Source organism: Dasypus novemcinctus, chromosome 14 (assembly GCF_030445035.2).
Source record: "Dasypus novemcinctus isolate mDasNov1 chromosome 14, mDasNov1.1.hap2, whole genome shotgun sequence".
Taxonomy (NCBI): Eukaryota; Metazoa; Chordata; class Mammalia; order Cingulata; family Dasypodidae; genus Dasypus; species Dasypus novemcinctus.
Genome location: NC_080686.1, coordinates 57,535,279 through 57,679,457, shown reverse-complemented (window position 1 = coordinate 57,679,457; position 144,179 = coordinate 57,535,279). Strand labels below are relative to the sequence as shown.

Genomic DNA, 144,179 nt, shown 5'->3' with positions numbered 1-144,179 from the left:
TCCTCACTTAGGATCACCTGGAAAACTCCTCCAATTCAGTAGAATGAACACACACCAGCAGATCCTTTCATCTTGAAATTTACATGCAAGGGTAACATATAGTAATTGATGTCTTATGCTGAAACAAATGCCATACAATGCGTTGGCTTAAGTAACAGGCATTTATTGTCTAATGGTTTTGAGGCCACGAAAAGTCCAAAACCAAGGTGTCAGCAAGGGGATGCTTTCTCCCCAAAGACTATGGTATTTGGAGACTGACTGCCAGAGACTCTTGGTCCTTGGCTTTCCTATCACGTGGCAATGCACATGGCAATGTCTTCTCCTTTGTCTTCCAGGTTCCATTGACTTCTGGCTGCTCCCCATGGCTTTTCTTTCTGTGTCCAATTTCCTTTCCTAGAAGGGCTTCAGCTGTCTTGGATCAAGGCCCACCCTCATTCAGTTGGGCACAGCTTAGCCAATAACAACTTCAGAGGTCCTCTTTCCAGATGGGTTCACACCCACAGGACCAGGGGCTGGGACCTGAACATGCCTTTTGAGAGGCATGATTTCATCCCCAACAGATGTGAATTATAGCAGTGAGTAGGTACCTTCTGTGCACGGGGAGTACTTTTTCACATAAAGCAAAATCTGGAAGTTATCCTTCCCATCGGAAGGAGCCAGGTCCTGCAACCCCCTCTGTCACTCCAGCACAGCTAGAAATAGGGATCCCAGGATGCTCAGAAAATCTAACAGAATGGCCATACTTTTACCAAAAAGCTGTGAACCATTCCTAGGTTAATATGTGGCTGACAGATAGCAATTTGAAGAATGAGTTGGAGGAAGTTAAATCTCCACGGGAAAAAAAATGCTGCATAAAGAGTGAAGCTACAATGTCTGAACACAGTAATTACAGATCTAGAAACTAAGAATCTTCTGCAATTGCTATTACAGAACTTGAAATTGATCCAAAAGTAGTAAACAAGTCAGATCCACGTCCCTAATCCTGTGGAGTTCATATTTTAGTGAGAAAATAGATAACGAACAGATAAATAAGGAAGCAAGATGATTTCAGATTAACACCATGAAAACAATAAAGCAGGAGTATGAAAAAGAAGGACTGAGGATGGGGAGAGGAGCTTGGATGGTCAAGGAAGCTTCTCTGAGGAAGTGATGCTTGAAGTGAGACTTGAGTATTGTAAATGAGCCAACAGTACATAATCTGGGGACGGAGAATTCCAGGCCTAGGAGGAGCTAGAGCAAAGGCCCTGGGGTGGAGGACAGAGAAAGCCAGAGTGACCAGAGATAAGTGAATTATGCCTAGAGGCAGGCAAGGGCCAGACCACGGAGAACCTTGTAGGCCTTGGTTAGTATATTAGTTTCTTAGTGCTGCTATAACAAATTACCACAGACTTGGTGGCATAAAACAACACAGTACTTATTATCTTACAGTTCTGGAAGTCAGAAGTCTAAGCTGGGTCAGCAGAGCTGTGTTCCCTCTGAAGGCTTTAGGGGGAAATTGGTTTCTCTGCCTTTTCCAGATACTAGAGTCTGTTGGCATTCCTTGGCTCATGGCCCCTCCCTCTGTCTTCAAAGCCAGCAGCATAGCATCTTCAAATTTCTTTCCCTCCCTCCCTGACTCCCACTTTTTCCACCCTCTGCTTCTTTTTGTTTTTTTTTAATTTTAAAAATTTTAATGCAGTTCAAATCAGCAAGTCTGGTTCAAGAGGTAGCGTGTTCCTACAGGATGCCATCACTAAGAATTCTCCTTCCCATCCTCAAAGACAAGGGAAATTTAGGAATTTTAAAAATTTTAATACAGTTCAAATCAGCACGCCTGGTTCATTTCAGCTCCTTCACTGCCATACGAGGGGCAGGGACTGCTTCAGTTTCTCTGCCTTCTCTTTGTCTGTGATGACCAAAGTATAAAGATATCTGCTGCAGTGAACTTTAAACTTCACATTATCCTTATTTTTCTTGATCGTGACAGATTTGGCATCCTTTTGCCCAGCTGTGAGCAGGAAGCCCTTGATTTCCTCAGTTTTGCTAGGCATGGTGACGAGTCGCGCTGGGAGGCGGGCGTGGACCAGCTCAGCCAACAGTGAGAAGCAAGGACAGAAAAGCCACCCTCTGCTTCTTGTCATCACATCTTCTCTGGCTCTGACCCTCCTGCCTCCCTCTTATAAGGACACTGTGATTATGTCAGGCTCCCCCAGATAATCCAGTATATTCTTCCCATCTCAATGCCAAGTCTCTGTTGCCGTGTAAGGTAACACAGTCACAGGTTGCAGGGATTAGGACATGCATATCTTTGGGGGACAATTATTCTGTCTACCACAGTTGGAAACTTGGGTTTCATTCTAAGAACAGTAGGCCCCAGTGGAGGGTTTTAAGCAGGGGAGGCACTGGAACCAACTGTCCCAGGATAGGAGGGAAGAAAGCACAGATTTAGGATGATAAAAGCAGGAGAAGAATCATGCTGGACAGCAGGGGCAAAATCTTCCATGGCTGGAGGGCTTGAAAGTTAAGATAGAAGCGCCCTGTACAGTATTTGTAACTGCAGAATATATGGTCACGTATAGGATAATTGGTAAATAATATACTTTTCTCCTTTCATAGTGTAAATTTGGTCCTGCTCAATCTTTCGAGGGTTTTATGAAGTCCTGAGTTCCAGGATCCCTTCAATTATTGCTAAAGGTGGACAGCTGGGTGAGGTGAGCCCCGGATTACTATTTTGTTCGAGATTCTGGTGTCCATGATGAAAAGGCCAGGGGTGCAAGCATGCCTCATGAATGCTGCTTTAGCAGGCACATATCTGTGGCACCTTCCTAAAGCAGAGCCTGGAAGAGAAAGCTACTGGAACCAACTCAAGAAAAGGAAATGGCTAAACATCAATAGCAATGAAAGCATAAAACTTTTTTTTTAGGGTACCGGAGCCAGGGATTGAACCGTATGTGGGAAGCCAGTGCTCAACCACTGAGCCATTGGCTCCCCCAAAACTATTAAAAATTCAAGAACAGGGACTAGATTGATACCTGGGAATGTTTTAATAATGCTAAATGAAAAAATGCACAGAATTGTTTATACTGATTACACATCCATTTCAAGAATACGTCAATTAACACAGATGTGAACAGACATTTAAGTCTGCCCTAAAGTTTGTGAAGTTTATTTAAATTTATCTGTGCTTCCGGCAACAGCTTCCACCCTCATCTTGCACAGAGTTGCTAGGGGCTACCCGAATGCCCTCCAGCGGCTTCTTGGGCTTGCTTCTTCTTGCTCCTGTCTTCCCTGGTTCTTTAGGAGCCCAGACCTACCTGCTTCAGCTCTCCGTGCCGACTCCAATGATACCTTGGTTGGACGACCTGGTAGAATAAAGCTCCCAAGTTCCCTGGTTCCCAGCCCATCTGGGAGCCTGGGCTCCTCTCCTTTGTAACCCTGGGTAAGAACCCCAGGCTTTCTGCCCAGGCCAGCCGACCAGGCTTCACCTCCATATAGGGGATCAGAGAGATGGAATAATAATTCATTTCCAAAATCACATTGTTGGAAAAAGTTACAAGTTATTTTTCTAATCAGGATAAGAAAAACTGCGTTCAAAGAGAATTTTTCAGTAGCAGCACAAATCTTAGAGCTGACACTGAATTATGATATCCAGAAAGGACATTATCCAATGACATCTTGATAGGGAAAAAATAACAACAAAAACAAGAAGGGCCAAATGTTCCTCAAGAGGCTAGAAATAACACAGTTCTGATGTATTAATAGAATTATCCATTACATCAAACTAAATCGCACCAGGGAGGCATAATAGCATAAAAGATTTTAAAGCACAAACTCTGGACCCAGACTGTCTAGGTTCAAATCCCATCTCTGCCATTTACTGGCAGCTGCATTTGGATAAGTCACTTCCCTGCTCTTTTTTTTTTATGATTTATTTATTTTTATTTATTTCTCCCCTTCCCCCCAGTTGTCTGCTCTCTGTGTCCATTTGCTGTGTGTTCTTCTGTGCTACTTCTATCCTTATCAGTGGCTCCGGGAATCTGTTTCTTTTTGTTGCGTCATCTTGTTGTGTCAGCTCTCCATGTGTGCGGCACCATTCCTGGGCAGGCTGCACTTTCTTTCCCGCTGGGTGGCTCTCCTTAAGGGGTGCACTCCTTGCTCATGGGGCTCCCCTACCCAGGGACACCCCTGTGTGGCAGGGCACTCCTTGTGCGCATCTGCACTGCACATGGGCCAGCTCCACACGGGTCAAGGAGGCCCGGGCTTTGAACCGCGGACCTCCCATGTAGTAGGCAGACGCCACATCCATTGGGCCAAGTCCACTTCCCACTTACCTGCTTTTTATCTTCGTTTCTTCACCTGCCCAGTGCAGATAATAATAGTATTGCCCTTAATAGGTTTTCTGAATGTTAAATTTTTAAATGAGTAAATATATAGAAAGCACTTAGAACAGTGCCTGGGACATGGCACATACTCACCGTGTGTTAGCTACTGTTAATTTTCCTGGAATGTGTCCAACACAGTACATCGCTGATAACTGGAACTGCTCTGATTGCCCGCCGGGCTTCGTAAGGAAGTGGCATCCATGAACCAGACCTCCCAAAGCAATGAGATTGTGTCTGTTCAAACAGAGCTCTGCAAAGAGTCTCTGCGGCTCCTGGGGAGGAGGCTGAAGCATGTGCAGACTGGTGCTCAGTTGTTGGTTAGGTAAAGTGCTCATAAGACAGTAGCTCTAGCATTGAACACATTCATTCTGTTCCACAATCCCAAACTGAAGCTTTGCCTCTCCAGCCATCTCTTGGGCATGTGCCATGTCTATTATTGACTTATTTAACTAAGAACACCATTATTGGAGAAACTGCCACTATATGTGGACAATAAATCATGGCTCATTAGGATCACCTTCCTAAATTAATCAGAATGCATTTTAGCACCATCTTGTGGATTAGATTAAGGTAATTCAAAAAAGAGGAAGAGAAGAATAATCTATAAAGAATCCCCATAGTGACATACAATTTCAAACTGTGTGGGAATGGAGCCAAATATTTCATAAAAAGAGTCAGAGACAGATCCACCTGCATAATCTTGGATAAGTCACTTCCACTTCACAAATCTGGGCTTCAGTTTCCTTAGCAGCAAAGGGGAGGAGGCAGGGGCAGAAGGTGACCTAGATCAGCCTCGTTGGAAGGACCAAATCTTTTCTCACATGGAGCACCCAGAATCTCACATGGCACATTATGAGAAACATTACCCTTTCCTAGAGCATCTAACTGATGAGTCCCTCATTCACTATGCTCCTGGGGGCAGTTCACCTGCCTCCAAGGTTTTCTCCCTGGCCTTCGCATGGTCTCATCCACACTCTCTTCCCTCAGCCTGTTAAGTCTACAAGCCATGCCCCTTTATAACATTCTAATTTACAGACTTAAAATAGGTGTACAGCTATGCACGCTTATGCATAAGCTTGGGGACATAGAGAGGAGAACCCCAAACTCTATGTTGGTCTAGAACTCATCTCAAGCCCCTACTCAATTCTTCAAGGTCCTATATCTTGATACAGCCAGGGAAACAGTCTCTGGTGTCATTTAACGCCATCTGTGGGTTCATCTCGCTGCGTTCCCTCTCAGCCACGCTCCCCTCCCCCCACCAGTTAGGAGTACAGCCTCAGAGTTGCTGGATTTCTTTTATCCCCCACAGCGGTGTTAAGTTCAGACCTGCTTCATGGGGATTTAGCTGTTCATGAGTACAATTTTTTCTGTTTACAATTTTTTGTTCTAAATTTTTAAAAAATCTTTTATTCTGACTCCCACTTTTCTGCTAACAAGCCTTGATGATGAAACAAATGAACAACAACCAAGATCAGCTTTTTTAATGAAACAATTGATTAGGCATATATCAACTGTCGTTTTTTTAGGGACACATGGATTCATGATGGAGATGTATATTGCATATGTAACACCACATTTTCAACAAATCAATCATTTCTACGGCATATCATGGAATTTTAAAGCACTCTCCAAAGAGCACAATGATTTCCAGATGCTCTGCTGATGGATGAACAGCCTACATGAGAATGAATTAGATGAGATAAAAATGAATTTCAAGTAAAATTGTGAAAAGCCTTACATACCATCCAGAGACATCTGGATATTATTCTGTAGGCAAAATGAATCCACTGGTTGTTTTTAAGTGAGCTCATTTGGGTGGGAAGGCTTGCCAACACAGCCTAACAACTTGTGCTGCCCAGAGTGTTTACTACTACGTTCAGGGGGGATCCTGGGGTCCCCTCCCCACTGGCTTTCCTCCATGTACTTCTGGTACAACTCGAACTCCTAAGTCACAAAGCCAAATGACCCCAGGATTTGGGTTATGCCCTTCTCCAGACTCCTCTTGCTCCTGAAAGACAAACTCAATGTGCCCCACACATACATCCTAATAACTTCTCCCAATACCCTTAAAAAACTCAATAATCTGTACTTAATTTTTAAACACACTTTTATAACAGCTTTCTCAAGATACAATCCACATACCATAAAATTCACCCTCTGAAAGTAGCACCCTTTTTTTTAGGAGGTACCGGGGATTGAACCCAGGACCTCGTACATGGGAAGCAGGCGCTCAACCACTACAGCTACACCTGCTCCCCAGTAGCACATATTTTAAAAGACAACTTCTGGCTTCTATAGGTGCTGAGGTGGTTATCCTAAACCCAAGGTCACCTTTTGGAAGAGGGGTATTCTGCAATAAAGGAAGAGTATACCGTCTTTCAGACATCAGTCTACAGCTATCTTGGTCAGGCTCTTTTGGTTGATTGCAACACAGACTCACTCAAGCCCTTAAGTAAAAGGGCTTTCAAAATAAAGATCTTCGTGAACTGAATTTAGAAAAACATTAGGAACCAAAGCAACTTTTTCTCTCTTTTTCTTGAACTAGAGTCTCTTTCTCTGATTTTCATAGCATTGTTACTTCTCTGTGTGTGTCTGATTCACTCAAAATTTGACCTGCTTTTGCACCTCACGACCCCAGTTCTGACCCATGTTCCCTCCTTCGGGCATCCTTTCCTGTCTTGCTTTCATTATTAACAACTTCATTCTCTCAGACAGGAAATCTGATTGGGCGGGCCACTTAGTAAGGGCTGATCCACCAGTGTAATGCTGTCCTAGGACCGGACCCAGCCCGGTCCAATCTGCTTTGCCATGAGGGGGACTAAGGTCACATAGTAAAAGAAACACAAATAAAAGAAAAAGGAGGCGGACTTGGTCCAGTGGTTAGGGCGTCCGTCTACCACATGGGAGGTCCGCCGTTCAAACCCCGGGCCTCCTTGACCCGTGTGGAGCTGGCCCATGCGCAGTGCTGATGCGCGCAAGGAGTGCCCTGCCACGCAGGGGTGTCCCCCGCGTAGGGGAGGCCCACGCGCAAGGAGTGCGCCCCGTAAGGAGAGCTGCCCAGCGCGAAAGAAAGTGCAGCCTGCCCAGGAATGGTGCCGCACAAACGGAGAACTGACACAACAAGATGACACAACAAAAAGAAACACAGATTCCCGTGCCGCTGACAACAACAGAAGCGGACAAAGGTGAACATGCAGCAAGTAAGACACAGAGAACAGACAACTAGGGTCGGGGGCAGGGAGGGGAGAGAAATAAATAAATAAATCTTTAAAAAGAAAAGAAACACAAATGTGGGAGGGATGGGAAGAGGGCCTGATGATACTTGCACACAGCAGGTTGGGTTCCAGGAGAGGAAGCTAAGCTCAGGAAACACAAATCTTTTATAAGAGGCTGTTATGGCCCTGTGCTCTGGAGGGGGACAGTATCTTTATTACAGTGGACTGTAAGCATGACTGCCCTTTGCTCTGGAGGGAAATACTAGCTCTATCTCCCAAAACCTTGCTGTACAATCATCCTTGAAAAGACAATACTGAACAAAAGAGAGTCGGCACTTCTACTTGCAAAGGACATGGAAACATGAAAGATGCAGGGAGAACAGCCTCTCAAAAGCAACTACCAGCAAATCCCCATTCCCCACCTTAGGATCATAGGATTTTATTGTGTATGCTGTGATCTGTTCTTCGTGAATGTGAATATGGACATTCTAGATTCTTTTCTGTGTGTTGATTATAACGGACCGCTGCTACAATGCTTAAATGCAAACCTAAGATGCTTATTGTCATTCTATTCTTTTAAGAATCCTAGAAATAGTCCAGCCTTTGCCTTGGTCCTTCTGGGCTCTGCCTGGTAAGTACTGACCAGCCCCACTTAAAGAGTACAAATGGGTGTCTGCCTGGTTGAAGCAACCCACCCAGAATGGTAGGGAAGATGCCAACAGGGCCTGGCAGGTAGGTACATAAATGGTGTGGCCAGTTGTATCATTGGGAGTGGTGGTGACTGCAGCAAACAGGAGAGACCATGCTCTATCTGAAGTTGGCAGCTACTACTCAGCTCCAACTGATTATTTCCATGTGAAATCAAGCAAGTTGATTGATTTTTTAATTTTTTCCCAAAGTACTAGGAAATGTAGATTTTTATGTGATATCGCCCAATCTTTAAAGGTTGGCAACGAATTCAAATTTAAAACCCAAAGGTTGGAACCTTTGGAGTGCCTCAGGAAAGAGGAAGCTGGCTCTGACAGATGCCTGATCTTCTTCCGCAACCCTGGTTGACCAAGGTCTTAAAGGTTAAACCCTGTTGATTAAAAGAATAAAAAGTTAGGGGGTGTGGTGGGAGCTCCACTGGAATCTCACTGCTGTTCTTGTGCCTCACCCTCACATAATCTCCCCCAGGAGAGGAGGAAGTTCTTATTTCATGGGGAGTTTAGAAAAATAAAATTGAGGATGCTTGGATCCACTCCCCCCTCATCTTCTTTTTGAGATTTACCTACCTACAAAGAACACAGGATATGCTCTACTCTCCTGTACCTATGCCATAAGTTTTACAGAGGCCGATCCACATGGCATGAGGGGCAGGAAGTAGAACAGTGTCCTGTGGGTTGTTCTGCACTGTCAGAGACCATGACCTTGTGCCAGCCCCTGAACGTTATTCAATATCAATTTTTCTTAGGAATAAATCCCCATGATACTAACACTTGAGTCTGTTTCCCAATTGTTCCCAAATTTGGGTAGGAAAAAAGACATGGTATTTATTTATCCTTCAAAGTCCAACAGCGTTATATTTCCATATAATATAACAGAAAACTGAAGTGCAAAACAGGTGTGAAAACCAAGACACAGGTTGATCAAGATCTATCTGGGGGAAGTGGATGTGGCTCAACTGATTGGGCTCCCATCTACCATACGGAGGTCCAGGGTTCACTTCCTGGGGCCTCCTTGTGAAGGCAAGCTGGCCTGCATGGAGAGCTGGCCTACATGGTGTGCTGGCCCACGTGGAGTGCTGACCTGTGCAGGTGCTGGCCCACATGGAGAGTTGGTGCAGCAGGATGACACAACAAAAGGACACACAGAGGAAAGACAATGAGAGACCCAGCAGACCAGGGAGCTGAGGTGGCACAAGAGATTGAGCACCTCTTTCCCACTCTAGAAGGTCCCAGGATCGGTTCCCAGAGCCTCCTAATGAGGATACAAGCAGACACAGAAGAACACACAGCAAATGGACACAGAGAGCAGACAATGGGGAGGGGGGTGTAAAATAAATAAAATAAATCTTAAAAAAAAAAATCTATCTGACCCTACATTCTTTGTAACAGCCAACCACTAGTGCAGTGGCTTTCTGTTACTTTTGCCTGGTCAGCAGCCATTCCTCCTTTCTTTGATATCAACAGCTTGATTTTGCTTGGGATTTTCTCTGCACATTTGATAGGAGTGAGGTTGATCAACTCACACCTCCAGGTGTGGAATATCTCAGGATTGGCCAATCAGAGCAACAATTCCACTTTGCTTCTGTGATTGTTTGGAATGAGCACATGACAAAAGCCTGATAAACCAGAGTCAATTAAACACAATCTAGGGATACCCAATGGAATATTGGGAGAAAGAAGTGTTCTCTTCCCAATGGGGTCACTGAAAAGAAGGGATAAAACCCTGACACTGTGGACTGCCATCTTGCCACCAGAGAGGAAAGTCTGTAGAGCCTATAGAGAGGAAACATTGCAAAGGTGGTGTGCTGGTTATCAATTTATGGCCTCTCATTCTATATTCATCCTTCATTGCCTTATCTGCAAAAATGGAGGTGGGCCCTGTAAATATTGTTCCTCTACTAGGTGGCATGATGTTAAACTATGTCAGCAGAGGGCGTTAGAGAGACATTGCACAAGGGTTTTGCTTTGGGGTTCTGGTGTGTTCTTAAGAGTGGGCTGTTTCTCCAGTGTCCAGCTCTGGCAATACTGGCACCTTCTCCAGCACCAGGCTCCTACAACATGGTGCAGCTTCTCCAGCACTCAGTTCCTTCAGTGCCTGGTGCTCCCAGTGGCCAGCAGCTTCCCCAGCATCTTTCTCAGGCAGTTTTTGTAGCAGAGAGCCTTCAGTGAGACACCTCCGCATGAACAGATTTGCCCAGCATCCTAGAAGACAACTTTCCAGCAAGTTTTGCTGGCATTGCATCACCGCAAAGTCTCTGCCATTCAGTGAGACACAGAAAGGTCTGGATCTCAGCCCCGGGGCTGGGGTTGGTGAGTGGAGGTATGGCGTTGGGTGGGCAGGGGGCAGCTCTTCCTTAGGTGCTCTACCTCAGCCCTAGGGGAAGTACTGATGCTTATTTTTGCTATTTCTGCATTCTTTAGCGTTTTCTTTACTTCTTACTAGTCAATCCTTCTTTTCTCCAGTTGCTTGTTATAGTTAACAATTCTTTAGGCTTTCCCTGTTCAAATTACCATGTGGTTTCTGTCTCCTGATGGAACTCTGAACGACACAGATGATGAGTGAGACCAGGCCTGGTGGCCCCGGCTGAGCCCGGATCTGCCTGGATCCAGTGCACATTTTCCTCTGGACTTTTCAGTTACACCAGCCAATACTTGTTTCTTCTTTATTTGAGTCATTTTGAGTTGGGTTTTCTTCCACTGGCAAATTAAAGAGTCCTGTTTATACAAGCTGCAAAAGGGGAGTGAACAATTTAGGGAAAAAGGACTGTTTATCTAGGAAAAGAGTCATCTTCTTAAGCAGCTCAAAGCTATGCCCATTTTCATCACTTGAAAGATGAATTCAAATTTTATGGTCAATTTGAATTATATGACCGAAATATAATTTGTCATCTGGTGACCAAATTAGGGCCAATGAATGGAAGTAACAGACAGACAAACTCTCAGTTGATCACTACAGCACGGGAAAGAATGGGGAGAACAGTCCTGTCCAGTTGTGAGCTCCCTGTGCCTGTGGGCTTTGGGTATGCTGAGGAAGAGATTGTTGCACTGGGTGAGGATTGCAACTAAATGACCTATAAAGTCCTTCCCAGATGCAAGTTTCCACTATTACAGGCTTGTGGAAATTCCTTAACCCAAATTCTATTACACGTTCCCAGTTAAGAGAAAACCAAACAAGGGCAACATTGTGAATTATGTGAATTACTTGGGAACTCTGGGTACTGCCAGATGTTATCATCAGATGCAAAGAAAATGGACTAGTCACCAGATAAGCCTGTTTAAATAAAACTACTTTGCCTGCTAAGAACACAATGCATTACATGAAAAGCAGGAAAGCAATTACTGTAAATAAAACCTGTTCTGAAAATAAACACATTAAACACTTGGTTTTAATTTGCACAAGCATATTTATCTGACTCAGAATTAGATTGCTTAAATGAGTAGGTAAGAGAAACGTGCTCTGAGACCTGGTGCAACCTGCTGAAACATTAAGCTGGGAGGGGGATAACATTGACCTTTGCAGAGCTGGGATAAAAAAAGAACGGGGTTCTGCTGAGCTTTAGTTTGTCCAACTATGAGGATAAACAAAGCAACAGGCACACCTACATCACAGAGTATGTGAAAGTTAAACAGGAAATGCCTACAAAAATAGAAAACAATGTATTAGTCTATTGACATATAGGTATTTTGAGTCCAAATCTTTTAATGCAAAGGTTTCTAGGTACAAGTGATACCGAAAGTTGCATTGTTTAGTCAACATTTCTCAACACCCCACAACTCACTTAACTTCTAAAGATGTCTGATGCCAAAGGAGCTAGTTCAAGCATCAGGGTCAATTGGGTTAACATAAAGGAAACAGAGAGAGTGAAACTAAAACCTATAGAAAATCAGTAACAGTCTATTTCAAAGGCCTAATACATTGAGGAAGTCAGAAGCAACTTGCATCTGACATTTACACGGAGTAGTACTGAAGCAGACTAGTAAGATAGGGAATTAATAGAGGTATCTGGAACCTGGCAAAGAGTCCACGTGATCATCGGTAACCTACCCCCCCCCAGATGGCTGCTGGAAGATCCCCACCCCCCAAGATTCTGCTACCCAGAACAAAGACTTCTTCCTGGGAGCAAGGAAAAGCCCCGGATGTTCCCTAGGGACTTTATCATTGGGTCCTCACTAAGGGACTGATGGGTGGGGTAATCAATCCAAACAGCGAACACCTGGAACCCCCTCCCCTGCCATTACAAAGGGGTGGAATAATTAACAGTTTAAAAGCAAACCGGGAGGGTTGAGCGCGCTCCCGCCCTGCCCTCCTGCCTCTGGACCTGTTCCTGCCCTCTGCACCGCTGTCGCCATTTTTCCTCTGCCACGTGGCCACGCAAGTAAACCTGGGGATTTATAATCTATAACAGGGAATTGTAGCTTGTAAATCAGCCCTCTTTATCCCTTTTCACCCCCTTCCTCTCTACCTGGGACCCCTGTTCTGTTACTTTCTCCCGTTTCTCTTTTCTCCCTCCCTGAATAAATTGCAGACCTAACTCATCCTGTGTACTCTCAAAATTCATTTCTGCAGCATAGCCAAGAACCTAGATAAAATCCGGTAACAGTACTCTCAACCAAACATTTCAGCAAATCAGATCATTTCTTTTTCACCTTCAATATATTTTTCCTGGAATTTTCCTGGAATTTTCGTGGAAAAAAAATCCAGCCATAGCTCCTTCCAGGTTTTGTAGAGGGGAAACTGCTTTCAAGTTTAATTACTTGCTTTGTCCTTCTATTTACTATTGTTCTATTTATTTTTTGCATGCAGACTGCATCCTGAGAAGGAAACCATTTTAAAATCTAATTCTTACAGTATCCTGATTTCAGGGACATTTTGTGATTGCCTATTTAGTCCCTACACAAAAGAGCTAAGGCAAGAATTGAGTAGAAGGCAAGAAGGGCAGGGAGAGCCCCTGTATTGAGCCAATTTGTTTCCCTAATTGGTTAAAATCAATCTCTAGGTCAGATTGGTCTACCCGTGTTCAACCTACTCCAAAGCCTTGTGCATAATTTAGGGATCGTTGTCTGCAGCCCAGACCAATGCAAAAGAACTTGAACACACTCTTCCTCAGAGGAAAAGGGTTTGGAAAAACACATTTACAGATGTTCTCCTGAGGCCTAGGGTAAGGAAAAGGCACCTGAGAAAGCATTTAGAGACCACACCTCTACTATGGATGATCAACTGTTTATAGGCACTTACTCATGCTCCAGTATAGGAAGTGCTTTAAGACAATAGATGCGGGGTAGTTAGGAATGAGCAGAACTGAACTTCAGGATGTGACACTGGCAACACTGCTTAATGACATGAAGATGTAATATTAATTGGAAGGAGCAGGACACAAAACTCTATATATGGTACAATTTTAATTTTAAATAAAAGTTATATAGTTACATAAAAACCATCAGAAGAAAGTACAACAAAATATCAAGAGCTGTTACTCAAGATGGTGAGATAACAAATAGTTTATTTTCTTTATACCTTTTTGTATTTTCCAAATTTTCTACAATGAACATTTTTAATATAAAAATTATAATTTTAATCACCTCTTAAATTTCAAGTTTTCTTAAATTTGTCAGGTCATCAGGCTACCTTTCAATTTCCTTAAGCTTTCCTAACACAGCCAGTAAGGTTCTCTTCTCCCTGGGATGCAATAGCTGTATTTCTATACCTCAAATTCCAAAATAGTCCAGTTTCACTTTCATATGTGTAAAATCAATATTTAATTCAGAAAATGTGTCACTATTGAGGTAACCTTTGAGGTTTTTCAGCTTCTCCATAGGCCATTGTCCACCAAAGTTTTCTCTGCTTTTTCTCCCATCTCTTCCCTTGATGGTGTAAGAAACTGTGGTAACAGAAAGTCTAAGTGTTTTTCACCTTTCACCATAATTGCAGTCAGTTCATTGTTTCACTGTCTAGTGGTCTATATATTTCTACCCTAATTCTGAACACTGAAGATGTAGCAATAGATTTTTTTTTTTTTAGGAAAATTTACTTCAGGGAACCAGAAAAAAACTCCAGACCAGAATTTCACCACTAAGGCAGAAGGCACTCTCAATGGAAACCTTTTACAAACAAGGCACCCTAGGAAATCAGGAACCTCCTCTCAGCAAACTCCTTTTTGATGTCGCATAGCAAACTCAGACAAAGGGAATCAGAGCCAACTGGAAATGTCTGATCCACACATCTCGACTCCAGTCTAGCCCTTGCCTACAGAAAATGAAATAGGCTTCGTGAATGATAGTAGGCATAGAGATCCTGAACGAGCAATGGAAGAGTCACCATTTAAGAGGAATTTCCAAAGTACTTTACAGTTTTCAGATCTTAGCCTCCCAAGTGCCTTCACATTTAGAAGTTAGGTCTTTCAATACTTAATTTTCAAATGAAGGGTCAATAACATAAGCAGAAGATGAATTGTTAAGTAAATAGCTTCCATTTATTGACCATACTATTCATCAAGTACTGAACTAAGGGCTTATATGTATTAGCTCATTTACCCCTTACAATAATATTGTGAGATTTTTAGATACCAGGGATTAAACCCCAGACCTCATATGTAGGAAGCCAGCACTCAACCACTGAGCCACACTAGCACTCCTGTTTGTTTTGTTTTGTTTTGTTTTGTTTTGCTTTTAGGAGGCACCAGGGACCAAACCCAGGACCTCCAATGTGGGAAGCAGGCACTCAACCACTTGAGTTACATCTGCTCCCTGGATACCATTAATACCCCACAGAAGCAGAAACTGTGCCTCAAGGAGATGGATTTACTTCTCAAAATTATGTGAAAGTGACAAGGCTTATGTGCAGACAGCATAATTGTTTACATAGAAAATCCCAAAAACTCTATCAAAAATGATACAAAAGCAAATAGTTTAGCAAGGACAAAGGATATAAGATTGTTATACAAAAATCAACTGAATTTCTATATACCAGTAATGAGCGATTGGGAATTCAAATTGAAATAACTAGCATTTTAAATAACATAAAATACTTAAGTGTAAATCTAACAAAATATGTGCAAAATTTGTATGCTGAAGACCTAAAAAACATTAGTTAAAAAAACAAACAAAGCAAAACAAGACCTAAATAAATAGTTAGATATACCATGTTCATGGATTGAAAGGTTCAATAGTGTTGTCAATTCTTCCCCAAACTGACCTACAGATTCAACTCAATCTCAATCAAAATCCCCAGCATGATTTTTGTAGAAATCAACTAGCCAATTCTAATATTTATGTGGAAAGGCAAAGGAGCTAGAAAAGCAAAAATAATTTTGAAAAAGATAAAATTGGAGTACCCCTCTTTCACTTCAAGACTTTCCATTAAGTTACATTAACCAAAACAATGGTGGGAAGTGGATTTGGCCCAATGGATAGGGTGTCCACCTACCATATGGGAGGTCCATGGTTCAAACCCCAGGCCTCCTTGACCCGTGTAGAGCTGGCCCATGCACAGTGCTGATGCATACAAGGAGTGCCCTGCCACGCAGGGGTGTCCCCTGCATAGGGGAGCCCCACGCACAAGGAGTGTGCCCCGTAAGGAGAGCCGCCTAGTGCAGAAGAAAGTACAGCCTGCCCAAGAATGGCACTGCACACATGGAGAGCTGACACAACAAGATGATGCAACAAAAAGAAACACAGATTCCCGGGGCTGCTGATAAGGATAGAAGCAGTCACAGAAGAACACACAGTGAATGGACACAGAGAACAAACAACTGGGGTGGGGGGAGAGAAATAAATAAAAACAAAAAACAATGATGAATGGATAGACACATAGATCAATGGTGCAGAATAGAGTCCAGAAAACCCATATACATATGGTTAACTGCTTTTCAACAAAGGTGCAAAGGCAATTAAATAGAAAAAGGATACTTTTTTCCAACAAATAATACTGAGAAAATTGGAAATTTATGTGCAAAAAATGAAACGATTCATTATTTGCACCATTCAAAGTGGATCACAGACTTAAATGTAAAGGCTTAATCTATAAAACTTTTAGAAGAAAGCATAGCAAAAAATGCTTGTGACCTTAGCTTAAGCAAATATTTCTTAGATATATTCCATAAAAGAATACATTCATAAATTGGATTTCTTCAAAATTAAAATCTTAGCTCTTTGAAAGACACCATTAAGAGAGTTAAAAGACAATCCAGGGAAGTGGACTTGGTGCAATGGATAGGGCATCCGCCTACCACATGGGAGGTCCACAGTTCAAACCCCGGGCCTCCTTGACCTGTGTGGAGCTGGCCCATGCACAGTGCTAATGTGCGCCAGAAGTGCTGTGCCACACAGGGGTGTCCCCTGCATAGGGGAGCCCCATGTGTAAGGAGTTTACCCTATAAGGAGAGCTGCCCAGCATGAAAGAAAGTGCAGCCTGCCCAAGTATGGCACTGCACACACGGAGAGCTGACACAACAAGGTGATGCAACAAAAAGAAACACAGATTCCTGGTGCTGCTGATAAGGATAGAAGTGGTCACAGAAGAACACACAGCAAATGGACACAGAGAGCAGACAACTGGTGGGGGGCGGGGGGAAGGGAAGAGAAATAAATGACAAATAAATCTTTAAAAAAAAAAAAGACAAGCCATAGACTGGGAGAAATTATTTGGAAAATAATTGCAAAATACAGATCTGATAAAGGACTTACACCCTGAATATTTAAGGAACTCTCTAATTCAAGTATAAGAAAACAGAAAAACTAATTTAAGAAAATGGGCAAAAGATTTAAAAAGGCATTTCATCAAAGAAGATAGATAGATGGAAATAAGCACACAAAAAATGTTCAACATTATTATGCTCCTCATTAGTCATTGGGGAATTGCAAATTAAAACGAGATACCAATATATACTGTCTAAATTGATTAAAATAATAGTCTTTAAAAAACAACAATAGCAAATGCTGGCAGATACATTCTTGATGGGAATACAAAATGAAACAACCACTTTTGAAAACAGTTCATATATTTATTCATACATTTCATATACTATATAAAATCAAATATGTACATATGACCCAGCAAATCTAGTCTTATCCTTTACCCAAGAGAAACGAAAATTTACATTCATACAAAACCCTCAACATACCAAGCCTTGGCGAAGATGTGGAGGAACCACAACTTCCATTCACTGCTTGTGAGACTGTAAAATGATACAACCACTTTCCTAATTTGAACACTTTCTTAAAAAGTCAAGCACACACCTACCGTTTCATCGAGCCATTCTACTCCTAGATATTTACCCCGGCGTAATAAAAGCATATGTCCATACAACGACTATACGTAAATGTTCAGAGCAGCTTTATTTGTAATTGCTAAAAACTAGATATCAGAGAATAGTGTTCTGCCGCTGACCTCATCCGCTCTTGGCCAAAACAGGACTGAAAGAGTAAAGTCGGGTCAGATAGAAATAGAAAAAAGCAGCCCTACCTTTAATTAGATTGGAAGGTCAGAGACAGATGAAGTCAGCTGCAAAGTTAATAGAAAACATTGTCCTAAGGCTGGAAAATGGCCTAACCCTCTCTTTGAATGATTACTAATTTGTACCAATGATGACGTCTTCTGTAGGGGGCGCGTTCAGGCCCACAGAAGAATTCTGAGGAGGGTAAGGGAAGGGGAGGGGGCATTCCTGGATTAGCTGCTGTCTGTTTCAGGATTAGGAAAAGCAGGGATTACTTAGGAATTAATGGCTGTCGTAGAGTGAGCGTGGATAAGCAATGGCGCATCCCCAGTAATAAATAAGAATAGCTTGTCCATGCTCACAAAAGACGCTGCCTGCCCTTCCTCTTGTTATCTTCTGGAGTGCACTCCCTCACCGCATTCAAGTCAATAAATCTAATTCTGTCAGATGACAGGTTTGTTCCTGGTAGTCTCTGGCTGACTAGATTTTAAAAATAGAGTTTGCTAAATGAAGTATTATGGGTGTAGGGTGGTGGCTGTCCTTACCTGAGGGGGGGTGGGGCGGGAGTGAAGGGCCATCCACTGGTGCACCACCAGCAATTTACAACTTTTCGTACTTGCACCTTTCCTTTTCTCCTTTCTATAATGTGTTTTCCATTGCTAGCCACTTCTTACACCTTTATGGGCATCTCTATTGCTGTTACCCCAAATTTCTTTATCTTCAATCTTTCTTCACAACTCAAGTTCCCCTTCACATTGCCTCCCCCATCCCCACCACCCCCACCACCCAGTTTCCTGGAACTTTTTCTCGACCCATCATTTGGTGATGGCAATTATTCTTTGCAATTTTCCAGCTGCTGTTCCTTTTCTCTACTTTTGTTTCCTTGCTCCATGCTTTCCATTTAAACTTCTGTTCAGCCAGAAATCTATTTGCTGTTTAAAACCTTTCTTTGGCTTTCTCCTTCCCTAAGCGTTTTTTCTTTTTCTTTTCTTTTTAACATTTTTAACATTTCTTATCATTCTGTGCATCCTTGAAAAAAGACTGAATTTCCTAATTTTATTTTTCATTTCTTCCTGATCTAAAACATAGTTGCTAAGATGCCACATAAAGTTAACCCGTTGTCCTTCTTTTGAGACCTCCATTTCTACCCTTACCAAGGAACCACAATGTCTGCAGTCTCTTCAGTGTGATATTTCACAACCTCCAGTCTCTCTTGCACATTGGTTCAGGAAGAGGCACGCACAGAATTACAATAAAACCCACTGTTTCTCAAGAGTTCCTCCCTCTTCCCCACCCCCACAGCTAATGTGGAAACTCGGCCTCCACCCACCCCACTGGGCTGTTTCCCAGTAGCAGAGATGAGGAGAAGCCCATAACCTCTCCTTGGCATCACCAAGTAGACCCTTCAGATGCCCTGCTGGGCCGGTGCCTTGGGCCTGCTCAACCCCACCAGGAGGTTGTCCACAGTCAGGTACTTGCTCCACAGCAGCAAACAGCTGCCACCAAGGCCAAGGCCATACCATCTGCAGTACCATCTGAAGGCCTCATTGTTCTGAAGACAGCAGTCCAGGGCACCCATCTGGGGAGACAGCCCCCACTGGTTGCTAAATTCAGTGCAGCTGCTACGGCCCTGGTCAGGTCTTTTTAAAGTCTTTCCTCCTCCCACTTCATACTGTTGGGGCAGCTGTGACCCAAGCCTTCCCTTCCTTATGGTAATCTGCCTCACCCTCCCCTCTTCCCACCTCCAGTGCACACCTACCCCATCAGCAGTTTCCCATCTTTTAAATCTACCAAGACAGGTCAGCCTGGCCTCTCTTCTCTGTCAATTCCACAGCCCATTTCTCTTTTTGATGTGTATATTGGAGATTTTGTCCACATATTCTCACATAGTGATCTAAGGCTTTGGCTTTTGAAGTGAATTTGAGGGAAGAGGGTTTGGCCAAGTGGTTAGGGCATCCACCTACCACGTGGGAGGTCCGCGGTTCAAACCCCGGGCCTCCTTGACTCACAGCTGGCATATGTGCAGTGCTGATGTGCACAAGGAGTACCGAGCCACACAGGGGTGTCCCCCCATAGGGAGCCCCATGCACAAGGAATGTGCCCCATAAGGAGAGCTGCCCAGCACAAAAGAAAGTGCAGCCTGCCCAGGAGTGGCGCCACACACGCAGAGAGCTGACGCAGCAAGATGACACAACAAAATGAGACACAAATTCCTGGTGCCACTGAAAAGAATACAAGCAGACACAGAGAGTAGACAGCTGGGGGGTGGGGGTGGGCAGGGAGAGAAATTTTTTTTTAATCTTAAAAAAAAAAAGTCAATTTGAGACTTTTAGCCAAAGTGCTTTTACCAAAGATTCCTTTGAAATTCCTTGTATATAGAAGAAAAGGGGGGAAGAGAGTCTTGTTCTCAAATATTCTTCCTTTTCACATTTCGTAAATAAGATTTCCCCTCCTCAACTTATATCTCCAACCTTTCTCTTGTACCTCAGAGGTTTTCTTTCTTTAATTTTTTAAAATTTTATATATGAAGCTGTTTTTTTAAAATACTTTTTACATTTTTAAAAAAGATAATTTAGACTACATAAATGTTACTTACAGAGGTTTTGAAGGCAACCCAGCAGGGGTCCCTCTGGGTTTTTGCCCTGAGCAGATGAATTGGAGTCCACAATGGAGATGGCCCCAAGAGAAAGCAGCTTTATTAACACCGGCGGAGGGAAAGAAGACAGGGGTCTCAAATCTGCTTTCATTATTTTTAGGATTTTAGGGTTTTTATGGATTCAAATAGGGGAGGGTGGAGGGGTTACTATCACAGTAGTAAGTGTACACAAGGGTGAGCTGGTTTGGTGTAACCATAAACAAGGGTGAGGCTAGTTTAGAACGACCTTCACAATAGCAGGCATGCCTGAGGGTGGGCTGGTCTAGAGTAACCACAAACACGGGTGAGGCTAGTTCAGAGTAATCATCGAGATAGCAAGTCTTCATTTAAAATGACCCTACACAAGGGTGAGGTCAGTCTAGCCTGTTTCAGCAATTTCAGGTATCAATTTTTACTGTTCTTCAACATACTGGAAAAGCAAGAAAAAGCACCTATATAATGTTACAGCAAACATAATCATCTGTCAATTCCCAACTCTCAGTTTCAGGCTTCGTTTTTCACTTCAGAACAGGCTGGGGGAGGGAAGTGGATTTGGTCCAATGGATGGGGCGTCCGCCTACCACATGGGAGGTCCGCGGTTCAAACCCCGGGCCTCCTTGACCCATGTGGAGCTGGCCCACACGCAGTGGTGATGTGCGCAGGGAGTGCCATGCCACGCAGGGGTGTTCCCCGTGTAGGGGAGCCTCACACACAAGGAGTGCGCCCCGTAAGGAGAGCCGTCCAGTGCGGGGAGGAAAAAAAGGTGCAGCCTGCCCAGGAATGGCGCTGCACACACAGAGAGCTAATGCAGCAAGATGATGCAACAAAAACGGGACACAGATTCCAGGTGCCACTGACAAGCATACAGCGGACACAGAAGAACACACAGTGAACGGACACAGAGAGCAGACAATTGGGGGCTGGGGGAAGGGGAGAGAAATAAATAAATAATAAATCTTAAAAAACAAAACAAAACAAGCTGGGGGAAAGTGGCTGTGGCTCTACCATACGGGAGACCCTGGGTTCATGTCCTGGGGCCTCCTAATGAAGGCAGGATCACCGGCACGCTGTGGAGAGCTGTTGACCCAGGCACCATGGAGTGCCACCTGGCCCGCGAGAGCCGACTCAGCAAGGTGACGCAACAAAAAGGGAGACAAGCAAAAGCACAGAAGAGCACAAAGAACAGACAGCACACAAAAAGCCGCCGGGGGGTGGGGGATAAAAAACAAAACAAGCTAGGCAGTTTTACTAATGAACAAAGCAAATCAAATTATTTTAACGTTAGGTGATGGAGGACAGGACTACCTCAGTCAAGACCCTGGTGTTTGAAGAAACCAAGTTGTGACTGGACTGAAATTGCTGTGGTTCAGTTTAGTTCACATATATTGGGTGGAAGTCACAATTCTCCCCAAATGTTGCTGTTATGACTGTGCCGCCACTCCCTCAACTCCAGCAAAACCTGTTAAAAGGTGAAATGGAATGTGCCACAGTTGGCCCTCTTCAAAGAGGGCCAAAATTCTTATTTTGTGGGCGGAGCAGGGTGGTAGCTCTCTGTGAGGTGATCATTTGGACTTGCTCACTTCAATGGGGGGTCGGTTTGAAGCAGGCTAGTAAGACAGGGAATCAATAGATGGACATGGAACCTGGCAGAGAGTCCACATGGACGTCAACACCCCCAAGACGGCTGCTGGAAGACCCTCCCCAAGATTCTGCCACTCAGAAGACTTCCTCCGGAAGACAGCAGCAGCCCCGGATATTCCCCAAGGACTTTTCCTTGGGCCCTCCTGGGAGATTGATGGGAAAACTAAGCAATCAAAATGGTAAACAGCTGGAACTCTCCCCCTGCAATTAGCAAAGGGGTGGGATAGTTAACAGTTAAAAAGGCGAGCACAGGGCCTAAGCTCTCTCACCTGTGGACACCTGTCCTGCCCTCTGCGCACTGCTCTTGTGTTTCCTCTGCCATATGGCCATGCAAGCAAAACCTGGGCATTTATAACCTATAATGGGGAATTGTAGTCTGTAAATCAGCCCTCTTATCACTTTTCAACCCCTTCCTCTCTGCCTGGGACCCCTGCTCTGTTATTTTCTCCCATGTCTCGTCTCTCCCTACCTGAATAAATTACTGGCCTGACTCACCCAACATGCTCTTGAAATTCATTTCTGCAGCATAGTCAAGAACCTAGATAAAATCCAGTAAGAAGTTGGATACAAGATAAGCTTCTCTATCTTGTGCGCTTTTTGTGGAAGCCCAGACAGACTGAAAAATATTATTCTTAGTTAACTTCATGATAGCAGGGTCTGCATTTTACTATTGGACCCCACTTATCACATTATTGTCGGGTTTTACCATATTTTCCTACTGGTTGAGTATATCTCTGTGCCCTGAGGGTCCCCCCACCCTGTGCCCCTCCAAGCCCCTCCCCTGGAATGCCTCTCCCCATGTCCTGTTGCCTGGCACAGCAGAAGGGCCCCAGGACCCTGCGCCTCCTTGTTAAATAGTTCAGGGCACACGTGGGTTCTATCCAATGTGTCCACCTGACCCAAATAACCAGTTGAGATGAGAACTCCCCAACTGTCTTTGCACCCTGGAATTCTGCATTCCTGTGCCACTTAAGCCCCATGGCTCCACCGGCTACTTAAGCGTAATAATGTTCTAATAATGTTCGTCTTTGTGAGATTGTTTGCTTCCTTCTTCAGTTCCTGCACTGGACCCCTGTTTTTGACTTCTCACAGTCTGCCTTTATCTCGTGTTCTATCCTTATCTCAAGCTCGGCATTCCAACATTTCTCCTTTCTTAGACATTGAGATTCCTACTAGGAACCTTTTATTATTATCCTACCTCACCTTTCTCTTATTTATTCCTCATTAATTGAGTCTAGTTTACCTTTTTCATATGTATATTGAAGATAAGGGCTTATGGGTTCTCTCCTCCCTGCTTTCCCTCCTCTGCAGGCTGGAGGGAAAATTGAGTCGGGTCCTTTCCTTTTCTCTCCAAGAGCTATCTTCTCCCTACTTACTGTTTTTTGCGGCATCTCTGGTCCACGGCTTGATATTACAAAAGTCATTTGTTCCATTCTCCAAGTACTCCACTACAAGCTGAAACTTATCTTTTTTTTATTTTCACCCTGAAGTTCTCTCTCAAAACCTTCCCATTCTCTAATTATACACACACATACACCAAAAAACAAAAACAAAAAAATTAAAAAAACAACCACAACCTTCCCTGCAGTCATTTGGGCAGATGAAAATAACAAGTTGTCCCTCTTTCCCTTTCTTTTTGCCCTTAAAACAAGCCCAACTCTGTCCTTTCCCTTTGCTTATGACTTGCTTTGCGGCAATTTGCCTAGCTTTATGTTCACTGTACACTTCAGACATCATTCATCTTTCACATTTACACTTTCCTTATTTACACCCGAACCAGTGTTCTCAACTTCACTTTGCACTCCGAGTTTTGAATCACACTTGTGTCTTTCACGGTCTCTAATTACCTGGCATGTGGTTAACCCAAGTCCCTCTGACATAATTTGATTCCTCACTAATTGACTCCAGTCCAAACTCCAAACTTGTCAGCATCTTTTACTAGGGCTACTTAATACCTCATGAAGTCTTTTTTAAGTAAATAACAAAGTCTCCTGTATCCGTGATTACAACACAGAAACAGTATCCGAAATAACATTATGACACTTCTATTTAAAGTTTAGCATCTGAATGTTCCCTCTAAATGTCATGAAATATCTGGATGTCTCTAAATATTAAGACATTTCAGATTATCTGCATGCTTAGAATTGAGTAGGTAATACAATAAAATGTTTAAATTATTTGTTAATCTTCATTCAAATGTCTGGTTATTGTACAGACACAGTGCAAAAGAAAACCACAAAGAATATTTGGAAAGTATAAACTATAAAAAAAAATAATGAAATATAAAATATGCATGAATAGAAGCTTTTTATTTTTCAGGTTTAAGTGCATATATTTCCAGTATTTTTCCTAAAATGTGTGACATGTCTATGTTGAAATGTGACATATCTACTTCGTGATCCCAGCTCCACCTTATTTCCTGCTGGGGTTACTGAAAGTTTTGTTAATATACTCAACTCTCTTAGCAGAGCAAGCTGTGATATATCACAGGGTAAATTGCATGTGCTTTTACCCTATTTTTTCCAAACATTCATGTTTTTGGATGGTGAGAAAAAACTGGAGAATTACAGTACATACACTTCTTAATAGTTGGCAGATCTAATAATATTCCTTTTGTATTGCTTCTATTTCTTTTCTAAACATGATCCAAAGATAAATAAGATTACATTACATATTTCTATGTAATGATTCCCTTCTATTTACATGATATTCTGGAGAAAGCAAAATACAAAGACATTAAACAGATCACTGATTGCCAGAGGCTCCTGGCAGGAGACAGGGAGTGGTGGGTGGGAGGAGAGTGATTTGAATAGGTAAGCATGGGAAGTTTTTTTAAGGATAGTAAAACTATTCTATCTGATACTGTAATGGTGGGTACATGCTACTACATATTTGCAAAACCCCATAGAACTTTTCAAGAGAAAGAATGAGCTTTAATGCATGGAAATTTAAAAAATAATTTAGGAGATCGGGAGATCTCAGGATGGAATGCAGAGCCTAACTGCATTCCAAATGTGTGACACCACCTCTCTGTAGGGGGTAGGAAAAAAGATGCTAATCTAAGGAACTCTGGAAATGAGTGAAGTCTGTAAAACTAAAACAAAAATAACTTTCCATAAGCATTTTACAATAGTTGATAAAGTTGTTTCCCATGAGGGTATAAGTTAAAATTCTGCAACCACTATACATATATAGTGGAAGTGAACAATGGATAATGGATGGTGGTAGCCAGATTTTTCACAGTTGGAGTGTAAGTTTAGAGATAAGCAAGGAAAAAGGCAAAAATGGTCCATGTGATAATGGATTAGAGTTGAAGACAGTAGTACAAGTTCATGTTTAGCTTAATCTAAATACAGATGGTTACATATAGACATATTTATAGATATGTGTATATATATATACAAGTTAATACAAACACATACTTCTTTGCTCTGTCAGCTAAGATGGCCAAAAAGAAACAACAGCTCAATAGCAATGAACACACCTGAATCCAGATCTTGGTTTCTAATATCATTATCTGATAAGACAAAGTAGGATTTCTTGGGGAAATACTGATTCTAGGCCTGGGGCAGGAATTACACAAGATAAACCAGGAGCATCCAGTAGTACCAGAAAATGAGGAAGTGCTTTAAAAAAAACCTAAACACATTGTTTGAGGGTATATCAAAGGAGTCCAAGAGCCAACTGAGAGAGTGCTCATTGGCCAAAGCCAGAATGGTTTGATCAAAATAACAAAAACTATTGGATTATAACTCAAAGTATAAAATAATATCTATGAGTTCAAGCTGTTATAAATAAATGATTGAATAAATAAATAATAATAGACAAATTTCCCATGCGGAGGAATCCCAAATAACTTCTGTAGATGCTCCACCCTCAAGGCGGTGGAGCCTAAGTCCCCACTCCTTACAGGTGGGCTGCCCACAGTGATTTCCTTCCAAAGAGTAAAGTATGAAAAGGAGTAAAAAAGAGTAATTTTACAGGGGAGAAACCTGACAAACACTACCTCAGCGAGGTGACCAACATTAACACTAAGATGTTAAGATTCTCAGAACCATGAAGATCATCAAAAACAAGGAAAGTCTAATCAACTTTCTACAGCTATAAGGGGACATAACACCTAAATGTAAGGTGGGATCCTGGATGGGAACCTAGAACAGAAAAAGCCACTGAGTAAGAACTAAGGAAATCTGAAAAAAAGTGGAAACTTCAGTTAATAAAGTAATAATGTAAAAAAAAAAAAAAACTTTTTAAAAAGGGGAGTTTCTATCCTCCCTGTGGCAATTTGAGATTATTTTATGAATCCCAAAAAGAGAAGGATTATGCTTGTAAACTAGTCTATCCTTTGGGTGTGGTACCCTTTGATTACATTAAATTTGGTTGAAGGGCCTTTGATTAGAGTACTTGATAAGATCACTTTCAGGCTTTCCTTTTTGTGTTTTTGTGTGTGTGTATGTTTGTTCAGGGCTTGGTGGTTTTATTCTTTTTTTTTAATTACACATTTTTTTAAATTAAAGTTAATAGATCACATAGGACATTACATTAAAAAACATAAGGGAAGCAGACTTGGCCCAGTGGTTAGGGCGCCCATCTACCACATGGGAGGTCCACGGTTCAAACCCCGGGCCTCCTTGACCCATGTGGAGCTGGCCCATGCGCAGTGCTGATGCACACAAGGACTGCCCTGCCACACAGGGGTGTCCCCCACGTAGGGGAGCCCCATGCATAAGGAGTGCACCCTGTAAGGAGAGCCGCCCAGCGCGAAAGAAAGTGCAACCTGCCCAAGAATGGCACCGCCCACATGGAGAGCTGACACAGCAAGATGATGCAACAAAAAAAGAGACAGAGATTCCCATGCTGCTGTCAACAACAGAAGCGGACAAAAGAACACGCAGCAAATAGACATAGAGAACAGATAACCAGGGCGGGGGGTGGGTGGGAAGGGGAGAGATATAAATAAATAAATAAATAAATCTTAAAAAAAAATAAGAGGTTCCCATATAACCCACTCCCCACCCCCCACTCCCCACCCCCATCATTTTTGTAAACTGTATTTTTTTAAAGATATATACATCACAATGTTACATTAAAAAACATAAGAGGTTCCGTATATCTCCCACCACCCCACCACACTCCTCCCACACCAACAACCTCCCCCATCATTGTGGCACACTCATCACATTTGGCGAACACATTTTGGAGCACTGCTGCATCACATGGATAATAGTTTACCCTGTAGTTCACACTCTCCCCCAGTATATTCAGTGGGTTATGGCAGGATATATAAAGTCCAGCATCTGACCCTGCAATATCATTTAGGACAACCCCAAGTCTCAAAAATGCCCCCACATCACATCTCTTCTTCCCTCTCCCTGTCCTCAGCAACTACTGTGGTCACTTTCTCCACATCAAAGCTACAATTTCTTCTATTACTAGTCACAATTGTGTTATAGTAGAATATCAGTTCATCCACTCTAATCCATAATTTATTCCTCCATTCTGTGGACCGTGGGATGGTGATGTCCGCTCCACCTCTATATCAAAAGGAGGCTTAGATTCCACATGGATGATGGATGCAATTCTTCTGCTTGCAGTTGTAGGCATTCTTGATTCCTTTGTGTGTTGGTTGACCATCTTCGCCTCCCTGTTAGCTAAGCTGGGTAAGTCCAACGAACCAGAGAGTAGGAGTTGCAACTCTGCTGAGGCTCAGGGCCCAGCTGGCACATGGGCAGTCCAGAGATTCAAGTCCTCTGAGTATACCCCATGCCTAGTGCCAAGCACAGGTTCGGTAAAAGTGACAGAAGAGGCATGTGTAGAAAGGTCACATCTGAGTCTAGCTTCATCACACTCAGGAGCACAAATTCCAAAGTAGGGCCCACTGACATGGCACAGAACTCCAAATCCATCTGCCATGACCATATACCCTGTGGGTCTCCATAGCCTTCAGGAGAACCAGTAACTAGGGTTGTATCTACTTGGGCTTTTCCTGGGGTCCTGCTGAGGCGTGTGTAAGCATGACCCCTCTGACGACCTTCTGACTCTTTTCTGAAGACTCTTAGCATATCAACTCATTTGTCTTTGCCATTTCCCCCTTTTATTCAAGGTCAAAAAGCAGTTTTTAACACATGATCCTACATGTAGGCTGAGATATTCTGCTGGTCTGAGTAGACCCTTTTATTCAAGGTCTCTTTCTAGTTGCATCACCAGTTAGTGATTGGTAGTAATTCCTTGACACGAGGGAGGCTCATCCCTGGGAGTCATGTCCCACGCTGGGGGGAAGATAATGCATTTACATGTGCAGTTTGGCTTAGAGAGTGGCCACATTTGAGCAACATGGAGGCTCTCAGGAGGTAACTCTCAGGCACCCTGCAGCTCTAGGCCTAGTGCATATTTCAGGCACAAACAGGCTCATAAGCATAGTCATCAGTATCAAAGGCTCATCATTGGACCACCCTCCCTTCTTGGTCTTTGTCATTGCACTTGGGGGATTATTGCTGCTCCTTTGAGGAATGTGACAGAGCTCCCCTGGCTGGGAACTCACACTCCCTCAGATGTCATTTGTAACTGTAACTACTATGAAAATACCCAACATATACCAGAACATTTTTATGTCCCCTGTATACATGCCCTGGAGAACTCCCTCCCAACCATGTGCCCCCCATTAATAACACCCATACCAGTGTTCCTTCCCTGCAATAGCTGAACCTCTCTGTGGTCCAAAACTTCTTCAACAATGAAGCCTAATATATTGCCAAATTCAATTAACAGGAAAATGAAATATAATAACGGGTTTAAAGATTAGAAGTAGAATACATGCTAATATAGAAATACTAAAATAAAGTAAAAATAAATTGGTGTATTAAAAAAATGAAAAATGTTATAAAGCTTTGTTTTAATGTTTTGCCCTTCATCACATAATAGGTGTTGCCCTGCATGTACAGTGTGGCAAGGCACTTTCTTTCATTTCTTCCTCAGTGTCTACATCCTTTTTTTTTTTTTCTTTTCTAATTTTGTCTTCAAAAAGTTTTATTTGATAAGATTGCTTTGGGCTTTTGATTGGACTATGTCAGTGAGGCATGAGTCAGGTTGGGTCTCCGCCCCCTTGCTGGGTGTGATATAAACAGATACACAGACTGACAGACACAGAGGAAAAAGGGAGCTGCCATGTTTTATTTTGCCATGTGAAAGAGAGGACTTCAGGAAAACAGAAACCCCCAAAGAGGCTTGAAGAGCTGAGGCCAAGAAAGAGCGAAGCTCTATGCCTGGTTGCTCACACCTGAACTCCATGAGATGGTAGATTCTAGAGGGGAAGGCAGAGACCTCCACAGAGATCAGGATGTAATCTTTCACTCAACAAATATTTATTGAGAACTTACTATATGCTATGCACTGTGCTAAGTTCTAGGGATACAAAGAAGTGCAAAGTAGACCATGTCCACACAGGAAGACTAATATAAATCAAATGATCTTATAAACAAAAAAAATAGAATGATCACAAAGGAGGCATATGTGCTGTCATGAGGTCTGGGAAGACTTTCCAGAGGGAACTGATGCTCAGGCAAGATTCAGAAGATGTGTGGGGAAGGAAGAGCATGGCAGGCAGAGGAAGGTCATAAGCAAGGGCTGTGCCTGGAGAGAGCATGGAGAGTAGATGACCCCAGAGAGCTGGTCATCTAGCTAGATCCTCTGATGGGCTGAGTCTGGGAAGGACAGGAAAAGGGATAAGTGTCCCAAAAGGAATCAGCCATACTTACAGTCCTCTCCCTTTCGTTCCTGGAGAAAAATGAAGAACTCGTAGAGGCCTATCAGTTGCAGAGCCACATCTACTAAGAAATGATCCCAACAGGAACCCTCAGCAGCTCTCTCAGCTCCAGCAGCCCCACAAGGCCTGAGCTCCAGCTACCACCTCTGGTTCTCTCCATGGGCTCTTTCTGCCATGCTCACTGTTTATTCCTACCTCTTCTGTGTCTCACAGTTTTTGTTTATGATTGGTCTCAGTAGCCTCATGGCTGCTGCTCTCTGCCTTCTTTCAGTGGTTCTCATCCTCTTTCTCACTTCTCACTCCAGCTGTAGAGGTAGGAGATATGATTGGCTTGGCTGGTCACTCTCCACAAGGTCATCTCCAAGGTATGCACATGAGACTAGCTTCCAGGCCAATGGCCAGGCTGCAGCTGCCTGTCTTTGGCTCAGGTGTTAACTCAGGCATGAAGCAGGATGGTGATACAAAGCAAGGCAACTGGGCCTAAGGACCTGCCTCTTCACAGTCACTTTCATTACCTGTACAGCCCAGAGTAATTCCCCCCTGGGAAATTTCCCTTACACTCCCTGATGGCGATTGAATGTCCCCCACAAAGACATGCTAAAGTCTTGGGCCCAGGTCCTGTGGATGTGAAACCATTTGTAAGGAGGATCTTCAAAGATGTTATTGGTTAAGGTAGCAATAACATCTTTGGTTTGTCAGGTGTGGACAAACCGAATCAGGGTGGGCTTTTTTTTTTTTTTTAAAGATTTATTATTTATTTATTTAATTCCCCTCCCCTCCCCCGGTTGTCTGTCTTCTGTGTCTCTTTGCTGAGTCTTGTTTCCGCTTCTGTTGTCGTCAGCGGCACGGGAAGTGTGGGCGGCGCCATTCCTGGGCAGGCTGCTCCCTCCTTCGAGCTGGGGGCTTGAACCGTGGACCTCCCATGTGGTAGACGGACGCCCTAACCACTGGGCCAAAGTCCGTTTCCCGAGGGTGGGCTTTAATCCACTGTGACTGGAGTCCTTATGAGCAGAGGAATTTTGGACACAGTTGGAGAAGAAAGAGAGCGATGTGACAGAGGCAGAGATTATGTTACGGACTGCGGGCAAGCCACTACTAGATTGCTACAGAGCAGAGAAAGCGTGGCCCTGCCGACACCTTGATTTTGGGCTTCAAGCTTCCAAAACTGTAAGACAATAAATTCCTGTTGTTTAAGCCAACTAGTCTGTGGCACTTTGTTACAGCAGCCCTGACAAACTAAGACACTCCCCTTCATCTTCCATGATTGGATTAGGTACTCCTTACCCCTGCATCTAAGTCTTAGGCTTCTCCTGCCATAGCACTCATAAGGCAGTCTTCTACTTGTTTCTTTTCTCATTTGTCTCCTTGCTAAACTCTAAGCTCCTCAAAGACAAGTCACATGCTAAGAGTTATTTAATGCTTAGCAAGTACCCAGGACCAAATGCATCACACAGTGGATACTCTTCTTATTTTAAAGATTTCCCCCAGCGCCCCCTCCCCGCCCCCCCCCCCCCCCCCCCCCCCCCCAGCTTCCCTTCCTCCTGCCCTGCTGTTTTTGCTGTCTGTGTTGTCTTCTCATTTTCTCTTCTCTAGGATTCACCAGGATTCTATCCTGGGACCTCTGATGTGGGGAGAGGTTCCCTGTCAATTGTGACCTCAGTTCCTGGTCTCTGCTGTGCTTCACCTTGACTCTCCCCTTGTCTCTCTTTTGTTGCGTCATCATCTTGGTGCGTGACTCACTTGCACAGGCACTGGCTCACCACGTGGGCACTCACACAGACACTGGCTCACCGCAGGGGCATCTGCGCTCACTACGTGGGCACTCATGTGGGCACTGGCTTGCCACACAGGCATGCTTGCTCTTCTTTTTCACCAGAAGGCCCAGGGATTGAATCGAGGTCCTCCCATATGGTAGGCAAAAGCCCTATCACTTGAGCCACATCCACTTTCCAATACTCTTTTTTTTGAAGGAAGGAAGGAAAAGAAAGATGAAGGGAAAACATGGTGGAAGGATGGTTCAGAGTGAGCAACTTAAACAAGGTGTGGAAAAGAAGCAGTCCTAACCAATTGAAGGAAATAAAGAAAGTGGCATAGACAGGCAACATGGTGGTTTTTGAGAGCTGTGGGAAATGAAGCTGATGGCTAAGCAGGGCCTATTCTTGAAGCCCTGAGAATCCACCTGAGGAGTTTGGAATTTGCCCTGCTGCCCTGTGAGGTCACAAGCAGAGGCAGAAGTTGAGGAAAACTGTACATTAGAATGTTAGTGAAACACTCAGCATTTGAGAGCCTCTACTTAGAGATGCACAATTTTTATTAAAAATTCCATACAGTTGTGAGTTATGTGGAAAAACGCCTTTTTTAGTCAGAAATTGATGTTTCTAATGATGTAACATAAGCTAAGAAGACCATTGAGATGAATTTTTAAAATCTGCCCCTTTATGGATAACCAGGTTAGTTTCTAGGATGCATGAGCCAGTAACCTTGTTTGGGGTCACACCACTGACCCCCAGCAAATGGCCCTCTCCTTTTTATAGTTTTGATTTTGTGTGGTGGTCTTTCCCTCCTCACAGTGTCTTTGATTTGTGCTTGTCAAAGATTCTCTGATGGTAATTGACAAAATTAACTGGCTTACTAGAGATAGTACAACAAAGAGATTTCTAAGCTCTTATAACTGGAGAAAGAGGTGTGGAGCTTCATCGTCTGTGTTGGCTTCATTCTCTCAGATTGGCAGGCTGTACAAGATTCACACCTCTAATGGCTGTATCCATAATTTCTTCCAAAGAGGAAAGAGGGTCCTTTCTCAACAGAACCACCCAGACAATTCTAGGAAAACACTGTTTGTGTCATTTATCTACCCCAGCACCCATTGCTCTATGCCCAAGTAGAATAGGGTAATGACCCCAAAAGATGCTTATAGTTGAGCAAAGGAGGAGAAAATTCCTCCTTAAATAAAGAGGATGCCGATCTAGGCTGACAAAATAATAAATATTCATTTGGAGGGTACTGAAGAATTTATTTTAATTTGAAACATTTTGAGGCTGTGTGTGCCCTGGTGAACTGATAGCCTGCATTTTCCAAGACAATTCCAATTTTACTTAATGTAATTTTTTCTCAATAATGATCCCCCCCAATATGATTCCCTCATCTATTTGCTTGTTGTTGTTGTTGTTTTTGCTCATTGTGTTTGCTTGTTGTTTGCACTCATTGTCTGATCGTTGTCTGCTTGTTGTTGTTGTTTTGCTCATTGTCTACACATTATCTGTTGTTTTTTTATTTAGGGGACATGGGGAACTGAACCAGAACCTCCCATGTAGGAGGAGGGTGCTTGACTGTTTGTGCCACATCCACTCCCTGCTCATTTGTTTTTGCTTGTAGTCTGCTTTTGTTGTTTTTGCTCATCATCTTGCTCATTGTCTGCTCAGTTTTTTTTTCTTCCTTATTGTATGCTTGCTGTTTTTTTGTTCACTGTCTGCTCCTTGTTTGTTTCTTCTTTAGGAGGCACTGGGAACCAAACCTGGGAGTTCCCATGTGGGGGGCAGGTGTTCAACTGCTTGAGCCACATCTGCTCCCCCAATAAAGATGATTTTTAAATGTATAACTAATGTTATTTATTTTTTATACCTTTGTACAGTTTCATATGGGTGAATGAATTCATGATTCTAAAAGTCATTTGTCAAATCTTGTATCCTTACTTTAGATGAGGTATTCCTCTACTCTAGACCATGCTAGGTAAATTAGAGGAATTTCTGGATCTTTCTTCTTTACTCCTATCATTTTAGCTCTTACATTTTTCTGTTGACCCACTTGAATGGGACCCATTGTGACCTTGGGTTCTGTTTGTTGACTGTGTATGCCTACAGTGTTATTGACCTGCCAACAATCAATGAATGATATGTTTGCTTACCAATTGAGAAACAGTATTTTCCAGGTTATACTCCAGTAGAGGTGTGTGGCCCTTTTTGATGACTGCCTGAAAAAAAGCTAGAGGACAGGCAGAAATAGCCTGCAAAAAAAACATTCTAGGGTTTAGAACAAGAGGGGAAGGCTGGATACTACCCAGAAGAGAGAGGGGCAGAGGAATAGAATCATGATGGGAAGACTCCTCCCTCCCCAAGGCCCTTGGAAGAAGGTCTGCAACCCATTACAAGGTGCATGACCTGATTTTGAACAACTAACAGGCACTAGCTTAAAGACCTAGAACAGGTTGAACAAAGAATCAAGGAATGGTAGTAGCCAAAGCCTCCTGCCACTAAATCCCTATGCAAGAGAGAAAAATTGAGCATCAGAGTAAACTTACCATCATAATCGGATACCTAGACAACAACAAAAAATTATAAGCCATACTAAGAAAAAGGAAGAAATGGCCCAAGCAAAGGAATATATCAAAGCCCCAGAAGAGACACAGGATTTGAGACAACCAACCAGCAAGGTTCATACAAATCTCCCAAATCAAAGAGTTGAAATACAATATGGCTAAAGAGATAAAGGACATCAAGAAGACACTAGGTGAGCACAAAGAAGAATTTGAAACCTTGAATACAAAAAAAACAGAGCTAATAGGAATGAACAACACAATAGTTGAGATAAAAAAAAACAGAGTAGAGACATACAAAAACAGGTTTGAAATGATAGAAGAGAGAACAAGTGATGCAGAAGACAGAAGAGTTGGTGGTAGACTTGGCCCAGTGGGTAGGGCGTCCGTCTACCAAATGGCAGATCTGTGGTTCAAACACTGGGCCTCCTTGACCTGTGTGGAGCTGGCCCATGTGCAGTGCTGATCCACGCAAGGAGTGCCATGCCACGCAGGGGTGTCCCCCGCGTAGGGGAGCCCCATGTGCAAGGAGTGCACCCCATAAAGAGAGCCGCCCAGCGCAAAAGAAAGTGCAGCCTGCCTAAGAATGTTGTCACCCACACGGAGAGGTGACACAACAAGATGACTCAACAAAAAGAGACACAGATTCCTGTACCGCTGACAACAACAGAAGCGGACCAAGGGAGACGGACTTTGGCCCAGTGGTTGGGGCGTCCGTCTACCACATGGGAGGTCCGCGGTTCAGGGCCCGGGCCTCTTTGACCCGTGTGGAGCTGGCCCACACACAGTGCTGATGCGCGCAAGGAGTGCCGCGCCCCGCAGGGGTGTCCCCCGCGTAGGGGAGCCCCACGTGCAAGGAGTGCGCCCATAGGGAGAGCCGCCCAGCTTGAAGGAGGGAGCAGCCTGCCGAGGAATGGCGCCGCCCACACTTCCCGTGCCGCTGACGACAACAGAGGCGGACAAAGAAACAAGACGCAGCAAAAAAACAAAGAAAACAGACAACTGGGGGAGGGGAGGGGAATTAAATAAATAAAAAAATAAATCTTTAAAAAAAAAAAAAAAAAGAAGCGGACCAAGAAACAAGATGCAGCAAATAGACACAGAGAACAGAAAACGGGGGGGAGGGGGGGAATAAATAAATAAATCTTAAAAAAAAGGAAACAGAAGAGTTGAAATTTAAGAGAGAGAAGAACAGAGAGAGAAAATAATGGAAAAAATAGAGCAGAAGTTTAAGGAGTTGAATGATAACATGAAGCTCAACAACACACATATGACATGTCACGGGAGTTCCAGAAGGAGAAAAGAAGGAAAAGGGGCAGAAAGAGTAAATAATGGCTGAAAATTTCCCAACTCTCATGAAAGAAATGAATTTACATGTCCAAGAAGTGCAGTGTACCCCAATCAGAATAAATCTGAATAGACTTACTGCAAGACAGATACTACTCAGAAGTCAAACACCAAAGATAAAAAAAAATTCTGAGAGCAGCAAAGGAGAAGCAAACCAACACATACAATGGACGCCCAGTAAGACCTAAGGTGGATTTCTCCTCAGAAACCATGTAAGTGGGAAGACAGTGGTATGATATGATTAAGACTCTAAAAGAGAAAAATTGCCAGCTGAGAATTCTTTATCTGACAAATTGTCCTTAAAATATGAAGGTGAGTTTAAAATCTTCACCAATAAACAGAAACTAAGAGTTTGTGAAAAAGAATCCACAGGAAGCATTAAAAGGAGTCTAACATTCCAAAAGAAAAAGGCGGGAGAGAGGCTTGGAGGAGAGTGTAGAAGGCAACAATAGCAGAAAGGATAACCAAATGAGTAAAAAGATAGACAAAAGAAAGATATGTCATATGAAAGCCAAAGAATAAAAATGGTATAATTAAATAATGCATTTACAGTAATATCACTGAATGTGAACAGACTAAATACTCCAACCAAAAGATAGAGGCTGGCTTTCTCTGCCTAGAGGAGCTCTCACCAAATCTTGATGTGTATTTCCATCTTTCTTTCCCATTTCTCAGCAAGCTCTGTTCTTTCCCCCATTTCTCAAATGAATTCTTTCTACTGGCCTAAAAAAAGGAAAAAAAAAAAAAAAAAGAAGATAAAGGCTGACAGAATGGATTTTTTAAAAACACAAGTCATCCATATTCTGCCTACAAGAGAATTACTTTAGACACAGGGATACAAATCAGCTAAAAGGAAAGGTTGGAAAAAGATACTCCATGCAGATAGTAACCAAGAAAGACCAAGGGTAGCTGACTAATATCAGAGAAAATCAACTTCTAATGCAAAAAACTTATAAGAAGAAATTAATAAAAGGAACAATCCATTAGGAAGAAGTAACAATCATAAATATCTATGCACCTAACAAGGGTGCCCCAAAATACACGTGGCAAACACTGGCAATAGACATCTCTACAATAGTAGTTGGAGAATTAAACACGCCACTCACATCATTAGATAGAACAACTAGACAGAAGAACAACAAAGAAACAGAATGTGAACAATAAGAGCTAGACATAACAGAAGAGCAGAATGTTGCATTCCATATCGGATTATACATTCTTATCAAGTACTCATGGATTTTTCTGCAGGATAGACTACATGTTGGGTCACAAGGCAGTTCTCAAGAATAAAATTATACAAAGTACCTTCTCAGATTATAATGGAATGAAACTGGGAATCAATAATAGATGGGAAAGGGGAAAATTCACAAATGTGTGGGGGCTAAATAACACACTACTAAACAATCAGGGGGCCAAAGAAGAAATGGTAAAACAGTAAATATATTGAGAAAAATGAAAAAGAGAACACAGCTTATCAAAATTTTTGGGATACAGCAAAGGCAGTGCTGAGAAGGAAATTTATAGCCCTCAATGCCTATATGAAAAAAGAAGAGTGAGCTGAAATTCAAAGACCTAACTGAACACCTGGGGGAACTAGAAAAAGAAGAGCAAACCAAACCCAAAGTAAGCAGAAAGAAAGAAAGAATAAAAATTAGAGCAGAAATCAATGAAATTGAGAGAAAAAACAAAACAAAAACAAAACAATAGAGGAAGTCAACAAAATCAAGTTGGTTCTTTGAGAAAATAAATAAAATTGACAAACCCTTAGCTAAACTAGGAAAAGAAAGAAAATGCAAATAAATAAAATCAGAAATGAAAGGAGGGAAGTTACAACTGACCTCAACAGAAATAAAAAGGATCAGAAGAGGATATTATGAGAAACTGTATGCCAACAAACTAGACAACCTAGATGAAATAAATTCCTAGGAACACACAAACAACCTACATTGACTCTACAAAAAAAATACAAGAACTCAACCAGCTGATCACATTTAAAGAGACTGAAACAGTCAACATCAAAAATCTCTCAACAAAGAAAAGCCAAGGGGTAGATGGCTTCACAGGTGAACTCTACCAAGCATTTTGAGAAGAATTAACACCAATCCTGTTTAAACTCTTCCAAAAAAAAAATTGAAGAGGGAAAATTACCCAACACATTTTTTAATGAAGCCAATATTACCTTAATACCAAAACCAGATAAAGATACTACAAGAAAAGAAAATTTAAAGCAGTCTTTCTAATAACATAGATGTAAAAATTCTCAACAAAATACTTGCAGATAGAATCCCGCAGCATAGCAAATGAATTATATACCATGATCAAGTGAGATTTTTTTCCTGGTATGCAAGGCTGGTTCAACATAAGAAAATCACTTAATGTAATATACCACATTAACAAATTGAAGGGGGGATAAATACATGATCATCTTGACAGGTGCAGAAAAGGCATTTAACAAAATCCAGCATCCTTTCTTGATAAAAACACTTCAAAAGATAGAAATAGAAGGAAAATTCCTCAATATAATAAAGGGCATATATGAAAAATCCACAGCCAACACTGTAGTCAATGGGGAAAGTTTGAAAGCTTCCCCTCTAAGGTCAGGAATAAGACAAGGATGCCCACTGTCACCACTGTTATTCAACATGTGCTAGAAGTTCTAGCTAGAGCAAATATACAAGAAAAAATAAATAAAAGGCATCCAAATAGGAAAAGAGAAAGTAAAACTCTTGCTATTTGCAGGATACCTGACTCTATATTTAGAAATTTCTTAAATGTCTATAACAAAGCTATTTGAGCTAATAAACACATTCAGCAAAGTGGCAGGACACTATATCAACTTGCAAAAATCAATAATGTTTCTGTACACTAGTATTAAACAATCTGAGGAGGAAATCGGGGGAAATTCCATTTATATTAGCAACAAAAAGACTCAAATACCTAGTAATTCAATCACAGATGTACAGGCCTTGCTGAGGGTAATGGGAACATGGAATGGGTAGTGGAAGAAGATAGTGATAAGTAGAAGCTTCGACCATGTGATCCATTATAGAAATGAAGACTGTACTAGTCACAAATCTTTCTTCCTTATTTCATTATGAGTGCCCGAACCGGCGGGGGCGGATTCAAAGGACCTGTGGGAAGAAGTGAGGGCAGGGGTACGAGAAGAATGGAGGCAAGACAGGATTCTGATCAAGCCTCGTTTATTGGGGGTAGAATATGGGAATTTATACTGAGGGAAGGGAGCGTGTCCATAGGTGGTAGGCTGGTTTTGCGGGTGGCAGACGTCCAAGGAGGGGATTGGCTGTAAGTTCATGCCGGGTCTGCAGAGTCTCGCGCCTTGCGCATGCGTGCTGCTGTGGTCACCAGAGTTGTGGCAGGAAGGGGAGAACAAAGAAACAAGGAGGAAGAAGAAGAAGGAAGTGGCGGGGCAGGGCTGTAGTAGTTATGAGATTCACCATGTTGTTGGAGGCTGTAAATAGATTTCACAGCGGGTGGCTCCCCACAATGAGTATGATTGTATATGTACACAAAATGAATTTCTTTGTTTTCTTCCCCAACCTTTTCCGCTATCATATGACAAGTTGTATTAGTTTCATGTCACAATATTTAAGGATGTCAAGTTTAAACCTTTTCCGCTATCATATGACAAGTTGTATTAGTTTCATGTCACAATATTTAAGGATGTCAAGTTTAAGAGTGAATATTACCCAAGGACTTCCATCCTATTCTGTAGGGAATTAATGTATTTCCAGTTGTAGATAGGAGAGTTGAACATTGTTAGGCAGAAATGTATATATATATGCCTGTCTGTTATTGTTTTTACTTAGAGACTTAGTATGGTTTAATGTAATGTATATGGTTGCTGGTGGACTAGGGGTGTACTGTGATGGTTAGGTTAATATGTCAGCTCAGCCAGGTAATTGTGCCCAGTTGTTTAGTCAAGCAAGCACTGGGCTAATTGTAATACAAGGACATTTATGGGCTTTAGTCACCAGTCACTGTACTACATAGATAGCCAATTACATCTACATCAGTTAGAGAGATTGCCATCAGCAATGAGTGGCAGTTTATCCAATCAGTTGAATGCCTTAAAAGGGGAAGTGATTTCAGCATTCAGAGAGAATTTCCCAGCTCATCTTTGGACAGCCAATGTCTCCCAGAAACTCATCAAGGACCTTCATTGGACTTTCATCGGAGCCCTGGTTTGTAGCCTGCCTGTGGAACTTGGACTTGTGCATCCCCAAGGTCACGTGAGAAACTCTTATAAAATTGCATACTATTGACAGATATCTCCTGTTGATTCTGTTTCCCTAGAGAGCCCTGAGTAATACAGGATCTATATTCAGAAAACTACAAAACAGTGCTAAAAGAAATCAAAGAATAGTTAAACAAATGGAAAGATAATCTGTGTTCATGGATTGGAAGACTAAATATCATGAATATATCAATTCTACCCAAACTGATTTATAGATTCAGTGTACTAATAATCAAAATTCCAAACAGCCTACTTTACAAAAATAGAAAAAGCAATAACCAAACTTATTTGGAAGGGAAAGGGCACCTGAATAGCCAAAAGCACCCTTAAAAAAAAGTGATGTGGGAGAAATTTCACTTCCTGACCTTGAAACACATTACAAAGCTGTAGTTGTCAAAACAGTGTGTATTGGAATACAGATAGACAGATTGATCAATGGAATAGAATTGAGAGTCCAGAAATACACCCTCACCTCTATGACCAACTGGGTTTTGACAAACATACTGAGTCCACATTACTGGGACAAATCAATCCCTACAATAAATGGTGCTGGGAGAATTGGCTATCCATAACCAAAAGAATGAAAGAGAACCCCTATCTCATTACCTATGCAAGAATCAATGCAAAATGGATCAAAGACCTAAATATAAAAGCCAGGACCCTAAAACTACTAGAAGAAAATTAGGGAAACATCTTTGAGATATTGTGGTAGGGAGTGGTTTCTTGGATCTTCTTATACCCAAAGCAAGAGCAGCAAAGGAAAAAAATAGATAAATGGGACCTCTTCAAAACTAAACACACTTGCACCTCACAGAACTTTGTCAAAATTGTGAAAAGGCAGCTGACTCAATGGGAACAAAAATTTAGCAATCAGGTATGTGATAAGGATTTAATATCCATGATAAATAAAGAGATGGTACAACTCAACAATAAAAAGACAAACGACCTGGTTAAAAAATGGGCAAGAATAGTGGGAAGATGGCATCAGAGTAGATGGCAGGGCTCAACTGTCACAAAATCAATGGAGAAAGAGCCAAAAGTTGCCTGAGGACCTGCTTTGCGTCAGCAGACCAGGATAGTGCTACACAACTTCCAGGAGGGTGAGGGACAATGAGAGGAAGAACCCAAAATAACAAACATGGTTACTAAATCCCTCCAGCAGCCAGGAAGGACTCCACTCCCCTACTCCCAAGATATTAAACTGGGGTAAGACCCCTGGCTCACTGGAGCTGCCTGAAAGGGGAACAGACATCTTCCTCCCTCTCAGTTGTTACAAGGGAAAAGGGTAGGAGAGTTGGGAGGCTTTTTTCTTCAGTGGATGTTCTGGCCAGACCAAAACACAGGAAAAAAGAGATTGAAACACCTCCCCGGAAAGGTGTGCTGATGAGCGCCATCTGCTGGCTTGTCTGGAAATTGCATGGGCAAAACTGCTTTTGGTTCTCTCTGTACCCTAACTCTTGGGAGAAAATCTGTGCCCCATTAGTGAGTCCCTGGCCCAATTTTGAAACTTAAACTGGGCAATTTTAAAGACTAAGAATAAGTTGAACCAAATATCAAAGAGAGCTGTGGGGGGAAAAATAGGCAAGAGAGAGATGTGATGTCTTTACAGTAGTAACATTAAATGTTTATGGCCAATTACCAAATTTATTTGGAAGGGCAATAGGTCCTGAATAGCCAAAAATATCTTTAAAAAGAAGAACAAAATTGGAGGACTCTCATTTCCTGACTTTAAAGCATATCACTTGGCTACAGTGGTAAAAACAGCATGGTACAGGCCTAAAGATAAATATGTTGACTAATGGAACAGACTTGAGTGTTCAAAAATAGACCGTCAAATTTATGGGCTGTTAAGTGCATGCAGCTGAGCCAGAACAGTCTATTCAACAAATGGTGCTGGGAGAACTGGATATCCATATCCAAAAGAAAGAAGGAGGACCCCTATCTCATACCTTATGCAAAAATTAACTAAAAATGAGTCAAAGACCTAAATATAAAAGCTACAACCATAAAACTTCTCAAAAAAAAATGTAGGGAAACATCTTTAAGATCTTGTGATAGTCAGTGCTTTTTTTTTTTTTTGGAGGTACTAGAGATTGAACCCAGGACCTTAAACATGGGAAGCAGGCACTCAACCACTGAGTTATATCTACTCCTCAGTTAGAGTTGGTTTTTACATGTGTTTGTTTGTTTGCTTTTAGGAGGTACAGGGATCAAACTTGGGACCTCGTACATGGAAAGCAGGTGCTCAACCACTTGAGCTACATCCACTCCCAGTTGTGGTTTCTTAAACTTTATACCAAAAGCACAAGCAACAAAACAAAAAATAGATAAATGGGACCTCCTCAAACTTAAACAGTTTTGTGCTTCAAAGGACTTTGTCAAGAAAGTGAAAAGGCAGCTATAGCAGTTTGATATGGTTTTGAATTCCAAAAAGAAAAATTGGATTATGTTTGTAAACTGATCTTCTTCTCTGGGCATATTAGATTATATTGGATTCATAGGTTTACTTGATTAAGGAATTATGTAAACCTCTTGTGCCAGTAGGGCATTGAGTTCCCACCCTTTGGTGGGTGGGGACTCGCAGATAAAAGGCATGGCAAAGGACAGAGTTGAGGGTTCCTAAAGTTGGAGTTTTCATGTTGGAGTTTGATGAAGCCTTAAGCTGGAACCCCGGGGAGAGAGAGACAGAGCCACTCACATGATAGTCTACAGCTGACCTTGTGGAGAGAGGCAAAGCCTAGAGAACCTCATAGTCTACAGCTGACCTTGTGGAGAAAACAGAGGCTCTGAGCCCAGAGGAACCCAGGAAGCCAGAACCCTCACAGACATCAGTCATCTTGCTCCAACACGTGAAAATAGACTTTAGTGAGGGATGTAACTTATACTTTATGGCCTGGTATCTGTAAGCTCCTACCCCAAATAAATACCCTTTATAAAAACCAACCAATTTATAGTATTTTGCATCAGCACCCCTTTGGCTGACTAATACAGACTATAACAAGAATATAATACTAATACAGGATGTCATTAACTGGGTGGGTTGGGGGAAAACAACACCAAATTTCAGATCTTGGCTATAGTAGTAGTAATACTTTGACAATGCTCTTTCATAGTTTGTAACAATTGTCTCACAACAATGCAAGGTGTTGGTGGTGGGGTAATATACGGGAGACCTATATAATGATATGCATGTTTGCTTTGTAAGTTCACAACTTCTACTATACACTTATTGTTTATGGATGCCCATATACAAATAATAAATTTCAATTTTAAAAAGTGTAGGAGCATGAGGTCAAGAGGAGGGAGAAGTTCAGAAAGTGATGACAACATTAGGTAATATCACAGAAACATTTAAAATGATAAGAATTGGGATGACCCAACTATGGACTACTACTCAGCAATAAAAAGGAATACATTATTGGTAAGCACAACTTGGATCAATCTCCAGGGCACTATGGTTAATGAAAAAAGCCAATCTCAAAAAGTTACATACTGTATGATTCCATTTATATAACATTGTTCAAATGACAAATCTATCGACATGGAGAGCAGTTAGTGGTTGCCAGGAGCTAAGGATGTAGTGGGTGTGGAAGGGATTGGGTGTGACTATAAAAGGACAGCAGGAGGGATCCTGGTGGTGTTGGAAATGCTCTGTGCCTCAACTCTCAATGTCCACATCCTGGTTGTTATCTTGTACTCTAGTTTTGCAATATATTACCATTGGAGGAAACTAAGTAAAAAGGTTCATGGGCTTGCTCTGTAATATTTCTTACCACTGCATGTGAATCTATAATTATCTTCAAATAAAAAAGTTTAATTTAAGGGGAGCAGGTGTAGCTCAGTGTTTGAGCATCTGCTTTGCATATACAAGGTTCTGGGTTCAATCCCCAGTACCTCCTAAAAAAAAAAAAAGTTAATTAAAACCAAACAAAAAAAACAAGGTTGAAGTTGAAAAAATAACTGAATACAAACATAACATAAAAAGACTTAAGCTTTTCTCCCCAAAAGCCATGATGTCAAAAAAAACGAATGTTATGCTGAGATGCTTTGTGCTAACACTGTCTGGCATTTGGTGGCTGTTGAATAAAATTTGCTAAACAATAACAATAAAAATTACATTTCTTGCAGTATTACATATAAGGCCAAATCCTTCTACTCTTTCATTAAAAAAATACATTAGTTGCACCTCTTGACACTTTATATATTTAGATACAAATAGTGCGTCCTATTGGAACTAGTTTATCAAAAACAAAGATTTCCAATGAAATTGACTTTCATTGGGATCCACGTTGACTGCATCTTATCTGCCCCAACTGATAACTACTTTCTTCTTTTCCCAGGCTGGGGCAGCAACCCAAGAGATAGGAGGCATTCTATCAAGCATACCAAAGCTGTGAAAATCTGAAAGTACAAAGAAGATATTTTCTTTATCTCACAAGACTGGCCAAAACATTGCTCTACTGGAAGCTCCACCATTTCAATCTAAATTTTCTTTCCATTAACTGAACAATACTATTAATCTTCCACTTTGTGGATAATTTGTTACACAAGCACATGTGCATGTGTGTGCTCAGAGAAGGATGTGCCTTCTCTGAGCGCACAGACTTGATCACTATTGTCACACAGCAGCAAGATGACGAGCCTTTCATTCACCAAAGAAGGATGAATGCATAAACATTTCATTCCTGCATTGTCAGCCCCTCAATTGACTAGACTCTTCAACTCAAACTTCCTTAAGCAAAAGGGGGAACTTACTGGAAAGCTCATAAAACCAAACTCTTGGCAGGACAAGGGGTGCCAGTGAAAATCAGGAACTTCAGGACTTCTCTTCTCTCCTTCCCTTGTCTCTACTTCTTTCTAAATATGTATTCCATTTCTCAGATCTCCACATGGCTGGAAACATGGCCGCCAGCTCTTGAGATTCACATCTCTTGCCATCTATGTGTCTTTCCCTAGCACCAGCTTAGATCATTAGAGGAATGAGAGAGCTACGGGGCCCATAGAACAGCAGATGAGAGCTGTCCACCATAGTCACACTGTCCCATCCACTACAAATAACCCTTCAGACCCTCATCCTCATGGTGAACATCAACTTTGCTTTCAAGGGTCCATTTAGGCATCATGTCCTCTAAGGATTCTTTCCTAATATCCTCTCCCCAAAAGGATTTAACACTGTTCTTCAGACCCCTACATACCCTCTATATACCTTTCTCAGGATCTTATGATGCGTTATTTTGCTTGTTTGTTTATAGCTCTCTTCTAATAGGCCACTGCATCATAGATAACTTTGCATTCTCATTCCTTAACAAGCAGCCAGTAAGAGTTCAGCAGGAAGTTTGCAAATGACCACTGATGAATTAGAGTTTTCTTTTGTTTTTTAAACAAAACTCATTGGGCAAAAAAGTACAGGATCTGTATGCAGAAAACTACAAAACAATATTAAAGAAAAAAGTGAAGACCTAAACAAATGGAAAGACATTCTGTGTTCATGGATTGGAAGACTAAATATCATGAATATGTCAATCTTACCCAAACTGATTTGCAGATTCAATGCAATAACAATCAAAATGGCAATAGCCTACTTTACAGAATTAGAAAAGGTAATTGCCAAATTCATTTGGAACAGAAAGTACACTCAAATGAGTCAAAAGCATTCTAAAAAAGAAGAGTGATGTGGGAAGAATTTACTGCCTGATCTTGAACCATATTACAAAGCTACAGTGGTCAAAACAGCATGGTACTGGCATAAAGACAGACATGTCAAGAAATGGATGTAGCTCAAGTGATTGGGCTTCCGCCTACCATATGGGGGGACCCAGGTTCAATCCCTGGGGCCTCCTGGTTAAAAAAAAAGCAGGCTTGCATGGCAAGCCAGTGCCCACATAGCGAGCCAAGCACCTGTGCAATGAGCCAAGTGCCCACGCAAGTACCCATGCGGCAAGCCAAGTGCCCATGTGGTGAGCCAGTACCTACACAAGTGAGTCATGCAGCAAGATGATGATGCAACACAAGAGAGACGAAGGGGACAATCAAGGCGAGGTGCAATAGAAACCAGGAACTGAGGTAGTGCAAGTGACAAGGAACCTCTCTCCACATCAGAGGTACCCAGGATTGAATCCTGGTGAATCCTAGAGGAGGGAAAAAAAGAAAGAGAGAAAAAAAAAAAAAAAAAGAAAAACAGATACAGAAGATCACACAGCAAATGGACACAGCAAAAAACAGCAGGGCAAGGGAGAGGGGAGAGCACACACACAAAAAAAAGATAGACACATCAATCACTGGAATAGAATTGAAAATCCAGAAATAAACCCTTACTATATGGTCAACTGGTTTCTGACAAACCTACCAAGTCCATGTTAACAGGGCAAAACAGTTTCTTCAACAAATGGTGCTGGGAGAACTAGATATCTATAACCAAAAGAAGGAAAGAGGACCCCTATCTCATTCCCTATACAAGAATCAACGCAAAATGGATCAAAGACTTAAATATAAAATCCAGGACCATAAAACTACTAGAATATAGGAAAACATCTTCAAGACTTTTGTAGGTGGTGGTTTCATGGATTTTATACCCAAAATGCACATAACTAAAGAAAAAATAGGTAAATGGGACCTCTTCAAAATTAAACACTTTTGCACCTTCCAGGACTTTATCAAAAGGGTGAGAAGGCAGTCAACTCATTGGGAGAAAATATTTGGAAATCACACATCAGATAAGGGTTTAATATCTGGGATATATAAAGAGATGTTACAACCCAACAATAAAAAGACAAAATGATGGGGCAAAACACTTGACTAGACATTTTCCAAAGAAGAAATGGCAAAAAAAAAAAAAACAACAGGAAAAATGCTCAACATTACTAATGATTAGAGAAATGCAAAAAAAAAACTACAATGAGATACCATTTCACAGCTATCAGAACAGCCACTGTTGAAAAGACAGAACTACAAATATTGGAAAGGATGTGGAGACACAGGAACACTTATACACTGTTGTTGGGAATGCAGAATGGTACAGCCACTGTGTAGGACTGCTTGGCAGTTCCTAAAGAAGCTTAATATAGACTTGCCATGTGACCCTGCAGTACCACTGCTGGGTATATACCCAGAAGTGAGAGCAGTGACACAAACAGACATCTGCACACTGATGTTCATAGCAGCATTATTCACGATTGCCAAAAGTTGGAAACAACGCAGGTGTCCATCAACTAATGAATGGATAAACAAACTGAGGTGTATTCAAATGATGGAATATTATGTAGCTGTAAGAAGAAATGAAGTCATAAAGCATATTACAGCATGGATGAACATGGAGGATGTTATGTTCAGTGAAGCAAGCCAGACACAAAAGGACAAATACTGTATGACTATGTTACTATGAATCAAATATATTCTGTAACATATTGATTTAAAAAACTTTTGTGTCCAGTACATTTGAGAAATGTTTTTATTCAACTGTTTTTTTATTTTTAAATTATTGTTTATATTTTCAATTATTAAAATGTACAAAATAAAGTTTAAAAAAAAGCTCATTGGGCAATTCATTACAGGTATAGACTATGAGGAATTGGAGTCATCAATGTGTTGATTAAAGTAGATGAAGTAGTGATGACAGTAGCAGAAGAAATCCCTGATGATTATCAAGGGAGAATGAAGAGGACTACCCCTAGAAAAGGAGTCAGATTTAACCTTTATCTGCACTCTGTATTCCTCGGTGTTGTTTCTCTAGTTCTAGGAAGATAAAATCCAAACCGAAAGTGTCATGACAACCTAGTGGGTCAGATCACTGCTCAATACCTAATGAGTTAAATCCCAGAAATCTGACTGGTAAAAAAAAAAATTCCTATCTGGGAAGTTTACATCAAGATTAAAATTTTTAAAAATCAAGATATACACGGACAGGAAAAAGAGCCCTTCTTGAACAGGGAGGAAAAAAGAAGGAAAAACCAAATGACTTATTTTTTTCTTTAATGGCAGGAGAGAACTGACCAATGATTAGAGAATGCCCTTTGCCTCAGATAACAAGGTTTCCATGTCCTGGGTACTCTGGACAACTGAAGACCACACTCAGGCCCCTTGGTGGCCTACAGACTGCTCAGAAGATAGGACAGAAGGATGGCCTTTCAGCAAGAGCAATTGTTCCTTGGAGCCACTGCTATCCCAATGTCATTCTCCCTCCTGCTCCTCCATCCTCTATTATCTTCAGAGCCAATATTATCCTCAGAGCCCTGAGACCCACATTGACTTTATTTTGTCCCTAACATCCAGGCAGCACATTTTAGTTCATCTATTCCACACTCACTCATTATTCTCCTTCCCTCCTCTCTCATTCTCTCCGTTTCTCTCATAGACACACATATACATATTTAGGAAAAAGAGTTAAGAACTAGCTCCCCAGAACTAGTTTAAGAGCTGAGCTGAGCAGAGCTGCATGGGACAGCAATCCAAAAAGGATACTAAACATCACTGGAACAACTCAGAAATATGTTTTCAGCTAACTCAGGTCTCCAGAAGCAAGTCCTTACATAACAAGGAAATGCAAATTGGTGTTACTTCCACAAATAGTGTCTTGAGTGGGGAAAATACTGCCACCAGCTCCATTCCACTAAGTGAATCTTGAAAAATAAAGAATACTGGTTTGGAAGAAGCTAAATTATTAGCCTGCCCTTCCTGGTGCAGCCTTGGGCCCACATGCCATTTCTCTTGTTTATTATGGTTTATGTCTGAGCTAACCCATCAGGAAACTGAATCAGTCAACAAACTAAAGATCCTTATTTTGTAATGAGTACCTGTCCAAAACCAAAAGTATAGCCACAAAACAGATGTTCAGAGATGATTTAGAACTGTGTGATGTGTCAAGTTTTTGCTCAAAGGCATGCAACTTGCAGTGTGGTTTATCCAGGGCTCTTAGTTTACCCTTTTCCTCGTTTCTCCTGCCTATTCACTGTCTGACGAGAGAAAGAAGAAAAAAATAAGAGGAAACCAAGAATAGAAATACCTTTCTTCCCTCCTTAGTTCTAGCAAAAGACAGTGAATGAGAAAGTTGACAGGATTGATGAAAATTTGATCGATGCCCTAGAATACCCCACTTTGGACAGTGATTTTTTAAAAAGTAAAAAAATGATCTAATGGAGAGTGGCTACCCACCTCTCAGAACCTTTTAATTTTAATAAAAGGAAGTTATGAGACCATTTCTTTAAATAGTCACCTCCTCTAATTTATTTTAAATACTCTTCAGACTGAAATACACATGGAAATTTAGTATATGCTCAATGTAGCTTTTCAAATCTGATGGTATTAGGACAATTGGGCAACCACCTTTGGATCCATACCTAACATCTTACCACAAATTAATTCCATGTGTACCTAAATGTAAGAAATGAAAGCATAAAAGTACTAAATGAAACTGAGAGAAAATTTTTCTAAAATCTTAATATGAGCAAAGAATATAAAGGATAGGTAAATGGCTTTTAAATATACTAAAACTCAAATTCAAATTCACCTATAATAAAGGCAAATGAGAACTATACTGAGAAGTGATAGAAGTACATAGATCCTGTGTCCTTTCCATGCTGGAAATACTTATCAATATTGGGCATTTTTCATAGAACATTACATTGGATGGTGACTTAAACTTTATTTGGTAATTAAAGGTTGACCTCAGAAGCCTGGAGCCTTTAGGTATATTTGAATTATAAGTAAAACATATCTACTAAATTAAAATAATCTTCTGTAGGATAAAAATTAAAAAGAATACTTTTCTAGTATGATCTTTTACACACTATATTACTAAACTAAAAAGCAGACTACCAAACAGTATGTAGAATATACACTTTTTTTGTGTATTTTATTATGCCAAGGGAAAAACTGGAATGATATAGACCAGAATATTGTATCTCTTACCTGGTGAAACTATGGGAGATTTAAAAATATTTTTCCTTAATGCTTTTGTATTTATTTTTTTCCAAATTTCTGCAATAAGCATATGCTACTTGTTTAAGAAACAGATATGTTACTTTTTAAAAAAATGAATCTTTGGGAATGAATGTATATACTTTTCCCCAAATCAAGATTCAAACAGAATGGCTGCTAACAACCACATGGAGAAAATGTGGAGGAAGTGTCTTCATCTTAATTTAAATGAGAAATTTCTCAATGTATTAGTTAATTAAAAACGAACATCAGACAAAACAACTGCAACAAGATTTGGAATTAAACATTAATCATTTGAGAAGCTGAGTTCCCAAAGAATCGTTGTAGTACCCATAAAAGAGATCTTGTGGTTTTAAAAAAGCTCCTTGAACTTGATCTCTGAGAAATTCATTATGTAGGGCTGTGTTTAAGCACACAGAATATTATTATATAACTAACCAGCTGAGATTAATCATGATTAAAAATAAAAGGGAAAACATACAGTACACCAAGGCAGGATTGTTTAATGAGAAAATGGTTACTCAAAGGAAAACAGTATTTGTGCAGGGGAATAAAAAGTCAACCCACAAACTTATCAAACAATAATAAAGACATTCTATTCATATCTGATTTAAAATGCAGTGCTTATTCAAAGATATTACTACACTAGAAACAATGCAAATATCCATGTGCTGTGGACTATTTATGGAGAAGTACTTATTTTCAAATCTTATGCCATTCTTAAAATCCAAAACTTTGATGAGGTATGCTATGATCCATTTTTCACCTTCACCTTTCCTTCCTCATTCTCTATTTTCCAATCATACCAACCTACCTAGTTTCTTGAAGGCTACATGCATTGCCCAGCTGCCACATTTTTGACTCGCACTTAAGAGTTCTTCATTCAAATATTAATTCCAAAGCTAATTACCATTTTTTGAGGGCCCACTCCCCCACTACATGTTCACTCAGACCACAGATATATGGAGGGGCCATCAGGATTTACAGTAGGTTCTGGGGATACAAAGACGAAAAAAACATTGTTTTGAGAAATCACGGTTGTGCCTCATGAAGCCAGCCTCAAGCTGGAGTTATTAATCTACCCCCCACCAATTATCCTAAATGAAGGGTCACAAACTCAAAGCCTTACCGAGTAAGGAAGTTATATAAATACATGAATCCGGAAAGGTATAATAGCTCATGCAGGAACCTGTGGCCCAACAGAGGGAGTACACATCCTGTCTAAAAGCATTCAATTTCTCATACTACAGAATGAGCTTCATATTTAATAATTTAGGGTGCCAAAAAGTAGTCTTTTTTGTTGTTGAACAACCTAACTGGTATATACAGACCTGATGGAGAAATTCATGTCCCCCTAAGTTATTCCTTTCATTGTTCCATAAACTTAAGCACATTTCCTACCATGACCTTTCTCATTTGCAGGGTCCTAATTTCTAAAGAAATAAGAAATATACATTCATTATAGAACAAAGTAGGTAAAGTGAAGTGTCCAAATTATTTTAATATATTCTCAGAGTCATTCTCCCAACTCCTCTCCCATCCTTCCAATCCACTTCCTATACCCTTCCCAATTCTGAGTACCTATAGTTTCTTGTTCATCTCTCCTTATAAGTACACTTTGGAATAACCATCTGTATAATGTTCACAACTTTGTGGATCTTCCTTTAACTAGGCACTTAGGCCAGTGTCTTCAGAAAAGATCTATTTAAAGGAGCTAAAACAAACTCTAGGGTACCTAGGGATTTGCTCAAATAGACAAAAGTAAATAAACAAGCTCCAAATCTTTGTTCTTAATTTGAAACGTTTCATTAGATCAGGGGATGTGGCCATTTTTTATTCACTACTCTCCTAAGAATTCTTGACATTACATCTATTTTTTCTACTTCAGCAAACTAAAGAAAAGAAAGTAAGAGTCCTGACAGGGTAACCATTCTGTCTCCTGGTCTTTGTACTTATGCTCCCTCAGCCAGGATCAACCCCTAACAATGTACACACAAATCCTTCCCAAACCCTGACTCCTACTCAATCAGGGACACTGCCCACATGCCACATCCTCTGGAAAACCTTGACCTCCAGGGCTAAGTGCCCTTACTATATATTCCCAGTGATCAGCACTTAATATCTATGTCAATTGCCTTTTTATTTCTCTCTCATCTAATTTGTTGTTGGAATTTATGTAGTAATTACACTTTTACCTCATTTGTAGCTGAAATTGATGCAGTAATGCTTATTGCTGAAAAAAAGTCGTGTGCTTGAGCTTTCAAACTTGGCAGTTTATTTTACAATCTCAAGAAGGATTTAAAAAAGGGATTTAGGCTTTGGCATTGGACTAATGTGGGTTTGGCATTCACCTTTAGTATGAAGACTGTGTCCTTGAACTTAACATCTTTGAAGATATTTTATAAAGACTTATTTCACTATGCATGAAAGAGCAGCACATCTCATGTGTCCAAGAGAGTGCTCAATAAAGATTACCTGGGAAGCGGACTAGGCTCAATAGGAAGCTGGTAACTTTAGTCCACCCAAATCTTCGAACTTGAAACAGCTTCAAGAGTACTGTAAAATTATTTGCTTAATAGTAAGTTGGCTTCTGAGCCAATAAAGAATCCAGTTCAGTATTTTAAAAAATCCTTTTTTAAAACCCTTAGAGAGGAAATAAAGAACGATTTAGCCCTTCCTCTATATAAAAGGAACTCAAAATTCTTGTTCGGGGTTCGGGTTTTGAAACAGAAAGCTCCTGAGTCCAGCTGGCCGTCAATAAACCATTTTTCCTTCTCAAAAAAAAAACAAAACAAAAGATCATCAATAAACCATTTTTCCTTCTCAAAATCAAAAAAAAAAAAAAAAAAAACCTTAGCAGCTGATTGCTGCCAAATTTAACCTGTGAAGACCCACAGACAACGTTTACTCTCTACTGCTAACTCTTTGATCCTAGATCATTCAGAATCCCAAGAGGAAACATGTCCCATTTCCTTGTACTTGTCTTTGAAGATAAGCTAAAAGGCTCTCTAAAGCCATAGAATTAAACCACAGGATATTCTTTCAGCATCACTGTCAACAAATAGAGTATGACAGCATACACTTTAACACTATATTCATTCAACTATACATTTATTAATTTCTACCTGCTTTAAGTCAGAAAATGTTTGAGATGTGAAGAGACCCCAAAATGAAATAATGTATACTTGCCCTCGAGCAGTTCTCAGTTGAGTTTTATTTACATTTCGCCAACTCACAATGTAAGCACTAGCTCAAACCTAAGACCAAAGAATTAGAGACATGAGATAGAGAGAACAAACATACCAGAGGTGTTAGTGGGATAGGAGATAAGACCGTGGAAAAGGCAGGAAAAAAGGAAACTGTGGCATAATCCTGGTCTTGGAAGTCAGAGAATCTTTCAGATTCCAGATCTGCCAATTAAAAGTAATGTCAACTATTTTGATTTTTCACAATAGGTATACTTTTTTTTTTTGGAGGTACCGAGATTGAACCTAGGACCTCATACATGGGAAGCAGGCACTCAACCACTGAGCTACATCTGGCTCCTCAATGAGTTGGTTTTTTCATTTGTTTGTTTTTAGGAGGTACCAGAAATCGAATTCAGGACCTTGTGTGTGGGAAGCAGGTGCTCAACTACTTGAGCTACATCCCCTCCCCAGTATACTTAAAATTTTAAATTTTAATTCCCCAAAAAATTCCTTATTACATAGGCTTTTTAAGATCAAATGAGAGTATTTATGAAAGTACAGAGCACAGCTCAATATACACTAGTTTTTAAAAATGCAATAGCCCTTAATGAATGTCCAATTTTATTGCTTCATGACCATGATAATGCTGAATGGAAGACGGTGAAGCAGAGGGATTAACAAAAAGAATAAAAGCGTTGAAACCAACCAGACTAAGGTCAAATTAGGGCTCCAGCTCTTACCAGCCTACTGTTTTACCTTAAATAATTTTACCATCATGGATAAATTTTTATAGGATTATAAACTTTAAAGGATATAAAGCCCTCAACACAATTACTGACATGCCTCAAATGTCAACTCCACCCTTTTATGAATAAACACATTTTTCCAACTATAAAAACTAGACACTGGAGTTTTGGTTGTTCAGCATGCAAACCTTCTTTGCTTTTCGAGCTAGACTCTCCCTCTCATTCCCAGGAGTGAGGAAAAGAGGAAGCCATTCCCTTCTCCACGCCCTCTGGCGGAGGGAGCATCGCCTGCAGCCTAAACACAGCTAAACTGACACTCCCTTCTTGGGCTCTGACTTCACTTGATGGCATAGGAGACGGGGTCTGGGCTGGTGGTGCCAACAGCAGTGCTTATGGCACCAGCAAGTTCTCATCAATTCTGTGAATAAGGAACACCCATTCATTAAATGCATTTTCTCAAGTAAAATGCATTTCTCAAGTAAAAGTACAAGCATACTTTTGTAAAACTAAATAAATTGAGAGCCATAAAATTATTTTAATATCGTTTCCTCCATGATTGAATATACAAGGATAATGGAAGCAAAGTACTCTTCTTCTGTAAAGTTGGGTGGAATATATCAAAATCAACTTGTTGAATTTTCCTTAAATAATCCTCTAGAGCAACCTGAAAAAAAGAGAAAAGTGGTCAGTAGGTCATAAAATGATGAAATCTTTACAAGACATTACAAATATTACAAGTATTAAAGTTATTCAAGGTTCCCTGAGAAGGTCTTATATGTAATGTGAATTTTAAGAGAGAGAAAGAAAATACACCTCCTAAGTAGGAGTTCTATCTGTTAGGCCAGTAAAAGTGTAAGAGACTTAGCATAAGAAGTATTAAGCCTCTTTTGCTCAGAACTTAAATTTTTCTGGTTTAGTAAAAGACTAGAGAAATTGTTATTTCCCCATTCTTATTACTAGATTCTGTGGAATACAAAAAATGTCTTGGTCAGGGAAAATGAAAAGCATCAGAAATGCATTATACCACATGAGGGAGCTCAAGTTGTTCGTTTAAAAATATATATTTCGTGAAAAAGTTTAATGAGTCTCTGTGTTCTTGCTAGAAAAGATGATTTTCAACCAGGGGGAACAATCACAGGTCCCTATAAATGCCACCTTCTCCTTCCCCTTCACACAAAACTCACCAAGTTTTCACTGGAATAAGGGCAGGACAGAAAGCACTGACACTGAGCAGTGCTCTTTATTTTTTGGTTTCAGTTATTTTAATAACTTAGTTTAATAATGTCTCGTTTTAGTAACTTTTTTTTAAACAGGGAAGCCACTAAGTTTTGCACTAAACCATTCTGAAGTACCGTGTTCTTAGTCCACGTGCACAGTGCCCCTTAGAGTTCTGCAATGTATAACCTGCATGACCCAACCCAGGGACTATGCTTGTATTAATAGAATCTTTAGAATATACAGGTAAGCAAATAGAAAGCACAAATTATTTTACTGTCTTCCAGACATTTTTCTATGCATTTACAAACGTATGAGTGTCGTACAAATTCAGAATCATATTTTTTTCTAAACCCTAAACTCATATATTTGTGCAACAGGAGATATGGGCATGAATATACACAGCTGCCTTGTTTTACATAAGCAAAAAACCTGGAATCAGCTCAGAAGTTCTTTGATAAAAAATAAATTGTGATCTATCCACGCAATGAAACATTATACTGCAGTGAAATGAATGTACTGCAGCTAGATGCAATAATATGGATAAATCTTAGAGACATAACATATATCCTAGGAGGCATACATATATCCTAGGAGGCATACATTTTTATAAAGCTCAAAATATAACCAAGAAAAATACTGTTTAGGAATACATAAAATGGGGAGAGACTTTTTGGAAAAAAAGCAAGGGAATAATAAACACAACATTTAGGACGGCTACCTGGTACAAGAGGCAGAGGCAGGAGTATGGGTTTGGGAAAACACATTAAGTAGGAAGTAGCTACAATTTCCTAGTGATATTCTAGTACTTGAGTTGACTGCTAAGTTCATGCATGTTCATTATGTTATGCTTTATAACCTTTATATACATATACAAACATACATGTATTCATTTGTACATCAAATAAGTAAAATTTTTAAGGGAATAAAAAAAACCAAAATATTTTGGTGTGCTTTCTTCCACATGTTCTCTATGCACATGTTTATATATATGTATGCGTAATAAATATGAGAATATTCGCATAAACATCTTTTTTTGCAAAAAGGAGATCTTACTATTCACAATGTTCTATAAAGCTGCTTTCAGTATTTAATACATTGTGATAAACTTTCCATCTCTAATAATTTTTTTTTCTTTTGAGGTACTATGGGCCAGGGACTGAACCCAAGACCTCCAAATGTGGGAAGCTGGTGCTCAACCACTGAGCCATATCAGCTTCCCTGAGTTGGTTTTTTCATTTGTTTTGCTTGTTGTTTGTTTTTGTTTTGTCAGGAGGCACCATGAACCGAACCCAGGTGTTCAACTGCTTGAGCCACATCCACTCCTAAGAATAATTTTAATAGCTTTATAATATTCAATTAAGTGAATATGCCAATTTATTCCATTCTTAAAGATGTTTCCAATATTTTTGCCATATGTAAATAATTTTGCAGCTAAATGTTTTTTATATACTCAGATCTATTTAGTTCTTATGCTGAATTCCTAGAGGTAAAATGGCTGTGTCAAAATATATCAACATTTTGTGGGGAGTGGGTGTAGCTCTGTGGTTGAGAGCCTGCTTCATATGTAAAAAAAGGCCCTGGGTTCAATCCCCAGTACCTCTTTTGAAAAAAAACAAGCTTTGGATAAAGGACAGCTCTTTAAGAAATGTACATCTCTACCAACAGTAAAAGAGATGCTTAATATCTCATTTATAAAAAAAAAAATTTGTGGTTATAGGTATATAGAAAGTCCAGAAACATGGACAAGACATTATCTCTGGAAGGGTAGAATTATGAAAAGGTTCATAATTTCTTTTTTTATATCCTCTTACACGAACATTTAAAATATTAATGTATTGTTTTATAAGCAAATTCAATAAAGAAACAAAATTATTTGAAACCTCAGACCTGAGAGCTAGGATAAAAGATGTGAAATGATAGAAATGAAATGCACCTTTCAATATATTTTAAAGAAGATGGTAGAAAATGTCTGGCATTATGGAAAACACCTGAGCTTTCAATTTTCAAAGACTGCAAAATCAGGGAAGTGGACTTGGCCCAAAGGATAGGGCATCCATCTACTACATGGGAGGTCCGCGGTTCAAACCCTGGACTCCTTGACCCATATGGAGCCGGCCCCCGAGCAGTGCTGATGCGCGTAAGGAGTGCCATGCCACACAGGGGTATCCCCCGCGTAGGGGAGCCCCACGGGCAAGGAGTGTGCCCCGTAAGAAGAGCCGCCCAGGGCAAAAGAAAGTGCAGCCTGCCCAGGAATAGCGCCGCACACATGGAGAACTGACACAACAAGATGAAGCGACAAAAAGAAACACAGATTCTTAGTGCTGCTGCTAAGGATAGAAGCGGTCACAGAAGAACACATAGCAAATGGACACAGAGAGCAGACAACGGTGGCAGGGGAGGGGGGAGGAAGGGGACAGAAATAAAAAATAAATAAATCTTAAAAAAAAAAAAGACCGCAAAATCAAAAACCAACAAAACTTAGGAAGACTAGGAACAAGGCATGAAATGGCTTGGCCCAGTGCTTGCCACATAGCAGCTGCTAAATAACTGGTAGCTATTACCACTTTTCTATATGTTTGAGAACAATAGTTCATAAACCTGGCTATACATCAGAATCACCTAGGGAACTTTTTCAAAAGAGATTCCCCTAGGAACTATCCTTCTCTTCAATCCTGAGAGTCTTATTTAGTAAGAAAACCCCAGCAATCTGTCATTTTTAAAAGTTTTCCAGGTTATTCCAATGCAGCCTGCTCAGCATTCACTGGACTGTGGGCCACTATTCAGGAGCCAGTACTATATATAAGACAATATGGTCATTATGCGGGGGGAAGATAATAAGTAAGGTAATAAGTAGCCTAACAACACTCAGAAGCCAGTTCTCTTATTGTTCCTATTTTACACATAAGTAAACTGAGTAACACAGTAATTAGGAAACTTGAGGTCCCACAGCTAGTGAGGGCAAAACCTTGCTATCTGGTTGCAGTCAGTGCTACCAACAACACAGCTCCCCGCCTTTAGGAAATGCAGGAAAGAGCATCACCGCAGGAATGAGCGTCACCAAAGGCATGATAAAACTAATAAAATCCATCATAAGGAAGGCAAACACAAATGGAGACTGCAAATTAAAGACCTGCACTGGTCACTTTAAAAAATATAAAACAAGATCATACACATCTGTTTCGCTAATTATAGAGCCTTCTCTGTTAATCTACTTACTGTCTGAAGAAAAGCAGGAAATGCTTTCACAGGAACCTTTTTGTGGAAGGACCTAGCCTAAAAAAAGAAGAGAAAAGGAAACTGGTTTGAAATATAAATATTTCTGGAAATAAACACTCTCCCTCTAAAAGTGAACACAAAACAACATGAGCAATTTAATAGCATGGCTAGGACTCCTCTGAAAAGCAGGAAAATAGCTCTCATCTCCTACTGATTAAGATTAATTTCCTAGGCCTAAAGATCAGGAAAAAGTAGCTATTTTAAGAGTTTCATTCTTTCTTAAAGATTGGCTTTGGCATATTCCAACTGCCTTACAACATCTTACAAATTTGACTCTCTAACTCTATGGTAAGGGGTAAAGAAGAAATACTTAGGTATCAAGTCCCAAGACCTTCCTAGCCTAAATTCCCATTATCTCCTGTTTAGTCGAATGTAAGATTCTCTTAACTGGCTTTCCTGTCTCTATGCTCTCTGACCTTTAATTCATTCTGCATAGCCAGCCAAATTAATGTTTTAAGTCACAGTTTCATTTTTACTTTCTTTAACTTAACTCCCTGGTAGACCAAGTTTCAACTATTCATCCTAAATGAAAAGGCCAAAGGCCTCCACATCTTGACTCTAACCACATCTACCCAACCTAACTCCCTACTCCCCTGGGGTTTGTATCTCTGGTCCACTCAGGCTGACACTCATCATTATGCACTAGTCAAGCCCACTTTTGTCTCCATGCCCTTGTTTATAGTGTCCCTCATACCAGGAACAGCAGATACCCATTGTTTTTACTTCCTGACTCATTTGTTAACCCACTGCATTTTTGTAATATCCCAGAAGTCTACTAAAATTGTTCTCTTTAAGATCACCTGTGATTTACTACTCACCATAGCCATCTTTTCTCTCAATCTCTCTGTACCATGCAATACTTTGATATTTCCATTTACTGGAATTTTCTCTTCCTGTGGTTTCCAAGTCACTAATTCTCAGTTCTCCAACTTCTTTGATTATTCTTTTCTTCTACTTCTTCCTAAGAAATGGCCCTTTCTTCTTCTACCTGATACACGGAAGTGGGCCTTAAGGTTCTATCCTTGGTCCTCTCCTCTAGATGTACATTATCCTTAGGCAATATCACTCAAATTTAGAACTTAAACCAAAAGCCTTCTTGTGGATGACTCCTGTATTAGTCAGGGTTCTCCAGAGAAACAGAATTGACCAGATATATATATAGAGAGAGCTTTATTATAGGAATTGACTCACATGACACGATCGTGGGGACTGGCAAGTTCGAATTCTGTAAATCAGTCAGCCGAGCTGGGAACTCCAAAGAAAGTTTCAATGAATTCCCCAGGAGAAGCTAGCTGGCTGAAGTAGAGATACAAATTCTTCTTTCTGACTGCTGAAACCATTGCTTTTCCCTTTAAGGCCTTTAATTGTTTGGATGAGACTTCTCTCATTGCTATAGGCAATCTCCTTTGCTGATTAAAGATGTAAAAATTCAAGAAATACCCTCACAGTAACAATCAGGCCAGTGTTTACTTGACCAAACAACTCGACACCATAACTAGCCAAGTTAACATGTGAACTTAACCATCATAACTCCCAAATCTCTATCTCCAGTTCTGACCTCCTTTCAAAGTCATAATCCTGTCTTTTTAAATATCCCATCTCCCTAAATGTCCTCTAATTCCCTCAAATTCAATTTTGTCTCACAGGAAGTCCGAGGTCTACTGATGAGCACCTAGCATACCAATGCTTTTTACTGTAGTCTCTGAGTGGCACCAACATCATCTGTACTTGAACTATTTATGCAACCTTGACTTTTCCTCTTCCTGATCCTGCCACAATCCCAAGTCACTTGTCAAGTCTGGTTAATTCTACTTCTGTTATATGTAGAAGTGTGTGTGTATATATATGTGCATGTGTATGGATACATGTACACACATATACACATACATATAAATTTCTACCTTCTCTAAATCAGTACAATTTCTCTAGCTCCTAAATTAGTCTCCTAACTGATCTTCCAAATGCCATCCTTTCTTGTCTCTTAAACACGGCTGGCAGAGTTTTCTATTATACACTACTTTTATCACTGCTTTACCTGATGATGGTGGTGGTGATGATGATGGTTAACTTACATTGCACTTATTAGACGGCAGGCACTGTTACAAACCTTTGAGTTAAGTATTAACAGGGGAGGAAATAGACATGAAGAGGTTAAGATCACATGATCAGCAAGTGGCAGAGCTAGAATTTAAAGCCAGGCTACCGGGTCCAGTGTTTGCACTCACATCCATCATGCTCTGCTGCCTCTCAAAAGCCTCCAATGTCCAATAATCTCTCTTCAATCCACTCTTCCAAATATATTTTCTAGGAAAGTGTTTCACATAACCTATAAACCAGTAGTTTCAATCCTGGCTGTTTAAAATCATAACTTTTGGCTGCCTTCCCAGGTCTACCATATCAATCTCCAGGGAGTGGAGCCTGGGAATTTGCATTTCTCAAGTGCCGTGCATATCAAGGACCTTTTTTGCCTCTATGATTCTTCAGTGTTTTTAGATCATACTCAAAACTCTCCCAATTTTAAGTAATTTCTCACCTGAATTTCCATGTATTTTATCTATATCTGTCATGCAAAAAACTGTGCTAGATTCTTTAGGAAGTTCAAAAGAAGTTTACAAAACACAAGCAACAAAAGCAAAAATAAATTGGACTTCATGCAAATCAAAAACTTTTGGGCATCAAAGGACATTATAAAGAATGTGAAAAGACAACCTACAGAATGGGAGAAAATATATGGAAATCATGTTGTATGATAAAGTTTCAACATCTAGAATATATAGGGAATTGTGGGAAGATGGCGATGGAGTAACAGGCGTAGCTGAATGCTATCAGAAAAACAATGGAGAGTTTTTGTTCTATCTTCCTTCCTGACAGCAGGAGAAACCCTCAGAAAGACTGTGAACTTAGCCAATAACAAGGAAATAGAATAAAAAGAACAAAGTGACAAAGAGAAGACTTAGCACACACGCAAAAACAACAACTAATTAAACCCCAAAGTAGACAAAGAAGCTAAGCAACTGATTAAACCCATCAAGATAAAATGATGATCAGACAGCAACAAAAAACTACAAACCAAACCAATAATCAGGAAAGCATGCCCCAATCCAATGAACAAACTAAAAACCAGGAAGAGGAGCAGAACATTGAACAAGTAATTAAAGCTCTCAAAACATATATTAGGGACCAATTTGATTAAGTGAAGGAAGAAATGAAGAGTATGAAGAAAACACTTGGAGAGAATATAGTAGATATTGCAATCATACACAAAAAGATAACGGATATGATGGTGATGAACAGCACAATTCAAGAAATCAAAAATACACTCTCAGCAAATAACAGTAGACTCAAAGAAGCAGAGGAAAGAATTAGTGATGTGGAAGACAGTACATCTGAAATCAAACAGACAGTAGAACTGATTGATAAAAAGACAGAAAAAAATTCAGCAGGGAAAAACGCGAAACATATGCATTATAGGCATCATAGAAGAAGAAAAGGGAAAGGGGACAGAAGGGTTGTTGGAGGAAATAATGGCTGAAAACTTCCCAAACCTATTGAGGGAGATGGATGTACATGTCCAGGAAGCACAAGGCACTCCAAACAGCATAAATCACAACAGGCTACCCCAAGACATATACTTGTCAAATTATCCAATGCTCAAGGCAAAGAGAAAATACTAAAAGCAGCAAGAGAAAAGAGAACCATCACATAAAAAGGAGGCTCCATAAGATTAAATGCTGATTTCTCATCTGAAACCATGGAGGCAAGAAGGCAGTGGTATGACAAAGTCAAGGTACTAACAGAAAAAAATTTCGAGCCATGAATACTCTATCCAGCGAAGTTAGCATTCAAAAATGATGGACAGCTCAAAATATTCACAGATAAACAGAAACTAAGAGAATATGCCAACAAGAATCCTGCCCTTCAAGAAATACTAAAGGGAGTTCTGCAGGAAGAAAGAAAAAAACAAGAGAGACAGAGTTGGAGGAGAGTGTAAGAGCAACTAAAAAGACAAAAACAGGAAAAAAAAATCAAACAAAATATGACAAACACAAATCCAAAGAAAATATGGCTAATATAAGGAATTCCTTGAAAGTAATAACACTGAATGTCAATGGATTAAACTCACCTGTCAGGAAACTCAGACTGTAATATTTGGATAAGGAAACACGACCTATCTATACGCTTTCTACAAGAAACACAACTTAGACCCAGGGATTCAAGGAGGTTGAAAGTGAATGGCTGGAAAACAATCTTACAAGCAAACAATAACCGAAGAAGGGCAGGAGTAGCTATACTAATATCAGACAAAATAGACTTTAAATGCAAAACAATTGTGAGAGACAAAGATGGACGCTACATATTAGTGAAAGGAATAATCTTTCAAGAAGAAAGAACAATCATAAACATTTATGCTCCTAACAAAGGTGCCTCCAAATACGTGAGGCAAACACTGAAAAAACTAAGTGAAAAAACAGATGCCTCTACAATTATAGTGGGGACTTTAATACACCACTATCAACTTTGGACAGAACATCTCAAAAAAGAATCAATAAAGAAACAAAGACTTTGAACAATATATTAGAGGAGCCAGACCTAACAGACATATGCAGAACATTACACCCAAATATGGCAGGATATACATTCTTCTCATGTGCACATGGATCATTCTTTAAGATAGACCATATGCTAGGCCACAGAAAAAGTCTCAATGAATTCAGAAAGATAGAAATCATATAAAATAATTTCTCTGACCACAGTGGAATGAAGTTGGAAATCTACAAGGGCCAGAGACCCAGATTTGGCACCAAGATTTGGAATTTAAACAACACATTCTTAGAAAAACAGTGGGTCAAGGAGGAAATCTCAAAAGAAATTAATAACTACCTTGAAACTAATGAAAATGATAATACAACATATCAAAACTTATGGGATACAGCAAAAGCAGAACTGAGAGGGAAATTTATAGCCATAAATTCATACATCAAAAAAGAAGAAAGAGCTAACATTGAAGAACTAACTGCACAGTTGGAGGAATTAGTAAAAAAACAACAAACTAAACCCAAAGGAAGAAGAAAGAAATAACAAAGATCAGAGCAGAACTAACTAAATGAAACAGAAAATAAGAAAGCACTTGATAAAATAAACAAAACCAAGAGCTGGTTCTTTGAAAAGATCAATAAAATTGACAAACCCTTAGCTAGACTAACAAAGAAAAAAAGAGAAAAGATGCAAATAAGCAAAATAAGAAATGAGAAAGGAGATATCACCGCTGACCCCAAAGAAATAAAGACTATCATAAGAGGATATTTTGAAAAAATTATATTCCAACAAGAAGGACAATTTAGAGGAAATGGACAAATTCCTAGAAACACATAAGCAGCCTACATTGACGAAAGAAGAAATTGATGATCTCAACAAACCAATCACAAGTAAAGAGATAGAATCAGTCATTAAAAACCTCCTAACTAAGAGCCCTGGGCCAGATGGCTTCACAGGTGAATTCTACCAAATATTCCGGAAAGGACTAACACCAGTCTTGCTTAAACTCTTCCAAAAAATTGAAACAGAAGGAACATTGCCTAACTCATTCAACGATGCCAACATTACTCTAGTACCAACGCCAAACAAAACACCACAAGAAAGGAAAATTACAGACCAATCTCTCTAATGAACCTAGACGTGAAAATCCTCAACAAAATATTTGCTGAACATACTCAACAACACATTAAATGAATTATACACCACGACCAAGTGGGATACATTCCTGGTATGAAAGGATGGCTCAACATAAGAATATCAAGTAATGTAATACACCATATAAACAGACTGAAGGAAAAAAATTACATGATCATAAAAAGCATTTATGCATCACAGATGCAGAAAAAGCATTTGACAAAATACAGCACCCTTTCTTGATAAAAACACTGGAAAAGACCAGAATAGAAGGAAACTTTCTGAACATGATAAAGAGTATATATGAAAAACCCAGTTAACAGCATTTACAATGGTGAAATCCTAAAATCTTTCCCTCTAAGATCAGGAACAAGACAAGGATGCCCACTATCACCTTTTCTATTTAACATAGTCTTAGAAGTACTTGCTTGAGCACTGAGGCAAGAACCAGACATAAAAGGCATCCAAATTGGAAAGGGAGAAGTCAAAATTTCACTATTTGCAGATGATATGATCCTAAACATAGAAAGTCCTGAGAAATCTACAACAAAGCTTCCAGAAGTTATAAATGAGATTCAGTGAAGTCGCAGGTTAAAAGAGCAATGAGCAAAAATCAGTAGCATTTCTGTACACCAATAATGAGCAATCTGAGGAGGAAATCAAGAAACAAATACCATTTACAATAGTAAATAAAAAATCAATTACCTAGGAATAAATTTAACTAAAGATGTAAAAGACTTATACACAGAAAACTACATAACACTGTTAAAGGAAATCAAAGAAGACCTAAATAAATAGAAGAATATTCCCTGTTCATGGATAGGAAGACTAAATATTACTAAGAGGTCTATCCTACCAAAACTGATCTACAGATTCAATGCAATCTCAATAAAAATCAACACAGCATTCTTTAATGAACTAGAGAAACTAACGATGAAATTTATTTGGAAAGGAAAGAGGCCCCAAATAGCCAAAGACATAGTGAAAAAGAAAAATGAAATTGGAGGAATCACACTAGCTGACTTCAAAACATACTACAAAGCTACAGTAGTGAATACGGCATGGTATTGGCACAAGGACAGACACACTGACCAATGGAACCGAATAGAGAGTTCTGATATAGATCCTCATATACACAGCCATATAGTATTCGACAAAGTCACCAAACCCTCTCAACTGGGAGAGAATGGCCTCTTCAACAAATGGAGCCTGGAGAACCGGATACCCATATGTAAAAGAATGAAAGAGGATTACCAACTCACACCTTATACAAAAATCAACTCAAGATGGATTAAAGACCTACATATAAGAGCCAAGACCATAAAGACCTTGGAAAGCAATGTAGGGAAGCATCTACAGGACCTTATAATAGGAAACAGCTTCATGAACTTCACACCAAAAGCACGAGCAGCAAAAGAACAAATAGATAAACAGGACTTCCTCATAATTAAGGGCTTCTGCACCTCAAAGGAGTTTGTCAAGAAAGTGAAAAGAGAGCCTACACAATGGGAGAAAATACTTGGTAACCATATATCTGATAGGAGACTTATATCCTGCATATATAAAATGAAAAGACAAACAGCCCATTTAAAAAATGGGAAAAAGATTTGAACAGACACTTCTCCGAAGAAGATACACAAATGGCTAAAAAACACATGAAAAAATGCTCAAAATCACTAGCTATTATATTAGGGAAATGCAAATCAAAACAACAACGAGATACCAACTTACTCCCATAAGACTGGCAGCTATCAAAAAATCAGAAGACTACAAGTGCTGGAGAGGATGTGGAAGAATGGGAACACTCATCCACTGCTGGTGAGAATGCAGAGAGATCCAGCCATTCTGGAAGACAATTTTGCAGTTTCTCAAAAAACTAGCTATAGATTTGCCATATGATCCACCAATTCCACTGCTGGGTATATACCCAGTAGAACTGAAAACAAAGATACAAACCGATATATGCACACCAATGTTCATAGCAGCACTATTCACTATTGCCAAAAGTTGGAATCAACCCAAATGCCCATCAACAGATGAATGAATAAAATACAGTATATAAATACAATGGAATACTACTCAGCTATAAGAACAAATACAGTATAAACACACGTGATAACATGGATGAATCTTGAGTACCTTATGCTGAGTGAAGCAACCCAGGCATTGAAGGACAAATACTACATGAACTCTCTGATATGAAATAAGTAAACCAAGCTGTCTCAAAGAGCTAGAGACTGGATGACAGGCTTAAAGGAAGTTGGGGGGTAGAGAAAGGATGTAAGCTGACACCTACATGGGTGAAATCTATGATAAGCTAGAAATAAGGATTTGTACAGGGAAGGGATAAAATGGGGGCATAGGGATACCTTTGGGTGGGGCTTTGTGGGCTTGAGGGGGGCTGGGGATGGGAGGATGGGTCAGATGGCCCAAGAAATTGGGGGGAGGTTGGGGGGGACATTTGAACATAGGAGATTGTCAGGTATGTGGTTGAAATTACAATGTAGAGAAAACTCTTTAGAAAATATATTATAGGTTACCTGTTTGAGATGCTTAAGGGGGGGTATCTGACACAGGGCAAGCTTCTAGGGAGTGTGTGAGTGCTCATTTTGTCATAGTGGGTTATATCATTGGGTGGAGACCCATACAATGAGAGTGAAGGTATACCCACATCGTGGGGAGGACTGATGTTCACAAACAGAGGAAATTCTCTCTCTCCAGAAAATTAGTGGCTCCCAATGGGTTAGGGCAGTCGAGTACGTCAAGCCCTTAACATTGTTCCAACTATTTCTGAATATGGTCCTTCAAGTAATGAACATTGATTGTCACTGTGGGCCCTCAGGGGAGGGGGAAAGAGGTGCTGAATAGATGGAATCAATGTAACTGTGGGGCAATGGAAGTGTTCCACAAGGTCATGCAATGATGGATATAGACATGTTAAATTACACCAAAAATATATAAAAGTCTATAGGCTAAACTGTAAACCATAATGTAAAACACAAGGTAACTAAAAACTTAGAAAATTGTAGTCTAAAATATAAACCATAACGTAAACCCAAATGGAACCATGTTTGAAAGCTATTGTTTCAATATCCGCACATTAGCTGCAACAAATATAATATGAATATGTAATAAGATCCTTGTTTGGGAAGGGCCAAAGGGTTTGATGTTGAATACGTGGGAGTACGTATATTGTATATATGAATTACTGTGATCTAAAACTTATGTGAAGACAAACTCAATAATTAGAAAGGATGTAGACACTGAGGGAAAAATGGAAGAAATTGCCTTGCCACTGTACATACAGGGCAATACATATAGCTGTGATGAAAGGCAAAACGTCAAAAACAAAGCTCTTTCATTTTTTAAATTTTTTGATACGCCAATTTATTTTTCCTTTATTTAATTTTTCTAAATTAGTATGTATTCTATATGTAACCTTTAAATCCATCACTATATTCCATTTTACTATTAATGGAACCTGGCAATGTATTAGGCTTCATTTTTCAAGAAGTATTGGATTACAGAGAGGTTAAACTATGGCAGGGGAGGAACACTGGTGTGGGGTGTTATTGATAGGGGGCACATGGTTGGGAGGGAGTTCTCCAGGGCATGTACATAGGGGACATAAAAATGTTTGGATATTTTCATAGTGGTTTCAGTTAAAAATGACAACTGAGGGAGTGCTGAGTTCCTAGCCAGGGGAGCTCTATCACATTCCCCAATGGAATGGCAACAATCCCCCAAGTGCAATGGCAAAGACCAATAAAGACGGATGGTTCAACAATGAGCCCTTGATACTGATGGCAACGATTATGAGACTGTGTGCCTGAAATATGAACTAGGCCTAGAGCTGCAGGGTGCCTAAGACTTACCTCCTGAGAGCCTCCATGTTGCTCAAATGTGGCCACTCTCTAAGCCAAACTCAGCATGTAAATGCATTACCATCCCCCCAGCATGGGACATGACACCCGGGGATGATGAGCCTCCCTGGCATTGAGGGATTACTACCAAGCACCAGCTGAAGACGTAACTAGAAAAAGACCTTGAATAAAAGGGTCAACTCAGACCAGCAGAATATCTCAGCCTACATGTAGAATCAGGTGTTAAAAACTGCTTTTTGACTTTGGATAAACGGGGGAAACGGAAAGGACAAATGAGTTTATATGGCTATGAGTCTCCAAAAAAAGAGTTGGGAGGTCATCAGAAGAGTAACGCTTACGCACGCCTCAGCAGCATATCAGAGACAGTCAAAGTATATAGAAACCCAGGTACTGGTTCTCCTGAGGGCTACAGAGACCCACAGGTCCTATGGTCATGGCAGATGACTTGAATTCAGTGCCATGTCAGTTGGCCCTACTTTGCAGTTTGTGTTCCTGAGCATGATGGAGCTGGACTCAGACATGACCTTCCTACACATGCCTTTTCTGTTACTTTTACCAGACCTGTGGTTGGTGTTGGGATTGGTGTATACTCAGGAGACCTGAATCTCTGGACAGTACATGTGATAGCCAGGCCCTGGGTCTCAGCAGACTTGCAACTCCTACTCTCTGGCTTATTGGATTTACCTTGCCAGCTAACAGGGAGGTGAAGGTCAACCACAACACCAGAGAGCAAAGAATGCCTACAACTGCAAGCAGGAGAATCATCCATGTGGAATCTAAGCCCCTTCTTGATGTAGAGGGAGACTGGACATAATATCCATCCCAGGGTCCACAGGATGGAGGAACAGAGTATGGATTAGCGTGGACTTACTGGTTTTCTGCCGTGGAACTATTGTGATTACTAATGGAAGAAATTGTAGAACTGATGTGGAGAAAGTGGCCATGGTAGGAGCTGATGGTAGGGGAGAGAGAAGAAGAGATATGATGTGGGGGCATTTTCAGGATTTGGAGTTGTCCTGGGTGGTGATGCAGGGACAGATGTTGGACACTGTGTGTCCTGTCATGGTCCACTGGGTGGACTGGGGGAGAGTGTAGACTACAATGTAGACCACTGTTCATGCGGTGCAGCAGTGCTCCAAAATGTATTCACCAGGTGCAGTGAATGTGCCACGATGATGGAAGAGGTTGTTGATGTGGGAAGAGTGGGGTGGGGGTGGGGTTGGGGGTTTATGGGGACCTCATATTTTTTTAATGTAATGTTTAAAAGAAAATAAAGAAGAAGGAAAAAAAAATGAAGAAGGATCCAAAAGCTGCCTGAGGGACCTGCTTTGGAGGTGAGCAGACCAGAACAGTACTACACAACACCCAAGAGGGTGAGGGACAGAGAGCCAAAGAAACTTATATGACAAAAATGAGTTACCATGGGAAGGGGACTTGGCCCAGTGGTTAGGACGTCCATATACCACATGGGAGGTCCACGGTTCAAACCCCTGGCCTCCTTCACCTGTGTGGAGCTCGCCCATGTGCAGTGCTGATGTGCGTAAGGAGTGCTGTGCCACGCAGGGTTGTCCCCGCGTAGGTGAGCCCCATGTGCAAGGAGTACGCCCCATAAGGAAAGCCGCCCAGCGCGAAAGAAAGAAGTCTGCCCAGGAATGGCATCGCGCACACGGAGAGCTGGCACAGCAAGATGACGCAACAAAAAGAAACACAGATTCCCGTGCCGCTGACAACAACAGAAGCAGACAAAGAGGAACACGCAGCAAACAGACACAGAAAACAGACAACTGGGGCAGGAGGGGGGAAGAGGAGAGAAATAAATAAAATAAAATAAAATTTTAAAAAATTAGTTACCAAGCCCCCCTGGCAGCCAAGAAGTGCCCCTGCCCCCATGCCCAAGATATTAACCTGGGGTAAAACACATGGCTCACTGCAGCCAACAGAGAGGGGAGCAGACATTTTCCTCCCAGTCAGCAGTCTCAATCCCTTGAGGGCAGGATGCTTTTTTTCAGTGAATTCAGACAGCAAAGCCCACTTTAAATCTCTGATCTGGAAATTCAACACAGGAACACTGGAAAGCTGGAGACCAAAAGGTGCACTAAGCGCCATCTGCTGGCCAGTCTGGAAATTGCATGGATAAAAACTGCTCTCTGCATCCAATCCCTGGGAGAAAATCTGCACCCTACTAGTGAGTTACTGGCCCAATTTCGAAGATTTAAGCTGGGCAATTTTAAAGACTGAGAATAAGTTTAACCAAGTATCAAAGAAGAGCTGTGGGGGGAAAAATAGGCAAGAGAAAGAAAATAGCTATCAGAGTAAAATCAAAAACATATTCAGATGCCTAGACATCAGCAAAAAATTATAAGCCATACTAGGAAACAGGAAGAGATGGTCCAGCCAAAAGAACAAACCAAATATCCTGAAGAGATACAGGATTTAAGACCATCAGTGATAATTACACAACTCTCCTAAATCACTTCAAAGAATTTAAAGAAAATATGACTAAAGAAAAAAGGATATTAAGAAAATACTGGGGGGAGCGGGAGCATAAAGAACACTTTGAAAGTCTGCAAATAAAAGTAACAGATCTTATGGCAATGAAAGACACGATGGGTGAGATTAGAATATATAAAGAACTCCTACAACCCAACAACAAAAAGCCAATCCAATTTTAAAAATTGGCAAAGGACATGAAAAGACATTTCTGCAAAGAATATACACAATGGCCAATAAGCACAAGAAAAAGTGCTCAATTAGCCATTAGGGAATGCAAATAAAAAAACTATAATGATGGGAAGTAGATGTGGCTCAAGTGATAGGGCTTCCACCTACCATATAGGAGGCCCCAGGTTCAATCCCTGGGGCTTCCTGGTGGAAAAGAAGAAAAAGCATGCCTGTGCGGTGAGCTAGTGCCCTTGCGGTGAGCCAGTGTCCTCATGGTGAGCCAAGTGCCCATGCAAGTGAGTCACACAGCAAGATGGTGACGCAACAAAAGAGAGATGAAGAGGAGAGTCAAGGTGAAGAGCAGCAGAGACCAGGAACTGAGGTGGGGCAATTCACAGGGAACCTCTCTCCACATCAGAAGTCCCCAGGATTGAATCCTGGTAAATCCTAGGAGAAAAAATGAGAAGAGAAAACAAAAAGAGAAATAGATACAGACAGCAAAAGCAGCAAGTGGGAGGAGGAGAAGAGGGGGAAATAAATAAAAAAATAAATCTTAAAAAGGAAAGGAGGAAATTACTTCGTTTTTTCAAGATTTATTTTTTATTTATTTCTCTCCTCTTCCCCTCTCCCCACTCCCCCCAGTTGTCTGCTCTCTGTGTCCATTCACTGTGTGTTCTTCTGTGATCGCTTCTATCCTTATCAGTGGCACTGGGAATCTGTGTTTCTTTTTGCTGCTGTCATCTTGTTGTGTCAGTTCTCTGTGTGTGTGGTGCCATTCTTGGACAGGATGCACTTTTTTTCATACTGGGCGACTCTCATTTACGGGGCGCACTCCTTGCGCGTGGGACTCCCCTACACGCAGGACATCTCTGCATGGCACGGCACTCCTTGGGCGCATGAGCGCTGCACATGGGCCAGCTCCACATGGGTCAAGGAGGTCCGGGGTTTGAACCGCGGACCTCCCATGTGGTAGGCAGACGCCCTATCCATTGGGCCAAGTTCGCCTTCCAGAAACTACTTTAGATAAGATAGTCAGGAAAGGTGATTCTCCTAGGGTGATATTTGAGCAGTGACTTTGGGAAGGGTGGAGTGGATGAAGGGGTCTACCAGGTAGAAAAACAACCCTACTTTTATAAAGACCCTGAGGTATAGAGGTACATAACTAAGAACTTAGGAGCTACTGAAGCTAAAAAAAATACATATATATATATATATATATATATATATATATATATATATATATATATATATATTTGTTCAGAAAAAATAGCCTCATAGTAATCAATTTCACTAAGCCTTCAGGAGCCACTGAAACCAAAAAGGAATGGTTCAAGAACAGGGAAGAAATATAATCGTGGAAATTAAGGATTTAGGGAGTTGTAAGAAAGAGGGGGTATATCAACAGTGTCAAATCCCAAAGAGAAGACAAGATTTGAGGAGAGATGAAGAACTAAATCAGGGAATAACTAAAATAGATGCAGGAAAAATCAAGAACCAGCTCAGGAACCAAGTCAAGGGACAAGACTATTAAAAACTTTCAAGGAGAAAAAGGCGTCAAAAAGCAAGAAAAGTTAATAAGACTTTTAAATGCCCATTAATTTTGGCAACAAGGATGGAAGTCAAATGACAGCACAATGAGGGAAGTGGATGTGGCTCAACTGATAAAGCATCCGCCTACCATATAGGAGGCCCAGGGATCAAACCCAGGGCCTCCTGGCCCATGTGGTGAGCTGGCCCACAGTGTGCTGCCACGCAGAAGGAGTGCCACACCACACAGGGGTGTAACCCGTGTAGGGGAGCCCCACACACAAGGAGAGCCGCCCCATGTGAAAAAAAGCACAGGCCGCCCAGGAGTGGTGCCGCACACATGGAGAGCTGACGCAGCAAGATGATGCAACAAAAAGAGACACAGATTCCCAGTGCCGCCAAGAATACAAATGGACACAGAAGAACACACAGCGAATGGACACAGAGAGCAGACAATGGGGGGAAGGGGAAGATAAATAAAAATAAATCTTTAAAAAAAAAAATGACAGCACAATGAGTGGTGTCTGGGTGGCAAGGACCTTGAGGTAATAATGAATGTAGGCCACTTACTCAAAAAGTTTACTTGGGAAAGAAAAATGAAAAAAACAGAAGGATCCACAGGCTGTAACTTTAGAAGGTATTAACAAAAAACCAGAGGACAAAAGGGACAAATCACCAAAAAGGAAAACTGAAAACACTAGCAGGGGACAGCAAGGAAGCAAAGTCCCGAAAAAGTCAGGGAAGGCATCACCCTTGGCAAGGCAGAAATAAGCCCATCTGCCGAAAGAGGAGTGATGAGTGGATGGAGCAGGGCAGAGTGTAAATGAGAAAGCTAAAGCTTAAGTAACATAGTAAGGAGCATATTTATCTACTGAGAGGGAAGGAAGGGAGATGAAACAGTGCTTTTAAAAAAGTAAAGAAAGGAGGCGGACTTGGCCCAGTGGTTAGGGCGTCCGTCTACCACATGGGAGGTCCGTGGTTCAAACCCTGGGCCTCCTTGACCCGTGTGGAGGTGGCCCATGCGCAGTGCTGATGCGCGCAAGGAGTGCTGTGCCACGCAGGGGTGTCCCCCGCGTAGGGGAGCCCCCAAGGAGTGCACCCACGTGCAAGGAGTGCGCCCAGTAAGGAGAGCCACCCAGCGCGAAAGAAAGTGCAGCCTGCTCAGGAGTGGCGCCACACACACGGAGAGCTGACACAACAAGATGACGCAACAAAAAGAAACATAGATTCCCGTGCTGCTCACAACAACAGAAGTGGACAAAGAAGAAGATGCAGCAAATAGACACAGAGAACAGACAACCGGGGTGGGGGGGGAAGGGGAGAGAAATAAATAAATGTTTAAAAAAAGTAAAGAAAGTTTACAATAATCTCAGATAAATCTACTGGGAATTCAATAAGAGATGAATAAAAACTGCCAAGTAGGGAATGCCACAACTATGCTTTAGAAGTAGACACATCTACAAATGATAAATGATTTGGCAAAAATATGCTACTTACATGTTTTAGATGCAAGTGTGCCTGGCTGGCAATGTCATATATTACGTCTCTCACATTTTTATCTTGGTTCTTCCGTAGAAAATCCTCTTGTGAAACACCATGCTGTGTGGGAAAATAGATATTGTATCAGAAATTTAAAAGTACACTTAGGGGAGCAGACATAGCTCAGTTGCTGAGCACCTGCTTCCCATGTACAAAGTCCTGGGTTCAATCCTCAGTATATCCTTTAAAAAAAAAAAAAAGGAATAAAAAAATAGTGCAGGGAAGCGGATTTGGCTCAACCGATAAAGCATCTGCTTACCACACAGGAGGTCCAGGGTTTTCAAACCCAGGGCCTCCTGAGCCACGTGGTGAGCTGGCCCAAGCACAGTGCTGATGTGTGCAAGGAGTGCCCTGCCATGCAGGGGTGTCCCCTACTAGGGGAGCCCCATGCGCAAGGGGTGCGCCCTGCAAGAAGAGCCACCCAAGGCGAAAAAAGTGAAGCCCGCCCAGGAGTAGCATCACACACATTGAGAGCTGACGCAGCAAAATGACGCAACAAAAAAAGACACAGATTCCTAGTGCCGCTGACAAGAATGCAAGCAGATACAGAACACACAGTGAATGGACACAGAGAACAGACAACAGGGGGCAGGCGGGAAGGGGAGAGAAATAAATAAAAAATAAATCTTTTAAAAAAAAAGTGCACTTAAAACTAACTTAACTGTTTTTGCGATTATTCTGTAAGTTTCAAATTATTTCAAAATAGAAAGTTTAAGGGGAAAAACCAACAGCTCAGGAAAACAGGTGGTATATAATCTCAATTTTGTGTTTTTTAAAATATGTGTATATATATGTAAATAAACAAATACAAATATTTACATATAGAGGGGGGAGGGAGGACCTGGAAGAGTAAGCAACAAGAGGTTAACAGTATTTATGGTAGGCAGAACAAAAACACACAAGCAAAAAAACAAATATTCAAGAGGTTTAAAAGAACAGGCTAGGGAAGTGGCTGTGGCTCAATCAGTTGAGCTCCTGTCTACCATATGGGAGCCCTTGGTTTGCGTTCCGGGGCCTCCTTGTGAAGGCAGGCTCGCCCACATGCTACAGAGCGCCACCCTGCCCACAAATGCCACAGAGAGCTGACTCAGCAAGGTGATGCAACAAAAAAAAAAAAAAGAAGGGAGACACACGAGAACACAGAAGAGCCCACAGCAAATGGACACAGAGAGCAGATAGCACACAAAAAGCCACAAAGGAGGGGATTGGGAAAAAAAAAAAAGAACAGGCTAAAATGAGCACTAGGAATAATTTCTGTAATTGCTTGGAAGGAGTAAGGTGGTTCTCTGGACCTTCATACTCACAACTTTACCAAAGACCTAAAATAGCTGATAAAATTCTGACTTAGTAACTCTGGAGCAAACAACAGAAACCATTAGCAGTAAACAATAAGCAATAGTTTCAAAGCAGCTACTTGAATGGACTGAGCAAAAAAGATTACTTCCCTCACTGTATTCCTGAGGTAAGTTATTAGAAGGGACGAGTTACAGCCTTACCAGTATACAAATATCCATGGGAAGGAACACTTTTCTTCTGCTACCATGATAGGGAGTTGCTCTCAAGCAAGTGACAATGCCTTGTGCTTTTCCAATGTGACTTGCAGCATGATCTGCATGAAGATTCTTTATACCTATGATTTTAGAAATTAAATAACACAGCTGCTCTACTCTCTTTAAGTACATGGCAAACCAAAAGAAAGAACATAAAACACCTAAACACGCAAAAGTAAGTGTTTTTTCGACATTTTATATCTCAAAACAGGACTTGAGAGAAAAACTGGGCACAGGACAAGTTGGCCACTTATAACTAACAGGTTTCTGAACCTCAACTTTTGAAGAAAAGAGTTTTCCTCTGACTAGAGCACATCAAGAACACATTTGGAATTTTAATCAGCTACCATGGAAAAACATTACAAGTTTTCCACTTCTTCTCCTCAGTGCAATTTCCATATGACCTCATTTCAAGTCTGTACTTAACAAACGTTCTGTTCTGTGCTCCCTCCTTTCATAGTGATGGCACAGATGTCACCAGGTGTACAGGCAGAACAGGCCTGGGAAATTCAATAGGAACTTGTATTCTTCAGGTTGACAAAAAAATATATAACCTTCTTCAAATGAGATGGCATTGTCCTTGGCCCAAATAATTTCCTCATTACAATGAGCCCTCATTAATTCAGGACAAAGTCAAAGGAGGGAAAATACCCTTAAATTCATTTTTTTTAAAAAGGGAAGAAATGGAATAATATTACAAAAAGCCTTAAGAAGTTCAATTTTCTTTTTCTACTTTTTAAAACACATTAACTATTATTGACAAATAGGGAAAGGAAAGTCAATTTACAAGCCTTACAAATTTTAGGAGATGCGGCAGTAAAGTAAAATTGTTTGTAATTACCAGGTTGTTAATTTAGCAGTTTTATAAGTCTGAGTACTGTACTAATTTTCATTCTAAAGAAAAGTATATATTCCCCCTTTCTGCAATCTTTTTTTTTTTAAGAGGTACAGGGGATTGAACCCAGGACTTAGTACATGGGAAGCAGGCACTCAACCACTAAGTACATCCACTCCCCAATAAGAGTTGATTTTACCATCTGGTTTTGGGAGGTACCAGGGATCAAACTCAGAACCTCGTACGTGGGAAGGAGGCACTCAGCCATTTCAGGTACATCTGCTCCCTCCTTTCTGCAATCTTGATTGCACACACAAAATTTTTTTAACTGTTTCTTCATAGATAGTACAAAGGAAAACCTCAGTGTTAGACTAGATTATCAAATTATGAAAAAGTGAAATAAGAAAGGTATTTTATTTAGAAGAAGTATGAATAGGAAAAGAAAAATACATACCCAGGATTTCTAATGTTAAATAAAGAAGCGAGCTCTGTGTATTTTCAGCATAAGTTTCCAGTTCCTGGATATTACGATATGCTTTGTCATCCAAATTTCTTTCCTACAAGTCAAACAAAATGCAAATAAAGTCTGAACTGTCAGTATCTTATAAAGAAAGGGCACTATTTTTTGCCCTAAAAAAACTGAATGAAGAAAAAAATTTTAATATATGCTATTTAGTATATAATAAGATTAAGATAAAATTAAAATGTTAAACTTCTACATATTCACAACTCACAAATTATTCCTCCAATTCATACCTCAGGATAATCTCAATGCACAAATCACCATAGACATGGGGTTAGTTTTACTCCCTTCTAAAGCTTAAGGTATCTATCAGAAGAAATTGACTTTCCTGACCTCTTACTTATGTCCTTCAGACATACCTTCTTAATCCTAATAATAAACCCAGGAGATAAGGAATTCATACTTTTTCCGTTTTGCAAATGAGAGAACTGAGACACATGCAAATTAATAAACATGACCAAGGTCACAAAGCTAATAACTGGTAGGGTAAGGATTCAAACCCCACGTTTTGACTCTAGATCCCATTCTCTTAAGGAGATAAAGTGCCTAGAAAAAGAAAGGCAAGGAACAGAAATCACCAACTCCCATCCCCATCCCACCCCCAAAAAAGGAAACAATGCACAATAAAGCAACAGGGTTGATTACCTGAACACATTATACTCAGGAAAAAGAAAAATGTAAATATTAGAGTAGAAATCTTAGAGTAAGAAAATGTAAAATCTTAGAGTCAATGTGCTTTAACAACTCATTTATTTTTATTTTATTTCTCTCCCTTTTCCCTCCGCCCCGTCTACTCTCTTGTGTCCATTCACTGTGTGTTCTTGTGTGTCTGCTTGCATTCTCAACAGCACGGAGAATCTCTCTCTTTTTGTTGCATCATCTTGCTGCATCAGCTCTCCATGTGTGTGGCGCCACTCCTGGGCAGGCTGTGCTTTTTTCGTTGTGGCTCTCCTTGTGTTGTGCACTCCCTGAGCATGGGGCTTCCCTACATGGGGGACACCCCTGGGTTCAAACCCTGGACCTCCTATATGGTAGGCAGATACTCTATCAGTTGAGCCACATCTGCTTTCCTTAACAACTCATTTAAAAGACTCTATTGACAATATAAAATACTGCCCCCACCCCTTTTAAAATCAGGGAAAAGTGGCACTGCAATGGGTCCAAGGGAAAAAAATATAGCCAGATCCTTTACTCTTTTTTTTTTTTTGCAATATAATTCATAAATCATAAAATTTGCCCTTTTAGAAAAGTGTACAATTCAGTATTTTTTAGTATATTCAAAAAGTTGCAAAACTGGCACCACTATCTAATTCCACAACATTTCATAAGCCCCAAATGAAACCCCATACCTATTAAGCAGTCATTTCCCATCTCCCCCTCTCCTCAGTTCCTGGAAATGACCACCTACCACAAGGTCTTAAGATGTTTCCTTACATTTTCTTCTAGTTTTATGGTCCTGGCTTTTCTATTTAAGTCTTTGAATCAGTTTGAGGTTATTCTTGCACAGGGAGTGAGACAGGGGTCCCCTTCCATTCTTTTGGTTATAGATACCACTTATTCCAACACCGTTTGTTGAAAAGACTGTTTTGTTCTGTTAACATGGACTTGGTAGGCTTGTCAAAAACCAGTTGGCTGTAGAGATAAGGGTTCAATTCTAGAATCTTAAGTTATTCCACTGATCAATGTGTCTATTTTTATGCCAGTACCATGTTGTTTTGACCACTGTAACTTTTTAATATGGTTCAAGGTCAGGAAGTGGAATTCCTCCCATGTCTTGGTCTATCTGCATTTATTCTGATTGGGGTTGACAGCTTTTCTTGGACATGAAGTTCATTTCTTTCATGAGAGTTGGGAAATTTTCAGCTATTATTTCCTTAATCCTCTTTCTGAGTCTTTTCCCTTCTCTTCTCCTTCTGGAACTCCCATGACACATACATTGTTGTGTTTGTAATTGTCATTTAACTTCCTGAACCTCTGCTCTATTTTTCTAATCTTTTCTCTCTTCAATTTCAGCTATTTTGTCTTCTTTATCACTTATTCTTTCTTCTATCATTTTGAGCCAGCTGTTGTAGCCTCTAATATATTTGTTTTAGGAGACACTGGGAATTGAACCCAGGATATCATACATAGGAACCAGGTACTCAACCAATGAGCTACATCTACTCCCCAGTGAGAAGTTGGGGTTTTTTGTTTGTTTTGTTTAGTTTTTAGGAGGTACCAGGGACTGAACCTGGGACCTCATACTTGGGAAGCAGGAGCTCAACCACTTGAGCAACATCTGCTCCCCTCTAATGTATTTTTTTAAAGATTTATTTGTATTTCTCTCCCCTTCCCCCCCCCCCTCCACCCCATGACACTGTCTGCTTTCTGTGTCAATTTGCTGTGTGTTCTTCTGTGTCAGCTTGCACTCCTGTCAGGTGGCACCAGGAATCTGTCTCTCTTTTTGTTGTTGTTGTTGCCTCATCTTGCTGCATCAGCTGTGTGTGTGCAGCGCCACTCCTGGGCGGGTTGCGCTTTTTTCACGCAGGGCAGTTCTCCCTGCGGGGCACACTGCTTGAGTGTGGGGCACCCCTACACAGGGGTCATGCCAGCATGGCATGGCTCTCCTTGCACACAGCAGCACTGCGCATGGGCCAGCTCACCACAAAGGCCAGGAGGCCCTGGGTACCGAACCCTGGACCTCCTACATGGAGGGCGGATGCTCCATCAGTTGAGCCACATCTGCTTCCCTCTAAGGTATTGTTGTTTTCACCTATCATATCTTTCATTCCCATGAGCTATGTTACTTTTTAATTCAGGTTTTCAAATTCTTCTTTGTGCTTGCTCAGTGTCTTCTTGGCCATATTGTCTTTTAACTTATTAATTTGAGTTTGGAAATTTGCATGCATCTCACTGATTGAATGTCTCAAATCCTCCGTCTCTTCTGGGGCTTTCATATATTCCTTTTCTTGGATCATTTCTTTCATTTTCTTAGAACAACTTTTTTTGCTGATGTCTAGGCATCTGATTAGGATGGTAAGTTTACTTATATAGTGAATTTCTCTCTCCTTCATAGGAATTTAGTGTGCGACACTGTATTCTGCTGTTCTTTGATTCTTGGTTCAACCTGTTCTGGGTCTTTAGGATTTTCCGTTACTTGCTCAAATCTGGGCCATGGACCCAGTAATGGGTCACAGACCCACTTCCTAGGGCCTTAGAGAGAGAGGCTATAAAGGCCAGAAAAAGCCTCTCTTTCTTCTCTACTTTTCTTCACATGCACTTTTCCTCACATGCACTTCCTTGGTCTGCCAGTACATGGCGCTCATTGACAGCCCTCTCAGTTCAATGCCTGCTTGGAGAATGTTTGCTGCAACATGGACCAGATCACTGTAAAGAGGCTCCTGCCTGGAGGCTAACAGCCTCGTAATTGAAACTTTTCAGAGGCAGTTCTCTGAGAACTTACATTTGCTAGGAACCTCCTCCCTTTTCCCTGGTAGGAAAAAATTTCACTCCCCTCTGCATCCTCAACAACCAGTCCCAGTCAATACAGAAGGAGACTGAGAGGGCTGGCTCTCTTTAGTCCCTTGCCAGCTCCAAGCCAGCAAGGCCCCAGTGGGGCTGTAGGGGCTCATGAAATACAGCAAAACAAATCTGTAGGTCAAAAGCTCTGTTCCTCTCTCTCCCCTTTCCTGAGAAGGTGGATCCCTGGGGCCCCCTTTGTCTGTAGACACCAGCCTTGAGGCCTAAGAATTCAGAAGTATCTATAGGGTAGGAAAAATGCCGGCATTTGCAGCTACAGTTTTTAACTCAGTTTTCCAACTGCGATTATGTTCCTTTGCCCCTCTCTCTCCCGGACAGTGTCCAGCCTTCCCCTGGTGTCCTAAACTCTAGGATTTTTCCTGGCTGTTTCTGCCTGTCCTTTAGCTATTTTTCTGGTAGAGTCCTACATCTTTCTAGTCCAACATCTTCCCAGAAGTCCCCTTAATAATATGATTTTTAAATTTTTTTAAGAGATTTTTTATTTATTTCTCTCCCCTTCCTCCCTGCCCCCCAGCTGTCTGCTCTCTGTGTCCATTTGCTGCATGTTCTTCTGTGACCGCTTCTATCCTTTATCAGCAACACCAGGAATCTGTGTTTCTTTTGGTTGTGTCTTCTTGTTGTGTCAACTCTCCATGTGTGCAGTGCCATTCTTGGGCAGGCTGCACTTTCTTTCATGCTAGGCAGCTCTCCTTTACGAGGTGCACATTTGCGCGTGGGGCTCCCCTACGCGGGGGACACCCCTGCGTGGCAAGGCACTCCTTGTGCACATGAGCACTGCACATGGGCCAGCTCTACACAGGTCAAGGAGGCCCGGGGTTTGAACCGTGGCCCTCCCATGTGGAAGGCAGACACCCTATCCATTGGGCCAAGTCCGCTTCCCCTTAATATGGTTTTGATTTGCATTTCCCTAACGAAAAGATGTTGAGCATCTTGTCAGGTGTTTATTAGCCATCTGTTTATTTTCTTTAGAGAAATGTCCATTCATTCATTCATTTCATTCCTTTGCCCATTTTTAAATTGGGTTATAGATCTTTTTACTATTGAGTTGAAAGAGTTCTTTATATATTCTGGTTAATACTTCCTTCTCATATATAATTGGCAAATATATTCTCCCATTCTGTGGGCTGTCATTTCACTTCCCTGACAGTGTCTTTTGAAGCACAAAAGTTTTTAAATTTGATGTTCAATCTGTCTATTTTTTCTTTTGTTGCTTATGTGTTTAGTATCATAGCTGAGAAACCACTGCCTAATTCAAAATCACAAAGATTTACACCTATGTTTTCTTCTAAGAGTTTAACACACTAGCTCTTACTTTTAGTGTTTGAACCATTTTGAGTTAATTTTTGTTTATGGTATGAGGGAGGGGTCCAAACTCATTCTTTTGTATGTAGATATCCAATTGTCCCAGCACTAACTGTCAAAAAGACTATTCTTTCCCCATTTATTTGCAGGCACCCTTGTCAAAAATAAATTGGCTATAAATACATAGGTTTATTTCTGAACTCTCAATTCTATTTCACTGATCTACAGTATTACATAGTGCCATTTAACAGACACTGGCTTATGAAAGACACAATCTTCATTACTGTAGCTCTGTACTAAGTTTAGAAATCTGCAAATGTGTATCCTCTTATTCCAATCTTTTTCAAGTTTGTTTTGGCTAATCTGGGTCCCTTGCATGTTAGGATCAGCCTGTCAATTTCTACAAAAAAAGGCAAGTAGAATTTTATAGGAATTGCATTGAAGCTGTAAATAAACGTGGGCAAACTGATTCTTATCCTTTCACTTTTTCTCTAGAACTCATCTTTTTTTTTTTAAGGAGGTACCGAGGATTGAACCCATGACCTCGTTTTATACATGGGAAGCCAGGTGCTCAAACCACTAAGCTACACCAGCTCTCCAACCCTTTACTTTTTTTTTTAAAGATTATTCATTTCTCTCCTCTTCTCTCCAGTTGTCTGCTCTCTGTGTCCATTCGCTGTGTGTTCTTCTGTGTCCATTTGTATTCTTGTCAGCAGCACCAGGAATCTGTGTCTCTTTTTCTTGCATCATCTTGCTGTGTCAGCTCTCCGCATGTGCGGTGCACGGGCAGGCTGCACTTTTTACGCGTGGGATGGCTCTTTGTGGGCCGCACTCCTTGCACATGGGGCTTCCCTTCATGGGGGACACGCATGTGACACGGCACTCCTTGCGCGCATAAGCACTGTGCATGGGCCAGCTCACCACACAGGTCAGGAGGCCCTGGGTTTGAACCCTGGACCTCCCATGTGGTAGGCAGATACCCTATCAGTTGAGCCAAATCCTCTCCCCAATCCTTTACTTTTATTTTATTTGTTTTTTAAAGATTTATTTTATTTATTTCTCTCCCCTTCCCCCTCTTGTCTGCTCTCTGTGTCCACTTGCTGTGTGTCTGCTTGCACCCTTGGTGGAATCAGGAAACTGCATCTCTTTTTGTGGCATCATCTTGTTGTGTCAGTCCTCCTTGTGTGTGGCACCACTCCTGGGTGGGCTGCACTTTTTTTTCACACAGTGCAGCTCTCCTTGCAGGGTGCACTCCTTGTGCGTGGGGTACCCCCATGTGGGGGACACCCCTGTATGGCATGGCACTCCTTGTGTACGGCAGCTCTGCATGTGGGCCAGCTCACCACAGGGATCAGGAGACCCTGGGTATCGAAACTGGACCCTCCTATATGGTAGGCAGACGCTCTTACCAGTTGAGCCATGTCCATTTCCCTCTTTATTTTTAAATATCCCCTTCTATAAACATCAAGTGTTAATTTTCCACAAAACAAAAAAGTTATACCTTGAATTCTCTAATTTTCCTTACCTCGTAAAAATAGAAGCCAAATGAAAAATTAATTTTCTTAGTGCTAAGTGACTGTGAAGGTCAACGGAACATTTTTTTACTTTTTACATTTTTATTTTAGTTACACACACACACACAACTTAAAATTTCCCCCTTTAACCACATTCAGGTATATAATTCAGTGGTCTGATAACATTCAAAATATTTCGCTACCACCACCACTATTCTTACATTCAGGTGTTTTAATTTTTTTATATAGTGAGAGATAAGGTTACCCTTCACTCTTTTGCATATGGCTATTCAGTTTTCCCAGAACCATTTGCTGAAGAGACTATTCTTTGCCAATTGAGTGGACTTAGCAGCCTTGTCAAAAAACAACTGGTCATAGATGTGAGGGTCAATTTATGAACTCCGAAATCAATTCTGTTAATTTATGTAGCTGTTCTTGTGCCAGAACCATGCTGTTTAGACCTCTGTAACTTTACAATACATTTTAAATTAAGGAAATGTACTAATATATTTTAAAATTCGTTCTTTTTCAAGGTGGCTTTGGAGACCCTTACTCCACCAAATAAATTTGAGATTGGCTTTTCCATTTTTGCAAAATAGGCTATTGGCATTTTTATTGGGATTGCATTGACTCTATAAATTGTTTCGAATAGAATTGACATCTTGACAATATTTAGTCTTTGAATGCATGAACATGAAACGTCCTTCCATTTATTTAGGCCTTCTTTGATTTCTTTTAGCAATAGTTTGCAGCTTTCCATGTATAAAACCTGTGCATCCTTGGTTAACTTATTCCTAGATATGTGATTATTTTAGTTCTATTATAAATGGAATTTTTAAAATTTCCTCCTCAGATTATTCATTACTAGTGCACAGAAACACTACTACTTATTTTTATGTGTTGATCTTCTACTCCACCACTTTGCTGAGTTCATGTATCAGCTCTAGTAGCTTTTTGGTGGATTATTTTCAAATTTCTATTTTTAGTTGCTATTATAAATGGAACGTTTTTCTTAATTTCCTCCTCAGATTGTTCATTACTAGTGCACAGAAACACTGCTACTTATTTTTATATGTTGATCTACTCCACCACTTTGCTGAGTTCATTTATTGGCTCTAGTAGCTTTTTTGTGGGTTATTTGCAATTTTCTATATATAGAAATAGAGAAAGTTTTACTTCTTCCCCTTTTTTGAGATGTAACTGATTGATTAATCACTTTCTCATTTCTGTTTCTGTATATTTTTTAAAAACTTTCTTTGTGGTTACCCTGGTGTTTGTATTACACAACCTATGTCTATAAACTACTAATCTGAAAAAACTTCAATAGCATACACATTCTCTGCTTCCATATCACTCTGTCTTCCCTTCTTATGTTGTTTTGCCCAAATTACCTCTACATTTTGTGCACCCCCATCAGGAAACATGATTATTTCTTATTCAACTGTATTCTAACTCTTATAGGAGTTAATAGTTTTTTAAAGTATGATAATAAAATGGTTTTTTAAAAATTCTTACCTTTTCAAAATTCAAATATATTTACAGATGGAATGATATGATGTCTGGGATTTACTTTAAAATAATCCTACAGGGGCTGGGGAGAGGAGTGGGTAGAAGATACATTAAACAAGATTGGACATATATTGATTAGTATTAAAGCTGGGTGACAAATACATAAAAGTACATTACTGTAGTCTCTTTTGTATAAATCTGAAATTTTCAATTAAATTTCAATTTCAATTAAATTAAAATAAACCAAAATAACTGAGTATGGGTGTGCACATCCTTTGTCTGGGGGCCTGTCTTCACCTATCTATCTGAGGGGGTGGTGGGCTGCAGTGAATGGTACGCAGGGATGGAGTGTGGATAAAGCAACATAGTTCTCCAAAAGTTCCTTCTTCAAAAATATTAATACACATATTAAAACATTTCCTTACTGAAGAATTAGCTAATGTGTTAAAAAAGGAAGAAAAATCAAGACTTGAGCAATTACACTTACTCTTTCATCAATGATTTTCATAAGCCATCTTTTAGTCAGATTATGTCTTTTGATAGCCTAAAAAAACAAGAGTGTTGCAAGTCTTTATAAAAGTACTAGTAATGACTTCTGCAGATCTGAATAAAATATACAAACCAAATACAAAACTAGTAAGAGAACATTTGTAGCTAACTCATTGCCAGACATGGCTAAGTTTAAAAAAAAAAGTCAGAAAAAAAGAAAATGTCCCTAGAAAACATTTCAAAACATTTCCAAGTAAAGACAATATTTCCAACACTTTTCCACTCATCCGTTTTTTTTTCCCTCCTGTACTGTTAGTAATTTAATGATTCATTTCCCAAAACAAAAACAAAGCATTAAAAAACAGATTTCTCTATTACATGATATACCCTGATTACTATGCTACTTACTGTGGCAGTTTGAAATTATTTTTATGAATCCCAAAAAGAGAAAGCTTATGTTTTTTAAACTAATCTATTCCTTTGGATATGATACCATTTGATCACATTAAATTTAGTTGAGGGGACTTTGATTAGATTACTTGATAATTTAGAGCTTTCGATTTGTGAGGCATGACTCAGGTTGAGTCTCTGTCCTCTAGCTGGGGCTGAGATAAATGTATACAGAGACAGAGACAGACACAGGAAAATGGAGCCACCATGTTTGATGCTGCCGTGTGAGAGAGGTTTTGCCCACAGCTGAGATGCAAAGGAGCTAAGACCCAGTGAGATAGAGAGGCCAGGTTTGCCTACAGCTGTAGAAGGGTGGAGACCTCAGCAGAGATCAGCAACCATCTTGCTTTGCCACGTACCCAGACAACAGAATCAATAGTAACTAATTTTGGTGATAAAAGACCTCTTATATTGCCTGGACTTGGACTTTTCACAGCCTAGGGACTATAAGCTTTTATCCCAAATAAATACCCTTTATAAAAACCAACACATTTCTGGTACTTTGCATCGGCACCCCTTTGGCAAACTAAAACACTTTCTATACTCTCTCAAACATTTATTCACAGGATAAAGCTATTCTAATTAGAAAAAATAACCACTTCTCTGAAAATGAAAATAAAACCCAAAAGAAAACAATCTGCAGGATAAATCATTATCTTGGCAAGTAAAGACACTCCAATAGGAAAGAACAAAACTACTGCCCAGATCTTGGTTTCTAATACCATTCCCCTCTCCAAGAACCAGTGCTTAGAAAAAGGATCATTCCAGAGCTGGAGCAAGAGAGGTTCAAGATGATCTAAGAATACCTTCACATGCCAGAATATAAGGAAGTGCTCAAAAAAATGAATGGGGGGGCATGTCATAAGGACACAGGAACCAGTTTGAAGGAGCGCCCACTGTCCAAATCTGAGAAAATTTGAACACCAAAATAATTAAGTAATGAATTCTAAATTATTGGGGGGAAAAAAGGAATTCATAAACCGATACCAATAATTATTAATAAAGTAGAACGGAGAGCTCTTGCTTACAGTGGAATGCCAAGTATCAACTTGTAAATGTAGGCAAAGTGTTGGAAGTGGTACCATAATATTAAAGATCAAGTCACATGAGAATCATGTATGCCTGCTAAATTTAGGGGGAAATTTTGATGAGAAGCAGGATATCTGCATAGTCCTAAAAAATGTCTCCCCATAGATGGTTTATTAGTTACAAGGAGAATTATAATTATAGTTAAAAATAAAACAGGCAACATTTTGATGGAGTAATCAAAATTAATAATGTCAATAAAAGACAAATGGACAAAGTGTGTTTCCAGATGTGATACCCTGGAGGACTGTCAACTATACATTCAGGTTATTCCAGTCAAAAATCCATAACCTGAATCTAATCATGAAAAAGCAGAAATATAAAATGAGGAATGTACTATTTTAAAAAAGTGGTGGTCAGCAACTGTTGATACGCAAATCACATACCTCTTAATAAAGAGTATCTTATGCTTATTAGTCCTGTTAAACTATGTACAGAAAAAAATTGTTCAAGTATTGAATTTGAAAATAAGTGCTTACGTTTAACAGAACTAATGATCTATTTTAGCAATATATTATGAAATGCTAAATTGCATTATACCTCATTGTAACTATTTAGAAAATAGACTTATCTAGAATCAAAAAGCCAAGAATTTTTATATGGCCTCATATGAGGGGAGTTTGAATGTTAATAAACAAGTTCTCCACTTAAAAAAAAAATAAGTAGGAGGGGGAGCTACGTTCTTCAAAAATGTCTACGTCAAGTATTACCATAGCTGTTGGTCTAGATACCATTCCAGCAACATCATCAAATCAGAGGCTGCCATCCATACCCGGCAATCAGTCAGCAACTGACAAAGATTGATCTTCAGCCACCCAATTACTACTAAGTAACGGAGTTTGACTCCTTAGCTCTCACCGTCACTGCAGAAGCTATTTATGAAGAAATCGATGTTCATCACTACAAAGGAACTCAGAATCATTCAAACTGTTGAGGTGAATGTGGATGACCAGCTCACTAGCTGCAAGAGTGCCAGGTCTCAAAAGGCTATACCCTGACCAGCTTTAAGGTATGGAAGACAAGAGCTACCAACACATCAAAGCTGTAGTGGATACTGGAACATTTCTCCTCTGCAATATTTTAAAGAGAAGAATAACAGTTCCAGGGTAACATTTATGGTTCCTGACAACAGCTCAAGATTTATCTCAAAAGACCTGGTTTGCCTTTTGCATAAAGACAGTTGCATAAAACTTCAGCAGAAGAAAAATTCGATCTACTTAGGTTTCCATTTTAATTACAATGCCATATGCTTCATGGCCTTCCTTTATTTAGAAAAGAAAATCACACAGCTGTGATAAGAGTAGATGAAGATTATTTCATTACAAAATAATTCTGAATAAATGTAAGCATAAACTGTGTGAAACTAAAGGTATTATTCAGGAAAAAATACTGAGTGTCTTCATTTAACTAAAGTTGATGTAAAAGTCAATTTGCACTTCTTTATAAATAGTACTCTTGTCTAGAATTATAAATTGTAAAAGTCCTGATGAATGTACATTTAATTATATTTCAAGTGTCTTGAACAGGTCTCTGGGCTGTGCAAGTTGCCTTTAAATATGATTTTTTATAATATACTAGATGTTCTTTTATTTTCTTTTCACTGAATTTAACATTTCTATTTGGAACAAAGATTTTACTGGAAAACATTCAGAATAAATTGTGGATGGGTTTACATAAAAAGAAAAAAAATGCAATGTCATAAAAGACAAAGAAAGGCCGTGGAAATATTCCAGATTAAAGTAAGCTACATATGCGTTAGTATAACAACTAAATGTAATACCAGACCCCAAATTAGATCCTGTACTAGAGGTGGAAATTGCTATATAAGACACTACTGGGTCAGCTGACAAAATTGGAATATGAATGGAAAATTAGATAAAAGTGATATATTAAAGTTACTGGAGTCAATAACAGTTCTTTTTATATAAGAATATTCTATTCTTAGGAAATTGTCACTAAAACTTTTAGGAATAAAGGTCCATTATATTACATAATTTACAGACAATTCAGAAAAAATTTTGAGTGTGTATATACATACATATAGAAAGAGAGAAGGAGAGCGAGCATGTGCATCTGATGAGTGAGCACACACAAATTATTAAACAAATGGTGTAAAATGTTAATAAGGGAATCTGGATAAAGCATGTAAAGCATATAAAGGATAAAGCATATAAAAGGTACAATTTTTTGCAACCTTTTTGAAGTTTGAAATTATTCCCAAAATAAGTTCTATAAACATTATTTTCTTGCCAAGTTAACACTAAATAGGAATATTTTCACAATAAATAAACATTGTAGTGAAGTCTTAGGGACATCCTTTACTTCAACTAACACTCTAAGTTGTGACTGCTACTAAAACATAGAGGCTAGCATAGTCATATTTATGTGACAAAGAGTGTGCGTCCAGAGAACTGAGCCTACTTCGCCTTGCAAGATCCTAACCAGGAACGGATGTGGCTCAATCAGTTGAGCTCCCATTTCCCACATGGGAGGTCCTAGGTTCGGTTCCTGGTGCCTCCTGAAAAAACGAAAATGAACAAGCAAAACTAATGAAAAAACCAACTTAGGGAAGCTATATACAAGGACCCATATACAAGGTCCCAGTTCAATCCCCAGCCACCGGTACTGAGAAAAAGATCCTAACCGCAGCTAAAAGCAGTATTCTGGAGTCAGTTCTGAAGTACTCTCAGCACCACTACCTTTACATGGCAGTTATACCCACAGGCCTCACTCCTGAATCCCAGGCATCAATCTGGGATTCCTTAAACCTCAGAATCCAGCTCTTGTTTCATTATGTGTGTGTTTAGGAAGTACAGGGGGCATGTAGACACCATTCCTGACACATAAAAGTAATCAATATTTAACCAATGAACAGTCAGACTCCTATTTAGTCAAGGCTAAAATCTATAATAGGTGCAATTCCTCAGCCAAAAAATAGTTTTTCTGTCTGACCTGAAGTTAATCAGAGGTCAAGATTTTTTTAAAAAAAGCACAGAACTTTGGAAAATGAAGCCAAAGTAAATAAAAATCTCAACTATAAAGACAAATTCAGTCTGTATTTTCTGCATGACTTTTCTATAAATTTAAAACTTCTCTAATTGAAAAAAAAAATTAAAACAATTCTGGGGAGTGGTTGTATCTCAGTGTTTGAACTCCTCCTTCCCATGAACAAGGTCCCAGTTTCAATCCCTAGTACCTCCTTAAAAAAATAAAAAAAAATAAATAAATTCTCATTTATTCACATATGGAGAAATGGCTAACCCCTATGAAACATATAATAAAGAGCTATTCGACTATTCTGTACCCTAAAGGCACCAATGAACTAAGGCAGAAAACTGCTCTCTGAACTACACCTTGCCAGACTTCTCCTAGTCAATCTTATGAAGAACCTGACACTCTTCAAAGAATCTGACACTCCTCAAAGAACCAACTAAAAATTTTACTGGGGTTGCAATAAGCATTTGTTCCAGCAGAATGGGAGGGAAAGCAGAACATGTAGAGAGGACAAGATCTGAACACTATCTAGTGTTCAGAGCAGTTGTCAAATATATGTATTAACTGTCAACACCAGGGATAACAGAAAGCTACCCAGTACAACTGATCAAAATCTAAACAACTGTTAAAACTGGACAAATTGTAATTAAGATAAATCTTCTGGTTTTTAAAGAGAAGCTAAGGCAAGATATTAATAAATTTAAAGGAATCTTTGCTCTTCCACCGTATTTCCTGACAAAGGCCAGAATATTCAATGCAAGTCTTAACATAAACCTTCACTGTAGTCACAGTTTTCGTGTAAAATAATAAATAGAAAGAGTTTTTTTTGAAGTTAAGAGGACCTTCTGGAGTTTACTCACCTAGCTTCTTGAAGGGGGCTGAAAAAAGGTAAACAACTAATGAAATACCCAAAGCTTTTCATCCACTTTTTTTTTTTCAGTCCCCAGTGGGGGGTAGGGGAGGAAACCTGGCTTCCCATCCTTTTTGGGGGCTCTCTGAAGTCAATCTGAGGTCCAGAAACCTAGCCTGCCTTTTCTGGTGTACAGATGAGACGAGGTACACCACCTAAGACCTGTCAATGGCTCCTTTTACAGAAACTGTATTTTGGTGCCCATCACATGGCAACAGGGATACAGGTTAGTGACAAAAGGCACCTAATTCCCTTCCTCCAATCAGTTTAGCATATCTCAAAACCATGCATGACCTGTTCTTGCCTTCTTCCCCCCTGCCTGGAACAGCATTCAAGTTAACCTGGACAACTGTAATCAACTGTAATTTGTAATGGGGAATTGTGGTCTGCAAATCAGCCCTCTATTATTTTTCAGCCCCTTCCCCTCTACCTGGGACCCTTAATCTGCTATTTTCTCCCATATCTCTTCCCTTCCTTAATAAATTGTTGGCCTAACTAACCTACCTTGCTCTTGAAATTCATTTTTCATAGCTCAGCTAAGAACCTAGAGAAAATCCAGCAACACATTTGGCACTGCCAGCCAGGAGAAGAGGCATCGGTGAGTCAAAGTACTGGCAAACTATGAATTACAGCCTGTTCAATGCCCTCTTTTGGTTACCCATTTTATTTTTTTTTCTCCCTTCCCCCCAGCCCTGCTGTTTTTATGCTGTCTGTGTTCATTTGTTACCGGATTCTATCTAGGTTCTTGGCTATGCTGGAGAAATGAATTTCAAGAGTACACCAAGTGAGTTAGGCCAGTAATTTATTCAGGTAGAGAGGGAAGAGAAATGGGAGAAAATAACAGAGCAGGGGTCTCAGGTAGTGAGGAAGGGGATGAAAAGGGATGAAGAGGGCTAATTTATAAGCTATAATTCCCCATTATAGATCATAAATCCCCAGGGTTACTTGTGTGGCCATATGGCAGAGGAAAAATGGCGACAGTTGCAAAAGAGTAAGGCGAGAGAGCAAGCTCAAGTCTCGAGGTTTGCTTTTAAATTGGTAATTATTCCGTCCCTTTACTAATGGAAGGGGAGGGGGTTCTGTTTGCTGTTTTGACTGATTACCCCATCCATCAATTCCTTAGTAAGGACCCAATGATAAAGTTCCTAGAGAACATCCAAGCTTTTCCTTGTTCCCAGGAAGAAGTCTTTGTTCTAGGTAGCAGAATCCCAGGGGTGGGGGTTCTGATGTCCATGTGGACTCTCTTGCCAGGTTCCAGATCCATCTACTCCCTACCTTACTAGCCTGCTTCACATTCTCGTGTGATCTTCTGTGTCTGTTTCTTTTTGTCTTCTCTTCTCATTGGGTCCTCTAGGCTCCACCGGGCTTTCATCCCAGGGACCTCCAATGTAGGAGAGAGGTTCCCTGTTACAGTGCCACATCAATTCCTGGTTTCTGTTGCATCTTGCCTTGACTCTCCCCTGCATCTCTTTTGTTGTGCCATCATCTTGTTGAGTTACTCGCTGTGTGGGCCTGGCTCACTGCATGGGCACACTTTTACCAGGAGGCCCAGGGGATGGAACCCAGGTCCTCCCATATGATAGATGGAAGCCCAATCACTTGAGTCATATCTGCTTCCCATTGGTATCCATTTTAAATGGGTTCCCTTACGAGTCCCGACAAGACATAGTCCCAGGAAGGAGAAGGCCGGGGCAAGGGACCTCTCTGCATCCACGCCACCTGCCCAGACTTGTTAGATATCACCCCAGCAGGGAGAGCAGAGGCACAGGGCAGGGGCCCAGAGCAGGGCCCTGCCAAGACCCTGGGCTGAGCTCCAGGCGCTGTAAAGTTTCTTTTTCAAGCCTTTTTATCAGCCACTGGCTTTGCCAGAGGACTGGCTAACATTGTCTTCCCCCCACCCTCTCCCCTCTCATCCCGGGCTTCTGTCTCCCAGCAGATCAGCACCTTTGCAGGTACACCTTCCTATGGACCACACCTGGCTACCTGGTCTGGGAGGGGTAGGAGGTGGCTGTGGGCAGGGCCAAGGTGGATGCCATGGGGCAGTCCGTGTTCCCTTTCCCAGGCAGGTCCTGGGCCAGGGCTCTGTTTATAATTAACCTTGACCCACATTTAAACTTCCCACTTCCTATAATGAATTTCTCATTTTGGTCTGTGAAAATGTATTTGCTAGTGAGTTTTGGTCCTACCCAAGACGCAAGGAGGAAGTTATTGCCTCAGGGCCCGAGGCCTATTAGCTGGAACAATTGGTCTCTAATCTCTTAATGGCCTTTGATGGCTGGTGTAACAGGGAAACTCCCAGGCATAAGCTAGAATTGCTATTTAAGACCTTTGTAAAAATAGGTGGAAGAAGGATGATTTTTTGCCCCTTTTCCAAGGAGCAATATTCAGCTTCCACCCAAAATCTAGTCCGTCTGTCTCCCAAGTCTAAACGGTTCTGGAAATGCCCAGCAGCAAGGGCTCTGTGATTCCTGGGGAGGCAGGAACCAGGACAGTAATTCTGAACGTCCCCCAAGACGTACCTTGGGCCCTTCGGTTCAGTGACCAGAGCAGTAAACTCTGAACATTCCCCAAGACTTCCCTTGGGCACTTCAGTTCAGAGCCCAACCAAACATCCCTTGAGACTTGGCACAGGCGCTTCAGTTTGAGCAACTGCTCCCAACATCTCCCACCAATTCGGCTTGGGGGCTTTGGTCTGAACTTCGGGATTTTCAGGCATCCTCTAAGACCTAGATCTGCCACAGGGATGCCCTGCCGTCAGCAGGGCTCTGGATTAAATTCTCAGGATGCTGAGACCAAAGAATTGGCTCCAAATTATTTAGAGTGGGTAAACGTTTTAGTCAGACTTGGACTCTGGGATGCTGAATCAGTCAACTAAAAAGCACTTCTTTATTCTTCCTAGAACAATGGGCACGGCCTCTAGCATACCAGCAGACTCCCCATAAGAGTGTGTCCTCAGAAATCAGGAAAATTTGCCTACTGCCAATCTACGTGGCCACAGTATAGCCGAGGGCAGCTTCTGTATGGGACCCTGAATTACAGTTAAACCAGTTTAAGAGAAGAGGACAGATCTGAAGGCCAGAAACCTCATGTCACATCTCCTTAAAGAAACGAGGAAATATACCTCAAATTTCCATTAACTCCCTTTTAGAGACATCCTTCTCAGTTTTAAACTCGGCTGTCCCTAATAAGGAGTATGGATAAGGATCAAGATCCAGACCAGTTACTAAACCTCTTCTGGAAAATAAGAAACCTCATATACCATCAATTAAGATTTTAAAAATTCCTAGAAATGCTAAGTATATAAAATTCTTTCTTCTGTTTTAATCTGTGCTTAACTATGTGTTCAACTTTGACATCTGTGTTTAACTGTCAGTTTGCCTATGCCTAGGAAATCAGATTTGGGGTTCACCTGTTACAAACTGGATAATGGTAAAAGGTAACCTAAAAATGAGTCTTTAAATGTCAATACTGTCTTGCGACTGGATTAAATGTATAAATCACAAGTAGAACTGGTTCAATTGCTAGAAAAGCAGAAATACTTGGTGAAGTCATTACTAATAAAATTCTTGTTAGCCTAGTTAATAAAGGTACCCAATTCACCTTAAAGTAAAAACTTACTATAAGCTGTAACTAAGAGTTAAGAGCATTATACAGATGCCTTTACATTATAAAAAACAGAAGGATAACAACTGAAATTATAACGTCATAGGTTGAAATTAACTGGGCTATGTGGTTATGGTTAATTATAAGGAGTTTTCTTCTAAACTGAAGCATTTGAACAGCTGATTTCAGGAAGCCATTTATTAGAAACCTAAATTGTTATCAACAGCAAAAAAGTAACTTCATAACAGGAAAACCTCTAGGAGGCCATCTCAATCTGCATATTCAAGTGGTGGTAAGAAAAGATAATCTTAATGCCATTGAAATCTTCAGTTTTCATAAAATAAGGAAAAAGTAGTTTTTCCTGTACTGCTAAAGTAAAATACCTGTTAATTAATATCTTAATGTTAAGGTGTATAAATAACTACAAAGCAAAGTACTAAAAATTTAAGTTCATTTGATATGTTAAAGTGTAAAAAGATGAAAAGAAGGAGTCGAGGTGGCTCAGGGGATTAGTTGCCTCCCTCACACATCCAAAGTCCCGGATTCGGTTCCTAGTGCCTCCTGAAAAGAAGATCAACACATAACAAGCAGACACAGCAAATACAAACAACAAGGGTGTAGGGAAAAATAAATAAATATAATAAAACTTAAAAAAAAAATAGATTAAAAGAAATAGACTTCAGTATTATCAAACTCTCTTGTGCATTCAAACCAGGCCTTTAATACACTGCAGCATGCCTCTCCATTTGAGTTATTGGATAGGTTGGTCACTAAGCCCTAAAACAATAAAGGTATCTACTACATCCCTGGTTGTGCTCCTGGAGTGAGTGGAGACTACACTGCAGTTTCAGACTCCAGCAGCAGCCTACGATGGCTTGATATAGCCAGATATACAATGGATATCGCTTGTAGACTGGCTCTGTTTCATAGTGCTGAAGGGTGCTATGCACCTGGCTGGTGGAATACTGAAACCTACCTTCTCTCTAGGGTCAACAGTGCTGCAGCATGCTGGCTGTGTGAAGGACATACCAAGTGGAGTAATAATAACCAGAGTGATGTAAGTAAAACTAAAACGCAACTGGCATTATAGCATGCTCCCATGGAGAGATAACATGTATGGTATTGCAAACCTGGAGCTTAAAATCTGTTATTGCAGCTCAAAGAGAAACTTATGCATTAGGTAATGCATTAATTAGTATTAAGTACTGTATTTATATCTCTCCTATTCTAGGTATATGTCTGATGATTATGGTATCTTTTCTATTCTAGATCACATGCAAAGGGATACTGAACATGTTAAAAGTCCTGGTAAACTTCATTTTCTAAGTAGTTAATAAATATGCCTATAAGATAAAAAATGGCCACCTTGCCTGAGAGCAGTGGGGACAACAGCCTTTTAATTTAAAAAAGCCACCAAGTTAACTTGGGGACAACCTCTCAGTCCTCACCCCACACCAGGTGAAAGACATGCTTAACCCAGGTCTCCATCCTAGCCCTTATTCCAGAACCTGTCACACTCACATCCTGGGGAGGACTGGCAAACCCACATGCCATCCTACCAAGCATTTTCCCACCAGAAGGGAAACAACAAATGAGGTGACTAGGAGCCACTTCAGCCTAGCCCCTTCAAGATGGTCTATGGGTAACCCTTCTGTACCCAGGACCTGGAAACCAGGTTCTGGTCAAAACTTGGCAAGAAAACAAGCCTCACTCAATTCTAGCCAAAATAGAAGGAACCTTACTCTGAAGTACCGATCACTCCCTCAGCTGTTAAAGTTAAAGGAATTCCCAGTTTGATGCACTATCCTGAGTGAAGCCAGCTGCACTACGAAGTGCCAGCTCACCAGAAGCATCTGATGGGATGTATGTTACCAGTCACTGGATGGCCTGAAATACCTCTTCAAGAGACAAAGCTCACCTCTGGACTTCTCTGGGGCCAGCAGCTGCCCAACCAGGGGCCTGGGGCCCTGGGCTCAGGTGACAACCATGGGCTCGGTGTCCAACCAGCAGTTTGCAGGTGGCTGCACCAAGCGGCGGAGGAAGCGCCAGAGAACACTGCCCAGAAGGCAGAGGAGCCACAGCTGCTGCACGGTGCTGGCATCTGTAAGTGGTTCAACATGCAGCTTCCTGACCATGACCGCCCGTGCCGGGGTCACACTCAATCCCCCAGTGGACAGCTTTGTGCATCAGAGTAAGCTGCACATGGAGGGCTTCCGGAGCCTGAAGGAGGGTGAGGCAGAAATATGCCAAGAGCCTGGAATCTATCCATGTCACCGGACCTGGTAGGGTGAGCCATATTGGGAGTGAGAGGCAGCCAAAGGGGAAGAATATGAAGAAGTGTAGATCAAAAGGAGACAGGTGCTACAACTGTGGAGGTCTAGACCGTCATGTCAAGGAATGTAAGCTGTTACCCCAGCCTAAGAAGTACCACTTCTGCCAGAGCATGAGCCATATGGTGGCCTCATGTCCACTGAAAGCTCAGCAAGCCCCAGTCCCCTAGGAAAGCCCTTCTACTTTCAGGAAGAAGAGATGTACAGCACTGCCCTGCTCCCAAAGGCCCAGAATTGAGCCACAATGGGTGGGGGCAATCCTTTTGCCATCAGGAAGTTCCAAGGAGCAGGTATCAATCAGTAGAGTAGAGAAAGTTGGAGAGGGTGGGTAGGGGACAGCTGGCACTGCCCTGTATCTCAGGCTGGGGTCCACAGCATCACCTGGGAGGAAGGGGTGAGGCAAAAGAACTCCAACTACGCTCTACCCAAATGCAAGTGAGGGCTTTCAGGAGAAATACCTCGAAAACCTACACAAAATACCCCTAGAATCTCCAGCTTTTTGATAGTGGCTTGGAGAGAGAAGTTGTTTTCCTTTGAAAGAAAGATTTATAAAAATATTTCTCATGCCAGAATGAAAAGATTAAGTATGAGAGCAGATTGATGGACCCAACTATGGAGCCACTACATTCTGTGGGAGCGAATCTCAAGGCTAGGGCAAGGTTTTTACCACATCTGATCTTCTCATAACCCACCTGGGGATAGGGTGCTGGGAACTGTCCCAAGTAGTGGGTTCTGATGACAGGCAAAAGGGGTGGTTGGGACAGCTGCAGACCTACTGCTCCTAAGCTCATTCCTACCCTATTCTGGGCCAACAATCTTATTTATTTGCTCCCTTGGATAACTGCACCCTCAGTCCCCCTTTCTCCAGGATGCCAACTGTACTAGCTATGTGCGAAAGACGTATCTTGAGCATTTTTAAACTTTTCTTTAATATAAATATTCTGGTTTTGTATTTTTGTGTATTTTAATCTAAAGTCCTCATTCCTGCACTGTGTTCTCAGGTACGTGAGCAATCTCAGCGATAAGTCAGCAGCAGCTCCGTATCTGCACAGCAGGAATACTTCTTTGTTTTTGCTTTATAATCACAAAGAACAACTATTTGAACTACCTCATTTTTGCTAATTAGAGCTGGCTTTTCTGCCATAGTGTCCTCTTGAAATCCCTCTCCTGTTTAGTTTCATGGGAGACTAGGTTTTTAATTGGGTTGCCAACCATGACTTGATCTCCTACTGGACAACTGGAAATTAGTCTAAATGGGAAGGTGGTACAGAAGTTCGGAGAGGCTGGGCCAGGTTACAAGTCAAGAGAGGAAGCCAAGGTTAGGTGAAGAGTTACATATGTAATAAGGGATTCCTGTCCTCATCCTCTTTATCCTAGGGCACAGGACTTGCTGGGCATATCAGATTCATCCTTCACTGGATTAGGCTGGGGGGGGGGTGTGCGTGCGTGTGTGTGTGTGTGTGTGTGTGTGTGTCTCCAAGGATGGATGGATGAAGCAAAGACTAAAATCCTTAACCTTTCAAAACTCTGGGGGTGGGGGGAGAATAAATAAAAAATAAATCTTAAAAAAAAAAAACAAAAAAAAAAACTCTGGTCTTTTTCTGCTTGGCTTCAGAAAGACCATAAGTGAAGGCTACTTTGTGGTGCGAGGAGCCAATGTCCTACCCTGCTGCAGTAGTGACTAGTGTCATGGTAGCTAAAGGAGAAAGGGGGTTTCATTTACATGCTGTGGGATCACTGCCAACCTACTTCATTGTGTTGAAAAACAGCAAATGCAATAGAACGCATTGGGTGATGTGTGTCTAATCCTGGGTTCTTGTCTCCTCCAAATGCTGCCCTCCTCTAGTTATTCTATTTGTCTGAGCTTTGTAGAACTTTATTAGTCGCTGGTTTGGTGATTGCTAAGTGGCCTAGTTGGTGTAAATATAATGTGTTGGTCTTTCTCCATGTTCTTCTGGGGTTTTTATTGTTTATAAACTTCTTTTTTGTGTGGAAAGAAAAATAGCCAAAGCATCTTTGACAGAATATTCTGTACCAGGCAAAAGAATATGAAACATATACTTAGGGTTCTCTCTTAAAGCAGGGATCTTGAACCGTTATTTCTTTTGTATTCCCCTTCCCCTATTTTCTATTTTGGACTACATCTTTTGCCCTGAAAACTTATCCCATCACCCCTCTCCAGCTGCCCCTCCCCAATTCCCCTTACATTATATTTTGGGGATATCTCTACAACTCTTCGACAATTTATACAAAAGCCTGAAGAATCTTGGAACACTCCATCCCTCGTTCCCAATCTCCTGAGTAAAGACCATTCCTTGATGTGATTCAAGGCAAAAGATTAACACTGCTGTATTTGGATTGACCAAATCTACTTAATCATCAATCCTTGGATAGAAAAAATAGGGGTAAGGGCGGAGGGTTGGTTTCCATATAGAAAGTGGGGGTGAAAGATCAAAAAAGGGAAGATGAATGTATATCCAAATCACTCAGGAACTTTTATGCAGGTGCAAAAAACTTATGTCAAAGTGGTCACAAGATTCTTTATAGGAGACAGAAAAAAGTAACTCCATGTTTACTGCTAGAAACCAAAGTATTGTGTGGAATCTTAATTTATGGGGACGAAAGGAGGGTAGGAAAGCATGTACCAGCTGTTCCCTCTAAATCTAGCCCAAATACCTATTGCTAGGGGGAGAGCAAACCAGACACACCTTAAGAAACCTTGTCTGTTTTCATTTCCTGCAGTTTCTTCCTATACAATAACTAAAAGGGCAATATCTCTTCTCATCCCCCTCTTAGCTGACTTAGGCATAACCACCACCATGGAAAACTGGGATTGGCAATTTATACCTAACCTCATTATCTATTAAAATCACTCCCTAGAGCTCACTAAAGCTTAAAAGAAACCAGCCATGCCTTAGAAACTCAAAAACAGCAAACGAATCTATTGCTGCTGTGTGCTGCAAACTGGAGGGCATTTAACGTGCTAACTACAGCACAGAGAGGAACATGTCTTTTCCTTAAGGAAGAATTCTATCTCTATGTAAATCACTCTGAAATAATCCTAAAGAGCATTCAAAACCTAAAAATGAAGCCCACCGCTTTGGGTAGATACAGCCTTTATAGGCACCTGGCCTTTTCTACTTTTGTGGTCCAGTATCCTTAGTGGGAACAAATATTTGCAGAACTCTAATTAAACTTATTTCTTTCAGAATCAACATTTTTCAACCATATGGGGACTTCACCCAGCTTCACCCAGGATTCCAGATTTGTATTCCTCCAATCATAATAGAATAGCAAGAGAGTTTTACACATTGCCAGGTAGGGCCTACTGCCCCTAACCAGCAGGAAGAAATTACAGAAGAATGACAATTGTCTTTCAGCACCCCTTTAAGAATAAAGGTGTAAATTCTCTGAGGGGGAAGTTGAGGCAGGTTAGTAAATTAGGGAATCAATAAACAGATACGGAACCTGGCAGAAAAACTACCACCATTAAACACATGGCCATGAACACCCCACAAGATGGCTGCTAGAAGAACCTGCGAGAACCCCCATTTGGACGAAATTTCCTCCGGAAGCCAGGAGAAGCCCCGGATATTCTCCAGGGGCCTTATTATTGGGCCCTCCTGGGGGGATGATGAGTGAGATTACCAACCAAAACAGCAAACAACTGGGACTCCTCCCCTGACATTAGCAAAGGGGCAGAATAATTAATGGTTTAAACAGCAAGCACAAAATCAAAATGGCTCTGTTCTTGCCTTCTTCCCCTCTGCCTGGAACAGCACACAAGTAAATCTGGGCATTTGTAATCTGTAATGGGCAACTGTAATCTGTAAATCAGCCCTCTTTATCCCTTTTCAGCCCCTTCCCTTCTACCTGGGCCCCTTAATCTGTTATTTTTTTCCCATTCCTCTTCCCTCCCTTCCTTAATAAATTTCTAGCATAAGAACACCAACAACAACAACAAAATAAAAACACCACACATGACTGTTTTCGAATGATGGTTCTATATAGCTGCTTAATGTAAAAACATTTACCATATATCCAGCTATACAAATAATACTCTGGCCCATAGGTTTCCATTCTTTAATACCCAAAATTCATCAACAAATCGGCAGTCCTATCGAACTAGACAAGGTAGTCTTGGATTTGTTTAGACAAATGGTGACAGCAAGCCTCCCTTCACAAAGATCTATAACCTGGTCAGGAATAAAACCCAGGTAAAATATGTGAAAAATAAAGTAAATGTTTATAAGGTGACCATATTCCTCTCTCTTTTCCTTTATTAAAAAAAAATACAGTAGATCTTAGGTTCAGGGAGGAGGAGACGCATGGGCCTAGAAGACCATGAGCACGGCGAGCTCGGGCCATTGTCACTGTGCACAAGTGTCCCATCTAGTCTTCTTCAGGGCGAGCTACCGGCTCCACACCCAATCTCTGAGTCATGAAGAAAACCTGAAACTCTGGGAAATGCAACAATCCAAATGGCCATGGGCACAATTACAAAGTTGTGGTGACAGTACATGGAGAGATTGATCCTGACACAGGGATGGTTATGAACTTGACTGACCTCAAAGAGTATATGGAAGAGGCAATTATGAAGCCCCTTAACCACAAGAATCTGGATCTGGATGTGCCCTACTTCACCGAGATTGTGAGCACGACAGAAAATGTGGCTGTGTATATCTGGGAAAACCTTCAGAAATTTCTTCCTGTGGGAGATCTTCATAAAGTAGAAGTATATGAAATTGACAATAATATTGTAGTCTATATAAAGGAGAATAGATCAATAATATTGTAGCCTATAAAGGAGAACAGATTTTAGGATTAGCATTGTAGAAAAATTTAATGTTTTTCTGTATTTGAAAAAGATCTTATCCCCCTAGACCCTAAAGGAGTCATCACATGGTTGTTGTGCCTCCAGGCTGTGTTTCAGAGTGCCTGATTTATTGAAATTATTTTAAGACCTGTTTTAAGTTTAAATCTATTTTATAACCAAATTTGTAATATATCCTCAATATCATTCAGACAATCTTTCATCTATAGATTAAAAATCACTTCATTTTCAGGGAAAAAAATACACTAAAGATCTGTGCAAATTATCAATGGATGATTTTTAATTATTCTGTCAAAACTATCACAGATTTGAATATTATGTGAGCTTAAGTATAATTTCAGAACCTTTATCACCACTATTCAAATTACTCATTAAAAATTATGCTCTAATAACACTCTTACAAATTAAAAATAGCTTTTTTTTTTTTTACCTTCCATAGTTCAATGGCCACAGGCTGATGTGGTGGATTGTCACAGTATATATCTTCCACAGTTTTTTTCCAAAACTGCATTCGCATCAGTCCAATTGCTTTCTCAGAGATCAAGTCTTTAACCTGTAGGTAAGGTTTTAAAACTTTAACGAATGCACTGTTCACAGTTTCAGAAATCATTATTTGTGACTCTGCATAATCATATTGTGAAAAGTTAGGCTCATATGTCAACTTGGCCAGGTAATAGTGCCCAGTTGTTTGGTTAAGCAAGCATTGACCTAATTATTGTGAGGATACTTTGTGGACATAAACATGAGTAAGCTGACTGACTCTATGGCGGATGATATCTACAATCAACTGAGATTACACTCTGTAATGAGAAAAGTCTCGTATCCAATCAGTTGATGCCCTTAAAAGGAGAAGTGATGATTTCAGTGGTCACAAGAGCAAATTTCCATCTCTACTTCAGCCAGCCAGCTCTCCTAGAGAATTCGTCAAAACCTTCATCAGAGCTCTCAGCTAGCAGCCAGTTCTACAGAATTTGGACTCGTAACCCCACAGTCACATGAGAAAATTTTTATAAAATCTCTTATTTACCAATATCTCCAGTCAGTTCTGTTTTCCTAGAGAACCCTGACTAATAATACACATAAAAATTCAGCAAAAAACTAAGTTTCAGTCTATTCATTTATCTTTTTATTTTTCCATAAGGTTATATCAGTTAAATTGTTGCCTTTATTAGTTTTCTAAATAGAAGATACAAATTATTTAGTGCCAAATCATGGGAAGTAGATGTGGCTCAACTGATAGGGCGTCCACCTACCATATGGGAGGTCCAGTGTTCAAACCCAGGGCCTCCAGTCCTGTGTGGTGAGCTGGCCAATGTACAGCGCCATGCAAAAGGAGTGCCGTGCCTTGAAGGGTGTCGCCCATGTAGGGGAGCCACACACGCAAGGAGTTCGCCCCACATTGAGCCGCCCCACATCAAAAAAGTGCAGTCTGCCCAGGAGTGGCACCATATACACGGAGAGCTGCTGCAGCAAGATGACGCAACAAAAAGAGACACAGATTCCTGGTGCCACCGAGAACACAAGCGGACACAGAAGAACACACAGTGAATGGACACAGAGAGCAGATGATTGGGGGGGGGAGGGGAGAGAAATAAATAATAAAATAAATCTTTAAAAAGAAAAAATTATTTAGTGCCAAATCAAAAATATTTCCAAGGTTTATATAAAAAAAATAGGGATTATTCTAGAAATAAATTGTAACCAAAAAAGAGAAGGAGGGGGAATGTTTGGATTGAGAGACTTAAGAGATATTTCATCTGGTCCCAACATACGGATTTTAATTCCTATTTAAACAGATTGTTAAAGAAAGACAGGCATGACTGGAAACTATGAACACTGGATGTTTAATGCTATTAAAGAAATATTGAGGGAAACGGACATGGCTCAACCAACTGGGCTCCCATCTACCATATGGGAGGTCCAGGGTTCTCTGTCCAGGGCCTCCTAGTGAGGGCAAGCTGGCCCACACAGAGTGCTGACCCATGCAGGAATGCAGCCCCATGCAGGAGTGCTAGCTGACAAGGCTAGCTGGCGCAGCAAGATGACGCAACAAGAGACACAGAAGAGAAGAGAAAATAAGAAGATGTGGCACAACAGGGGAGGTGAGGTGGTGCAAGAGAGTAACCACCTCTCTCCCGCTCTGGAAGGTCCCAGGATCAGTTCCCAGAGCCACCTAATGAGAATACAAGCAGACGCAGAAGCACACATAGCAAATGGACACAGAGAGTAGACAACGGGGGACATTGGGGGGGGGGGGGGCGGTTAATAAAAATAAATCTTTTTAAAAAAAGAAATATTGTTACATTTTTAATATATGATAATGGTATTATGGCTATGTTTCTAAAGAGTAACCACTTATCTTTGAGACACACACACTAAATTAGATACAAATGTAAAACTTATCTTACATTTACTTCAAAATAACAAGGAGGTAGGGATGTGATGGATAAAGCTAGAGATGAAACAAGACCGGCTGTGAGTTATGAACAGCTGTAGTTAAGTGATGGGTACAGGGAGGTTCATTATACTCTCTACTTTTGTATATGCTTGAAATTTTCTATAATAAAGTTAAAATAAAAATAAATGGAAGAGAAGAAAAATAACCCTCACTAGGATAATAATGGTTAAAGTTTTTTCAAGTCTGAAAATAAACCTAAGAAACAGAACCAGGGGCTCTTTAGAGGAAGCAGGGAAGAAAGTAACATTTACCAAATGTCTGCCAGTACCAGGCCCCATATCAGGTACTACCCAAAATTATCTGATCACAATCCTCACAACAAATTCATGAGGTCATTATCAATATACCCACATTACAAATATAAAAATAATGGCTCAAAAATTTAATAGAGCTTATTCCATGTTCTGATAGTCACAGATCTTGTAAAAGAACCAGAAGAATATGCAAGATTATTGGATGCGAAGAGAAATTACCTACAAAGGGGCATACACTGGCAAGTTTTTGGGGGGAAATAGAACTGTTCTATAGATTTGACTACGGTAATGGATACATGACTCCTGTATGCCACAAAGTGAATTTTACTCTATGTACTTTTAAATAAACCAATTCATTCGTTAAGTAATTTTTAAAAAGAAGATTATTAGACTGTCTACGTCACTCTAAACCAATTAAGACTATGAGGACCATGGTCTTAAAATGTCTTCCCACAGTCCAAATAGCCAAAAACATCTTGAAAAAGAACGAAGTTGGAAAAGATTCATACTTTCTGATTTTAAAAGCTACAGTAATCAGTGTGGTCCTGGCACAAGGACAGACATATAAACCAAATGAATCAAATTCCAAGTTCTAAAATGAACTGTCACATATATGGCTAACTGATTTCTGACAAGGACACCAAGTCTACTCAATGGGGAAAGAACAGCCTCTTCAACAAATGGTGCTGGGAGAACCGGAGAGCCATATGCAAAAGAATAAAGGGGAACCCTGTACATCACACAATATGCAAAAACTAACTCAAAATGATCAGAGACCTAAACATAAGATCCAAAACTGTAAACCTCCTAGGAAAAAAGAAGGGAAAATGCTTCAGGACCTTGTGGTAGGCAATGGTTTCTTAGACTTTATACTAAATAAAGCACAAGCAACAACAACAACAAAAACTGATAAACAAGACCTCATCAAAATTTAAAACCTTTGTGCATCAAAGGACTTGATCATGAAAGTAAAAAGACAATTTACAGAATGGACGAAAATATTTAGAAACCGTCTATCTGATAAGGATTTAATATCCAAAATACATTTTAAAAATCCTGCAACTCAGCAACAAAAACACAAACAACCAAATTTAAAAATGGCCAGAAGAACTGAACAGACATTTCTCCAAAGAAGATAAAGATATGGCCAATAAGCACAAGAAAAAATGCTTAACATCATTAGCCATAAGGAGGATCAAAGTCACAATGAGATACCAATTCACAAATTACTATTAAAAAAAAAAAAAGGAAAGTTGCAAGCATTGGAGAGAATATGGAGAAAGAGGAACCATTGCACATTCTTAGTAAGAATGTAAAATCATGCAGCTGTGTGGAAAACAGTTCCACAGTTCCTCAGAAAGTTAGTAAAGAATTTCCATATGACCCAGCAATCCCACTTCTAGGTATATACCCCAAAGAGATGAAAGTAAGGACTTGAAAGATATTTATACACAGATGTTCACAGCAGCATTATTCAAAATTGTCAAAAGATGAAACCAACACAAGTATCTATCAACTGATGAATGGATAAATAAAATGTAGTATATGTATTCAGGGGAATATTATTAGGCCATAAAAAGGAATGACATTCTGATGCATGCTACAACATGCATGAACCTTGAAGACATGTAGAGTGAAATAAGCCAGACACAAAAGGGCAAATATTTTATGATCTCAATTACATGAAATAATTAGAATATGCAAATTCACAGAGTTAGAAATCAGAATATAAGTTACCAGGGGTTAGGTAGGGTGGGAAATGGGGTGTGAATGTTTGATGGGTATAGAATTTCTGTTTGGAATGTTAGACTTAGGTAATAGTAGGCTAGGAATGCATAACTTTAATATAATCATGAGGAAAACTAAAGTAAACCCAAAATGAGAAATATTTTACTTTTAAAAGGGGAAATATTGCTTAAAAATGTCAATGTCATAAAAGACAAAGAAAACCTGTGGAAATATTCCAGGTTAAAGGACACTAAAGAAACATGAAAACAAAAAGCAATTCACAATCCTAGATTGAATCCTTTGCAAAAAGGAAAAAAAAAAATTGCTATAAGGGACATTGTAGTCATCTGAAAAAACTGGAAACCAGACAGTTGATCAAATAAAAATACTGTATCAATGTTAAATTTCTTCAAGTTAATAACTGTACTGTAGCTATGATAAGAGAACATCCTTATTCTTATGACATATACACTAACATTTTTAGAGACAAGGGCCATAGTATAGGCAAGTTACTCCAAAATGGTTCATAAAAAGAAAAATGTGTATGTGTGTACATATAGAGAGACAGAATAATAAAACAAATGGGAGGAAATATTAACAACAGGAGAGTAAGGGTAAAGGGTATCATGAAATTCTTTGTACTATTCTTAATTTTATGTGAAATTATTTACAAATAAAAAGTTGGGGAAGAAATGGTCTTATTGCTGGGTGGATTCCTCAGCAGTACTTAGTGTCCAGATCCCAGTGGTGGACAGTCTATCTCAATACAGCAGCAAAAGTAACCTTTTAAAACATGATCAAGGGAAGCAGAACTTGGCCCAATGGATAGGGCATCCGCCTACCACATGGGAGGTCCGTGGTTTAAACCCCGGGCCTCCTTGACCCGTGTGGAGCTGGCCCATGTGCAGTGATGATGTGCACGAGGAGTGCCCTGCCATGCAGGGGTGTCCCCTGCAAAGGGGAGCCCCATGCACAAGGAGTGCGCTCTGTAAGGAGAGCTGCCCAGCATGAAAGAAAGTGCAGCCTGCCCAAGAATGGCACCACACACACAGAGAGCCGACACAACAAAATGATGCATCAAAAAGAAACACAGATTCCCGATGCAACTGATAAGGATAGAAGCAGTCACAGAGGAACGCACAGCGAATGGACACAGAGAGCAGACAACTGGGGCGGGGAGGGGAAGGGGAGAGAAACAAATAAAAAAAAAAATCTTAAAAAAAAAAAAAAAGCCAGGTACTGTTTTAGGTCCTGGAGTTACTAGCATATTTTAAACACCCAGTCAATTCTTGCTGAATGAATGAGCAAACAAGTTTATGTGTTCAAAGAAGTAATAAGAGACTCTTACAAAGTAAGAATTCGGGGGAAATCTTAAGGGTTTAGTTATTAAAAACAGAATTTTAATCATTGTAATGTTGTAATGGAAGACCACAGTGGGAATTCTTTATGTCCAAACTGTGACTGACTTAACACATTGATGCATAGTTTATACCTGAAAAAGGATGAAATGCAAAAGATAGGCCCAATGACTTACAGGTATACACCAAATGAAAAAACAAGCAGATTCTATTACACCTTTTGCAGATTCAGTGTTTAATCTCAGTTGTACTGCCATGCTATACTCACATGCTTCAATTTTTTCCTTGTTTACTTTCTATAATTTTTACCAGTGAAATCAGGCCAAAGCTTTCTACTCTCTTCAAGACCCCAAATTCTTCCTAGCTCCCTCATACCCAATGACTAACCTCTCCCCTGACTTTCCTAAAAAGACTTACTGTTTAATTAAGACTTATTCTACTTAAATTTCTTCACTTCTATCCTCCATATCAGTTTATTTTGTATCTGCACACTTTCCTTCCATCTTAAAGTGTCTTTTCTTCCTTTGTAATTCTTGGACAAAAGTGAGTTAGTATGACTTAAGGTCTGAGTTTGCTATAACTGCTTCCTTTCCCCATGTCACATTAAAACTAAAACATCAATTTAAAAGGTGCTCTGAATAGTTCCTATGTAAATGAAAATTATGTAATTGTTTGAGAGGATAAGCAGTAACACTGATTAACCTATTCAATTAACAGGCAAATGTGTAATGTTAATTACATAGTTTTATAGTTTTAATCTTTACAAGAAATAAAAACTTCCTAAAACATTAAGTTCATTGGCTAGTTTTGTTTTTGGAATTTATTTGTTAAACCTAAAGAGTTAGAGGGAGAGAAGTCACCAGCAGAGATCTTAAAAATATCTAACATATAAATTACAACTACAGTTCTTAATTGTTCAGCACTAAACCCATAATATCACCATTTTGCAAATAATATTTTAAGGTATTTTAATACCAGCCTGAGCCAGTTCCACGTTGAAGGCCCTCAATGCAAAAGCAGAGCTTCGGGATTCTGCAGGTAGAAGCAGGGAGCATAAATAGCCTTCATAATCTCGTTTCCTATAACAAATAGGCAAAAAAGACAGAGTTGTTTCCTTACTTTCCAAACCATGCACAAAAACACTGACCAAATTAACTGAAAACAATGAATAGTTCAGAATAGGCTTGAAAGTTCTTATGTTTTATATCTATTTCTCTACGTGAAAACTGTATCTGCCCCAATCCCAGGTCAGTTTTTAAAAAATGAAATACCCAACTCTATTAGTTTAATTTACAAAGTATTACAATTTTGTTTCAGATCACTTTGCTTTTTAGTAAGAATTCAAATGAGCTACAGAAGTAGAAATCAAGAAAATAGTTTAAGCAGGTACTGGTGTGAACCAATGGTTTTTAATACACAGGTAAATAAGGTATAGATATAAGAGAAATAGAGAGAGGTAGGGGAAGGTATATGAGTACCTATTTATGTCTCCTAGACCTGTCAGTTAGAAGAATCTATTTTTTTTTAAGATTTATTTATGTATTCCCCACGCCCACTCCCCCCATTGTCTGCTCTCTGAATTCATTCGCTTTGTGTTCTTCTGTGTCTGCTTATAGTCTCATTAGGTGGTTCCAGAAACCGATCCTGGGACCTTCCGGAGCGGGACAGAGGCGATTACTCTCTTGTGCCACCTCAACTCTCTGTTCTGCTATGTCTGCTTATTTTTCTCTTCTGTGTTTCTTCCTGCATTATCTTGCTGCGCCAGCTCTCAGCATCAGCCGGCACTCCTGCGTGGGGTAGCTTTCCCGTGCCGGGAGGCATTCCCACACAGGAGGGCACTCCTGCATGGGGCGGCATTCCAGCGTGGGCTAGCACTCCACATGGGCCAGCTTGCCCTCACCAGGAGGCCCCTGGGCGTCAAACCCTGGACCTCCGATATGGCAGACAGGAGCCCAACTGGTTAAGCTACATCCACTTCCCAGTTAAAAGAATCTAGAAGCAACACTCTTCAGTACCACATCTAGCTAGCACCAAAACTTTCTAAATTCTAATAACCTAGGACTCCTTAGGGTTGAGGCAGGGAGAACACAAGGTAAGCCTGAGGCATCTTGAGCAGAAAGTAAAGATGTACTCAAGAAATGGAGAGGACTTGTCAAAAAGGACATAGAATTTGGCTTGATAGAGCTCACTGCCAAGTCTGGACAATGTGAAAATAAAAAATAAAAAATAAATAGTAACAAATGTTAACAGGACTCTATGAGCCCATATTGACATAAATATATGAACAAAAAAATGGGAAGAGAAGGAAAAGCTCTCTGAAGCTTCGCTCTAACAGTACAATGACAACTAATAAAGCTTTCAGACATGATTGAAGTTAAAAAAACACTATTTGAAAACTATCATAGTAATAACTGAGTCAGGCAAAAACATCAGTGAATGCCTGAATGAATGTTAAATGGGTGAAAGTCTGATGGAGTAGGATATTTACATAATACTGAAGTATCTCCCCATAAAATGCATATTACTTATGAATTACTTATTAAATTTACCTGGAAGATACCTTCTCAACTAAGTAATAAAAAGTTAACATCACAGTAATAGGAGAAATCAATGTCATATGCTTCTTGATATCATACACAGAGATAGTACAGCATTACTTCTATGATTTATCTGCCAAAAATGCACAAATCAAGAAAACATTAGATAAACCCAAATTGAGGGAAATTTTACAAAGTAACTGGCCTGTTCTCTTCAAAAACATCAAGGTCATGAAAGACAAGGAGAGACTAAGGAACTGTTGCAGATTGGAGAAGACTAAAGAGATACAAAACTAAATGTAGCGCACAATCTTGGATGTATAAAGGCCATAACTGGACAAGCAGTGAAATCTGTGATTAGACGGTAGTACTAGATCATTTTAATTTCCTGATTCTAATGGTCGTACTAGGATTATATGGGAAAGAAACTTTGTATTTAGGAAAAACATACCAAAGTCTATGAGGGTATTGGGGTATCATATCTGCATCTTATTCTCAAATGGTTCAGAAATGTTAAAAATGAGGGAATCTGAGTAAGAGCATATGGGAGCTCTGTGTACTATTTCTGTACTTTTTATGTAAATTTGAAATTATTTCAAAATAAAAAGTAAAAAAAAAAAATACTCATTCTAGTAAGGATGGCTTAATTACCGCACTGCCTATCCACAAAGCCATTTAATTGTAATGCACTGGAATACATTATTTCCTATTAAATGGTATTCAATATAACATGAGTCCAATTTAGGCCTCATGCCCTGAAGTTTAGGTACTGAAACTCAGACTATTCCCACTTTTTAATTGGTTCACTTTTGCCATGTGTCTAACAGAGAACTTAAACCCCTTATCTACTCTCTTGACAATTTCTCCCAATTTCCACATAAACAAAAGGAAGGGATCATGAATAATAACCCAGCTGTCTCAAGGCAGCACTATTAAAAAGATCTCATAAGTGGTTTCATCTCCAAAATGGTCTCTTAAAAAAGGTGTCTAAGGGCAGTGACACCAAAGCAGTCTACAATTTATACTTTTAAATATATATAAATGTTAAAATTTTTAAAATTGTATTTCACTATAAAAATTCTCTCAAGCTTCTCTTCAGAGATGGGACCAATAACCTTTCATTGTTCATTCATTCTAATTTATTCGATGCCTAGTATGTTCCAGGCACTGTTCTAGACTCTGAGACTAGGTACAGACTTAAGTCTAGCAGGAAGACAAGACATAAAAAAACAAGCACCTGGGTGTTTGGACTGCAGTGTTAGGACCATGGACCTGTTCAAGGCACAAATGAAGGAGCACCCAGATGGCAAGGCTGGAGGAGGACACTGAGTACCCTCCCAGACATCACCACTAGCACCTTTTCACCATCTCCCAAATTCCAAAACCTAAGGCAGGTCTCCTTGTTTTCACTCTTTTCAAAATCAAACTCCAAGAAGATTACGTAAATTAGGCTTGAGATTTTCCCAGGAACCAAACCTCACAGAGTCTTAGGAAAGCCCAAGCTGGCTAAACTGAAGTTCTAGCCTGGAAATTTTCCTACTATTTAGAGACCTTGTCTCTAAAACAACCATGCACAAACTGTTTCACAGGCCAAATCTTGTACAGATTGTCAATGGACAATTAGAAGCTAGAAGTTCTCATCTTCCTTTTAAGTTTCACTTTGTTTTTAATTTATTTTTTATTTATTTCTGTTTTTTATTTTTAAAACTGCTTAATGAGAAAGTGTTATGAGCCAGGCATTCCACTAAGCATTTTTATATAAGTCGTTGTGTTTAATTCTCACAATCAGGCTATAAGAGCTGAAAATCACAAATAAGGAAAACACTGAATTCCAAAGTGACAGAGTTGGGATTAATAAGCTCAGGTCAGGTCTGCCTGAAAGTTCAGGCTTTTAAAATCACTAGAGGGAAGCACATTTGGCTCAACTGATAGAGCGTCCGCTACCATATGGGAGGTCCAGGGTTCAAATCCAGGGCCTCCTGACCCGTGCGGGGAGCTGGCCTACACGCAGTGCTGATGCAGAGTGCCATACCATGCAGGGGTGTCCTCTGTGTAGGGGAGCCCCATGCACAAGGAGTGCGCCCCACAAGAAGAGCCGCCAAGCTCAAAAAAAGCACAGCCTGCCCAGGAGTGGGGTTGCACACACAGAGAGCTGACGCAGCAAGATGACGCAACAAAAACAGACACAGATTCCCGGTGCCGCTGATAAGAATGGAGGCGTACACAGAAGAATACACACACCAAATGGACACAAAGAGCAGACAACTGGGGGGAGGGGGTGGAAGGGGAGAGAAACAAACAAACAAACAAATAAATAAAACCACTAGAGTGAATAACTATATTCTAAACAAATACCAATATGGGCAGGTTAAATATCTGGCCATCTGAAGATATATCTGAGAAAAACTACCATTTAAGTGAAGGAAAAATAAAGAATTACATATTTTTAGGTTTGTAACTGCACAATCATTGAAAAAATACATCAGAAATTATTGAGACTGATTATCACTAAAGAGGAAGGCTATGACACTAGTGGATATAGGTGGTATACTCTTTAGTAACTTGAATATTTTATCAAAAGAAAAAACTTTAAAATACATAAAAATGAATAAAATCTTTTTACAGCTTTGACTTCTACCATTCTTTTCTTATCTTTTATCTTTTCTTCTAAAAGATACATAAATCACACAAAATGTTACATTAAAAATATAAAAGAGGGAAGCAGACTTGGCCCAGTGGTTAGGGCGCCCGTCTACCACATGGGAGGTCCGCAGTTCAAACCCTGGGCCTCCTTGACCCATGTGGAGCTGGCCCATGCGCAGTGCTGATGCGCGCAAGGAGTGGAGTGCGCCCCAGAAGGAAAGTCGACCAGCGCAAAAGAAAGTGCAGCCTACCCAGGAATGGCGCCGCCCACATGGAGACCTGATGCAACAAGATGACGCAACAAAAAGAAACCTGTGTTTCCCGTACTGCGGACAAAGAAGACGATGCAGCAAACAGACACAAAGAACACAGAAGAGGGGGAGGGGAGAGAAATAAGTAAAGCTTTAAAAAATATATATATATATATAAGAGGTTCCCATATACTCCACTCCTCATCCTTTCTTCTACCATTTATAATGCCCTAATTTCCACTATTGCTATCTTGTTTCCCCTATAAGAAATCAACAAACAGATAAGGTGGGGGAGGAACAGTATTAAATATATGATTAAAAACTAAAACTGAAATACATGGGAATTTTATTGTTTATGCTACTTTTCGCCAACATGGAATTATAAAAAATTGGATTTACTTGCCCAATGAAATCGAAGGTAGTTATTTCAGTACTTTTCAGAAGTCCCTGAGACCAGGTATTTTGAGACCTAATACCAGTGTTAGAAATCAAGGACAGCTGGGGCTAAGTACTGGTCTCTGCAGTCAGAGTTGGATTCCAAGGCAGGAGGACTCTGCCCCAAGGAGTCATGGGATTGGATTCATCCAACTGAACTCCACACATGATTAATAAGCAACTCCCACGTGCCAGGTGTTCTGAAGAACCCAGAAGAACAAAACACAACAAGCCTCTAACTTCATGGGATTTACATTCTAGTGAACCTCAGGCAAATTCCCTCATCTAAAGCTCCGTTTCCTCATCTATCAGATGAAGTATGTTTGTTCTGTACTCACTGTACCCTTCCTATGTGTCAGGCATTGTTTTAAATGTTTTCATCCTCATAACCCTAAATTGTAGGTCTACTTCACCAATTTGTAAGGAAAATTAAACAAATTACTTGTAAACTACTTTACAGAGTGCTTGATAGAAAGAAAAATGTTGAATTACTTGGGCGAGGAGCAGATGTGGTTCAGATGGTTGAGCTTCCACCTCCCACATGGAAGTTTCCCGTTGGGTTCCCAGCCCCAGGTACCTCAAAAAATAGTAAAAGTAATAATGATAATAATAATAATAATAATAACAAATTACTTGGGGAATGGGTGTTGTTCAGGGATTGAGGGCCACTGGTCCCGGGTTCAATCCCCGGTACCTCCTAAAAATATATATAAAATAAAATACTGGTTGTTCTGCAAATAAAAAAGCTACGTATGCAAAAACGTTTAACCTGGCCAAAACTAAGCAAGGTGACAAGGGTGAGCACGAATTCTGCCACAATTTTGTGACAAAGTGAATGTTCTTGCTGCCCCACCCCCTCTACACACCCGCACCCAGAGCCAACCGGACCACACAAATCCAACAGCACGAGGACGGCGCGCCCACCAGGCCCCCGCAGGGCCGCTCCCCACCGCTCCCGACCCGCTGCTGGGGGAAGACCGGACTCGCTCACCGGAGCAACTCCATGCAGTAGAGGTCAGTGCCCGAGACGCCCGGCCCGATGACCCCGGCCACGCTCCGTGAGGACACCGCGCGTCCCGACTGCCGCCGCAGGCGCGCGCACAGACCCCGAAGCGACCGGCAGCGCCAGAGGCTGGGGACCCCGAGCCGGAGCAGAGCCCAGGGTACCCCGCGCGCGGAGGCCGCCATAACGGCGCCGGCTCAGCGTGCCCTTCGACCCCGCGCCGTCGGCTGCGGGCCACGCCACGCCCCAGCCACGCCTCCGGCCGGTCGGCCCGCCCCCTACCGGCCGCGGAAGGCGGGCTCTAGACGCCGCTCCATGAAGAGCCAGGGGTCGCTGTGGGTCTCAACTTCTGAGCCGCCGCCGCTCTGGTCTGCCTTGTTGGACCCGGGAAAGTCCAGCCTAGTGCGGCTGATCTCCCCCGAGCTCTCTCCCTCCCATGTCCATCCCCAGGCCGACCCCAGAGACCGCTTCTGATAAAAGTAGCTGCCAGGATTACGTCCCGCCGCTCCTAAGCCCCATATCCCCCGATAAGAGCGGGACACCTTGCAGCATTTGTCAGCGGAGGCACTCTGGGCACTTTGGCCCCTCGAGGGACCATCCTGCACGTGGCCGGAAGTTTGCCATACCTGGATCCCTTGGCATGGTGACCACTAAAGCCCACACATTCCCAAACCGTCTGGAAAAGGCGCTCTCATAGAGAACCACTCCCCACTGTGCAGCTCCGTGAGAAAACACAAAGATGCCTGCAAAGGAGCAATATCTTAAGCCGTTATCAAACTTTGCTTATGTTAATGGACCATTCCTGGGTTCTAGGTTGTTGGCTATGTTGCATAAAGGGAATTTAAGGACACCACATAGGGTAGGCAAGGGAGTAAAGAGTTTATTGAGAAACTAGAGGAAAGAAAAAAGTACACACCCCGTCACGGGTGTTGGATGCTACAATGGGAAATGCCACCATGAAATAAGCCTTTTTAAGGCCAGTCTGCCTCCCTTTCCTGAAGATTGGGGAGGAGCGCCAGCTGTTTGATGTTCTGATTTGTTGCCTTTCAGTCCCCAGTGTTAGCTCTCAGGAGACCAATGTTTGGAGTTATTCAGGGCTTCCCCTTGACCCCTGAAAGAGTTCCAAATGGGACCTCATGGCCAGGGTCTGGGGGGTGGAGTGGGGCGGTGACTTTGTGGCTTTGTTCTTAGTAGCCGCCTTCCCTCAGGAGGTTTCCAGTCCCAGTCTCAAGCCCATGTTTTCTGCCATGTCCCAACTGTGACCCGTTGTCCCTTTTTCCCTATACTAACCTGTCTCACTTACAGCTCACCTGCTTGCTAAATATCTCTCTCCAACTATACTTCATGAAGGCTGGGCAGATACTTTGAATCATATTTTGTCTCCAATGCTACGCTACCCCATGGCACAGTGTAGATCCTGAATATATATATATATATATATATATATTTTTTTTTTTAACTCCTATACCTTTTTTTTTAAGATTTTTTTTTCTCTCCCCTTTTCCCCTCCCCCAATTGTCTGCTCTCTGTGTCCATTCGCTGTGTGTTCTTCTGTGTCCGCTTGTATTCTTGCCGGCAGCACGCGAATCTGTGTCTCCTTTTGTTGTATCATCTTGCTGCATCAGCTCTCCGTGTGTGGCGCCACTCCTGGGCAGGCTGGATTTTCTTTCATTCTAGGCAGCTCTCCTTATGGGGTGCACTCCTTGCACATGGGACTCCCCTATGCCGGGGACAACAGTGAATGGCACAGCACTCCTTGCGCACATCAGCACTGCACTTGGGCCAGCTCATCACACAGGGCAAGAGGCCCTGGGTTTGAACCTTGGACTTCCCATGTGGTAGCGGACACTCTATCCATTGAGCCAAGTCCGCTTGCCTGAATATATATTTTATCCTTAGATGGCATTTGTTAGCCTACTATGTGCCAAGGATTTTACTATACTTATATTCCTCATAACAACCCTTTATAGTAGAAATTCTTACTTTGACTTACAAATAAGGAAATTTGCCTCCATTCACGTAAATAGTAAGTGGCAGGGCAAGAATCAAACAGATCTGTATTATTCCAAAGTCCTGTTCTGGGAGAAAAGAGAAGGATGGGAATTGGGGAGGCCAGATGCTGCTCTCCTGGGTGTCCATGGTTTAGCATGGAACTCCAATGAGTCTGAAAAATTCTAAATTTAAACCTGACCTTCCAGGTCCTTATGAAGCAGTATCCAGGTAGGAGATTAGAGAATATTTATTTAAGTTTACTAGCTTGATTTATGACTCTTAAATATTTATTCATGTGGTAGATGGGCCTCCTTTGGTATGCATGCCCTCTGGCCTCTTAAATATTAGAGTTGGGTGTAGTTGTCATCAATTGGTCCAAGCTAGCAGCAGCTTACCCCTGGATCCCAGTGACACCTTCGTACCTCCACATTTGCCCAAACTGATTGTGCTACATCCAGAGTGGTTCTTTCTAAAATGGACATCTGATCATGACCCTTCTGTGCTTGCTGACCTTTACTGCACACAGAATAAATTCCCTGCATGGTGTGGCCTCAGTTTACCTTCCAGCCACTACTCTGACCATTTGCATTCCTGACTCCAGCTAATGTTTCTGCTTAAACCAGAGAGAGCACACTCTGTTGTCCAGACCTATGAATTCCAACCAACTCCCTTCCTGGGACTGCCCCTTTTCAGGCTCTGGAGTAGCAGAACCCCAGGACCTCCTGCATTATGTCCTTCCTTCCCTCTGAACTCAGTCCGTTAGCTCTACGAACACTCACTGGTGATTTCAATCCATAGTGTGATGATTTGAAGCTATAGGGACCCCAGAAAATCATGTTCTTAAAGCTAATCCATTCCTGTGGGTGTAAACCTATTGTTAGGAGGACCTTTCCATGAGGTTCCTTCAGGTAAGGCCTGGTCGAGGGAGGGTCTTAATCCTCTTACTGGAGTCCTTTATAAATGGGATGAGTAAAAAGGGAAAGCTACAGAAGCCAGGACCTCCCATGTGGGAGGCGAGTACACAATTGTTTGAGCCACAACCACTCCCCCCCATCCCTCTTCTATAGCTAACATATACCTAACTGCTCAGATTCCATCAATTCTTTTTTTTCACATATTTACATAGTAGTATGTATAGTAGTATAGCTGGATTCAGATTCTGGCTCCACTTCCTACAATCTTTGTGATCTTAATGAATTATTTACCTTTTCTTGGGCCTCAGGTACCTCACCTGAAAAATGGAAATAATAATAAACCTACCTCATAAGGTGGTTATAGAATTAAATGAGTAATACATCTATAGCAACTATGACAGCGCTTTCTCAATAATAAGCATTCAACACAAGTCAGCTATGCAGGGAAAACATTATGAAATACTTTTGAAATGGATCAAAAATTTACTGGGCGGCGTCAATGGAAGGCTTGGCATTGTCTAACTTTTCTGATTCCAAGAAAGGAGTCTGATTCTAAAGGGGTCTCTGAATCTTTCATTGTCTTTGAAATGTGTGTAAGTTGTAGAATACAGACAGAATTGCAAATGATTCTTGTCCATATAAATGTAAGTTGTGTCCAATATTGAGTTGATTCCTATGGATATTGACAAGTTTTGCCAGTCTCACATCTATAAAGCAGATTTATTTAAGCATTCCTGACAGCCTGTGTATGTATGGTACTTAGAATACTCCTCTGAACTCATTGTAATATCTTACTGGTTCCCTCGTTAACTGATGAGTTCAATATAGTTTTTTGTGTGTTCATTTTATATTTGTATGAGAGTCATGGTTAAATACTTTAAAAATAATTACTTAACAGCTACCATTAGCTATTATTAACTTCTCTTTCATTTCATTTCCATAACTCATACCCAGAGTCACAGCTTTCTGATGAATCTGTTTCATTTTTTCCTGATTAGTCTCTAGATCTAATCACTCCAATTGATCTATTTTGAAAAATACAGCCACTTCTAGTTGTTGAAAATAAATATTAAGAGTTTTTATGAGTATAGATACCTACATGCTTGAAGGCAGAATTCCATCTGCAGTCAATAGAGGAAAAATTAAATACTTTTAAGATTATGCTACGGATAACACATTTTCACTAACCTACATTTACTATCTATTTTTGCCTATCTTAAAATTAATTTTTTCTTAAATAAATTACAGCTGCCTTTTTAAATTTTTAGCATTGAGAGTACATGAAAATATTTCCTAAAAAAATTTCCAAGTATCAAAACCAATATTTTTGAAATATGCATACACTTTTATTCAGTCAGGGTTAAAATCAAGGCAGAAAAGCTCAACACTTAGGCAAAAAAAAAAAAAAAAACTTTAACAGTGTAAATGACCACAGAAGCATGATTTTTTTAAATTGGCCTTTAGCTGTGGCATGTACCCACTCTGTCCCTTTTGAGAATGTAATTCTCTCCATGATCATTATGACTGATCCATCTGTGTGGTTGTGGATGAAACATAACACTTCTTTCCAGGCTGTAGCCAAATGAAGACTGTCCTTCACTTTAAAGAGTTATGCCTTATTGTTGAAGAATAATGCTCCACCTTTGCTAAGAAGCAAATTCCATTCCTTATGGTGTTCTGCTTTTAAATTTCACCTTGCGTATCTTGGCGTCTGTCTGGAGGTCTATCTCAGACAAGACCCCTCCACATACATCCTCCACCTTTTCTGAAGCCCTCAGGAATTCGATTGACTTCTCATTCCATTTTTCTTACTACATATTTTTCATTATAAAGCAAATGCTTATTCAAGGAAATCTGGAAAATATAAGCAAATGTACAGAGGGAAATCTTGCTAAAGTCAACCATTCAAGCAATCAGTTCACATTCTGGTATTTCCTTCCATCCTTTTCTCCATGGATAGATTTTTTCCTTCATTTTTACATACTGCCTGCACAATATGTTGGATGCACCTAACACTGTCCCAGGTGCTATTATTTCATTCATTTTTAAATATTTATTGAGAATGTACACTGTGCATCTGCTGCTAAGTTGCAGCAATGAACAAACAGACAAGGTCAGTGTCCTCAGAGAACTTATTCTTTAGTGGTAAATACAGATAGTAAATAAAAAAGCAAAAATCAACACAAATAAATATATGATTATAAAATATGATAGCTGCTATTGTTTTAACAAAGAGAGTAAGTTTAACTGCTCTAATGGGATACAAAATAACTGCAACTTAAACAAGCTAGACATGCATTTCTCACTTGAGGGGCAGTTCAGGTATGAGCTATGTAGTTTGCCTGGAGATTCCAAGGTGCAGGGCACCCCGACTCTTTCAGCCTGCTTGTTCCACATCTGCGCGGTATTGCCCTCATGTGCATGTCCACAACTGCTCATCACTAGGTCCACACGTCAGCCAGCAACAAGAGCTAAAAAGGTAAGACATGCCCCTTCTGTTTAAGACAGAGGACCGTAACCATTTTTGTGTCATAGCATATAGTAATATAGTGCTTCTTAAAGTTTTAAATAAGATCTAGCAATGAGTCTAATGGCTGCCATAACTTCAAGGAACTGATGATCATAAACAACCTATTAGATATTTGCAAAAGAGATATGAAAATGTCTGTGATTTCTTTTGTGTGACAAGATCACAGTTACTGTTAATACTTTTAGGCTTTATTGCCTATATTCATAATTAAAGCAAATGCTAAATTTCAGTAAGCAGTTAGTAAAAATACAGATATAATCTTTCCCCCATGAAAGTTCACTGACTCTCTGAATTCTATCTGCAGGTTCTTTAAGTTAAGAATCTCCTGCTTAAAAACAAACCAACAAAAACCCAGAGAACTAGACAACACAAGAGTGAACCCTAATGTAAACTATGGGCTTAATAGCATGATTATAATAATATTAATTTACCAATTTTTTAAAAGATTTATTTATTTATTTATTCCCCCCCCCCCCCCCCGCATTGTCTGCTCTCTGTGTCCATTTGCTGTGTGTTCTTCTGTGACCCCTTCTATCCTTATCAGCAGCACCGGGAATCTGTGTTTCTTTTTGTTGTCTTCTTGCTGTGTCAGCTCTCCGTGTGTGCGGTGCCATTCTTGGGCAGCCTGCACTCTTTTGCGCTGGGCAGCTCTCTTTACGGGGCACGCTCCTTGCGCGTGGGGCTTCCGTACGCGGGGACACCCCTGAGTGGCAGGGCACTCCTTGCGCGCATCAGCACTGCGCATGGGCCAGCTCCACACGGGTCAAGGAGGCCCGGGGTTTGAACTGCGGACCTCCCATGTGGTAGACGGACGCCCTAACCACTGGGCCAAGTCCACTTCCTACTTTACCAATTTTAACAAAATTACCACACTAATGCAAAATGTCAATAATATGGAAAACTGTGTATCCAAGAGGGGGTGTATGGAAGTTCGGTACTTTCTGCATGATTTTTTTGTAACTCTACCACTGCTCTAATAAAAAAAATGAACTACATGTTAAAAAATGTACAAACTGAAAATTTTTACATATGTATATATGAAAGCATTACCACAATCAAGAAAATAAATGGATCCATCGCATCCCTTCCCTCCAAAAAAAAAGAACCTCCTGCTTTAAAAGAGCCGCACAGGATTTGCACATACAGCATCCGTTCACATCCCATTGGTAAAAACTTAGTCTTTCACAAGGGAGACTGGGAAGTGGTCTTTATTCTGGATAACTGTGTGCCCAGCTAAAAATCAGAGATCCTACTATTATTGAAAATGGGGAGAATGGATACTGGGGAACAATTGACAAAGGAGAACCAGATACTATGAAGGAGCATAACAGGGGAACCTGATTTATATTATTGGTTCAAGAAAAGTCTCTCTAAGAAAGTAACAGATGGGAAGCGGACTTGACCCAATGGATAGAGCGTCTGCCTACCACAGGGGAGGTCCGTGGTTCAAACTCCGGGCCTCCTTGTCCTGTGTGGAGCTGGCCCATGATCAGTGCTGATGAACGCAAGGAGTGCCCTGCCACACGGGTATCGCCGCATAGGGGAGCCCCATGTGCAAGGAGTGAGCCCCATAAGGAGAGCCGCCCAGTGCGAAAGAGAGTGCAGGCTGCCCAAGAATGGTGCTGCACACATGGAGAGCTGACACAACAAGATGATACAACAAAAAGAAACACAGATTCCTGGTGCCGCTGATAAGGATAGAAGCGGTCACAGAAGGACACACAGTGAATGGACAGAGAGAGCAGAAAACTGGTGGGGGGCAAGGGGAGATAAATTAATAAAAAATCTTTAAAAAAGAAAAAGAAAGTAACAGTTGAGCTAAGATCTGAACTATATACTATCAATAATAATAGTGGCAACATTTGATGCTTATTGAGTACTTTCCATGTGCTAGGAACTCCTAGTAGGTAACAGGCATTAATTTAATCAACCTCACAATAAATGAATGCGTTTAGAGTGACTGTCTGGTTTTAGCACTGAAAGTTCTGCATCCTGGGGAATTCCTCAGCCTTGGGCAAACCAGGTGGTTGTCTACCTATTAGCACCATTGTTATCATCCCAACTTTACAGAAAGGAAACCAAGACATTGAAAGGTTAAGTAATTTGCCCGAAGTTACATAGCTGATAATCAGGAAAAGCAGGATTTGTACCAAGGAAGGCTTCTCCAGAGTCTACCTGGTTAATCACTATCTTCCACTCCAAGCAAGGAGTGGAGTAAGATTGTCCATAGGAAACCACTTGTGCAAAACCCTAATCAGTAAAGGGTCCAGCTCATTCAAAGAACAGAGTGAAAGCCTGCCTAGCTGGAACTTACTTTTCCTCCCTAAAAAATCTCTCTTACAGATTTTTCCGTATGAGTACATAGTGTCAAAATTTGTTTTTGTTTTATTTTTAGGTCCCAGGGCCGGGACCTCGTTTGTGGGAAGCTGGCGCTCAATCACTGAGCCACATGGGCTCCCCTGAGTTGATTTTTACATTTGTTTGCTTGTTGTTTATTTTGTTGTTTTTAGGAGGCACTGGAAACTGAACCCAGGGCTTCCCATGTGAAGCAGACACTCAACCACTTGAGCCACATCTATTCTCTGCTGTTCGTTTTTATAGCTTTATGCTGATTTTTTTATCTATTCCTCTCCTGAGGGACATTTGGTTTTTCTAATCTTTTGCTATAATAATCAATGCTGAAATCATTAACTTTGGGCATAATTTTGCATGTAAACGTGCCAATTCCCAGAAGTGGAATTTCTGGGTCAAAGGACATAGAGACTTGTAAAATTGATAGATGCTGCTTAATTCTCTTCACAGAGGCTGTGACATTTTGCACTCCTACCAGCCATTATGAGAGAGAGCCCATTTCACACAGCCTTGACAAAAGGATATGTTAACAAGTTCAGGGATTTTTTCCATTTGGATAAGTAAAAAGTGGAATCCAAGTATAGTTTTCATTTGCATTTCTTTTATTAAGAGTGAAAATGAAGATGTTTTCAAAATTTTAGAAGTATTTATATCCTTTCCTCTAAACTGTCTTTTCATAAGCTTTGCCTCCTTTTCTATAGGGTTGTAGAGCTTTTCCATATTGATTTCTAGGTGCTTTATATACATTACGGAGATTAGCCCTTTTTCTGTGACATAAATCACAAAAATTTCCCCCAGTTTGTTTTTGTTTTGATTTTACTCATGGAGTTTTTACCTTGCAGAAATTTTGCAATATATTTTATGTATTCAAACTTACCAATATTTACTTTTATGGCTTCTGGATTTTGAGTCATCATATGAAAGGCCTTTTCTTGGTCTTTATTCTTTGACCTGCCTACCTTGTAGGAATGTTCTTTTTGTGTTTACAAAGTGTTCTTGAGTTTTGTCTCGTGTTCTCTTTGATGACTCCTTCCTGGGTACTAGTGTGGGCCTGGGTTTTTCATTACCCCATCAGTGGAGAGCTTCAGAGGGACACTGGAGAATCATCAACATAGGCAAGGTTCTCCTGAGTGCTCTCTGTGGTTACCAGGTTGTTGCAAGAAGGTAGCTTGGGCAGTTCCTGGTGGCTTCTGCTGTGTAATTCACCACCACCTTTGATTTCAACATAGGGGTCAGCAAAGGAGAAGCTGGCTTAGGAGTGTATGGCCCAGAATAGCTAGTTTGGAACTAATCAGCAAAAACAGTCAGTGGTTTTCTTGTTTATGATGTCCTTTCTGAGAAGATCAGTGCCCAGTGAAGCTTCTGCTCCTCCCTGAACTCCACAAACAGGGTCAGAGGACACAGTCATCTAAAAACCTCAAAGTAACATGAGAGGGCCTACTCTAGGGGAAGTAATAAAGGCCATTCCTTCTGCCACTCCCACCCCCAACACAATCAGTATGATGCTGTTCTACCATTACCACCCAGAGAAGATGACTCTCTGGCAGAAGAACACACACTGAGTTGTTTCTCCAAGAATAGCGCTGGCTTGAGTGGAGCTGTGCACATGCTCTCTCCTGATTCTTCTGGGAACCAGTAGCATATGCCAACAACAGAGGAGTTTTCTAGAGTTAGAGATGCAGTCTGTGGTCTTGGAACAGTTTTTCTGGGCAAAAGGAAGTGATCTTTCTGGTGACATAAGCAGTCTAGGTCTTTCGAAAATTATGTTCTAGCAAATCCACAATTCCATTGCATAACCACGGGTCACATGACAGCTAAATAAAATGTTTGTCACCAGGGATATTTCCATCTGACAAACAAAATACTGTGGGCTTATGCTATTTTCTCTTCCTGGAATGTGCTTGTGCACTGTATCTTCAAGGAGGCCGTTTGGAAAAGATCCCAAATCTCTGGCCTTTGACCAGCCACCTACCACCACTGCAGACTCCCAAGAGAGCTCAGAGGGATAGTCCTGGCAAATGAAAAATGTTTATTACATTGTTTTTACAAACCCACATGGAAAAATTGCAGCATTGCCAAGTTTGTCTGGATCCCTTCAAAGGCAAAAAGACAAAGCCGACCAAACCTGAGACCTAGATCAAAGTGACTGAGCTACACCTCGGAGGTTTCCCAGAGGTTGGGGATTCAAAAAGAGAGCCTTAAGCTTTGCCTAATGCTCTTTTCCCACCTCATGAATGCCTACTCATTCTGCAATCCCCAATTCAACTGCCTCTTCCTTGACTGCTTTCATTGACAACAGTCCCAACCAAGAAAAATGAGTTGCTCCTTCCTTGGTGACTACATAACAACTTGTATGTTATGATCACGTTAGTAGGCCTGATTGCTTTCATCTGCTCACGTAGACCTCTTCCCAGCCTGCCCAAGACAGACTCTGGTCTCACTCCTCTCTTTCTTTTAGTGCCTGGCAGAATGCCCAGCACTGGGAGGTATTCAGTGTATTGTTTTGAAAGTCTTGGTTTTGGGCACTGGAAACAAGGCATCTGTATGTGGTTGTGCAGTTCATGCACTGCACAAACACTCCTGGACAAGGGAGTGAGTGGGGCTGGTGTGGGCTGGCATGGGACTGCCTCTGCCCAGAGGAAGGGGAGCCCTTCTCATGCAGAGGCACATGCCTGTAGGGCTGCATCAGCCCAGCGAGGGCATCTTCTAATTTGCACCAAGACACCACATAGTCTTGCAATCTTCCTAATTGGAAAAGCAAACTCAGGGCAACTTTAAGAATGGCAGATTATGAAGAAATGCAAAGTCAAATAGTTCCCACTGTGAGAAGTTTCCAAAACTCATCTAATAGTCAGGCCTTAGTATTATCTGATTTTAGGGACTTTATCATCAATTATGAATAAGAGGAACTTGAATGCATTGTGCTTTTCAATATAGTGTACTTATCTTCAATCACCATTTTTTTTAACAGTATAAAATAATACAATTTTAGGCCTGAAAGAACGTTAGTCATCTATTGATTCAACAAACTTATTTTTTTTTTTAGCACTTAAATACTGGTTATATACTTGGTATGAACTAAGAGCCAGAAACTGTATTAAAATTGGCCAAGGTCAAATACCTATTTAGTGGCCAGTTTGAAACAGTACCAACCATACTATTCTGTTGGAAACAGCAAGAGGTAAAATGGTCTTCTCTTTGGTATCCACTGTGATCTTACGTTGCCATCTTTTCAATGCAGAAGCTGCCGTTTCTTTTCTTTTTTTCTCTATCTGTTCCCACCCTTCTACCTGCAAGATTTTCCAAAAACCTTACAGCAACCACAAATAGACCACCATCCTTTCTGGTGATGTCTCTACTAAATGTTCCATATACTTGATTCACAAAATCATATGTGAAGAAGGAAGATGGATGGTGGTACTGTTCCCCTAAACATGACCCAGACAAGACCTGGCATAGTTGTCCAAGAGTTATGGTAGATTGTACCTGCAGGAATTATCTGTTTCTAATCAGAATTGAAGAAACAAAATTTGAAAATACTTTGCTTGTTTTCATATATTAGAGATAATATCATACCAAGAGGGAGGAAAAAAAAGGTGAGTTACAGCTATGTGCCAGAAACTACAAATACCTTATCCATGCCAGAACCCTAATTCAAGTGCTGATGGGGGTGTGTCACACCTGTGAGCCTTTCCCCGTCACTCACTGTGTATGATGTTAGGAGTCCGAGGGCTACCCAATGATGCCATTTCTTCTTCCTCTCTTTCTTCCTGTCTTCTTGCTTTACCTTTTCCTGTTCTTTCTCTTCCTCTTTTTTATTTATTTTTTTATTAGAGATGTTGTGAGTTTACATATACATATAATACGGAGTTCCCATATGCCACCCTATTACTAACACCTTTCATTAGTGTGGTACATTTGTTACAACTGAGGAAAGCCCATTTTTATAACTGTACTGTTAACTAGTCCACGGTTTAACTTTTAGGGTTCAGTGTATTATACACTTCCATGGATTTTTAAAAAATTTTGTATTCTAATAACATGCATACATCCAAAATTTCCCTTTTAACCACATTCAGATATATAATTCAATACCGTTAATTACATTCACAATAGTGTGCTACCATCACCACCATCCTTGACCAAAACTTTTTCATCATCCCAAACAGAAACTGTATATTTTAAGTCTTTATTCTCAGTTCCCTATCCCCACTGCATCCTGTAGTAACCTATATTCTAGATTCTGACTCTGAGTTTGCTTATTCTAATAGTTTCAAGTCAGTGAGATCACATGTTTGTCCTTTTGCATCTGGCTTATTTCACTCAACAAGGTGTCTTCAAAGTTCATCCATGTTGTCGCATTTCTCAGAATTTCATTCCTTTTTATGGCCACATAAAACTATACCAAGATCAGTTCAATACAATTTGTATGTTTTGAGCATCTTTATACTTGTGTTTTTATCCCAATTTCTGGAATTTCCCCACCCCACCTGCCTTCTTCCCAGGCAATGTGTTTTCTTATCTACACACAAGATTGAGAACAAGGGAACAAGTTTCATACTTTTTTGTATTTATCCCCTAGTGAGTAGTTGCTTAAATTGTTTCTGTATTAGTCAGGGTTCTCTAGGGAAACAGAATCGATAGGAGATATCTGTAAATAGTATAAGATTTTGTAAAATTCTCTCACGTGACCATGGGGATATACCAGTCTAAATTCTGCAGGCAGACTGCAAACCAGCCACAATAAAAATATTTTTTAAAAAACATGGCTAGTCCAAACTGAGATGTGTTATAAGTATAAAATGGAACAAATTACAAAGACAGTATAAAAAATGGTAAGTTATCTCATTAATAATTTTATATTGATTATCTCTTGAAATGATAATTTTTATATATTGGGTTAAATTTTTTAAACTATTTTTTTTTAAAAAGACAATGGAGGTTATCTAACAATACACCTTTCTTCAAGGGTCTCATCATTTAAATAAGGAATTCTCCAAGGGCACATAAGATGCAGAAGTCTATTGGACTGTATACATTTTTAGGAGTTGACTACTCTAGATGTAAAAACAACAAAAACAAGAAAGTAAGTCAAACTAGAAAAGCAGGAGTCAACACTATTTTGAAAATAGATCAGTGGTTAGAAACACTGAGAAAGAATGGAATTTGGGAGTGATAAATTGAGAGGGGACGTGAGAAGAGAGAGATGTCAAATGAAGTTAAGAGTGGTCAAACTGACAAAATCTATAAGCCATGCCCTTTTTTGCATGACTTCGTGATGTAAGAATTCCAGTGGCCTTTAAATGGAGCTCCATTGTTTTCATTAAACCATAAAAATATTTTAAATGTGAAAAAAATTTTGTCTGCTGCAGATATTAGGAGTGGCCCCTCTAGCCTATCTTCACTGAGTTGTATTTTCTGGGTATATCTTTATCAAATTGTATTCTCTGTCTTTCGTCTGATGTGCCCACTATAATATGAACTGAGGGGCAGGAGTCTGGGTCTTTTGCTACCCTATGGGCAGTCAAAAGACACATGGTAAATTAGAAAAAAATATTTGTAACATACACAGAGTTAAGAAGCTTCATTTACATCAGGCTTTTATAAATATACAAAAAGACAAATGGAGCAAAGAAAGTACAGATGCCATATAAACACATGAAAAGTTACTCAACCTTGCCAGTAGCCAGGAAAATTGGTACTAAAATAAAAACAAAGTTGCATTTTGCCAATTTGCTTGACAAAAGTTGAGAAGACTGTTAATTTCTAGGCTGGTAAGGGTTTAGAAATACTCTCAATTTTGCTGGTGGGACAGAATCTGGAACATTATGTTCAAATTCAGAATACCCTTATCCTTTGACCTAAAAAATCCTACTTTTAGAAATGTATCCTATAGAAAAAGCAGCCTTCAGAAGGATACATATCAATGACCCTCCAGAATTTCAATTTGGAAGGACAGAGGAGTGACTCTTGGGTTTTAGACAAATCGAGAATATGAGATTTCTTCTCCTTCTGAGTTTATGGAGTAAAATTCCATTCTCTACAAAATTAATTTTTAATTAAATAGCATAAACAACATTCATCAAATGTCAACCAGGAACAAGGTTTCTGACTCCCTGAAATTCTGTTTTAGAAGATAAGTCATGTATATTTAAGAAAATAAACCTTCAGTTTCTACCACTCCCACCCCAAACCAGTTTCAAATATACGTATAACGTTAAGCTCCACAGGTGAGTTTAGGAGGCAAGAGGTCAAAAGGGTCTATACGAGAAAGAGCATCTAAAGAGACAACAATTAAATGCAATATGTGATCCTGGGTGGGATTTAACAAGGGAGGAGGACAGGCTCTAAAGGACATTACTGGTTCCTTGTGATCTATTAACTTTAATTTTAAAATAAATAAATAAAAGTTGTAAGACAAAAAAACAACTAAAAAAAAGGACATTATTGGAACATATGAAAATTTGGAATATAGCCTGCAAGCTTATATCAATGTTAAATTTCTTGAACTGGATAGCTGTTCCTAAGGAGGTTAACTAAGTGAATATCCTTGGTCTTAGGAAATGTACATGATGTATACCACCTACACTCAGGTGTTCAGAAAATAGACTGATAAAGTGCCAGACTGACAGACAGACATAGAGAGCCGGATAGACTTTTTTAAATGGACTGATAGAACAGATAGATAGATAGAATGGTATGGCAAATGTGGCAAGATGTTAAAATTGGATCTGGATATTGGGGGGATAGAGATATATTGGCGTTCTCCATTTAAATTTGTATTATCTTCTAACTGTTCTGTAAGTTTGATAGAATTTCAAAATAAAAAGTAAAAAAAAAGGAGGGGGTGTACCCAGGGAAGCACCCCATGAACCTAGGGCAGGAAAATTCTCAGCTTCTGTTCCCTAATTTCATCTTCAGCTGTCACTACCTAGTTGTTCCTGTCTGTAATAAGAAGGGGAAGTGCTATTTAAAGCAAGAATTTACCACAATCACATTCTCATATTCAGGGAGTTGAATATCCATACCCAGGGAAAATATCTGGTAGGCCTCTTTGAAAATGAAAGGTGAGTGTTCCCCATGAGGAAAGAAGAGTTATTTTTATTGTGCTGAATTGCTCTGAAAAACAAAGTAAGAGGGAAGCAGCTGTGGCTCAATCAGTCGGCCCGGTCTACCATATGGGAGGTCCTGGGTTCGCGTCCCGACGCCTCCCCGTGAAGGCAGGCTCGCCGGCACGCTGCAGAGAGCTGCCTGGCCTGCGAGCACCCTGGAGTGCCTCCGGGCCCACAAGCACCGCGGAGAGCCAACTCAGCAAGGTGACCCGACAGAAAGGGAGACAGACAAAAAACGCAGAAGAGTGTGACAGACACAGAGAGCAGACAGCACGCCAAAAAAAAAAAAGTCGCAAAGGGGGTATTAAAAGATATGTATTGGTACTCTGGCTACTGCTAATTATATGAATAATAAATTATCTTTAAATAAAAAATATAGAGAAATCTAATGTGTCCCTTGGGAAAGAGGGGGTTAGGATCAGAGAAATGGACAAGAGTTGAGGAGTTTTGAGAGTGAAAGAGGGAAGCTCGCTGAGAAAGGGACGATAGCACGAGTCACTGGAGGCCCTGGAAGTTCTCTGATGTTCCCCCAACATCTCGTGCCTCACTCTCCTCGGCCCACCTGGTGTCCACTCTTTTTGCTCCTGTGGCCCCGGGCGTCCTCTCACATCGCCCTCCTAGGATGGGCGGCTGATTGCCTCCAGCTTCGCGCGCCTACGGGGTCTTCCCAAGAGCTGGCGTTCCGCTCAGGCCCCGGGATTGAGGCGGGCGGTCGACAAGGGTCGGCCTTTGCCACTGGACAGAGAACTCCTTCAACGTACAGTCTTTGCTGGAAACCCGCCTTGATCCGGCAGAGCCTCTGTCAAGTCTGCATGGACCTGACGCCTCCCCTGCCCCAGCGGCTTCCCTCCTTTTTACCCTCACAGCTTTTACTTCCCCACTAAGCTTTCCCACCGCCACTTCCTCTCAGCATCACTTCCTGGAGGGTCCAACTGGCTGCGCTAGAGAAGTCCCCCCCTCCCCCTCCATTTGAAACTGCTGGAGTTAGCACTGGTGGGATTTTTAAAGACTCTGAAAGTAACTATTTCTCATTTAAATTTAACTTTAGATAATGACTAGCTTTGTTTTAGTGAACAATCCCAAATTCCCTCAGGAATCCACTCCCTCCCTCCCTCCATTCCTTCCTCTCTCCCTCCCTTGCTTCCTCCTTCCCTTCCTTCTCCTTGCTCTCCCTCCTGTCTCCTCTCTCTCTTTTATCTTTCTTTCTGTTAAAGAGAAATAAAAAGAAAATTTCAGAAAGGATTTTAATTTTATTCTAATCAAATTCCCTTGCTTTGCATCAGAGCGCATGGATAGTTCATAGCATAGAAATGCTTGAATTGTAATCTTGGTCTCAGGTTACAAAAACAAACAAGAAAAAACAGATGTAAATAAAAACAACTGTGCAACTGTCTTAATAAAAATAGTTAATGCTCCAAATGATTATCACATGCTTTATTATGCAGAATTACTTTATTTACAGGTGGTAACTAGACAAGCTAGGATTTAGGTTATTATAGTAAAAGATGAAGTGCACTAGATCTTAGATATCTTTATGATCTATTTTAGTTTCCATTGTTTTCAACTTATCCATTATGTTTCTTAAAGATACAATTCAGAAAAGCAACACACCTCACATAGGGACACTTGGTCCTTCAAATCTATGTGCTGGGGAATTTACACATACTAATTTGGTGCAGTGTATTTTTTGGGGGGTGGAAGGGAAGAGGGAGCTCATTCTGTGTTTCGTTAAAAAGAAATAAAATCTTTTAAAAACGTGTACTTTAAAATAAATATTAATGCTTTTTCATTACTTGTTTAATCAACTTTAAAAAAGGGGGGGAACTGACATTCAAACTGGCTATTCTGTGTGTTTAAATATTCCCTTTATCCTCAAAACACTCCTTTCTCTGTCCTCTTTTGTGATCTCTGCTGAAATTACATCTCCACTTGGCACTTTCTCCTTTAAAAAGAAGCTCAACTTGGTGCCCAGGCTGCTTTAACCTTCATTGGTCCAAGTCTGGCCTAAAGCTGACGAGGTTGTGGTGGTTTCTCAGCCTCTTAGGAAGACCCCCACCCCTAACCTTTCTCTGCTGCTTCTTTGGGGGTTTCTGTGGCACCACCCACCCTCTCTTTTCAGTGACCCACTGACCCAGGACTTTGCAAGGCAAGATGGCTAAGGATCTAAGCCCAACCCCAACTATATCTGGTTTCTATCAGCACCATGGCACAGCCACTGTGTCTACACAAAAGGGTAGTTTCAGCTACAAATTACATGCAGATGGTCGAACTTCTCTTCTGTGCTACTAATCGAATCGAGACGGTGCTTCTGAATCAAATGCAATCATTTGAATGAAAAATATGTATGTATTAATATTATGTGTTACCTAACAGTGATGGTGTTTGTGTTGACAAACATGGGTTTCAGAATATTGCCATATCTATAAAATTCTATGCCTAAATGTTAGTGTAGCCTAAATAATAAATGGAAAATTGCTTTCCAGTTTAAATTAAAATAAACAATTTAAATGGGTATTACCTGACAATAATAATTGATTTTGGTAATAGCTCAGGATAAATAGAGTTCCTTTGTAAGGAGCTTGTGATCTAAACTAGATATAGCAAACATATATATATGTGTGTGTGTGTATATATATATTAGCTAAGAAAAACTAAGGCTTCTGCATCTGGGAAAGAAACTAACCTTAGAATATGCCCTTTCTTGCCCTTATCCAAGCTAGTATTATTCAGTTTTTCTTCACACAACTGAAATGGACAAGGTTAAAGATCATCATCTTTAGTTCATTTTGTATTACCAAATAACAATGTGGTTTCCCAATTGTTTTAGTTTGCCAAAGGACTGCTGATGCAAAGTACCAGAAATGTGTTGGCTTTTATAATGGGGATTTATTTGGGGTAAAAGCTTACAGTTCCAAGGCCACAAATAGTCCAAACCAAGGCACCATCAGAAACGCTTTCTCACAAAGTCGGCTACTGTTGATCCTGGCGTGTTGCCACATGGGGAAGCAAGATGGCTGCTGATCCCTGCCCAGGTTTCAGCCTTCCCCTCCCAGCTCACCCTTTCCTTTTTTTTTTTTTTTTTTTTTTAAAGGTACCAGGCTGGGGCTGAACCCTGGACCTTGTACAGGGGAAGCAGGCACTCAACCACTTGAGCTACATCTGCTCCCCTCACCCTTTCCCCTTGAGCTCCGTGGGCCCAACCTCTTAAGGCTTCATGCTTAAGTGATCCTGTAGTCCTCTCCCTCTCCCGGCATAGGGCTTGCTTCTGTCTGGGCCTCCCATACCTGTCTTGGCTGTTGAGCTCTCCTCCCAAATTCAGCTGTAAACTATCAGGGAAATGGCCCCTCTCTCCCCGCTCAGCTTTTCCACCCTCTCCTTTCTGTCACATGTCTATGTGAGGCCGTGTACATCAGGTCTAGCAAGAAGGCAGGATCTCAACCTGAGTCACGCCTCACTGACTTAGTCCAATAAAAAGCCCTACAGCAATCTTAACAGGTAATCTAATCAAAGGCCCCTGAGCTGAATTTAATGCAGTCAAAAGATATCACGCCCGGAGAAATAGATGAGTTTACAATCTTCTTCTTTTGGGAATTCATAAAATAATTTCAAACTGCCACACCTAGTATTAGCTAAACATTCACCGCCTATGGTGAAGGAGAAGAGGGGGCTTTAAAGTATGCTTTGTCTGTCCAAGGTCACTAGCTTACCTTGGCAAAAATGAAGGAATAACACATTTAGGAAGTGGTGAATGTGGCTCAACCTAAATAAACTGCATAATGGACATGTGTTCTTAGACACCCAGGGCCTGAAGTGCTAGAAAAAAACTGATTTACAGAGATTTTTTGCAACACTACTCTTAGGGAGACATCATAAAGGAGAAAGGAGTGACAACTAAAACAATAGGAAATTCAACTTTCACACTAAGAAAGAAAAGGTTAATTCTAGGTGGTAGATTAACAGAGGTCAATATTTGAATTATAATTATCTAAAAAGGGAACCTCTTCCTCTGGCCTTACAGTTTCCCCAACTGCATTGTCTCCTTGGGGAGCATTCATAGTTATTTCAACAAATTCAAAACAGAGTGCTAGAGACAACCAGTTTGGTATGTCCTAACAGACTAAAATATAAAACCAGCTGTTCCCTTGGGGTGGGGAAAGTATATCTTTGAGACCAACAGGAAGATACCATTGTCTAACTAAAGGCATTTAGAAAAGAATAGAGGGAGAAAAGATATAAAAGGCACCAAGGTAAATGGAGAGTTTGGGTCTGAATTCTTCCATTCTCTGCTTTAGGGTTAATTTATTCCTAATGGTCTTAGCTCAAGTGCTTAAAATAAAGGCACAATAAAAGGAGGTTGGCTCATGCCATTAGACCTACCCTGAAAAGCCCAGAGTTCTAAAAGCTCCTGCTTTGGAAGAGATGAGATGCGGAGGCATTTTCGGGACTTGGTGTTGTCCTGGGTGGTGCTGCAGGGACAATTACCGGACATTGTAGATCCTCCCATGGCCACTGGATGGAACGTGGGAGAGTATGGGCTATGACGTGGACCACTGACCATGAGGTGCAGCAATGCCCAAAGATGTACTCACCAAATGCAATGGATGTGTCATGATGATGGGGGAGAGTGTTGCTGTGGGGGGAGTGGTGAGGTGGGGGCGGTGGGGGTGAATGGGGACCTCATATTTTTTGAATGTAATATTTTTTTAAAAATGAATTAAAAAATGATAAAATAAAATAAAAGCTCCTGCTTCTTTCAGCATATCTATCCAGTGCTAAACCAAATTGGACCACTTGATATATTACAAATATCTCCATTGTTTTTCCACCTCTGTGCTAATGTGGATACATTTTGCTTCCCCAAGAATGCTCTCTCCATAACATAAATCATTCTTTCGTCAGTGTTCTGTGGAATTTAATACACATGTCTTCCTTAACCCTTATCACATTGTAGTTTTTTTAAGATTTATTTATCCCCCCCCCCCCTTCCCTTCTTCCCACCCTGCTGTTTTTGCTGTTTGTGTTGACTTCTCATTTTCTCTCCTCTAGGATTCACTAGGATTCACTGGGATTCAATCCTGGAGACCTCTGATGGGGAGAGAGGTTCCCTGTCAATTGCGTCACCTCAGTTCCTGGTTTCTGCTGCACTTCACCTTAACTTTTCCCTTGTCTCTCTTTTGATGCTTCATCATCTTGCTGCATGACTCACTTGTGCAGGGCACTGCCTCACCACACAGGCATTCGTGCAGGCACTGGCTCACCACGCAGGCACTCGTGCAGACACTCGTGCAGGCACTGGCTTGCTGCATGGGCACGCTTTCTCTTCTTCTTTTTCAAATCCAGGTCCTCCCATATGATAGGGGGAAGCTCTATCACTTGAGCCACATCTGCTTCCTTCACGTACTTTAATTATCTGTTCTCTTTTGTAGAGGATATCTGTTGTGCTCATCTGCCCAAAGCTCTTCCTTCGTGGTCCCTCCCTTCCTCTGGTAATAAGTTACCTTATTAGCAGCTAGAGAATTGCCCCCCCCCTTCACTCACTGTGGGTCTGGTGTGGCTCCCAAATATGATACCAGGACACTCTGGCTATAAATATGTGTGCCTGACCCAAGCCAGGTGAATTAAGTTCACTTCTCAGGATTGTATATGCAGAAAGTGAAAAGACTTCACTTTGTTTGAGTGCCCTAGCTGAAACGATGCAAGTCTGAGGTATAGCCAGTTTCCACACCATGGCTTCTAACCACGACCACATAGAAGAAGCCCAATTGTGATGAAGGAAAGAAGAGAATCAAACAGAGATCACCCTATTTGAGTCTCCAGATTCACTTTTTCCTGAAGCCACTTCTTCTGGACTTTCCAATTATATGAGCCAATCCAGTGACTCTTACGTTGGCGTGAATTGTAATGGGGATTGGAGCCTGTCTCCCACAAAAAGGCAAGGTCAGGCCCCAATCACTGGTCCTGTGGGTGTGAACCCATTTGTAAGTAGGGCCTTTGAAAATGTTATTAGTTAAGGAGTGCCCAAATTGAATGAGGGTGGGCCTTAATCCAATATGGCTAAAGTCCTTATAAGCAATTAGACACAGAAGCAGCAGCTACCGGGAATAGCTAGAAGCTGGAAGTCAACAGAATCTAGAAGAGAAAAGAGAAGACCCTGCCATGTGCATTGCCTTGTGAAGGAAAAACTGAGGAACCCCAAAGATTAATTGGCCAGCCAGAAGATAGTGACCTTGGGAAGAAGCAAGGCTTCAAGCCTGGGAAACCATGAGCCAATAAATTCCCATTGTTTCAGCCAACTCATTTCGTGGTTTTTGTGATCACAGTCAGAAAACTAAGACAAGCTGGTTTTTCTTACTTATCCCCAAAAGGGTCCAATGTTGTCTTCACCCCCCCACCCCTACTAGATTCTGAGCTCTGTCAGGGCAGAGATTTTGTGTCCTAGCACCTAGTATAATGGGTGCTCAATAATGTTAAATAAATGTTAAAATCCTAACCATCATTAAAGATTCAATTCAAATATCATTTATTTCTGCAAAAATTTTACTGAATTCCCACACCAAATGGGATCATTCCCAGAACCCTAAAGCAATTGCCTGTGACTCCTGGTAGCATAGATTTTCCTCCTTATCTTAGTTGTTTGTTTTTTTGGCCCTTTCTCCCTACCAGAGGATAAGTAAGTTGGATGCATAGTAGGGGTTTAATAAACGTCTAAATTATACTTCTATGTGCCAGTTGATGGGCAGAGAACAAAGGAAAGATAGGTTAAACAGTTTCTGCTCTTGAGACACTTACAGCACATGTTCAATAAATATTGTTGTGAATTGCTTTGGCCTGAATAGAAATGAATAAGAGTAGAAAGAAAATAACATACGTACTTTATGTATGTAGAAACAAAGCTCTAGACTGAGAGCAAAAGATATTTTTATCAGGAAGTGTCAAAAGAATGAGGAACAAGTTCAGAAGCGTTTTATAAATAGATCAGTAACTAAATATACTGGAAATATAAAACCACTCATAAAGTCAAACGCAACATTTCCCTGAACATAACATAACAACTGTAGGAGTCACCAAATCCTCTTTTCACTGCCTCCAAACTTCTTTCCAACTAAATAAGGGTAGGTTAATCTGATCCTCCCTGGGTGTCTAGCCCTGGGTGAACACAAAGGCTGGAAAGTGCTCTGCTTCTCCAGAGAACACTCAAGGAGACTCACATTGCTCCAAGTGTCCCAGCTCTGTGTTAAATATGGTGGTAGAACTGTTTTCTCCCCACACAGACACTTGCCATCTGCAGATGCTCCGAGGATATCTATGAAATAAACAATGAACGAATGACTCAAACCAAACCTTCTTCTTCCATATGTGTGATCGTATCTAACTTACTCACATTCTTTCCTCTTTAACCTCTTCAGAGCTTCAAGGAGCCAGCCCTGTGCAATCAAACTGAAGCAGAAGTTTATGCAAGAATCCAGAAATCTTAGCCTAATCTCTGTATAGTCCTCAGGTATCATGCAAAAATCATTTGGGCAAATATGTCAAAAAAGCTTTTGTCATCTCACTAGTAATGCCATTGTTCAGTGTTCTCACTCACCTGAAAGCTTTCCTATGAAGATACAGCTGAGTCAGATGTCACAGAGTGGCATTATTATCAAGGTCTGGCACACAACTTTTCTGGACCAAAAACTTGATAGACCAGTTATCGCAAAATAGGAATGAGCAAGCTCTGGGAAACTGAGTCATCCCTCCCCCAAACATTTCCCCAGGGTTGATAAATTCAACCAATCAGAAATTCATTCCTTCTATCGTAAGTAAAATACAGAAACAAACAACTTTATGCACAAAGATGGGGGGCTTTTCTTTTTGCTTACAATGTTATACTCCTTTACATAAGTTAAATTTTTTACAGTAAGCATATTTTATTTTTATATTTAAAGTATACATTTTTAGATTAGTGCACTAAATAATTCATTGGTAAGACCAATTTTGGGTTCCATAAGAGTAAGGACCATGATTTTTCTCCTTCACTGTATCCCTAACATGTAGCACAGCGTCCAAGACATTGCAGGTGCTATGTAAATATTTCTGAATGGATGTACAAGTAAATATCTTGACTCCCATAAATCTATTCTAATTTAAAAAGTGTTCCTAGGGAAGCAGACTTGGCCCAGTGGTTAGGGCGTCCGTCTACCACATGGGAGGTCCACGGTTCAAACCCCGGGCCTCCTTGACCCGTGTGGAGCTGGCCCATGCGCAGTGCTGATGCGCGCAAGGAGTGCCGTGCCACGCAGGGGTGTCCCCCGTGTAGGGGAGCCCCACACGCAAGGAGTGTGTCCCATAAGGAGAGCCGCCCAGTGCGAAAGAAAGTGCAGCCTGCCCAAGAATGGCGCCACACACAAGGAGAGCTGACACAGCAAGATGACAGAACAAAAAGAAACACAGATTCCCGGTGCCGCTGATAAGGATAGAAGCAGTCACAGAAGAACACACAGTGAATGGAATGGATAGAGAGAGCAGACAACCGGGGCGGGGGGGAATAAATAAAAGATAAAAATAAATAAATAAATAAAGTGTTCGTGGTCATATAAGTCAGGAAAATACTGAACTGGGTTTTAAAATATCAGAGTCTTCACTATAGTCTGAAATTTTTCCAATCTGCAGATAGTTGTTTGTGAAATCAAATGTGGTATCATGACTAGCATTTTAAAAAAAATAGAAGTTAGTAGAAAAAATTACAAGTCCACTTAATAAGGGTATCATTTCATGAAATTTTATTTCCATTTTATACACACACAGACACAGGTACACAGACATTGGGTGGTGATGAGAGATATATTTCTTAACTGTGGGTTGTGGTCAGAAAGCTTGAGAGGCACTGATCTAGTCTAACTTAAACACACACACACACTCATCCTGCTCTCTAGTCATAACAAACCACTTTCAGTTCCCCCAAACACCACGTTGTTTTATTAAAATATTCTAGAGGACTTGGCATTTGTGATTCCCTCTTCCTGGAATAAACTTGCCCTCCATGTCTTCCCGAGGCCCCTGCTTACCATACCTTCAAGACACTGCTCGAGTGTCTTGCCTATGAGCCCTTCTGTGACACATCAGAGCAAAGCCAGGCACCTCCTGTGTGCTTCCACCTCACCTTCCAGACTTTGCAACTAACTTAGCCACAGCACCTGTACCTGGATGGCCAGCACCTCCACAAGCATCTGCCTCTTCTACTACCACAGGGGTTCTTAACCTTTTGGGTTCCACGGACCCCTTTGCCAGTTGGGTGAAAACCACAGACCCCTTACTAAGGCCACACTACACTGTGTATTATTTAATAAATACATCACACCTGCACCAACATGTCCCCATAAGAACAATGTTTGGTTTTTTGGATTTCAATTCAAGCTCATGGACCCCTTGTTAAGAACCCCTGTACCAGAGTGTAGGCTCCTGGGGATAGGGGTTTGTGGTCCCCACACAATGTCTGTTGCACTCAATACATGATTGTTAAATACTGTAATTACAAGGAAAAGACATTTAAATGACAAGGATAGCTCTTTTTGCAATGAAATTGAGTAGTACCCAAATTTCAGTATTAAGGAAAAAAAGCTAGCTGAAGAATAGTATGCATAATATGCCACCATTAGGTATGTGTTAATGTATGAGTGTGTGTGTGTACATGTATCTGGTTGCAGAGAATATTTTTAGAAGAATACAAAGGAAACTAGTAACAATGCTTATCAAAGAGCTACAGGGATGGAAGGGAAACCTCTTTTTTAGTATGCTTCTTGTACCTCTTGATTTTTGTTCTATGTACCACGAATATCAATTAACTTAATAAATACTCCACCAAAATTATTTCATAGGCAATAAATATAAGAAAAACTAGATTTTTCGCTTCTAAGTATCCCATGATGCAGAAAGGTGTAAGAGCCTCTATTGTCTGTGAGGCTTAAAAGTAACCCTAGAGTTTTGTTGATTCTTGGCAAGAAGGTGAGCAGCCCAGGTGTTACAAGGAGAACCAGGGTGCACAAACTTTCAGTTTCTGAGAAATAAGCAAACCTCCAATCTTTATGGAAAACAGTAGGTCCTTAATGAGACCTGAATAATGAACATTCAGTAGCTGTCAAAGAAGGCAACTATAACAAAGGACAATTTAAGCTCATTTTGTAACTTTTTGGAGAATAAGGTTCTTCTTCAGCCAGACCTCTGCCTGGGCTCTCCAAACTCTTCACCTCATTTAAATACTCGTATATAAACCTAATAGAATTAAAAGAGCTGCTTATTACAGACCTGGGTTTCTATGGCAACAGTAAAACAAATGCCAAAGCATCTGCTGCATTGAGAAGAATAATATACACTAATAATAGGCAGCTCTGTGAATCCTTTTAATAAGACAACTAATTGAAAGCCAACTACTATACACGTTGTAACAAGAAGGGCTGTGGAGATCTGCAAACCTTCTAAAATCCAGCAAAATTGTCTCCTTAAGGTCACTGAAAGGCTTCTGAGTCAACAGTATATTCCTGCCTACTTTAGGAATATCATTGTGATGTTGGAAACCTAACAAAGGAAGAAAAGATACTTTTCCCTTTACATGATATGCTCACAAGCTTGCTTGCTCTCTTTCTCTCTCTCTTTTTCTTTAAGTGCCCGCTGAAATCCTGCAGGGGTGAACTTGGCCCCAAGCCAGCGCCTGCACTGTGCCTGTACAAGCCAACCACGTATGAAAGCAAAGGGCAATTTGCTCCTCTCGGCTGTGTCTGCCATGTTATTCTCCCCAGAACAGAGGATGAAGTCCAAACAGGAAGGCCCTGAGATGAGCCCTTTCTGATTCATGTTTTCGGGAAGTTCTTTTCTTGACTTAATTGTAAAGCAAATGGCATAACTCTTTCTACTTCCTCTGCAGCGTGGGCAATTCTAGACGGTGCTTAGCGCCCAGCAGCCACAGGCACACAGGCTCCAGTCCCACAACTTTCTGGAGACTGTCACACATTGGTGGAAAAGCTGAGTCAGCATGCTTCCCAGATTCTGTTCAGTTCCCTGATTTTCTAGACAAGAGGCAATAATGATAACCCCTAGTTTACAATGTGAAATGAAGAATTCTCATCTGAATATTCCATATTAATACTTATTAACTAAATACATGGAAATATATTTAGAACATGATAGTGATAACAGACTCAGGTACAAGTTATGCAAACCATGGTTATCTCTGAGAGCACCAGAGTTTCTTAGAGAAGTTGTGATTCTTGACCTGGTTCCAGAAGAAAGAATTAGCAGGAAATCATATTGTGGGAATAGAAGAGGCTAAAGGAGAGAGGGTGTTTCCAGGAAAAAAGACAAGTATTCATTTCATTGTGTTGTGTCTAGTTGTTCTGTTTGTCCAAAGTCCTCTGAGGCTTGGGACTATGTCCTATGGAAGGCACAGTGCCATGCAGTCACGGTTGAATTGAAGGTGATGCATTTTTGCCATCTAGGGAGAAACAACTCAAAGGGAGTTGGTGATGGCAGTCTGGAACATGGGAAAGAGAGCAGAGGTGGCGGAAGATGATAGCTGCAACTGGAAAGAGGGGTGAGTTCTTACAGGCAAGGATATGCTGATCACGTTGCTGCCCTGTAAGAACCCTGAACTGGCTTCCCACTTCTTTAGGATAAAGTCATAATTCAGGCCTACAAGGCCTTGAAGGATATGCCTCTGCTTATCTTCTCCAATCTCAAAGTGAGCCATTCTCCCCAGTACTCATTAGTTTCTTGCCATACTGGTCAGTTTTGGTTTCTCAAATAGACCACATGTTCTTGCCATTGCACTGGCTGTTTCCTGCTGGCAAGCCAGTGATCCTGTTAGTCAGCTATTGCTGCATGAAAAACAACCAAGTATTTATTTGTAACTCACACATCTGTAAGTTAGCTGGCATTTGTCTGATGGAGGCTGGGCTTGGCTCCAGGCTGTGGGTTTGGTTCATGTCTGTTCCATGTATTTCCCATTCTTCTGGAACCAGCAGGCTACCCAGAGAATACTCTTCTCAAGGCAGAAGTTGGAAGCTCCTAGACAGGAAAGCAGAACCACACACTGCCTCTTAAGGTGCAGGATCAGAACTGTACACTCTCTCCTTCCCACACGCCATTGGTGAAAGCAAATTGCATGGCCCAGACCAACATTGATTGGGCACAGAAATACACTCCCATAGAGGTCAAGGTAGGGGAGATGCTATTTGCTGAACAGAATCTAATCTATACATCCACCTCCCACCCTCTACACTCCCAACTTTGTCTCACTACTCCTGTTCATCATGTATGTCTCAAACATCACTTCCCCAGGAAACCTTCTCTGACTTCCTTCTCCCACTCTACTTTGACTCCCACGATCTACCTGACAGCAACCTATATTCCTCCTTTATGAGACTCATGACATTTATATTTCTTTACTTAATTTCTATATCTTCCCCAGTATCAGTTAATCACGGCTATGTAACAAACCACCCCAAAATGTAGAGGTTTAAAACCACAACCATTTATCATTTCTCATGATTCTGTGGGCTGGCTGGAAAGGTCTTTGGCTGACCTTGTCTAGGTTTCACTGGTGTAACTGCAGTCAGCTGACAGCAGAACAACTGGATGGTCCAAGAGGCCCTCACTCAAATGATTGGCAGTTGGTGCTGATGGCTGGGATGTCTCAGTTCTCCTCCATGGGGCCCCTTTTTCTCCCAAAAGCTAGACCAGAGCAGTTGGTGGTCCCAGGGCAGCATCCAAGAGATTAAAAGTGGAAGCTGCAAATCTATTAAGGTCTAATCTTACATTGTGTGCATTTTATTGGTCGGATAAAATCACAAGGCCCAACTCAGATTTAGGAGGTGAAGAAAAGATTCCACCGCTTGATGGGAAGAACAACAAAGTTATACTGTAAAGGGGCATGCTTATAGAGGGGGAAGGATTATTGCAGTGACCTTTGTAAACAATCTGGACACTCCAAGACCTTAAGCTTGAGGTTGGGATTCTGTTATTTTTGTTTTTCATCAGCATTCAATAAGTAATGCCTCTTATTTGGTCTGTTTTTTTTCAAGGCAAGAGAAGAAACAGACCCTGGAGAAGATAGTGAAGGATCAGAGAAATATGAAAGAACCAGAAGAATGTGTGTTTCCTGGAGGCCAAAGGAAGAGAAGACCATGGGGAGAGGTCTTTGAAGATCCCTAGGAGGATGAGACTGAGAAGAGGCCATTAGATTTGATAACTGTTCACTAACACACCAGTGAAAAGCTCACAAATGTGGAAGGGGCTAGTATTGATTGCAGGGAATAAATGAGTGCTGGCCAAGGAGGATTTTAAATTCTTAGCACTTATTTCTATTGCTTAAAATACTCTACCATAAGAAAAAACCAGGGGAAGTGGACATGGTTCAACTGATAGAGCATATGTCTACCATACAGAGGGTCCAGGGTTCGACCCCCAGGGCCTCCTGATCCGTGTGGTAAGCTGGCACACATGTAGTACTGCCACACACAAGGAATGCTGTGTCAGGCTGGGGTGCCTCCATGCAGGGGTGCCCCACAAGCAAGGAGTGCGCCCTGCAAGGAGAGCTGCCCCACATGAGAAAAGTGCCGCCCACCCAGGAGTGGCGCTGCACACACAGAGAGCTGATGCAGCAAGATGATGCAACGAAAAAGAGACGCAGTTTCCCAGTGCCGTGGACACAGAAGAACAAAGCAAATGGACATAGAGCGCAGACAATGGGGGTAAGGGGAAAGAAATAAATAAAATAAATCTTAAAAAAAAACCATGCAACTTTTTCTCTTTTTTTTTAAATGTTACATTCAAAAAAATATAAGAGGTCCCTATATATCCCCCACCCCCCTCACCCCACTCCTCCCACATCAATGCAAATTTTTTTCTTTATTCCCCACCCTTATGGCTTTTTTGCATGCTGTCTGCTCTCTGTGTCCATTCACTGTGGGCTCTTCTGTGTTCTCACTTGTCCCCCTTCTTTTTTGTTCCGTTACCTTGCTGAGTTGGCTCTCCCCTGAGTCTGCTGGCTGGGCGGTGCTCCACAGCATACAGGCGAGCCTGCCTTCACAAGGAGGCCCTGGGACGTGAACCCAGGGCCTCCCATATGGTAGACGGGAGCCCAACTGATTGAGCCACAGCTGCTTCCCATGTGCAAATTTTTAAACACGTAATATTTTTAAAAGAAGTCCTCTCTGGGCCCTCCAACTCTGCCTTTTGGAAGTAATCTCTTTTAAGAGTTTAGTGCACACTCTCATACATTGCTGGAGGAGGGTAAAATGGAAAAACCCATTGGAGGACTATTTGGCAAAAACCATAAAAATTCCAAATGCAATAAATTCTACCTCAATAAAGTTATTTAAAAACTTACAAATGCATAAACCCTTTAGATATACTCACACCCATGCAAAATGACACTATGTACAAAGATACTCACTGCAGCTTTATTTGTCATAGGGAAAGTTTGGAAGCAATCCAAGTGTCTTGGCCACACAATGGAATCTCATGTTGTTGTAAAAAAAAAAAAATGAGGAACCTCTCCTTTTTCTGATATGGAAAGATTTCCAAGACAGGTTAAGTGAAACAAACAAGGTACAGAAAAATTGTATGCTCCTTTTATGTAAGCAAGCAGGAAAAAGAAGAAAATATATTTTAATTTGCATATGTAAATCTTTATATTTACATAAGAAAATCTGGGAGAATAAGAAACAAAACTGGCTATTTGGTGAGAAGGCTGTGGGTAAGAAAGGAGTAGTATTATTCTAGATTATTTTCCCATTTATGGACACAATCCCAGATCCTTACAACAACCCAAGACAAGTATTATTCCATTTTACAGATGAACTTTAGAAAGATTAAGTAATTTGCCCATGGTCAGACAGCTGGGAAACATGAAGCCTGATTCTAGCCTAGCTGTGCCTGATTCCAAAATCCATGCTCCAATAACATCCAAAAAGCCTCCTGAGCAAACTTGGGTCCCTGGTCTTCAGATTTATGATCCAAAATAAATGACAAAAGGGAAGAATAATCAAAATTCATAGCCAAACCTGTTTTAAGGGTGTTTATACAAATAAAGGTGCTAGAGATTGGAAGACTTTTTAATTATTAAGCAGAATGGTTTTACTGGTGTTTTTTGTTCGTTTATTTGTTCCTTTGTTGACTTCTTGGTTTTGGAAGAAATAAGCGGGGTGGGATAGAAAGAGTATTTACTTTATGCAGTAGGTACAGTTCCCTTAGGCAAGAAATTTTTTGTTGAGGCTTTTGAAGATTAACATTTACTGCCATTAAGCTCTAGGACATGTTGTCCAAAAAAGTGACTACAGGGATACGAAGGGCAATAGGCGAAGAAAAGTCTCTTCCTGGATGAGGCTACTGCTGCTGCTGTCACGTCTCCTGGATAGGAAGAACTTACTATCTGGTGCAGGAGGAGGAAGCTGTATTTAATCCACCTGAGAAGGCGCTGGCACCCAGTTAAGTTACACTGGTTCAAGCTTACACTGTGTGCTAGATCGTTTTTAAACCAATTGTCACCTTATTTTCCAGTCATGAGGAAATGTCTCTTAACCCAGATTTTCTAAATGGAAATTTCCAGACCTTAACAAAGTAGCTCTTACTCTGGGCAGTCAAGTTGCTAAAGTCAAGTCCTTCAATCACATTTTCATGACTGTTACTTATGTGTAAGCCCAAGTGGTCCTTCAGAGGGGTTCCAATTTGAGTTCTTTGGATGGCAAAGACTAAAAAACAAACAAACAAAATTTGGTGAAATGAGAGAGGGGAATCCCAAGAACCCATAATAGGAAGAAGGAAGTGGAGGTTCTCTCTTCAGATCATGCCTCCCTTCATTTCAGCTGTAAGTGGTATTGGT

The 144,179-nt window shown here is 40.7% G+C and overlaps 1 protein-coding gene and 1 pseudogene across 6 annotated transcripts; one reads left to right on the top strand and one right to left on the bottom strand.

Annotated features, from left to right (window-relative positions):
* Positions 1 to 50,077: 50,077 nt before the first annotated feature.
* NDUFAF6 (NADH:ubiquinone oxidoreductase complex assembly factor 6) lies at positions 50,078 to 113,640 on the bottom strand. Of its 6 annotated transcripts, XR_011645654.1 has the most exons (10): positions 113,412 to 113,633; positions 107,534 to 107,633; positions 101,187 to 101,309; positions 84,548 to 84,604; positions 76,148 to 76,250; positions 74,805 to 74,938; positions 73,267 to 73,368; positions 59,219 to 59,279; positions 57,968 to 58,024; positions 50,078 to 54,197 (listed from the first exon to the last, which is right to left on the bottom strand). XR_011645654.1 is itself a non-coding variant. In XM_004474692.4 (9 exons), exons 1-9 carry the CDS (start codon positions 113,606 to 113,608, stop codon positions 54,069 to 54,071), a joined length of 1,002 nt encoding a protein of 333 aa, XP_004474749.1. In that variant the 5' UTR covers positions 113,609 to 113,640; the 3' UTR covers positions 50,078 to 54,068. The 6 variants fall into 6 exon arrangements, 5 of the variants coding, with proteins under 5 accessions (XP_004474749.1, XP_071064029.1, XP_004474752.1 ...); XM_004474692.4 differs by lacking the exon at positions 59,219 to 59,279 and having other exon boundaries at positions 113,412 to 113,640; XM_071207928.1 differs by lacking the exons at positions 59,219 to 59,279; positions 113,412 to 113,633 and adding an exon at positions 112,913 to 112,992.
* Positions 95,579 to 96,160, top strand: LOC101436687 (protein lin-28 homolog A pseudogene; annotated as a pseudogene).
* Positions 113,641 to 144,179: the final 30,539 nt, after the last annotated feature.

Excerpts from the sequence above, each read along its gene's own strand:
- NDUFAF6 (XM_004474692.4), bottom strand. The coding sequence starts at position 113,608 with ATGGCGGCCTCCGCGCGCGGGGTACCCTGGGCTCTGCTCCGGCTCGGG. Across the intron at positions 74,939-76,147 it reads TTTAACATTAGAAATCCTGG|GTATAAAGAATCTTCATGCA; the intron begins GTATGTATTTTT and ends CTAAAATCATAG. Across the intron at positions 58,025-73,266 it reads CACACTTGCATCTAAAACAT|GCTAGGTCCTTCCACAAAAA; the intron begins GTAAGTAGCATA and ends TTCTTTTTTTAG.